The sequence below is a fragment of the Jaculus jaculus genome, chromosome 12 (assembly GCF_020740685.1).
Source record: "Jaculus jaculus isolate mJacJac1 chromosome 12, mJacJac1.mat.Y.cur, whole genome shotgun sequence".
NCBI lineage: Eukaryota > Metazoa > Chordata > Mammalia > Rodentia > Dipodidae > Jaculus > Jaculus jaculus.
Window position 1 is genome coordinate 6452637 of NC_059113.1, and position 144179 is coordinate 6596815.

The 144179-nt window shown below is 44.9% G+C and overlaps 3 pseudogenes; all 3 read left to right on the top strand.

Annotated features, from left to right (window-relative positions):
* The first annotated feature begins 11374 nt into the window (after positions 1-11374).
* Positions 11375-96357, top strand: LOC101608948 (annotated as a pseudogene).
* An 11263-nt stretch (positions 96358-107620) lies between these two features.
* LOC101608654 lies at positions 107621-111032 on the top strand (annotated as a pseudogene).
* A 1369-nt stretch (positions 111033-112401) lies between these two features.
* On the top strand, positions 112402-112993 carry LOC101608368 (annotated as a pseudogene).
* The last annotated feature ends 31186 nt before the right edge of the window (positions 112994-144179 follow it).

Genomic DNA, 144179 nt, shown 5'->3' on the forward strand with positions numbered 1-144179 from the left:
CTTGCTGGCTCGGCTGGAGTTCTGGAATAGCACTATGTCTACAACAGCGTTTGCAATGTAAGAGCAATTACCTGGCGTACTGCCTCACACCTTTAGTCCCAGCACTCTAGAGGCTAAGGTAGGACGGACTGAAGTGAGTTTGAGGCCAGACTGGGGCTACAGAGTGAGTTCAGGTCAGCCTGGGCTAAAGTGAGACCTTGCCTCCACAAAGACAAAAACAACAATAAAAAGAAAGAAAACAACAACAACAAAAAACAACAAAAGAAATGTGTGAGCAAAAACATAAACTAAATTCTATTAGAAATAGGGCTGGGCAGGGCGTAGTGGTACACGCCTTTAATCCCAGCACTCAGGAGGCAGAGGTAGGAAGATCACCGTGAGTTCGAGGCCACCCTGAGAGTACAGAGTGAATTCCAAGTCAGCCTGGGCTAGAGTGAGACCCTACCTCGAAAAACAAAAAACAACAACAAAATAGGGCTGGGAGATGACTCAGTGGGTAGAAGGGCTTGCCAGGCTAGCATGAGGGCCTGACAACCTGAGCTCAGTGCCCAGCATCCACATGAGAAGCTGGGCAGGGGCTGGAGAGATGGCTTAATGGTTAAGACACTTGCCATGAAGCCCAAGGACCCATGGTCAAGTCTCCAGATCCCATACAAATCAGAGGCACAAAGGTGAGGCAAGCACAAGGTCACACATGCCCACTAGGTGGCACAAGAATTGAGTTCGATTGCACTGGCTGAGGCCCTGGCCAATTCTCTCTCTCTAAAAAAAAAAAAGAAAGAAAGAAAGAGAAAAGAAAAGTGCCAGGCATGGTGGCACACACCTTTAATCCAGCATTGGGAAGGCAGAGGTAGGAGGATTGCCATGAGTTTGAGGCCTCCCTGAGACTACACAGTGAATTCCAGGTCAGCCTGGACTAGAGTGAGACCCTACCTCCAAAACCTAAAAAAAAAAAAAAAAAAGGTCCTGGTTCCCTAAGTATCTCAAGGAAGCAGCATGAACAGGGATAGAGGAAGACATCCAATGCACAGGGTGCAGACATCTGCACACAAACATGCATATACCACATACACCACACCACATATACCATACCAAACCACACCATATCACACCATTCCATATACCACACTACACTACACCACAGCACACAGCACACCACATACCACATACATATGCAAAAAAAAAAAATATATATATATATATATATACATACATACATACATACATATACACACACACACACACACACACACACATATATGTATATTTGAGATAGAGAGGCAAACCTGGTTCCTTTGGCTTTGCAGGCAAACACCTTAGCCACTAAGCCATCTCTCCAGCCCACTCCTGGCTTTTATATGTACTTTTAACCTTGTTTTACAAAACATATTTTAGTATGCAATAAAAATCATTGAAATTCAGCATATGTGGTAAAGTACACTGAATATTCATCATGATGAGCTTCTTTTTTAGGAAAGCATTTAAAATTACAGCTCTGGAAACTAAAGACTGTGTGGTCCAAAAGTTGTATGTGTGACTCACTCATACTTGACTCACTTTTTTTTCTGAGATAGGGTCTCGCTCTAGCCCAGGCTGACCTGGAATTCACTCTGTAGTCTCAGAGTGGCCTCAAACTCACGGTGATCCTCCTACCTCTGCCTCCCGAGTGCTGGGATTAAAGGTGTGCACTAACATGCCCTGACTCATTCTGGTGTTTTTTATTTTTATTTTAAAATTTTTTTTTAAATTTTCATTAACATTTTCCATGATTATAAAATATATCCCATGGTAATTCCCTCCCTCCCCACCCCCACACTTTCCCATTTGAAATTCCATTCTCCATCATATTACCTCCCCGTTATTTTTAAATTTTTATTAACATTTTCTATGATTATAAAAAACATCCCATGGTAATTCCCTCCCTCATTCTGTTTTAAACTTGGTCTTCTCTTGCCGGGCGTGGTGGTGCATGCCTTTAATTCCAGCACCCGGGAGGCAGAGGTTGGAGGATCGCCATGAGTTCGAGTCCACCCTGAGGCTCCATAGTGAATTCCAGGTCAGCGGGGGCTAGAGTGAGACCTTACCTCGAAAAACAAAAACAAACAACAAAAAAAAAAAACACAACAACTTGGCCATTCATGGCTGGTTGTTTTCCCATTCATAAGGGGGAGCTGTCACTGAGAGACTACAACGTGCTATGGCTTTGTCCCTGTCAGTTGCTTTCTGCTCTCCTTTTACTTCTATTTCCCTCCCTCCCGTCTTCTTTCCCTCCTTTTCTTTCTTTGTTATTTTTTTTCCAAGGTGGGGTCTCGCTCTAGCACAGGCTTACCTGGAATTTACTCTATAGTCTCAGGGTGGCCTTGAACTCACTGTGAAGCCTAAGAACCCTGGTTTGAGGCTCGATTCCCCAGGACCCATGTTAGCCAGATGCACAAGGGGGCGCATGCGTCTGGAGTTCATTTGCAGTGGCTGGAGGCCCAGGCGTGCCCATTCTCTCTCTGCTTTTCTCTCTGTGTCTGTCGCTCTCAAATAAATAAATAAATGAACAAAAAACCTTAAAAAAAAAAAAAGGTAATCCAACCTCTTCACTTTAGTGCTTTGGAATGTGGCATGCGTGATCACGAAAGTTGGCGGTTGGGTCTCTCGATCTAAGGGAAGCAACGAGCGCAGCAGCCAGTGCTGGGAGTCCAGGTCCTTCCCATGGCTGCGGGCTTTGGGCATGGAGCCTGGGGATCTGATTCAGGGATCCTTTGAGCTGTGTCCCTAACCAGCCACCAAACCACTGCCTGCAATCAGTCTTTCCTGTGCCAAGCATTGTCCAAATCTGTCACCCATACATCTGCCTATTTAACATCTATCTATCTGTCTGTCTGTCTCTATCTCTATCTATCATCAATCTTTCTTTCTGTCTATCTATCTGGCATCTATCTATCATCACTTACTAAGGTAAAGTCTTACAAGCTGGGCGTGGTGACCCATGCCTTTAAGCCCAGAACTCAGGAGGTAGAGGTAGGAGGATCACTGAGTTCAAGGCCACCCTGAGATTACAGAGTAAATTCCAGGTCGGCCTGGGCTAGGGCTAGAACCTACTTTGAAACCCACTCCCCACAAGAAATGCTAGGGTCTTTAGCCAAGGCTGGCCTCGAACTTGTTACACAGCTGAGGAAGACTTTGAACTGCAAGTGCCAGGATTGCAGGTGTGTGCCACCATGCTTGGTTCACGTAGTGCTGAAGAGGGGACCCAGGGCTCTGTGCATGCCAAGTAAGAGTTTACCAGCTGAGCTGCCTCCCCAGCCCAATAGGTAAGTTTTTATCACTGCTTACTTTGCTCCAACTCCTGTCTGCTCTTGGATCCACCAGCCTGTGAAATTTCCCGAGAGGTTTGTTGTCTTACTGTTTTTGGAATCTATCCAAGGTCAGTGTCTTACACATAGTTACCTGGAAAATATTTGCTAAATGGTTATGTGAATTTATTATTCTTTGTTTTTCAAGGCAGGTGGCTCACTGTATGCGGGCTCAACTGAATCTCGATCTACAGCCCCAGACTGGCCTCGAACTCCTGGCGATCCCTTCCCCCCAGCCTCTCAAGCACTGGGATTAAGTGCATGTGCCCCCATGCCAGCTATATTAGCTTTTTTTTTATTTTTATTTTTATTAAAATTATTTATTTATTTATTTGAGAACGACAGACACAGAGAGAAAGACAGATAGAGGGAGAGAGAGAGAATGGGCGCGCCAGGGCTTCCAGCCTCTGCAAACGAACTCCAGATGCGTGCGCCCCCTTGTGCATCTGGCTAACGTGGGACCTGGGGAACCGAGCCTCGAACCGGGGTCCTTAGGCTTCACAGGCAAGCGCTTAACCGCTAAGCCATCTCTCCAGCCCTATATTAGCTTTTATTTGTTGATTTACTTTTGGCTTTTTGCGGTAGAGTCTCGCTGTAGCCCAGACTGACCTAGAATTCACTATGTAGTCTCAGGTGTCAGCGAACTCACAGCGATCCTCCTACGTCTGCCTCCTGAGTGCTGGGATTAAAGGCGTGCGCCACCACGCCTGGCTAAATTGTTTTATTCAGTAAAGTAGGCATGGTTGTGTAACTCTGCAATCACGGAATCTGGGAGACAGGAGGTTCCTCATAAGTTTGAGGCCAACTGTGGCTACATAGTGGGTTCCAGGACAGCCTAGGCTACAGAGTGAGACTGTATCATACAAACAACAAATAGGGCTGGAGAGATGACTTCGAGGTTAAGGCGCTTGCCTGCGAAGCCTAAGGTTCGATTCCCTAGGACCCACATAAGCCAGATGTTCAAAGTGGCACATGTGTTTAGAGTTTGTTTGCAGTGGCTAGATAGTATGCCCATTCTCTCTATCTGCCTCAAAAAAATAAAATAAAATAAAATAAAACAAAACAAAACCAAAAAACAGCAAACAGTGGGCTGTTTGTTAAGGCGCTTACCTACAAAGCCTAACAACCAGAGTTTGACTCTTCAGTAACCAGATAGAGCCAAATGCCCAAAGTGATGCATGTATTTGGAATCCACTTGCAGTGGCTGGAGGCCCTGGCACACCCATTCTCTCTGACTGTCTCTCTACCTCTCTCTGCTTGCAAATAAATAAATAAATAAATAAATAAATAAAAATATTAAAAAACATGAGTGGGGCCTGGTGGTACACGCCTTTAATCCTAGCACTAGGGAGGCAGACGTAGGAGGATCGCTGTGAGTTCAAGGCCACCCTGAGACTACATAGTGAATTCCAGGTCAGCCTGGACCAGAGTGTGACCCTACCTTGAAAAAACAAACCAAAACAAAAAAAAAAGCAAAAATTGTTCATTGCACTGCATTTTTTGTTTTAGAGGCTCAGCCAGTACGGGAGTAAGATTTAATGGTGGAGAAAGGCTGGCATGGTTTAGTAATGTTCTATACATTCAGGCCTACCAAGTGTAAGACTCTAAGCTAGACAGATGTAGTGAAGTGGACCTGACGAAGACTCACAGCCAGAAGGATGTTTAGGTGCAGTCTAATCTGGTGCCTTATCTTGCACACGAGGTGACTCAAACCCAGAAAGTTTCCCTAGTGACTGGCCTTTATTACATCATGGTATTGGAGCCCATGTCACAGCCGTGACCTCCCTGCCGGGGCTTTAGCCATAACCATTCATCCGACTGCCACGCATTTAACTACGCCGACAAGCTTTTTTCTCCTGCTGCCCCTGCCCAAGGGCCTCCTATGTCTCCCGTTGGCCTGGAGCTCACGTATTGTTGTCCAGGCTGTTCTCTCACTTGGAGCGATCCTCCTGCCTCTGTCTCCTGAGTTCTGAGCTTACAAGCATGGGACAATATTTTTCTTTTCCTTTCTTTCTCCCAGGTGCGGTATGACCTGGAATTTACTGTGTAGTCTCAAGATGGTCTCAAACTCATGGTGATCCTCCTACCTCTGCCTTCTAAATGCTGATTTTGTTTTTATTTTTCAAACTTTTTTTTTTTTTTTTAGGTAGGATCTCGCTCTAGCCCAGGCTGTTGGAATTCACTATGTGGTTTCAGGTTGGCCTTGAACTCACAGTGATCCTCCTACCTCTGTCTCCTGAGTGCTGGGATTAAAACTGTGTGCCACCACGCCTGGCTCTAAACATTTTTCTTTCTTTCTTTCTTTTCTTTTCTTTTTTCTTTTTTTCTTTTTTAGCAACAGAGAGAGAGGAGAGAGGGAGAAAGAGAATGGGCACACTAGGGCCTCTAGCCACTGCAAATGAACTCCAAATGCATGTGTCACCATGTACATCTGGCTTACATGGGACCTGGAGAAATGAACCAGGGTCCTTAGGCTTCACAGGCATGTGCCTTAACTACTAAGCCATCTCTCCAGCCCAGAAAAAACTTTTTTTTAATTGGCAGCTTCCATAATTATAGACAATAAACCATGATAATTCCTCCCCTCCCCCATGATTTTCATTTTTATACTTTACTTATTTATTTATTGTGTGTGTGTGAGAGAGAAAGAGGCAAATAGAGAATGGCCAGGGCCTCTAGACACTGCAAACAAAGGTTCCAACTTGTGTATCTGGCTTACGTGAGTACTGGGGAATCGAATCTGGATACTGAGGTTTCCCAGGCAAGTGTTTTAATTGCTAAGTCATCTTTCCAGCCCTGATTTTTTTTTTTTTTTTTTGAGGTAAGCCCAACAAACTGCCTTTCTTTTTCTTTCTTTCTTTCTTTCTTTTTGTTTTGTTTTTCGAGGTAGGGTCTCACTCTGGTCCAGGCTGACCTGGAATTAACTCTGTCATCTCAGGGTGGCCTTGAACTCATGGCGATCCTCTTACCTCTGCCTCCCAAGTGCTGGGATTAAAGGCGTGCGCCACCTTGCCTGGCTTCTTTCTTTTTTTAATGGGAGAGTAAGAGAGAGAGAGAGAGAATTGGCACACCCAGGCCTCCAGCCACTGCAATTGAAGTCTAGACACGAGCATCTCCTTGTACGCATGTGTGACCTTGTGTGCTTGTATCACTGTGTGTCTGGCTTATGTGGGACCTGGACAGTTGAACACAAATCCTTAGGCTTACAGGCAAGCACCTTAACTGAGTGCTAGGATTAAAGGCATGCGCCACCATGCCCGGCTTCGTTTATTTCTATTATTATTATTATTATTTTGGTTTTTCAGGTCAGGGTCTCAATCTAGCCCAGGCTGGAATTCACTATGGAGTCTCAGGGTGGCCTCAAACTCACAGCATTCCTCCTACCCCTGCCTCCCAAGTGCTGGGGTCAAAGGCATGCACCACCACACCTGGTTTTATTATTATTCTTTAAATTTATTTTTATTAGGTATGGACATACTTAGTATGTAAACAACACATGTTGGTACCATCTTTTCCCTCATTCCTGCCCCTTTTCCAAAGACCACCTTTGCTGGGGATGCAGGTCAACCCCATGGGGATTGTGGGGGCAGCAGTCAGTTATAGGGGAGAGGTAATGTCTCTGTGTATAATGTCCCTGCTCATGGCTCTAACAATCTTTCCGTCCGATTTTTGTTTTTATTTATTTATTTATTTAAATTATTTATATTTATTTATTGAGTGTGCCAGACAGAGAGAGAATGGGTGCACCAGGGCCTCCAGCCATTGCAAATGAACTCCAGACACTCCCTTGTGCATCTGGCTAAGATGGGTTCTGGGGAATCAAGCCTCGAACCGGGGTCCTTATGCTTCACAGGCAAGCACTTAACCACTAAGCCATCTGTCCAGCCCCCGGTTTTTGTTTTTAAATAGTCAAAAGAGGGCTGGTGCTGGGTCTGGTGGCGCACGCCTTTAATCCCAGCAGAGAGGAAGCAGAGGTAGGAGGATTGCATGAGTTCAAGGCCACCCTGGGACTGCAGAGTGAATTCCAGGTCGGCCTGGGCTGAGTGAGACCCTACCTTGAAAAACAAAACAAAAACAAAAACAAAACACGAGGGCTGGTGGTGTCGTTCCGGTAGGAGAAGGCTTGCCCGGCAAGCAGGGCACTCTGGGTCCCTTTCCCAGCATGGCACTAGGCAAATGCTGTACTAGGGAGCTACTGGCGGTTTTGTGTAAACGTTCAGACAGGTACTTTCAGCAGGTCAACGAAGACAGGAGGACAGGGGGCAAGAGCAAGGTTATCCTCTCCTCTCTTCTCACTCCCAAGTTTGGGAGCCTGAAAGAGGTTTTTGGTAACAATCTACTTATAGACTAGGAAAACTGAGATTGTAGCTGGATATGGTGGCTCACGTCTTTAATCCTGACACTTGGAAGGCAGAGGTAGGAGGATCACTGTGAGTTCGAGGCCAGCCTGGGACTTGATTTACAAGCAGAGAGAAAAACAAAGAGAAGGGAGGGGGGCAGACAGAAAGAGAGTGACTATAGCCACTTCTGTCACTGCAAGTGAGCTCCAGAAGCATGTGCCACGTTGTGCACTTGGCCGTTTGTGGGTACTGGGGAACGGAATTCAGGCTGGCAGACAGGGCAAGCAAGTGCCTTTAACCACTGGGCCATCTCTTGAACTCCGTGCTCATATAGATTTTGTTGTTGTTGTTGTTGTTGTTTTTCGAGGTAGGGTCTCACTCTAGCCCAGGCTGACCTGGAACTCACTCTGCAGTCTCAGGGTGGCCTCGAACTCAAGGTGATCCTTGCACCTCTGCTTCCCGAGTGCTGGGATTAAAGGCGCCATCATGAGTTCGAGGCCAGTCTGAGACTACAGAGTGAGTTCCAGGTCAGCTTTGGCTAGAGTAAGACTCTATGTCAAAAAATAAAAAATAAAATAAATAATAGATATAAAAATAAAAGCATATGAACAAGCCAGGTGTGGTGGTGCACGCCTTTAGACCCAGCACTTGGGAGGCAGAGGTAGGAGGATTGCTGTGAATTTGAGGCTATCCTGGGACTCCACAGTGAGTTACAGGTCAGCCTAGGCTAGAGGGAGACCCCCCCCCCACCAAAAAATCACTATCTCATCCTCAAAGTTTATTCATTCCTGTATCATGCCAAAAAATATATATATCCTTCCCTCTCTTCTCACTCCCAAGTTTAGGAGCTCTGTGAGCCATTTAGAGAGGTATTTGATAAAATCTGGTGATTTTTACTATCGTTGAGAACTAAAAGCTAAATTGTAAATAACCCCAAAATTGGTCCAGATTTTTTTTCTTCTTTTCTCCCTCAATATTGCATTTAGTGTCTAGATGTTGCTTTCCTCAACAAAATTAAAGCTTAGGAGCGATGTTTACATCTGGTAGACATAAAGGCTCTCCACAGCATACCACCAGAAGGTACGTATTGAAATAATTTGTTAATGAAACAGCAAAGAACAGACTCCCTGTGGGGTGTGACTCTGGTGTGCAGCGGGGGATTTTTTTGTTTTTTGGTTTTTTGTGGTCACTATGCCTCCAGCTTCTTATACACTAGGCCTAGATAGTGAAAAACTGAATCTTTCCCATGGATTTAAAAGCTTAGGATTCTTTGACAAGGAAGTCTGGGCTGATAGTGAAATAGTTTTGCTTAAGGAGAGCTGAGTTTTTAAGATACGTTGTGTAATAAACTTTACATTCAATCTCAATAAAATTTGCCAAAAATGCATTAAGGAAGCAAAAAAAAAAAATAGAATATACACATGAACATGTTTTTCTTCATTAGAAGTTTAATAAATGGTCTGGGCATGGTGGTGCATGCCTCTGGTCCTGGCATTAGGGAGGCTGAGTTGGAGGCCAGCCTGGGGCTATGGAATGAGTTCTAGGTCAGCCTGGACTAGAGTGAGACTCTTCCTTGAAAAAAAGAAAGTTCGCCAGGCATGGTGGCACACACCTTTAGTCACAGCTCTTGGGAGGCAAAGGTAGGAGGATCGCCATGAGTTCGAGGACATCCTGAGACTACATAGTGAATTCCAGATCAGCCTGAGCTACAGTGACACCCTACCTTGAAAAACCACACACACACACACACACACACACACACACACATAACACACATACACACACACACACAAATAATAATAAAGAAAGAAAAAAAGACATTTTGATAACTGCACCTTAAAATAGTAATGAAAAACCATTTTTTTCTTATATGAAATGGCAAAGAATAAGTATTTCACTTCATTTTTAAAATTTTTATTTGGGCGGTAGAGATGGCTTAGCAGTGAAGGCATTTGCCTGCAAAGCCAAAGGATCCTGGTTCGATTCTGTAAGACCCATGTAAGCCAGAAGCACAATGGGGCACATGCATCTGGAGTTTATTTGCAATGTCTGGAGGCCCTGGTGTGCCCATTCTCTCCCTCTCTCTCAAATAAATAAATAAATAAATAAATAAATAAAATATATTAAAAATAATAAAAATTTTTATTGTTTATGTGGTGTGCGTGTGCACATACATTACACCATTATGTGTGTTGAAATCAGATGTCTGTGCTCTGCCTTTTTTGAGAAACCAGTCTCTTGCCACTGCAAACCAGTCTGGCCCATAAGCAGCTTTACAAGGGTACTGGGAAACTGAAACCTACTCAGCAGGTTTTTCCAGCAAGTGCCTTTAACCATTGAGCAATCCTCCCATCCTCAAAATAGTTCACTTTCTAACGTTGTTCATGTTGTTATTCATTAGTGATATAGCAAATGTTAATATTCTTTTTTTTTTTTTGAGGCAAAGTTTATTATTTTACTCAAAAGACCTTCCTCCTGGTCAGATGTGGTGGTGCACGTCCATAATCCCAGTATTGGAAGGCTGAGGTAGGAGGATCACCATGAGTTCGAGGCCACCCTCAGACTACAGAGTGAATTAGTCTGTGTTGGAGCCTGACCCTACCTCAAAAAACAAACGAAGAAAAAAGTTAAAAAAATAATAGAATGTTAAGACTTTTGAAATTTTGTACATGATTATCTAGACCTATCACTCACTCACCCATTCTATTTCTCTCTCTCTCTCTCTGTAGCCCAGGCTGACCTAGAATTCACTATGTAGTCTCAGGCTAGCTTTGAACTCACAACAATCCTTCTACCTCAGTCTCCTGAGGGCTGGATTAAAGGTGTGCACCACCACATGTGGCATTATCTTTTTTTTTTTTTTTCTGTTTTTTTTGAGGCAGGTCTCACTCTAGCCCAGGCTGACCTGGAATTCACTCTGTAGTCTCAGGATGGCCTCCAACTCACGTGATCCTCCTACCTCTGCCTTCCAAATGCTGGGATTAAGGTATGTGTCACCATGCCCGGCTCTTTTTAAAAATTTTTTTTAGCCAAGCATGGTGGCACATGCCTTTAATCCCAGCATTTGGAGGCAGAGGTAGGAGAATTGCCATGTGTTCAAGGCCTCCATGAGACTACATAGTGAATTCCTGGTCACCCTGGGCTAGAGTGAAACCCTACCTCAAAAAAAAATATATTATTTTTTATGTATTTGGGCCTGGTGGTACATGCCTTTAATCCCAGAACTGGGAGGCAGAGGTAGGAGGATCACCGTGAGTTTGAGGCCACTCTTGAGACTACATAAGATCAGCCTGGGCTAGAGTTAAACCCTACCTCAAAAAAATTTTTTTTAATGTTTTAAAAAATAATTTATTTATTTAATTTATTAGAGAGAGGAGAAAGAGAGAAAGAGGTAAATAGAGAGAGAGAATGGCACCAGGGCCTTCAGCAACTGCAAACGAACTCCAGAAGCATGTGCCACCTTGTGCATCTGGCTTACATGGGTCCTGGGGAACTGAACCTGCGTTCTTTGGCTTAGCGAGCAAGTGCCATAACTGCTAAACCATCCCTCCAGCCCTTAAATGTTTTCATTTATTTATTTGCAAGCAGAGGGAGATAGAAGAGAGACGGGCAGATCCTGCTATCTGCGGGCCGACGGTAGGTCAGCAGGCAGTGACGGGACTCGCTGCTGCGCGGACCAACCCTCGCCAGATGTGCAGCCGGCGACGGCCCGGCGAGCGCAAGATAAGCTTACTGTGTGGGAGACCAGAGCAGCAACACTCCTGAATTCAGATCGTGGGCTCCTAGGGGCGGTGAGCGCTGAGACCTAAAGGGGAGTGAGCTTCACCAGCTGTGGCAGGAGGCCCAGCAACTGCAAAACCAAATTAGAGATGTCCACAAAGCACGTGCGGATGCAGCTCTCCCACGATCACAGTCCACGTCGACCCACTGGGAAGAATCCAGATGTGCGCCAGGATCTGCGCCATGCACTGGGGCACAGACTCCAGAGGTATGCCGTGCACTGGGCACAGACTCCAGATCTGTACCGTGCACTGGGCACAGACTCCAGATCTATGCGGTGCACTGGCACAGACTCCAGATCTGTACCGTGCACTGGGCACAGACTCCAGATCTATGCGGTGCACTGGCACAGACTCCAGGCTCCTTGCTGGCGCCTGGCCTCGCCTCGCGGGATGGAGAACTCATACCTGGAACCGCTATGCCACAACGAGGTCCGTGCCCTCCCTCTGCGCTCGTCCTGGGTCATGACTTGTGCCTGTGCTCTCTCTGGGAATGATGAGGCCTGCGATGGCCTGGAAAACATTTGCCCCATTTACGATCTGAGAACTTGCCAAGGGAATGTACCTGGAGTTGTGAGCTGGCGGGACATACAGGTTCCTTGTACTGCTGCCGGTTCCTGGATGACAATCAGATCGTCACCAGCTCTGGAGATACAACATGTGCCCGTGGGACAGAGATCGGCCAGCAAACGACCCTATTTACTGGACACACTGGAGATGGCATGAACTTGCCTCTGGCTCCTGATTCCAGACTGTCTCTGGCGCTTGTGATGCCTCAGCCAAGCTCTGGGACGTCCCAGAAGGGATGTGCTGGCAGATTTTTCCAGGCCATTAGTTTGACATCAGTGCCATCTGTTTCCTTCCCAATGGCAATGTCTTTGCCACTGGCTCAGGTGGTGTTACATGCAGGAGCTCATGCCCTATTCCCATGACAACATTATATGTGGAGGCCCTGGCGTGCCCATTCTATAACTCTCTTTCTCCCTCTTTCTCTGTCAAATAAATAAATAAATAAATAAAAATAAAATATTTTCAAAAAGAGAGAGAGAAGAATCATTCAATGTTTAGAGATAAATCTTTAATCCCAGCACTCAGCAGGCAGAGGCAAGAGGATTGCCGTGAGTTTGAGGCCACCCTGAGACTCCATAGTGAATTCCAGATCAGCCTGGGCCAGAATGAGACTCTACCTTGAAAACTCCCCAAAATAAAAAAATTTAAAAAATTAAAAATTTTTAAGGAAAAAAAAAAAAACAAACAGGGTTGGTAAAATGGCTTAGTGGTTAAGGCACTTGCCTGTGAAGCCCAAGGACCTAGATTCAATTCCCCAGTATCCATGTAAGCCAGATGCACAAGGTAGCACATGCATCTAGAGTTCATTTGCAGAGGCTAGAGGCCCTGGTGCATGCCCATTCTCCCTCTCTCAAATAATTTTTTTTTTTTTTTTTCCAAGGTAGGGTCTCACTCTAGCTCAGGCTGACCTGGAATTCACTAGGTAGTCTCAGTGTGTTCTCGAACTCCTGATGATCCTCCCACCTCTGTCTCCTGAGTGCTGGGGTTAAAGGCATGTGCCACCATGCCTGGTTCTCAAATATTTTTTAAAAATTTATTTATTTGAGAGAGAGAAAGAATCAGAGAGAAAGAGAGACAGATAGAGAATGGGCGCGCCAGGGCCTCCAGCCACGGCAAGCGAACTCCAGAAGCACGCACCACATTGTGTATCTGGCTTCTGTGGGTTCTGGGGAATCAAACCTAGGCCTTTTGGCTTTGCAGGCAACTGCCTTAAATGCTAAGCCATTTCTCCATTTTTTAAAAACAAAAAAAGGGGGGCTGGAGGGATGGCCTAGCGGTTAAGGCATTTGCCTGCAAAGCCAAAGGACCCCCTACAAGGGGGTGCGCGCATCTGGAGTTCATTTGCAGTGGCTGGAGGCCCTGGCATGCCCATCCTATCACTCTCATTCTCTGTCAAATAAATAAATAAATAAATAATATTTTTTTAAAAACGAGAGAGAAGTATTATTCAATGTTTAGGGATACATCTTTTTTCATATTTTACATATTAATAATATTCATATTATACATAAACTACCTTCTATTTTTAGTTTCATTGTCTTCAAAATTGATTTTTCTCATATAAAGAACTGTTATAGGGGCTTGAGAGATGCCTCAGCGGTTAAGGTGCTTGCCTGCAAAGCTCAAGGACCTCGGTTTGATTCTCTAGGAGCCACCTAACCCAGATGCACAAGATGGCACATGTGTCTGGAGTTGTTTGCAATGGCTGGAAGCCCTGGTGCGCCTAATCTCTCTCTCTCTCTCTCAATCTCGCTCTGCCTCTTTCCCTCTTTCAAATAAATAAATAAATAAACAATAAAAATAAAAAAGGACATGTTACATTACAAAAGGAAAGAAAAACAGGAGCAAATATCACCCACCATCAGTTATGACTGAAAAACACAATAACTAGTATTTGAATGTCTTTTTCCTTTTTTTTTTTTTTTTTTTTTTTTTGTTGTTTGTTTTTTTGTTTTTTCGAGGTAGGGTCTCACTCTAGCCCAGGCTGACCTGGAATTCACTATGTTGTCTCAGGGTGGCCTCGAACTCCTGATGATCCTCCTACTTCTGCCTCCTGAGTGCTGGGATTAAAGGCATGCGCCACCACACCTGGCTCTTTTCCTTCTTTCTATGCAACATTTTTGTTTTACTTGCACAATTACAGCCTTGGTATATGTAGTTTTATAACTATTAACCTTCTTGAGGGAGATATTATAAGGGGCATTCCAACATGCCTAGGGTAACTAAGTGATTTAAAAATCTGTGTGTTTTTCTGTTCTTAATTCATTGCTAGAGTTGTGGCAATAATGCCAAATTCTAAGATAAATAGCATCCCTGAAAAATGCCCATCTTTAGCACTTCTCTCTTCAGATCTGTGTCCCTTTGTGTGACATGAGAATCATGTGGTGCAAGCAAGCCATACTCCTGTCCCTACTGACTACAGTTAAACCATCGAGGGACCAACGAGGAAGAAAGAGGGAGAGATCAAGTGTGCTGTATGCTTTATCCCACTTAATCGTCACTAAACTCAGGCAGGTGGACATCATCAACCACACATTAGACCTGAAGAAACAGGACTAAAGTTACTCGAGCACTATCAGTGAACAAGGGGCCGGGTGGTGCCTCGCACCTGAAATCCCAGTAGTCAGGCAGTGGGTGCAGGAGGACCAGGACTTGAAGGTCATCCTCAGCCACACAGAGTTCGAGGCCAGCATGGACTAGATGACACCCTGACCTAAATCCATTCCACTCAAATAAAAAATTACTGATGGCGCATGCCTTTAATCCCAGCACTCAGGAGGCAGAGGTAGGAGGATCTCTGTAAGTTCGAGGCCACCTCGAGACTCCATTGTGAATTCCAGGTCAGCCTGGGCTAGAGTGAGACCCTACCTCGAAACCCCCCCCCAAAAAAAAAATTAGTGAAAAAGGGCACAATCTCCTGTTGCTATTGTCCACCTTATGTTGGCCAGGGTGTGATATCCACACTCTGCTCATGCCATCATTTTCTCTGCCATCATGGAGCTTCCCCTCAAGTCTGTAAGCCAAAATAAACCATTTTTCCCCCCAAAAGCTGCTCTTGGTGGAGTGATATCTGCCAGCAATGTGAACCACACTACAACAGTAATGCTGGTACTGAGGAGTGGTATCATTTGCTGCTAGACTGTGTGACTTTGGCCTTTTGGAGCTGATTTCCAAGAGGAATGTGGAAGGTATTTGAAATTTTGTCCTAAGAGATGCCTTGCAGTGCTGTACCTACACCTTGATGGACTATTCTGGTCAGAGTTGAAAGACCCAAATGCAGTAAGAACTATGGACTGTGGGGTTTGGCTGATGAGGATGAGAAAGAGCTTTGCCTGGACTGGGCTAGAAGCAGTTTGTGTGAGATGCTTGCTGTTATGCCTGTGTCCTGAGACCTTGTGCAGGGTTGCATTGCATAGAAATGGACTGGTGTGTGCAGAGGGATATGGCACAGAAATGAAATCTTTGGGCTGAAGCTTCTGCCCATTCAGCTGCAATTGTATGAGAGATTAGAACCGTTGAGATTGGGCCAGCTGACCTGCACTGGGACAACAGGAAGAATTCAGAGACTTATGGAATGCTTATGAAGACTTATGAGTGCTTAAGGAGTGTCCTGTTCTTCAAAGTCTGCGTTATGCCCTCCTGGATTAGCAAATTAGCACCCCACCTGGTATTATGGAGTATAAAAAATGCAGGAAGGAGAGGGTCATTGAATTTGCAATACAGTCTTGTGTTTTGGAAGTGGCCATGGGCAGTGTGAAGCAGGTTTGCTGGATGCCTGCATGGAGACCTAGTGGAGCCGTGAGGATGAACCGTGGATTGCAGTGGAGACCCAGTGGAGATGCTGGGATCATGAGACGGCTGCTAAGGAGAGCCCCCGGCCCCAGATGAAGTTTTCCAGAATTGTGAGTAGCCTAGCTGGATGGGCGGAATTCGAACTCCAGAGACTTATTGCTGGTTAGAATTATCGGACTTGGAGACTTGTCACTGACTAGAGTTGTTGGACTTGGAGCTACAGAGCTTGATGTTTGCCCTGTTTAAGTCTTATATTGGTTAAATATTTCTTTGCTATGCCCAATGCCATCTTTTGCAGTGTGAATGTTTATTCTGTGCCATTATGGGTTTTGGGGGGATTTTTTGGTATTAAGTCTCAGTTAAAAGACCTTGGACTTTCTCTCTTTCTCTCTTTCTTTCTTTCTTGCAATAGAACCCAGGGCCTCATACATGCTGAGCACTGAGCTTCACCTCAGCTCTAGATGTCTTCTCTCCCCTCAGGAGGGATCACACTACTGCTGGTCTTTGTCTTAAGGAATTGTGCTAAGCTGGCATTAATATTGTCATTACTCTTAATTAATGGATGGCTATACATACACAGAAAGGCTTCCATAGAAACTCTTGGCTATAGAAGTAATTATTAGATGTTCCCTGGGAGAAAAAAAAAAAGACTTGTTTTCAGATGTATTTCCTGTTAGTGTTTCCCTTCTTGGAGTGAGTAGATCACAGAGGAGGTGAAGGAAGTGTCAGTGTGAACCCCAACTAAATGCCATTCCCATTCTGGAATTCTATTGTTGTCACATCACAAGAACAAATGTCTTTTTCCTCTTTTTTTCTGGGAACAAGAAATGGGCTTGTAAAACACAGATTAGTTCTCAAAGGTACATAGAGAGATACAATAGAGAAGACCTAGCGAGGAACCCGGGGCAAGGCTTGTAAAAGATGGGCCCGGAGGAGTCGGCCGGGCTCACGGCTGCGGCGCCGCGCGTCCGCACACCCTACCGGAGAGGCGCTGTCAATGCAGGGTGGACCGGAACGGGAAGCCCAGGGCTCGTGGGTGCTGGGAGGTTTTGTGCCATTCATACTTCCCCTATTTAGTTTGAAAAACTTAGATAATTTATTTGACAGTTTTAGATAGGGTCATCATTTAAGGGGTGAAAAGAAGGTTGGTGGGGGGGGAAGAAAAGCCAAAACCTAGGCTCTGGACTAAGTCTGGCTGAGCAGTCTGAAAGAGAAGGCAGGAGAGACTGGGATATATTTAACTTTCATTTGCATACCAGGCTGTATGCTGCCGTCAGTTGCACACAGCAGCGCTCTTAATAAAGCCTAGTTATATATAGCTTATAGACAATTTTCAAATGGAAATTCTAACTTTTAAAGAACAGAAATATAAAGCCAGGAGTGGTGGCGCACGCCTTTAATCCCAGCACTTGGGAGGCAGAGCTAGGAGGAGCGCCTGTGAGTTCAAGGCCACCCTGAGGCTACACAGTGAATTCCAGAGTGAAACCCTACCTTGGAAAAAAAAAAAAAAAAAAGAACAGAAATATAAAAATGGCCTTCTATGCTGGGCGAGGTGGTGCGCTCCTTTGATCCTTGCCTAGCACTCAGGAGGCAGAGGTAGGAGAATCACTGTGAGTTCAAAGTCAGCCTGGAAATTATAGAGTCAGTTCCAGATCAGCCTGGATTAGAGTGAGACCTTGCCTTGAGAAAACCCAAAAGAAAAAAGGAAAAAAAAAAAAAAATCAACCAAAAGAGAAAACAGAAGAAAAAAGTCCAAAGGAAAAAAAAAAAAGAGAATTTATCAACTTTATGAGATAGCAAACATTTAAATATTTCTTTTGCAGGGATTAAAGATGTGTGTCACCATGCCCAGCTGAGATAGTAAATATTTCAACATGGATTCCTAGATGTTTCATTGACAGGTTAAGATTTTATTTATTTATTTTTTAAATTGAAGTTAGTACATATGTGTGTGTATATATATATATATATATATATTATATATATATATATATATATATATATATTTTTTTTCTTTTTTCTCCATAAAATAGCAACAGTCCTATGGGACTGAAGCCAATGGGAATGACAGGGACCTACGAGGAAGCTTAAAGAAACTGGAAAATTGTAAACACCACCTGTTTTTTGACAATGAGAAGTAGAACTTGACTATATGCTAATTTAGGGAAGAAAGAAAAGATAGGTCCAAATGATTGTTAGAAATATTTTAACAAACTGTAATATGACCAAAGACTTGCTTGCCCTTGGGACTCCTTTGACTCTCCCTTGGTTCCAGCTCAAGGCGTCCCTTCCCCCGGACCCTTGGGCCAGCTGAGGAACTGCCACCAAAGCTGGGTCATGAGTGACAGCTAGGCAGGAAGGGCCATGTAGGAACACTGACAGACCTGGGGCTCAGCTTTGTGCCGTGGTCGTATTTCATTCTTCTCTACGGCTTGTATAAACAGAGTGAAAGGGTCCCAACCCAGCCACAGGCCAGTGTCTGACTGTGGGAAGGGGCAGGTAGATGCTCTGCTAAGGGGCAGTTCTCCCCCAGCCAAAGCTTCTCTTCCAAACTCTCTCACTTGTGAAAACAGCCTGATGCTAAAGATAACTGAAAGGAACCAAATGAAACCAGTTTGTGATCATTCAGTATTAATGAATTTTCCATTAGCAGGTGACTCCTGAGTTGGCTCTCCATGGTCCTGTACACATGAACTGTATCCTCCTCTAAGTAGCAAGCAGCACTTTTATATTTTATTTATTTATGAGAGAGAGGGGGGAGGGAGAGAGGATGTGCCAGGGCCTCTAGAGACTGCAAACTAACTCCAGACACATGTACCACCTTGTGCATCTAGATTACATGGGTCCTGGGGAATCAAACCTGAATCCTTAGGCTTTATAGGCAAGCACCTTAACCACTAAGCCATCTCTCCAACCTGCATGCAGTACTTTTTAAAAAAAAATTTTTTTTTTCAAAAAAAAACAACTTTATTTGTATGTGTAGCTTTCTTTGTTGAATGAGCCTTATGTTTAAAATATTTTATTTATTTACTTGAGAGAGAGGGAGAAAGAGGCATGTAGAGAGAGAATGGATACACCAGAGCCTTCAGCCGCTGCACACAAACTACAAAGGCATGTGCCTACCTGTGCATCTGGCTTAAGTGGGTATTGGGCAATCAAATCTGGGTCCTTGGGCTTTGCAGGCAAGTGCCTTAACCACTAAGCCATCTCTCCAGCCCTGAATGAGCCTTTTAACATACAGTTTTTACATTTTCTTAAAGTCTTACTGTTGCAGTCAGGTTGCCATCGCTGGCAGAAATCACCTGACCAAGAGCAGCTTGTGGGAAAAAGGGTTATTTTGGAACAGTGGCATGAGCAAGGAGTGGACATCACCTCCTGGCCAACATCAGGTAGACAACAGGAACAGGAGAGTGTGCTAGACACTGGCAAGAGGACACTGGTTATAATACGAATAAGCCTACCCCCAACAATACGCTGCCTCCAGAAGGGGTTAATTCCCAAATCTCCCATCAGCTGGGAACCTAGCATTCAGAACACTTAAGTTTATAGGGGACACCTTAATCAGCCACCACATTACACCCCTGGTCCCCATAAGCTGATGTAAAATATAATGCATTCAGTCCAACTTTAAAAGTTCCTATAGTTTTTTTTGTTTTGTTTTGTTTTTAACAAAGAATTTTTTTTTAATTTTTATTAACATTTTCCATGATTATAAAATATATCCCATGGTAATTCCCTCCCTCCCCACCCCCACACTTTCCCATTTGAAATTCCATTCTCCATCATATTACCTCCCCATTTCAATCACTGTACTTACATATATACAATATCAACCTATTAAGTATTCTCCGCCCTTCCTTTCTCTACCCTTTATGTCTCCTTTTTAACTTACTGGCCTCTGCTACTAAGTATTTCATTCTCACGCAGAAGCCCAGTCATCTGTAGCTAGGATCCACATATGAGAGAGAACATGTGGCGCTTGGCTTTCTGGGCCTGGGTTACCTCACTTATGCATGCAGTACTTTTAAATAGGGGCTACATCTTTGTAGGTACTTTTTATTTCATTTTATTATTTATTTATTTGAGAGACAGGTAGAGACAGAAGGAGGCAGATAGAGATAGAGGGCGTGCCAGGGCCTCCAGCCACTGCAAATGAACTCTAGAAGTGTGCACCACCTTGTGGATCTGGCTGGGGAATCAAACCTAGGTCCTTAGGTCCTTAGGCTTCACAGGCAAGTGCCTTCACCACTAAGTCATCTCTTCAGTCCTTTTGTAAAGGTCTTTGGGATAATTTTCTTTGACAGTATCCTCCTTGTCAAGAATACTTGTGAGAAGCTGGGCGTGGTAATGCACGCCTTTAATCCCAGCACTTGGGAGGCAGAGGTAGGAGGATTGCCATGAGTTCAAGGCTACCCTGAGACTACATAGTGAATTCCAGGTCAGCCTGAGCTAGAGCAAGATCCTACCTCAGAAAAAAAAAAAAAAAAAGATACTGCTGAGAAAGCAGGAAAACAACCAAAAGTCAAAAGTAAACAGGCTATCTCCCACAAAGCTGCATGATCACAACATCAATAAAACTACATTCCAGGAGTTCAGGCCAGGAAGGCTGTGAACTAGTTCAAAAGGCACCGTTGCTCTTTTTTTTTTCTTGACATGTAACGTACAGATTTTCTGTCCAAGTGGCCCTGGACGCCTTAGTCCATGAAACACTGTTCGGGATTCGGGTTTGCCATCAGGCCCCACAGTCTGGTCAATTAAACAACATAAATGTGACTGAGCTCAGGGCTGGTGCCTGGCGTGGCCTGCGTGGCTGGCCCTTTTCCACAGTGCTTTTCAGCTGCTTCCATATGTGCTGGCTTTAGATGCGATATAATAAAATTAAAGCTCTCCCCGTGGCTCTGAGTGAATGGGAATGAGAAAGGGGCCTTAAATTGTTTGCATTGGAATGATTCTCAGAAGTCCTTTTGTGTATCTAGCGTCTATACAAATGTCTGAAGATGTAATTGGAAGAAGTTGTGTTTAATAGTAGAATGAACGGTCTAAACGAAGACGAAAAAAGCCATAAATTGTAGTATGGAAATGCAATAAGAATTTTATTTTTCTGGGTTTTGTTATCTAGAAATGATAGATAATTTAAATAACAAATAAAATAGCCCCTGAGGATGAACTTTAAACCAAGGACTGTGGGGACAGTTTACAAGATGGACACCGATGATGGCTTTGTCCACTTACGGATCGTTTCATGCGGGCCACTCATTTATAGCTCTGAAATCTTTGAGCGTAGCAGTAGAAACGGAAACAAAGCTGGGCCGGGAGAGCTCGCCTCCCTTGTCTGTGGTCTTAGAGACAGTGGCGGGGCTAGGATTGACTCAAGATCCTTAACTGCAGACTGCCCCGCTGACCTCCTTTGATGACGGCCCTTCTGTAATCATTGAGCTGAAGAAAGACCAGAATAGCTTCACATTAGTCAAGTCAGATTGTATCATCATTTGACCAGATTTCCGTGTCATACGAAGAGGAAACTTTTGACTTTCAGACTTTGGAATTTTGGAATTAGGATAAGGGATGACATAAATTTACTCCTTAAACTACAATATTAGAATGATGGTCTTGCCAGGCACGGTGGCGCACGCCTTTGATCCCAGCGCTTGGGAGGCAGAGGTAGGAGGATCGCCGTGAGTTTGAGGCCAGCCTGGGACGGCAGAGAGAATTCCAAGTCAGCCTGGGTTAGAGTGAGAACCTACATTAGAAAATAAATAAATAGATAGATAGATAGATGGTCTTGGGAATGTTAACTCTTGAAAGAGAAGCCGTCTCTGAAGCCTCCCCAACACTGATATTTGAGAAAGTGGCTACTTCTATATCTTTACATTGTAATAAAGTCTGGTCAGAAAATAGGCCCTTAAATACATTAGAATCTTTCTTGTTTTCTTGTATCTTGAGGGGTCAAGTTGACATTTCATATACATCAAAATAAGTCAATTAAAAATTTTTAGCTGGGTGTGGTGGCTCACGCCTTTAATCCCAGCACTTGGGAGGCAGAGGTAGGAGGAGCGCCGTGAGTTTGAAGCCACCCTGATACTACATAGTGAATTCCAGGTCAGACTGGGATACAGTGAGACCCTACATCAAAAAAACAAACAAAAAAAATTTTTTTAATTTAATTAATTTTTTTCTTTTTATTTATTTATTTATTTATTTATTTATTTATTTTTTGGTTTTTTGAGGTAGGGTCTCACTCTGATCCAGGCTGACCTGGAATTAACTCTGTCATCTCAGGGTGGCCTTGAACTCATAGCAATCCTCCTACCTCTGCCTCCCGAGTGCTGGGATTAAAGGCGTGCGCCACCACGCCCGGCTTCTTTTTATTTATTTATTAGAGTTAGAGAGAGAGAGGGAGTGAGAGAAAGAGAGAGCAAGAGAGAGAGAGAGAATGGGTGAGCCAGGGCTTCTATCCACTGCAAACGAATTCCAGATGCATGTGCGCCCTTGTGCAACTGGCTAATGTGGGTCCTGGGGAGTTGAACCTGGGTCCTTTGGCTTTGCAGGCAAGTGTCTCAACTACTAAGCCATCCCTCCAGTGCAATTTCATTAATTTTTAATAGTTTTATTTCTATTTATTTATTTGAGAAAGAGAATGGGCACACCAGGACCTCCAGCCACTGCAAAAGATCTCCAGATGTGTGCTCACCCCTTGTGCATCATCTGGCTTACGTGGGTCCTAGGGAATCAAGCCAAAGTCCTTTGGCTTTGCAGGCAAGTGCCTTAACTGCTAAGTCATCTCTCCAGCACTAACTTTATTTATGAGAGAGAGAAGCCAAGCATGGTGGCACATGCCTTTAATCCCAGCCCTCAGGAGGCAGAGGTAGGAGGATTCCCGTGAGTTTGAGGCCATCCTGAGATTCCATAGTGAATTCCAGGTCAGCCTGGGCTACAGTGAGACCCTACCACGAAAAAAAAAAAAAAAAATTAAATTATTTTTTTTCCTATTTTGGGTTTTGATGTAGGGTTTCATTCTAGCCCAGGCAGACCTAGAATTCACTATGGAGTCTTAGGGTGGCCTCGAACTCACAGCGATGTGGGACCTGCAGAGTTGAACATCTCTTCATTTCTTTTTTTTTCCCCACTCAGGAGGCAGAGGTAGGAGGATCGCTGTGAGTTCGAGGCCAACCTGAGAGACTGCACAGTGAATTCTAGGTCAGCCTGAGCTAGAGTGAGACCCTACCTTGAACAACAAAAGCAATGCAAAACAAAACCCAAAATAAAATATTACTTAGGAAAACAGTAAGTAGATTCTTTTGACTTACATTCCCAGACCTTTTGCCACTTATTTAAGAGACACTAGAACAATGATACGGGGCTTGTCTGGGTTCCCTCTGTGGCACATCATTATCTAACAAAGACAAGTAAACACTGATAAGACATCAGAGAGCCTTCGCAAATGCCTTGGCTCTTGGAAAAGCTTCAGTCCCTTATTTTTCAGATTCAGTAGGAGGGAGAGAAAACCCTTCCGCTGTCTTCTCCTCTGAGTTCCCAGATACACAGGAGCACTTCTGGTTTTCTAGGTTCTGGTTAATGGTGGACTTGGTTTCTTTAGATAATGTGAGGTCCATTTCCTCTTTGGGACCCCTTTAACTGCGCGGGGTAAGGCAGACTGATTTTGACACGGCCAGGCTCAGATAAACCTTCACACGCTTTCTGGTCATTCACAAGTCCTCATTCCAATGCGTGAATGGCAAGTGTTCCCCACCACATCTCTCTTTGCCTCGTGCTCCTGTGTTTTCTGATGGCAAAGGGGCCATGTGTAGGCCAAGTTAGGGGCCATACTGCTTGGGAGCACTGGCTTTTATTTTTTCTTTTTGGTATTTTCCAGGCAAGTTGTCACTCTAGCCCAGGCTGACCTGGAACTCACTGTAGTCCAGAACTGGCTTCTAACTCACTGTAATCCCCCTACCTCTGCCTCTCATGTGCTTGGATTAAAGGCATGCACCACCATGTCTGGCTGAAGCCTGTTTAAAAAAAAAAAAAAAAATATATATATATATATATATATATATATATATAGAGAGAGAGAGAGAGAGAGAGAGAGAAATATATATATATATATATATATATATATATATATATATATATATATATATATATATATATATATATATATATATGAGGAGAGAGAGTATGGGTGCACCAGGGCCTCCTGACACAGCAAAAGAACTCCAGATGTCACTTAATGTGTCTGGCTTTATGTGGGCACTGGGGAATTGAACCTGGGGCCAATAGGCTTTGCAAAGAAGTGCCTTAAACCATTGAGCTATCTCTCCAGCCCCGAAACCTGATTTTTAAAATGACATTTCTAATCTCTAGTGTTGAATGGCACAATAGGATTTATTTTAGGAAAATTGAGGGAAAAAGGAAAAAACAAATCAAATTATTTTATGTTCAAGAAAATGCCAGGTGTGGTGGTGCACGCCTTTAATCCCAGCACTCAGGAGGCTCAGGTTGGAGGATCACTGTGAGTTCGAGGCCACCCTGAGACTGCATAGTGAATTCCAGTTCAGCCTGGGCTAGAGCGAGATCTTACCTCGAAAAACCAAAAAAAAAAAAAAAGGAAAATGTTATATTGAGAAATTAAGATTCATGCTGGCTTTCTTTTCAGGCAGTTAATTTTGAATTCCCTATGTGACTGGGCCACAGAAGATATGTATCTGGTACTTAACAGCAGCAGATTAAATTGGATACTTAAGAAAAATTACAGATTTTTCCCCTTGAATTCTTTTCTTATACAACCAAGCTATGATGTCATTGGTGAAATTAGTCCTATTTGACCCGTAGCACTAATGAAATCTCAAAGGAGAAAAGGCGATATAATTGGATGTATAGCAAACCTAAATGTGTTTCCCATATGGCCCAAATTGTTTAGCTATGTTATTTAAACCACACCAAAAGTTGCCACAGGGCTGGAGAGATTGCTTAGTGGTTAGGGCCCTTGCCTGCAAAGCCTAAGGGCCCATGTTCAATTCCCCAGTACCTACATAAGCCAGATGCACAAGGTGGCGCATGTGTCTGGAGTTCACCGACAGTGGCCAATGGCCCTGGTGCCCATTCTCTCTCTTTGCCTCTCTGTTTCTTCCGCACTCTAAAAAAATAAAGTTGCGGGCTGGAAAGATGGCTTAGTGGTTAAGTGCTTGCCTGTGAAGCCTAAGGACCCTGGTTCGAGGCTCGATTCCCCAGGACCCACGTTAGCCAGATGGGCAAGGGGGCTCACACATCTGGAGTTCGTTTGCAGTGGCTGGAGGCCCTGGCGCGCCCATTCTCTCTCTCTCTCTGCCTCTTTCTCACTCTGTCACTTTCAAACAAATAAATAAATAAAATAAAAAATAAAGTTGCAACAAAAGCAAAGCACTTGTGTTTTCTAGTTAGTTAAAAAGTACAAAAGATTTTTTTCTATTGTTAAAATGGATCTCTTTTTTTTTTTTTTTTTTTGAGGCGGAGTCTGCAGGCTGACCTGGAGCTCACTTCATCCTCTCAGGCTGGCCTCACCTCACAGCCCCACGCCCGCGCCCCCGTCTTCATGTGTGTGCTCACGAGTGGGACTGCGCAGGTCAGAGGACAGCTTTGGGGTCTCACCCCTCACCTTCCACTTTGCTTGAGGGGGGTCTCACTGTCCGCCTCCCCATTGGCTAGGCTGGCCGGCCCCTGAGCTTCTGCTCGCTGTGGATGTGCCCGGATTACAGACACCCACTACAGCATCTGCCTTTTACCTGGGTTTTGAGGGTCTGAACTCAGGCACTTTGCATGGGCAGCAAGTCTTTTATTCACTTTACCGGCTCCCAATCCTGACAAAGCATTTTCTGGGGCTGGCAAATGCTGGGTAGTCACCACTCAGGTTAGGCCCAGTGTTTCTAGGAAGCACCTCATGTTTCCCTTGTGGAAAATTGAGAAAGGCAAGGACAGGAAAGCAATAGAAATGTTCCAGAACATTTCAGGGTCATCCTGACTTGTTCAGACTTTTTCTATTTTATTTTATTTTGTTTTTCGAGGTAGGGTCTCACTCTAGCCCAGGCTGACCTAGAATTCACTATGCAGTCTCAAAGTGGCCTTGAATTCACGGTGATCCTCCTACCTCTGCCTCCTGAGTGCTCGGATTAAAGGCATGTGCCACCACGCCTGGCTTCTATTTCATTGTTTATTTTTGAGGTAGGGTCTCACCCTAGCCCAGGCTGACATGGAATTCACTATGTAGTCTCAGGGAGGCCCCAAACTCGAACATGCCTGACTTTTTTCCAGACTTTTATTAAAATATTTCTTGGTAACATCTGCTGATGTCTGGAAAAATGTATATACTATGCTTATCAAACTGCCCCATAAGCACTTCTCTTAATATTTATACCCTTATATTAATGCTACTTGCACTTTGGGTAGAGAATCTTCTCTTTTCAGGTGGCAGTGAGTTTGGGATGACTCAGAAGGTATCATATTGGTTGAAAAAAGCGACTGGAGTACTGAGTAATATCTCAATCACACCTTCCAAGGCTCAGGGTCTAATGTGGAAGAGGTGGCAGAAAGAATATAAGAGTCAAAGGAAGGGTAGGACTCCTTACAACATGCTCCTCCAGACATAAAATGGCCTGGATATCCATGACCTCACAGTGCCTGACACTACCTACACAAGACCATCATAAGAGGAGAACAAGATCGTGACATCAAAATAAAAGAGAGACTGATTAAGATGGGGAGGGGATATGATGCAGAATGGAGTTTCAAAGTGGAAAGTGGGGAGGGGGAGGGGTGTATTACCATGGGATACTTTTTATAATCATGGAAAATGTTAATAAAAATTGAGAAAAAATAAAAAAAATTCTTGATCTGGGCAGGGAGATGGTTCAGCTCTTAAAGGTGCTTGCTTGCAAAACCTGATGGCCTGGGTTCAGCTCCCCAGCACCATGTAAATCCAGATGTGCAAAGTGGCTCACACATCTGGTCCATCTACTATTTATTTTTCCCCCTGAATTTAGTTATTTGAGAGATAGAGAGAGAAAGGAGCAGATAGAGAAAATGGGCACATCAGGGCCTCCTGCCACTGCAGACAGACACATGGGCCACCTTGTGCATCTGGCTGTATGTGGGTACTGGGGAATCAAACCCAGATCCTTAGGCTTCACAGGCATGCACCTTAACCACAGAGCCATCTTTCCAGCTCTTGTCTACTTTATGTTTTTAGAGAGAGGAAGAAACATGTACTATATGCTTCGTACCTTCTCTTCCCTTCCTTTCCCTTTCTTCTCCTCTCCTCCCCTTCCCTTCCCATCCATTCCCATCTCTTCCTCCTCCTTCTCGCTTCTTCTTGGGGTAGGGTATTATTATTTGGCTTGGGTTTACGATCCTCCTAACTCACCTTTCCAAATGCAGGAATTGCATGTGTAACCACAGCTGGCTCGTGTCTTTTGGATTTTTTCCTTTTTAGTTTTCGAGGTAGGGTTTCACTCTAGCCCAGGCTAACCTGGAATTCACTATGTAGTCTCAGAGGCCTCAAACTCACGGCGGTCCTCCTACCTCTGCCTCCCAAGTGCTGGGATTAAAGGTGTGCACCACCACATCCAGCTTGGATTTTCTTTCTGTCATTTATCTTTACAGTGACGACAAATGGAGATAGATGTAAAATCAGAGCATAGTTTTCTTCTTCAGGTTTTCATGAGTTAATTTTTTGAATCGTTCACATCAGGTGGCTCAGCATTCAAGAACTGCAAAAGGGAAAGTGAAACCCTGTCTCAGAAGAACCAAAAAAAGAAAAGAACTACAAAAGGCTTTGATAGTAGTCCCTTCCTTTGTCCTCGGCCTGGTCTTGAACTTTCTTTCTTTCTTTTTTTTTTTTTCTGAAGTAGGGTATAGCTCAGGCTGACCTGGAATTCACTATGTAGTCTCAGGGTGGCCTCAAACTCATGGAGATCCTCCTACCTCTGCCTCCCAAGGGCTAGGATTAAAGGCGTGTGTCACCACAGGCACTTTCTTTTTTAAAAATATTTTATTTATTTATTTATTTATTTGAGAGAGAAAGAGAGAGGGAGAGAGAGGGAGAATGGGCATGTCAGGGCCTCCAGCCACTGCAAACAAATTCCAGATGTGTGTGCCCCTTTGTGCATCTGGTTAACATGGGTCCTGGGGAATCGAACCTAGGTCCTTTGGCTTTGCAGGCAAATGCCTTAACCACTAAGGTATCTCTCCAGCCCTGTTCTTTATTATTTATTTATCTTTGGTTTTTTGAGGTAGGGTCTCTTTCTAGCACAGGCTGGCCTGGAATTCACTGTGTAGTCTCTGGGTAGCCTTGAACTCATGGCGATCCTCCTACCTTTGCCTCTGAGTGCTGGGATTAAAAGTGTGCACCATCATGATGCCTGGCTCCTTTGTTCTTTAATCCCTTATTAACATGGATTTGTGTTTCCATGACTTAGTTTATGCTAACAATCTATATATGTTAATATATTTTATTTATTTATTTGAGAGAGAGAAAGAGGCAGAGAGAGAGGGAGGGAGAGAATGGGTGCACCAGGGCCTCCAGCCACTGCAAACGAACTCCAGAGGCATGTGTCCCCTTTTGCATCTGGCTTATGTGGGTCCTGGAGAATTGAGTTATATTAAAAAAGGTTTTTTTTTTTTTGCTTCTATTCTCAAGCTCTTAGACAATAATCACCATGTTTGCATGGGTAAATGCAGAGATAGCATTTAGCCCATCTGTGTAATTCAGTATTTCATTAGCCAAAGTGCCTGTTAATACGAAGGTTTTCTGTGAGGAACAGTGACCTGGAAGTCCCGTCTTTGACCTCACTTTCCAGATTAGACCAGGCAGATATAAGGTACTTGAGTCTTTAATCACTTAAAATACTGGTAGATTTAAAAATAATGACAAACAGTAGAATGTTTTCCTGTCTATTGTAAGCAAAATAAAATGTTTACTTACTGGAAACACTACACCTTCTTGAAGTCTCTCTCCCTCACAGATTCCTATCTTCTTATTTTCCCTAATGGAATCTTTCTCTTATCTGAGTAAACGTATTTCTTTCTTTGATGGTTATTCTCTGTGTGAACCTTTCACTCCGTCCTGGATTCTGCCTGTGTTGGCAGGAGGTATGAAATGCAATCCTTGTGGGGTACAGAGGTGCACACCTTTAAACCCAGCATTTGGAAGGCAGTGGCAGGAGGATCGCCATGAGTTCGAAGCCACCTTGAGACTACATAGTGAATTCCAGGTCAGCCTGGGCTAGAGTGAGACACTACCTCAAAAAAAAAAAAAAAGTAAATAGATAAATGAAATACAATTATTTTGTTTTTCTGGTATCCCACTGGCCCTGAACTCACAGCAATCCTCCTATTTCTGCCTCCTGAGTGCTGGGATTAAAGATGTGCACCACCACGCCTGGCTCTCTGTCACTATATTACCAGCATTGATTGAGATAGTTTCATATCTATCAATAAGATAGAAATTTTAACTTTTAGGAAAAATATGGACAACAAATGATACTTTTTTCTTAGATGCTTATGTGATGGATCTACATACTTCTAGAACCAAATGTTTACAAAAACCCACATCTTTTTTTTTTTCTTTTTTTGCTGTTTTTGTTTTTTGAGGTAGGGTCTCACTCTAGCTCAGGCTGACCTGGAATTTATTATGTAGTCTCAGGGGAACTCACGGTGATCCTCCTGCCTCTGCCTCTTGAGTGCTGGGATTAAAGGTGTTTGTCACCACACCAGGTATATCTTTTTTTTTTTTTTTTTTTTTCCTGAGGTAGGATCTCACTCTAGTCCAGGGTGACCTAGAACCCATTCTGTAGTCATAGGCTGGCCTTGAACTCATAGCAATCCTCCTGCCTCAGCTGGGATTAAAGGCTTATGCCACAACTCCTAGCTTAATTATAGTTTTACAACAGAAAAATCAAGGCTATAAATTATTACACATTGGTTAAGTTAAAAGAAAGATGGCCGGCGTGGTGGCGCACGACCTTAATCCCAGCACTCGGGAGGCAGCTGTGGGAGGATCACTGTGAGTTCAAAGCCGCCCTGGAACAGAAAACAAAAAATCAGGGGCTGGAGAGAGATGGCTTAGCAGTTAAGGCACTTGCCTGCAAAGCCAAAGGACCCAGGTTCAATTCTCCAGGACCCACATAAGCCAAATGCACAAGATGGCACATGTATCTGGAGTTCATTTGCAGGGGGCTGGAGGTCCTGGCACACCCATTCTCTTTATCTTTCTTTGTATCTCACTAGCATGGCAGTACTCTCGACAGGGATAATAACTTTTTTTTTTTTTTTTTTTTTAATAAATCTAAGGCACAGAAAGGTTGTGAAGCCCTTCCCAGGCATTGAGTTCTTCAGCAGTCTTGCCATCTGAATGTCGCACCGCGCCTCTGTGGGTCTCGTCTCCCTCCCCTCTGCCCGCAGGTGAACCTCCACGGGTTGCTCCCTTGCGTCCTCAGGGCTAGATCCACAGGTCACAGCTGCTCGACTCTGGCTTCTTCCTCCAAGCATTTCTTCTTTTTAAACTCCTTTCTTTTCTTTTTCCTTTCCTGTATGTGGTGGTCTTCCTCTGTAACAAAAAGGAAAAGAGTTCATTATTTGGGGAAAAGAAGCAGGGGCTGGGAAGGTGGCTCCGTGGTTAAAAGGCCACTGCCAATCAGAGTTCAAGTCCCCAGCCCCATGGAAAGTGGGACACAACGGAATGGAGGCATCTGTAGTCCCAGAGAGCCTGCGGCAAGGGAAGGTGCAGCTGGGGAGTCACACCTCCATGTGGGCCATGTCATGCATGCACCCCGCCTCACACAAGTGTAAAAAAAAAAAGAAAAATGGGAACTGGAGGGATGGCTTAGCAATTAAGGCGTTTGCCTGCAAAGTCAAAGGCCCCAGGTTCGATTCCCCAGGACCCAAGTAAACCAGATGCACAAGGTGGCACATGTGTCTGGAGTTTGTTTGCAGTGGCCTGGTGCACCCATTCTCTCTCTCTCAAATAAATAAATAAATAATATATATATATATATATATATAAAGAAAATTGGAGTTAGTTTTGGTTATAGCCGCACATGGGTAGCTAACAATACAGATGTCCCCCCCCCCCCATCAAGTTAGGGTCTCACTTGAGCCTAGGCTGACCTGGAATTCACTATGTAGTCACAGGGTGGTCTTGAAGTCATAGTGATCCTCCTATCTCTGCCTCCAGAGTGCTGGGATTAAAGGCGTGCACCACCATGCCTGGCAGCAATGCTTTTTAAAATTTTTAATTTTTTGAGAAAGAGAAAGAAGGAGAGAGAGAGAGAGAATGGGCACATAGGGCCTCCAGCCACTGCAAATGAACTCCAGATGCATGAGTCCCTTTGTGCATCTGGTTTACATGGGTCCTGGAGAATTGAACCAGGATCCTTTGGCTTTGCATACAAATGCCTTAACCACTAAGCCATCTCTCCAGCCCAGCAATGTACTTTTAACTGTTGGCCAGGAAAAAGATGTAAGCCAGAGAGAGAGAGCTGTGGGTGGGATTTGGACTTCCTTGCCAGTGGCGTTCAAGTCTCAGTTCTTGTCCACATTAGCAAAGAAATGAAACCGTGGTTGCAGACAAGGTTAAATTTTGAGATTTTAGCCAGGTGTGGTGGTGGTGCATGCCTTTAGCCCGGGCACTTGGGAGGCAGAAGTAGGACGATCACCGTGAGTTCAAGGCCATCCTGAGACTACATAGTGAATTGCAGGTCAGCCTAGGCTAGAGTGAAACCCTACTTTGGAAAAAAAAACAAAAAAAAAAAAAAAAACAGAAAAAAAATCTTCCTTACTCCTCATCTGTCTGAAGAGGACAGACCCCTGTAACCTCAGTAATTCACAGACAGAAGCTGGAGGACTGAGAGTTCAAGGTCAGCCAGGTGAGGCGGCTCATGTCTGTAATCCCAGCACAGGGCTGAGGTGGGAGGACTGTCCTGAGCTTGAGACCAGCCTGGGCTACGGAGTGAGAGGCTGTCACGGTCATAGTGATGACACCTCTATGTCTCTGTCTTGGTAGGCAAATACATTTGTATATTTCACTTAATTATATAACATGATAGTAATTAAAGGTGAAAACATATCAACAGAGGCCACAGAGGCCTTGAACTCTGGGCAATCCTCCCACCCCTGCCTCCTGAGTGCTGGGATTGAAGGCGTGCGCCCCCACACCAGGTCTTTTTTTTTTTTTTTTTTGAGGTAGGGTCTCGCTGTAGCCCAGGCTAACCTGGAACTCACTTTGTACCTTTTCACAGAGATCCTCCTTCCTCTGCCTCTTGAGTGATGGGATTAAAGGAGTGTACCATCACATCTGGCATTGTAGACTTATTATTTTTTTTTAATTTATTTGTTAGGGGAGAGAGAGAGATAGTTACTATGGGCACACCAGGGCCTCATGCCACTGCAAACAAACTCCGAAATTCCAGATGCGTGTGCCACTTTGTGCATCTGGCTTTTCATGGGTACTGGGGAATCGAAACCAGACCTGCAGGCTTTGTATACTAAATGCCTTTAACTGTTGAGTATCTCCCTAGTCCTGTAGATTCCCCCCCACCCCCGCCTCACCCCTGAGGTAGGGTCTCATTCTAGCCTAGACTGACCTGGAATTCACTAGACAGCCTCAGGATGGCCTTGAACTCACAGCGATCCTCTTGCCTCTGCCTCCCAATTGCTGGGATTAAAGGTGTGAGCCGCCATGCCCAGAGCCTTGTAGGTTTTTATTTTTTCCCCTAGTGAAAGTATTTATTATTTAACTGGAAATACTAGTCTTCAATATTCGAAGGTTAAGATCCATTTCCATATAATAAAAAAAGGGAAATATAGTTTTCTTTTTTAGGAACCATGGTAACTAGCATAATGACATTTAAAACTGGTACTATTTTACTTCATTTGTAACCATAGGAATTTATAAGTGTCATGTGGAGTTACTTAAAGGAGATTACTCATATGGTAAAATTTATTAGATTACTTTAATAAGAATTTTGTGATCTGTAAAATATGCAAATAATTTAATTTTTAGAGTTTGGTTTAGTGCTTGAATGCTAATTCATTTTAAAGGAGCCTTTAAATCCAAAGTGATGCCAGGTGAAGTTATTTAATTAATTCATTTTTCAAAACATCCTAGTCAACGTTTCAGGCATCATAGCATTGCATGTATTTTTTTTTTTTTTTCGTTTTGAGGTAGGGTTTCACTCTAGCCCAGGCTGACCTGGAATTCACTATGTAGTCTCAGAGTGACCTTGAACTCACGGCGATCCTCCTACCTCTGCCTCCCAAGTGCCAGGATTAAAGGCGTGCGCCACTATGCCTGGCTCTCATGTATACTTTTATTCCGTTTATATTATTTTTAGACAGAGTCTCATGCTGCCCAGGGTGGCCTCTAACTTTACAATGTAGCTGAGGGTGATCGTAAATCCTTGGTCCTCCTGCCTCTATTTCCCCAGTGCTGGGATCACAAATACGGACCCCCTTGTCTAGCAGATTAGTATGATTTTTTAAAATCTTTGCATCACTGGTAATGACTATGGTGTGCAGTGGATTTATATTTCACTGTTTTCCAGCTATATATCTTACATATAAGTAGGCACAAGATTCTGGAGGCTAAATTCCCAACAGTTGTACATATTGCTTCTGTCCAATGAAGAATCTCAGATTTCACAAACACCATGATAGACGTGGAAGTGCCATGACTTAAAATGGTCATGTCAGGTGATAAGATGACTTTTATGTAGCTATCAAATTCTTAAGTTCCTTCTTTCTTTCTTTCTTTCTTTCTTTCTTTCTTTCTTTCTTTCTTTCTTTCTTTCTTTCTTTCTTTCTTTTTGGTTTTGTTTTTCGAGGTAGGGTTTCACTGTAGCCCAGGCTGGCCTGGAATTCACTACTGAGTCTCAGGGTGGCCTTGAAATCTCAGCTATCCTCCTGCCTCTGCCTCCTGAGTGCTGGGATTAAAGGCGTGCACCAACAGGCTGGGCTTTATTTTATTTTATTTTTTGGCGGGGTGAGGTAGGGTCTCACACTCTAGCTCAGGCTGACCTGGAATTCACTATGTAGTCTCAGGGTGGCCTTGAACTCATGGTGATCCTCCTATCTGCCTCCCAACGGTGGGATTCAAGGAGCGCACCACTGAGCGTTGGTCTGCACTCTTCCACCTGTGATGTGGATAGGCCCTCGACAGCCCCAGGACTCCTGAGGGGCACTTGAAGTCTCCCCCATGAGAGGGCAAACCTGCCCGTTATGCACAGTGGGAGTCCTGGTGGTCAGAGCTGCTGGCACGTAGGGAGTGGTTTACAGGGCAAATAGTTCAGCAAACAGCTTTCAGCCAGGATTAAGCTCGTGGGAAACTGTGCTATAAAAACAAATCCTATCACTTTCCTAAAATCTATAAAGTTGCTTATTTTCCTTTAGGTTATAATTTTCAGATGTGAATTTGATATTGGTCAATTGTATATACTTTCATAAATGTGTTAGGTCACTTGACCATCTCAGACGGGAAACCATTGCTTATGTGGTTTTTAGGGACAACCACCAGACCTTGTACTATATATTTTATTTTTACTATGTACAAATTGAGGATTGGAGAGGGACTTAGGGAGTTCAGAGGACCTCTGGTATCTATAGTCAAGACTTTTAGTGACTTATTCCAAATTATATTCTGTTTCTCCTTGTGAGAAAATGCCTGACCCTTATAATCCTCAAAATACATCTTAGGGTTGGAGACTTGGTTTAGCATTTAAGGTGCTTGCCTGTAAAGTCAAAGGACCCAAGTATAATTCTCCAGGACCCATGTAAACCAGATGTACAAGGTGGTACATGTGTCTGGATTTCATTTGTAGTGGCTGGAGGCCCTGGAGCACACATTCTATCTTTCTCAAATAAATACATAAAAATAAAACATTTTATAAACCAGGTGTGGTGCACACACCTTCTTCAATTTTTATTTATTTGAGATAGAGGGAGAGAGAGAGAGAATGGGCACTCCAGGGCTGCAAACAAACTCAAATGCACAACCATATGCATCTGGTTTATGTGGGACCTGGAGAATGGAATCTGGATCTTTAGGCTTTGAAGGCAAGTGCCTTAATCACCAAGCCATCTCTCTAGCCTGAAATAAAATATTAAAAAAAAAAAAAAAAAAGGCCAGGCATGGTAGCCTTTAATCCCAATACTCAGGAGGCAGAGGTAGGAGGATCACCATAAATTCAAGGCCACCCTGAGACTACATAGTGAATTTCAGGTCAGCCTGAGCTAGAATGAGACTCTACCTCGAAGAAAAAATAAAGATGGGTTTAAAAATTATGTAAATATATGCATTCCTGAAGTTAACTGAAGTTGGATCTGTAACTCAAGACCATCTGAATAACAAGAGCTATTCCCTATACCTATATAAGTAATTCCCCAAATGCGATTAGCATTTTATAGTTTCCAGGGTTTATTTGAATACACCATCTTATTTAATATGCTGACCTGGGAACTCACTATGTAGTCTCAGGTGGCCTCAAACTCACAATCCTTCTACCTCTGCCTCCCCAGTGCTGGGATTAAAAGTGTGAACTACCATGCCTGGCTTTTTTTTTTTTTTTTTTTTTTTTAACTAAACATTAAAAGACCAACCATGGGATACTGCTTACAATCATGGAAAAGTTTTTTCAAATTTTTTTTATTAACAACTTCCATGATTATAAACAATATCCCATGGTAATACCTTCCCTCCCCCTACTTTCCCCTTTGAAACTCCATTCTCCCCATCTCAATCAGTCACTCTCTCTTTTTTTAAATATCTATTTTTTTTCACAATTTTTATTAACATTTTCCATGATTATAAAAAATATCCTATGGTAACTCCCCCCCCTCCAGTCTTTTATTTTGATACCATGATCTTTTCCTCCTATTATGATGGTCTTGTGTAGGTAGTGTCAGGCACTGTGAGGTCACGGATATCCAGGCATTTTGTGTCTGGGGGAAGCGTGTTGTAAAGAGTCCTACCCTTCCTTTGGCTCTTACATTCTTTCTACCACCTCTTCTGCAATAGACCCTGACTGAGCCTTGGAAGGTCATGGAAGTTTTTAATTATAAAAAATAAAAAAAAATAGAAAAGTATATATAAATAAAATATTCAGGCTGGAGAGATGGCTTAGCAGTTAAGATGCTTGTCTACAAAGCCAAAGGACCCTGGTTTGATTCCCCAGGACCCACGTAAGCCCGATGCACAAGGTGGCGCATGTGTCTAGAGATTGTTTGCAGTGGCTGGAGGCCTGGCACAACCATTCTCTCTGTCTCCCTCTGTCTCTCTCTATCTCTCTGATTCTCTCAAATAAATAAAACTTACCCAGGCGTAGTGGCACATGCCTTTAATCCCAGCACTCGAGAGGTTGAGGTAGGAGGATCATTGTGAATTTGAGGCCAGCCTGAGACTATAGAATGAATTGCAGGTCAGCCTGGGGTATAGGGAGACCCTACCTCAAAAACAAACAAACAAACAAAACAAAAAACAGATAATACAGAGATGTGAAGAAAGGGGACCTCATTTGCTCTTTTGGTGCGAATACTAATTAATACCGTCACTATGGAAAACATAAAGATTCTTTATAAAACTACCTTGTGATTTAGCAATCTTACTACAGAGCATATATCCAAAGGAAATGAGCTCATTATATCAAAGAGATACTTGTACTTCTGTTTCTTGTCAGATCTTTCTTTCTTTTAGAGGTAGGGTCTTGCTACGGCCCAGGCTGACTTGAAATTCATTCACTCTGTAGCCTCAGGCTAGCCTTGAACTCACAGAGATCCTTTTACCTTTGTCTTCCTAGTGCTGGGATAAAAGGTGTGCACCACCATGCCTGGCCTTGTCAGGTATTTTATCAGCAATGAACATAGCAGCTAATGCAGAAAATTTGGTCCTGAGAAATGGGGTCATTGCTGTGGTTAGCCTACCTGGCCATAGATTTCACAGGCCTTTGGAACTGGTTCGTGGAAGAAATGTGGAAGAATTTGAAACACTGGGATAGAAAAGCTCTGGAAGGCTGGAAGCAGAGCTTAAGGAGCCACTATTGTGGGAATTTGGAAGCCCAGAGTGCTGAAACACAAGGGTAGTGGGGACCTGCACAATGATGTCACCGGGGAAGGAGGAACTCTGTTGGGAACTGGGCGAGAGACACAGCCCGCTATATTCTGGCAAAGTACCTGGGTGCATTCTGCCAAGATCCCAAGAACTTGAATGAGGCTGGATTTAAAAACAAGACTAGGGGCTGGAGGGATGGCTTAGCGGTTAAGGCACTTGTCTGGAAAACCAAAGGACCCAGGTTCAAGTCCCCAGGATCCACGTAGGCCAGATGCACAAGATGGCACATGTATCTGGAGTTCGTTTGTAGTGGCTGGAGCCCCTGGTGCACCCATTCTCCATTTTCTCTCTCTCCCCCTCTCTCTATCTGTCTATGTCTCTGTCTCTCTGATAAATAAAAATAATAAAAATAAATAAATAAAAATAAATCATTAAAAATGGACTAGCTTGTTTGGCATATGGAATGTCAAGACAGTGTAGCATTCAGGCAGAGAGCTTAGCTGTGGAGCGTTGCCAGACTGCTTCCATCTTCTTTCTTGTTCTGATTCCTGGTACACAAGTGGGACTCCCAGGGTAGGGCCTTTTTTCCTCACTGTGTAGCCAAGGATATCCTTGGACTTCTTGACCCTTGAGCCTCCTGCTGGGATCACAGGCACCTGGATCCACCCTGCCTGGCTTTATGGAGTTCTGGGGATAGAACCCAGGGCTTCCTGCCTGCTAGGTAAGCTCTCTCCCAACTAAGCTACAATCAACCCCCAGCTCGACACTCAGGTAAGTGAACCATTGACTTATCCCAGCTTCTTTATGTTTTTCTTTTTCGTTTTTGTAGTCTTAGGCTGGCCTCAATCTCACAGTTTCCTACCTCATCCTCCCAAGTGCTGGGATTAAAGGTGTGGGTCACCACGCCGGGCCTTTTCAGGGTAGGGTCTCACTCTAGCTCAGGCTGACCTGGAATTCACTATGTAGTCTCAGGGTGGCCTCGGACACATGACGATCCTCCTACCTCTGCCTTCTGAATTGCTGGGATTAAAGGCGTGCACCATTATGCCCAGCTAGATAATAATTTTATATTTTATTTATTTATTTATTTGAGGGAGGAAGAGAGAGAGAGAGAGAGAGAGAGAGAGAGAGAATGGGCATTCCAGGGCCTCCAACCACTGCAAACTAACTCCAGATGCATGCGCCCCCTTGTGCATACATGGGCCTGGGGAGTTAAACAGGGATTCTTTGGCTTTGCAGGCAAACACCTTAACCGCTAAGGCATCTCTTCAGCCCAAGATAATATTTTTTAATGCAGAAAAGGCCATTTGATGAACAAAACGAAATTTCTGAAAGATTGCCAAACAATTGTAAACAGGTAAAATTAGGCGCCATAATGCTTTTCATATCAATAGAAATCCAGCTGCTAAACTAGCAAGTTAAACCCATGGTGGGGCGGGCCTGCCTCGGTGGCGCACGCCTTTACTCCCAGGCAGAGGCAGGAAGATCGCTGTGGGTTTGAGGCCATCCTGAGACTCCATAATGCATTTCCAAGTCAGCCTGGGCTATAGTAAAACCTTACCTTGAAAAACAAAAACTAAAAAACAAAACAAAACAAGAAAACCACAGTGGGCTGGAGATGGCATGCATCTGGGATGTTGGTGTGTAGGGGCTAGAGGCTCTGGCACGTCCATTCTCTTTCTCTCCTTGCAAGTGAATAAATAAATATTTTTTAAAAGGCCGGCCAGGTATGGTGGCACATGCCTTTAATCCCAGCACTAGGGAGGCAGAAGTAGGAGAATGGGATGAGTTTGAGGCCACCGTGAGACTGCATGGTGAATTCCAGGTCAGCCTGAGCTAGAGTGAGACCCTACCTCGAAAAGGCCAGGTGTGGTGGCCCATACCTTTAATCCCAGCACTTGGGAGGATTAGGTAGGAAGCTGTGAATTTGAGGCCAGCCTGAGACTACATAGATCATAGACTACATAGGTAGTGAATTTCAGGTCAGGTTGGGCTAGAGTGAGGCCCTACCTTGAAAACAAAACAAAACAAAACAACAACAACAACACACACACACACACAAAACAAAACAAAACAAAACAAAACAAAACAAAAAAAAAAAAAAAACCCGGTGGTACTTGGCAGTGATAAATTAAGCTGCTATTTGCTCTAGATTTTGAGCAGAGTGAGCTGGCCAGTGTGACCTCAGCCTGTAGCTCTCAGGCGGGTGGTCTTGGGAGTCAGGCTTGGAATGTCTTTTGTCCTCTAGATATATATTTTACCTCTCCCCAGGGAGCGATGAGAAAGTCCTGGCATTGTTACAACTCCTACACCGTTAGCCCCCTTTCCATCTGCTCTCCTGACTCCAATTTTCTTCATAGTTAGCTAGACTAATGCTTTTATTTCTTAGGACCACCATTCTTACTTTGCCTTTGAGCAAATGGGGTGTGGCAGGGGGGTTTACTATGCCTTAGTGAGGGGAAATTATGCCTGGAATCCTTGTCATTTCTGTTACTAAAGCTGTACTTTCAGAATTATTTTTTTTTTTTGGTGGTGGTGGGGGGGTCTGGGAATGGAACCCAGGACTTTGCACACATTAAGCATATGTTTACCAATCAGTTACATTTCTAGCCCGAGAAGTAATTAAAAAATGTCCGGGGCTAGAGGGACGGCTAACTGGTTAAGGTACTTACCTGCAAAGCCAAAGGACCCAGGTTTAACTCCCCAGGACCCATATAAATCAGATGCAGAAGATGGCACATATATCTGGAGTTTGTAGTGGGTGGAGGCCCTGGCATGCCCATTCTCTCTCTGTCTCCTCTCAAATAAATAAATAAAAATAAAAAATATTTAAAAATTGTCATGAGAGCGTGGCGTGGTGGTGCACGTCTTTAATCCCAGCACTCGGGAGGCAGAGGTAGGAGAATTGCCATGAGTTTGAGGCCACACTGAGACTACAGAGTGACTTCCAGGTCAGTGTGAGCTAGAGTGAGACCCTACCTCGAAAAGAAAAAAGAGATTCATGAGGAAAATTGCTTCTCTATTTTTCATCTTTTGAGGTGTTCCTATGTAGATTCATATGAATAAAGTAAAAATGTCTTTTTTAAAAAAATTATTTATTTATTTATTTATTTGAGAGCGACAGACACAGAGAGAAAGACAGATAGAGGGAAAGAGATAGAATGGGCGTGCCAGGGCTTCCAGCCTCTGCAAAAGAACTCCAGATGCGTGTGCCACCTTGTGCATCTGGCTAACGTGGGACCTGGGGAACCGAGCCTCGAACCAGGGTCCTTAGGCTTCACAGGCAAGCGCTTAACCGCTAAGCCATCTCTCCAGCCCAGTAAAAATGTCTTAAAGGTGAAAATTTATTCTAGATTTAACCTGACTATATTGTTTTCTATATTGGCACACAGTTTTATCTTAGATGTTAAAATACCTGGGTTCTACCTCACCACTGTTTTCCTTTTTTTTTTGATTTTTCGAGGTAGGCTCTCACTCTGGTCCAGGCTGACCTGGAATTCACTCTGTAGTCTCAGGGTGGCCTTGAACTCATGGTGATCCTCCTACCTCTGCCTCCCAAGTGCTGGGATTAAAGGCGTGCGCCACCACGCCCGGCTACCACTGTTTTCTTTTAAAAAAAGAAAAAATTTGATACAGAAATAGGCAGGTAGAGAATGGGCGTGCCAGGGCCTCCAGCCACTGCAGTGGAACTCCAGATGCGTGTGCCCCCTTGTGCATCTGGCTCATGTGGGTCCTTTGTCTTTGCAGGCAAACCTTAACCATCTCTCATCATAAGCCATCTCTCCAGCCCCGACTGGTTTTTGGGGTTTTTTTGATAGGGTCTTCAGCTCAGATCACTTCAATTTATTATGTAGCTAACTCCTAATCCTGCCATTTCCACCCACACTCCCTCCTCCCATATTCTGGGATCACGGGGGGGGGGTGTCACCAGGGCATTTGTTGTATGTTTTTTTTTTGCAAGCAGAGGGACAGAGAGTGAGCATGCCAGGACCTCCAGATGTGTGGTAATAGGGACTTGAACCCAGTCATTATGTTTTGCAGGTAAGCGCCGTAACTGCTGAGCAACCTCTCCAGCCCATGGACTTTGTGCTAGGATTAAAGGCTTAAATTTTTTTTGTTTTTCGAGGTAGGGTCTCACTCTAGCCCAGGCTGGAATTCACTATGTAGTCTCAGGGTGGCCTTGAACTCACAGCCATTTGCCTACCTCTGCCTCCGGAGTGCTGGGGTTAAAGGCATGTGCCACCATGCCCAGCTTTCATTTTGGATTTATTGTTTTGGTTTGACTTTTTTAATTTTTTATTTTATTTATTTGAGAGTGACAGACACAGAGAGAAAGACAGATAGAGGGAGAGAGAATGGGCGTGCCAGGGCCTCCAGCCTCTGCAAACGAACTCCAGACGCGTGCGCCCCCTTGTGCATCTGGCTAACGTGGGACCTGGGGAACCGAGCCTCGAACCGGGGTCCTTAGGCTTCACAGGCAAGCGCTTAACCGCTAAGCCATCTCTCCAGCCCAAAAGTATTCTTTATATGAAAAAGTCTGTTGCAATGGTGAATTATCAGTCTGTGCCTATCTTTTTTTTTTTTTTTGCTGGACATGGCAGCATACACCTTTATGAGAGAGAATGAAAGAGAGAGAGAATGGTGCACCAGGGCCTTAGCCACTGCAATTGAGCTCCAGACACGTGTGTCACCTTGTGTGCACGTGTGGCCTTACATGCTTGCATCACTGGGTGTCTGGTTACGTGGGACCCAGAGAGTGGAACATGGGTCCTTAGGCTTCTCAGGCAAGCACCTTAACCGCTAAGCCATCGCTCCAACCCTGTGCCTATCTTTATTCAAAGATACCTGAATGTGTATATAAAATCGTGTCTCTCCCTTCTTAACATCACTAACTTTTGTCCCTTTGCTTGAGAGAGAAGTTCAGAAGTCCTGGGCTGGGGACATGGCTTGGCAATTAGAGGCACTTACTGGGTTCAATTCTCTAGAACCCATGTAAAAAAAGCCACAAACTGGCACATGCATCTGGAATTATTTTGCAGTGGCAAGATGCCTGGCATGCCCCTAGTGCCCATCCCTCACAGATGACAACAGAAAATCAAGATTCTTGCTGATGGTGTTGCTGGTCCTTCATCCCAGCACTTGGGGGCAGAGGTCAGAGGATCCCCATGAATTCACGGCCAGCCTGGGCCTACAGAGTGAGTTTCAGGTCAGGCTGGGATACAGTGAGGCCCTACCTTGAAAGTATCAAAACCTAAAATTGAGAGGGGGGCAGAGTGAGGATGACTGGACCCCTGAAGGCAAAAAAAGCTCAGGAAAGTTTGCACTTGCCAGAAATCCAAGGTGATTTGACTTATTTCTTGCCTAGTTCTCCTAGATCTGTTTTTCCATAACCAACCAGGACCCCTCCTGGGAGGGAGGGCTTTCATAGGGTTTCAGCCCGGTGGTTGGTCAAGTTCAGCCTCCGAGGGGCTTGGAGCCAGGGCTAGCCTCTTCCCGAGACAGTCCCTAGCCCTAACCAACCAGTGGTCCCCCTGGTTCACCCGAGCCGGAGGGCGGGCCACCGCCCCTAAAAGGGTATAAATACCTCTGCAAGGGGAGGGCAGGCTCTCTCCTCCTCTGACTACTTGGGAACTTCCAACTGTGGGTGAATTTTCCCCTTGGCTGGGCCTGGGCTGGCTTGGCCCAGACCCAGCCGGAGGCCCCCCGCCCTCACCCTCGGCCTGGGCTCATTATCCCCTCCCGCTCCTCCCGCGGCAGGAGCGCCCTGAGCTTTCTTTCCTTTGCCCACCTTTTCCCCAGGCCTCCTAGAGGGATCTCTAGTCACGTGGGCGCTCTACTTCCCTCAATAAATATAATAGTTTAATGATTATCCTCCTCCGTTTTGTTTAAGTTATAGGCAATTATAAATGTCCAAATTCACATGTTTTTATTTATTTATTTGAGAGTGACAGAGAGAGAAAGAAGGAGATAGAGAGAGAGAGAGAGAGAGAGAGGGAGGGAGAATGGGCATTGCCAGGGCCTCCAGCCTCTGCAAACGAACTCTGGATGCATGTACCCCCTTGTGCATCTGGCTTATGTGGGTCCTGGGGAATCGAGCCTCAAACCGGGCTCCTTAGACTTCACAGGCAAGTGCTTAACCACTCAGCCATCTCTCCAGCCCTCAGTTTTCTTTTTTATTCAATTGTTTTACTAAAACTAGAAGTGAAGCTAGGGTTTGGGGTGCAAGGAGTTTCCTGGGCCCTTAGTACCCCGTTACAAAATAAAATCAGGAATCCTGACCCGGCCTTGGGCCCCCTTCCCAGGACGTTATTCTGCGTGTCCTTTCATGTTCTAACCGTACTTGTCATCCGTATGTCTCTCTGTTAGGTCAGGACAAAAATGGACTCACCGAGGACAGCAGGAGGGAGACCGAGACACAAGGAAGTGGGTCATCCACGTTCCTCAAGGAACGGCCCAGCCGTGGTCCCTCCCCTGCCTCACAACGCCCCAGGTCTGGGTGTCCTCCCCCTGTCTCTCAGGACACCAGGTTACTGCTCTGGTCTCACACCCTGCCTATCTTAGATCTCCCCTAAAGAAGCCTTTTCTTTACTTTCCCCTTCCTCACCTTCCCCGACTGAAGAGCTCTGTTCAGTCCACTATCTGTGATCCCTAGTCCACTGCTCTGCTCTTGAGAGTCAGTCCTGGAAGCTCGTGTTTTTCCTGAATAAAAGCTTCCATCTTTGCCTCAGAGTGGTCTCCGTGGTCTTGGTCACCCCTGAACCTTACACCTTCCATGCAGCGACTTTGGCCTCTGGTCTCCCATAGGCAAGATGAGATGATGGCTCTTTCTGCCTCCTCTCCTTGCCTTTTTTTTTTTTTTAGGTAATGTCTTGCTCTAGCCCAGGCTGACCTAGAATTCACTGTGTAGTCTCAGGGTGGCATCAAACTCACAGCAATCCTCCTACTTCTGTGTCCCAAGTGCTAGGATTAAAGGTGTGTGCCACCATGCCTGGCTAAAGACATATTTATTGGTCTCTTACATGTAGTCAACCTCGCTCACCCTCCCCTGACTGTAGATCTCTCCTTTGTATTTACTTTTTTTTTAAAATTTTATTTATTTATTTATTTGAGAGCGACAGACACAGAGAGAAAGACAGATAGAGGGAGAGAGAGAGAATGGGCGCGCCAGGGCTTCCAGCCTCTGCAAACGAACTCCAGATGCGTGTGCCCCCTTGTGCATCTGGCTAACGTGGGACCTGGGGAACCGAGCCTCGAACTGAGGTCCCTAGGCTTCACAGGCAAGCGCTTAACCGCTAAGCCATCTCTCCAGCCCTCTCCTTTGTATTTATTCCCAACACTCCTTACAACTATAATAAGATGGTTCTAGCTGGGTGTGGCCTTTAAGCCCAGTATTCTCAGTGGCAGAGGTAGAAGGATCACCATGAGTTTGAAGCCATCCTGAGACTACATAGTGGATTCCAGGTCAGCCTGGGCTGGAGTGAAACCCTACCTTGAAAAACAAAACAAACAAACAAGCAAAAAGATGGTTCTGTGATCAGATCTTCATTGTCTCCAATATCATGGATGGAAGCTTTATACTTAGCAGAGGGCAGTCAACATCTGCCACAGTGAATGAGTGAATGCATGCTGAACTCTCTGTAAATATTGTTCAGCAAAGGATTGAATGGCATGCTTAGTACTCAGTGTGTATAGCCAATTTTCAATGACTGTTTAATGAATGAATCCATTTTAGTCTATTCAGAAAGAAAAGAAGGGGCTAGAGAGATGGCTTAGTGGTTAAGCACTTGCCTGTGAAGCCTAAGGACCCCGGTTCCAGGCTTGATTCCCCAGGACCCACGTTAGCCAGATGCACAAGGAGGTGCACACATCTGGAGTTCATTTGCAGTGGCTGGAGGCCCTGGTGTGCCCATTCTCTCTCTTGCTCTCAAGTGATCTTTTTTTTTGGTTTTTCAAGGTAGGGTCTCACTCTGGTCCAGGCTGACCTGGAATTAACTCTGTAGTCTCAGGGTGGCCTTGAATTTACGGCAACCCTCCTACCTCTGCCTCCTGAGTGCTGGGATTAAAGGTGTGCGCCACCACGCCCAGCTTCTCTGTTACTCTCAAATAAATAAATAAAAAGGGACAAAAAAAAAAAAAGAGAAGGGCCCTATTAGTTATCAATGAGGAACTCCGATAGGGAGTAAACCACAATGAGAGGCCGGGAGGAGGACTGTGAAAACCCAGAGAGAGCAGGGCGTGGGGGCGCACGCCTTTAATCCCACCTCTCTGGAGACACAGGTAGGAGGTCGCTGAGTTCAAGGCCAGTTTGAGATTACACATAGTGAATTCCAGGTCACCTGAGCTACAGCAAGACCCTACCTTGAAAAACAAACAAAACAAAACCAATCAAACAAAAACACAGAAAGGCAATAAACTATTTTAGTGTTCATTGTTCATCCTTTTTTCTTTCTGTTTTTCGAGGTAGTCTCTAGTGGCTGACCTGGAATTCACTATGTAGTCTCAGGGTGACCTTGAACTCACTGTGATCCTCTTGCCTCTGCCACCCAAGTGTTGGGATTAAAAGCGTGAGCCACCTGGCTCATCCTTTTTTTTTTTTTTTTTTTTGAGAAGGGTCTCGCTACCTACTACCCAAGCTGGTCTAGAACATTCCATCCTTTGCCTCCGCCTCCCTAGTGCTCAGCTTGCAGGCACCCCCATGCCTGGTGAGCGGGGAGAGCTTCAAGGTTTGCTCATTAGGGAGTAAGCGGGCCTTGTGCGTTACCATGTACGCGTCCTCCCCTGGCCCTGGAGGCCACTTATCTCCCTTCCCTAGACAAGAGCTCAGGGGTCTTCCTGCCTCCCTGAGCAATGCCCCAGGTTGGTGAGAATCCAGTGAAAAGTATGAGAGTGCATTACAAGCCGCATCTGCATTATTATTTAATGTGGAAGGAATTTAGGGCATCCTGCTGGGAAAATAGTTCCTAGCCAGGGCTGGGGAGAAGGCTCTGTAGTTCCTGTGCAAGCATGGAGGCCCGAGACTGCCGAGTTCAAATCTCCAGACCTATGTAAAACAGCTGGGCGTGGCCACGTGTACCAGCAACCCCAGGGCCGCAGGGGAGCAGAGAGCAGAGTCTCCAGAGCCCCACAAGCTCTGGAATCCGCGGAAGGTGACTTTGACTCAAAATAAGACCAGGCCAAAGAGTGATGGAGGGGACACACCTGATGTTCCACTGCAGCCTTCACACCCCTGTGACCCTGCCTCAGGGGAGCGCATGGGTGGTGCAGGGCACACACAAACACACACAGCACACACACTACGTTACACACACACCAAGCCAGAGCAAGACAGACAAACCCACTTCCTAGCTACTCAGTTCAGGATAGGAAACCTCCTTTCTAGTCTCCCCGCTCTTGCCAGTTTCTGTACTTTTATTTGTTTTATTTATTTATTTATTTTGGTTTTTTGAGGCAGGGTCTTGCTCTAGCCCAGGCTGACCTGGAATTCACTATGGAGTCTCAGGCTGGCCTCGAACTCACGGCGATCCTCCTACCTCTGCCTCCCAAGTGTGGGGATTAAAGGCGAGCGCCGCCACGCCTGGCTAGTTTCTGTACATTTTTGTCTGTTTAGAAAAGATTGCTTAACTCAGTCTGCATGTACATCTGCACATATACATATAAACATCTATACAGATATACGTAAACCTAAAAGTACAAATCACAACATAATTTGATTTGATAGCACGTTTCTTCTATGTCTCGCCTATTGACCCAGGGTCTGAATGAGGCTGAAGCTGGTCTTGAACTCATGATACTCCTTTACCTTCCAAATGCTGGGATTATAGGTATGTACCACCATGACTGGCTCCCTATTCTCTTTTAAAAATATTTTATTATTTGTTTATCTTATTTTACTTTTTTGGTTTTTCAAGGTAGGGTCCCACTCCAGCCAGATTGACCTGGAATTCACTAGGTAGTCTCAGGGTAGCCTCGAACTCGTGGCGATCCTCCTACCTCTGTCTCTTGAGTGCTAGGATTATTTGTATTTGTTTATTTGAGAGACAAAGAGCGGGGGTGGTGGGGAGAGAGAATGGGCGCCCCAGGGCCTCCAGCCACTGCAAACGACCTCTAGATGCTTTCACTACCTTGTGCATCTGGCTTACATGGGTCCTGGAGAATTGAACTGAGGTCCTTTGGCTTTGCCGGCAAATGCCTTAACCACTAAACCATCACCCCAGCCCTCCATATTCTTTTTTACTGTATTCTTTTTTAAAAATACTTTTATTTCTTATTTATTTTACAGAGAGAAAGGGGGGTGAGGGAGGGAGAGAGAGACACACAGAGAGAGAATGGGTGCATCAAGGCCTTCCGCTGCTGCCAAATGTGTGTGCTCCCTTGTGCATTTGGCTTATGTGTGTTCTGGGAATTGAACCTGGGTCCTTTGGCTTTGCAGTCAAGTGCCTTAACCACTAAGCCATCCCTCCAGCCCTGCTGTGTTCTTTTGCTTTGTTTTGTTTCGAGGCAGGGTCTCAGTCTAGCCCAGGCTGACCTGGAACTTACCTCGTAGTCTCATCCTGGCTTTGAACTTGCAGCAACCCTCTATGTCAGTGTCCTGAGTGCTGGAACTATGGACATGAGACACCACGCCCAGCCAGATGTTAGTCAGTGTTTGACATCTACTTCTGCCGTTGCTAAGTGCAGGGGCAGGTGGAGGTTCTGGCTGGAGGGCGTGGTCTAGAGACAAGAACGTGATCTGGTTCAGGTGGGATCCAACCTGTCCTTGTAGGAGGCTCAGCACAGAAGGGTGATGTGTTCATGCAATGTGCAGGAAGTTTCCCTCATGAATATTTAGAAGCTTGTGGTCAGGGCAGTGAACCATCAGTTCCCCCGAGACCTGCAGGGAGCAGCTGTGCAGTGAAAGGAAAGTGGAGGTCTTTATATGCCTGGAAAGCTGGTGACCTTGACCCGAGTGCTAACCCAGGCAGAGCCACTCTCTGTTCTCTGCTGTTCTGTTGCTTTTAGGATACAGCCACCCACACTGTGAGTGTGCCTGGGACGATTGCTTTTCTTCTTCTTCTAATCAGCAGATCTTTCAATAAAGCAAGTGACGTTTCTTCCTTGGAAGTGTGGTAATGTCTATAACAGGTTGTGTACTGTTATGGCCATTACAGCGCCTCAATGGGCACTCAGCAAATATCTCTTGCTCTCCAGTTGCCTTCAGTGTGTGTGGGGTGGGGGGAGACATAAAACCAAAGCAAACACCACCCCACACCTCAAAAACAAACCCAACACAAAATAAAACCAGCAGTGAGACGTATTCGGACCTGATCTCTTTGTTTGGAGTTGAATTAACAGTATCAGACAAATGCCAAGAGAATCGTTAGTTGAGAACAGCTGAAAACATAAGAACGCAGAGGACTTTTGTCCCCTGGCTATTACAGTGACAGAGCCACAGACAAAAACCCCCTACACCGAGATTTCAGAGCCAGGCACAGTGGCTCATGCCTGTGATCACAGCACTCTGAAGGCCGGGCTGGGAGGACTGGCCTGAGTTCAAAACCTGCTTGGACTACAGAGTGAGTTCCAGGTTAGCCTGGGTTAGAAAGAGACTCTTTCTAGGAGTCTCTTTCTAGGTAGGAGGATCACCGTGAGTTTGAGGCCAGACCCTACCTTGAAAAACAAAAACAAAACAAAAAAAAAAAAAAGAAAGATAAGATAAAATAAAATAACAAATGAACACACTCCTATGTTACAAAGATTGTTTAGATATCTGGCTAAGGAATTCCAAAATAATTTACTTTTTGCTCTACTCCGGTTGTTGGCCCAGCAGTGGCAGAGGCCTTTGCCTCATGGACGAGGTCCCGAGGGCGGGTCATCTGGCATGTCCCACAGCTGTTCTGGAAGGGAGTGCCTGGCACTAAGATGTGGGACGGCTTCTGTTTGCCCAGGCCATGAACACACCTTTGATGAAGGGCCATTACTTCCTAGAATGTCCTTGTAATTCCCTGGTGGGTCCATTCTACTCCATTCTATCACTTCCTTCTGGGCGTCAGACCAGAGAGTTTCAAAGGCAAGGGCCTGGCCTGCACGTCAACAGCAGTGTAAGGTGGGCAGGAAACCGCCGCTCCGCTCCCTGCCACCCAGCGCTGCCTCCTAACGAGCACGCTGCCCCCCCCCCACCTCTTCAATTCGGAAACGAGGATAAGGGGCTGGAGGAATGAATGGCTTAGTGGTTAAGAAAACTTGGACTAGGAAAGGCAGGAGAACAATTCTTTGTAATTCAGGGAAATAAAAGGCGATGGTCTGGATAACAGTGAGGATGGAAACATATAAATACATCTGTATGTAGATGTAATTTGGTTTTGCTTATTTATTTATTTATTTTTGGTTTTTTGAGGTAGGGTCTCACTCTAGCCCAGGCTGACCTGGAATTCACTATGGGTGACCTGGAATTCACAGGGTGGCCTCGAACACATCAATCCTACTACTTCTGCCTGCCCAGTGCTGGGATTAAAGGCGTGTGCCACCACGCCTGGCTCCCCTTAATATTTTATCTATTCACTTATTTGAGAGAGATACAGAGATAGGCAGAAAGAGAAAGAGAGAGAGAATGGGCATATCAGGGCCTCCAGACACTTTAAACGAACTCCAGATGTATGCACCCCCTTTGGCTTTGCAGGCAAATGCCTTAACCACTAAGCTATCTCTCCAGCTTCTGTTTGCTTTTTAATATTTTACTTATTTAAGAGAGAGAGAGGGAAAGAATGGATGGGCATGCCAGGGCCCCTAGCCACTGCAACAAACTCCAGATGCATATGCCACCATGTGCATCTGACTTATGTGGGTACTAGGGAATTGAACCTGGGTTCTTAGGCTTTGCTAGCAAGTGCATTAACTACTGAACCATCTTTCCAGCCCATGTGTATATATATATATATATGTATATTTTTTTCAGCTTTTTGTGGTAGGGTTTCACTCTAGTCTAGGCTGATCTGGAATTCACTCTATAGTCTCAGGGTGGCCTCAAACTCACAGTGATCCTCTACCTCTGCCTCCTGAGTGCTGGGATTAACAGCATGCGCCGCCATACCCAGCTATATAAAATACTACTTTTGCTGGTTTATTTGATATTTGCCTTTTCAAGAAAATAGATGAAGGATTTTATTTTCACATGGACTTGAGTTCCTATCTTACTCTTTTTCTGTTTGTTTTATCTTTCTTGTAAGACTATCATGATTAACAGCAAGACTGGTGATTTGGTAAATGTTTCATTCTCACTCCATGCCTAGCTCAATTAATTTCTTCTTGCAAACAGCATGAAGTGAGAGTGTATCTGCTGGGCAAGCAATTCCAGTAACAGAGGGAGTAATGGTCTCACTACTTTGCAGTCATATTTTTGCCCACATGAAAGAAACAAGCCGGGCATGATGGCACACACCTTTAATCCCAGCACTCAGGAGGCTGAGGTTGGAGGATCACCGTGAGTTTGAGGCCATCCTGAGACTACATAGGGAATTCTAGGTCAGCCTGAGCTAGAGTGAGACCCCAAATCAAATAACAACAATAAAAAAGAAAGAAAGAAAAGAAAAGAAAAAAAGAAAAAGAAAGAAAGAAAAAGAAAACAGACAGTCTGAGCAGGTGTGGTGGCGCACGCCTTTAATCCCAGCATTTGGGAGGCAGAGGGAGGAGTGTTGCAGTGAGCTTGAGGCCACCCTGAAACTACATAGTGAGTTCCAGGTCAGCCTGGGCTGGAGTGAAACCATACCTTGAAAAAGCAACAACAACAAAACAATAAATAAGTAAATAAAATTAATTTTAAAAGGCAGTCTGTTGGGTTTGCCTCAAGAAAAGTTAAAAAATAAAAATATTTAAAAATAAAAAGAAGAGTTGGGTGTGGTGGAGCATGCTTTTAGTCCCAGTACTCTAGGGAGGCAGAGGCAGGAGGATCACTGTGATTTCGAGGACACCCTGAGACTACAAAGTGAATTCCAGGTCTGCCTGGGCTAGAGTGAGACCCTACCTCAAAAACAAACAAACAAACAAAATGAAAAAGAGAGAGAGGTTGTGGGGGAGGGCGAGGTCTTTAGTGGTGTGACCACTGTTAAGTCACCCATATGACAGTGCCCAGCCCCCAACCTGTGCTTATGCCAGCAACTCTAATTTAACCCAGTGGTTCAAAAAATCAACAAACGTACCAACACACACATACACACACACCACCACCACCACCAACGACAAATAAACAAAACGCATGAAAGTAAAAGAGGATTTGTTATTAGTTTTGAAGAAGGGCTTTAGTGGGAGGAGATTAGAAAAGGTAATGGGGGGTGAATATGATCAAGTACAGTATTACTTGTATATATTTGTCAAACATGAAGAGAGAGAGAAAAGAAAAAGAGAGAGATGAGAGAAAATGAATGTAGCCTTGAAGAATAAGCAAGATTCAGGTAGAGAAGGAGGAGGGCATTGTCGGTGAGTGAGTGGAAAATTCCGGCTTGGAAGCGTGCCCCAGAATCTCAGGAATTTTTACGTTAGTCAGTAGGCAATGGCACTTTAGGGAAGGGTTATCCCCAGGGGATTGACATATAGCTTGTGAAAATGGTCTTCTCAGCATACTTGGTGGTCCTGTCTGAATTTAGAGTTTGCAACCTATGCATATTTAATGAGTTAGCTAGTGTATATATTAGTCTTACAAATAAGAAAACAAAAAATAAATGATCAAAAGACAAAGATTTCAAGGCTAATACTTGAAGTGGGGCTAAGCAGTGTTTCATGAAGCTTTCACATTGGTTGTACACACAGGTTTATTGTGGGTGGAGGAGAGAAGGAATCTGAAAGCGGGTTTCAGTCAAAAAACTTCCCAAATCAGGGTGTGGTGGTGCACACCTTTAATCCCACCACTTGGGAGGCAGAGGTAGGAGGATCTCCATAGCCTGAGACTATATAGTGAATTCCACATCAGCTTGGGCTAGAGTGAAACCCTACCTTGAAAAACCAACTCAACAACCAAAACAAAAAAAAAAAAACCACCAAAAAAAAAAACAAAAAAAAAAAACAAAAAAAAAACAAAAAAAACAAACCAACCAAAGAACGATGTTGAAGACTCCACATGCTTGGGCTGCAAGTTCACTGAGAACTCTTGCTGAAGCTGAGCTGAAAACCTCCTCTGTGTAGACCAGCTGACAGAAAGCTGGAAAAAGCCACACTGCATGTAGCTCCATGGGAGAGAAGTCACCAGAGGACATATACAACAGTGGACACTGCAAGACTTAAGTTTGACCAGCCAGGCTGTGGTGATTTGATTCAGGTGTCCCCCATAAACTTAGGCATTTTGAATGCTAGATTCCCAGGTGATGAAGACTTGGGAATTAACGACTCCTGGAGGCAGTATTGTTGGGGGCAGGCTTATGGGTCATTATAGCCAGTTTCCCCATGCCAGTGTTTGGCACACTCTCCTATTGCTATTATCTACCTTATGTGGGCCAGGGGGTGATGTCCACCCTCTGCTCATGCCATCATTTTCCCTTGTTATCGTGGAGTTTCTCCTTGAGCCTGTAAGCCAAAATAAACCTCTTTTTCCCAGAAGCTGCTTTTGGTTGGGTGATTTCTACCAGCAATGCGAACCTGACTGCAACACAGGCTAAATAAGTCAACGGGTGCAATTGTGGCATCTCTGTTATGGGGGAAACCAGCTGCTCTCTAACTGGACTGGAGGCCTGCTCCATGGGGGGAAATGCATGCCTGATACTGAAAACCTACAGTGGGAGAAGTCATGAGCCCTAGGGGTGTAACACCTGCTGGTATCTGGCTTAATGCATATATCAAGCTCACCAAACTGCTTGGTAAGCACTGTTTCTAGTGTTCATACCCATGTATTAATGCTACTCTAATTTTTGGTGAAATAAGCATCTTTTTACAGATGGTTGTAACCTTTGGAATGACTCAAAAGGCACCATAGTGCTGAGAAGTGACAGAGGAGTGCTCAGCACTGAAACATCTCTATCACACCCTTCAAGAGGGGTGTGTGTGTTGGGGTGGGGGGGAGAATGTAAGCGCCAAAGGAAGGGTACCACTCCTTACAACGCACTCTGCCAGACAAAATGGCCTGGATATCCATGACCTCGCAGTGCCTGACACTACCTACACAAGACCATCAGAATAGGAGGAAAAGATGATGACCTCAAAAGAAAAGAGAGACTGATTGAGAGGGAAGGGGATATGATAGAGTGGAGATATGAAGAGGAAAGTGAGGTGGGGAGGGAATTATCCTGGATTATTGTCTATAATCATGGAAGTTGTCAATGAAAAAATTCTTCAGAGAAAAAAAAGAGAAGAAAAACAAAACAAAAAGTATGTGGCACCATGACTTAAAAAAAAAAAAAAAAACAACAATGGGCTGGATTGGTTAGTGGTTAAGGTGCTTGCCTGTAAAGCCAAAAGACCCAGGTTTGATTCCCCAGTACCCACATAAGCACAAGGTGGCACATGCATCTGGAGTTCTTGCTTGTGGCAAGAACCAGTTCATTCACAGCATGTCCCGAGGAAGACAGAGCTGCCTCTCATCTCAAATCTCCATCTCAGAAGGTCTCAGGGCACAAAGGAGCTGATCTGGAATTCACTATAAAGTCTCAGGGTGGCCTCAAACTCATGGCCATCCTCCTATCTCTGCCTTCCAAGTGCTGGGACTAAAGGTGTGCGCCACCACGCCGGGTGGAAAGAACTTTTATAAAAGGGGAGTAAAGGCAGAGGGAGGAGTTCGCTGTGAGCTAGTATATGAGACCCTACCTCAAAACAACAAAAACGGGCTGGAGAGAAGGCTTAGCTGTTAAGACGCTTGTCTGTAAAGCCTAAGGACCCAAGTTCAACTCCTCAGGACCCACGTAAGCCCGATGGATGCACAAGGTGTTTTATGAGTCTGGAGTTCATTTGCAGTGGCTAGAGGCCCTGGTGTGGCTCTCTCTCTCTCAAATAAATAAGTAAAATATTTAAAGAAAAGAAATAAAATCCCCAAAATAAGTAAAGGGGGGTGGCTTCAGGAAGTCTAAGTGCTGGACACTGTCTAGGTCACTCAGAGGTGTGACTTCTCTTTATCAAAAAGGAGGGGCAGGGGGCTGGAGAGATGGCTTAGCGGTTAAGCGCTTGCCTGTGAAGCCTAAGGACCCCGGTTCGAGGCTCGGTTCCCCAGGTCCCACGTTAGCCAGATGCACAAGGGGGCGCACGCGTCTGGAGTTTGTTTGCAGTGGCTGGAAGCCCTGGCGCGCCCATTCTCTCTCTCTCCCTCTATCTGTCTTTCTCTCTGTGTCTGTCGCTCTCAAATAAATAAATAAATAAAATTCAAAAAAAAAAAAAGGAGGGGCAGAAGCAAGAAGAAGGGGGAGGGGTGGACTGGTTCAAATGAACCTGTTTTAAAATTTAGATTATTCTTTTTCTTTTTGGTTTTTTTGAGGTAGGGTCTCACTCTAGCCCAGGCTGACCTGGAATTCACTATGGAGTCTCAGGGTGGCCTCGAACTCACAATCCTCCCACCTCTGCCTCCCGAGTGCTGGGATTAAAGGTGTGCACCACCACGCCCGGCTTAGATTATTCTTTAAAATTTATTCATTTGAGAGTGGCAGACAGAGAGAAGGAGGCAGAGAGAGAGAATAGGCACGCCAGGGCTTCCAGCCTCTGCAAACAAACTCCAGATGCATGAGCCCCCTTGTGCATCTGGCTAACGTGGGCCCTGGGGAATCCACTGTTGAACTGGGGTCCTTAGGCTTCACAGGGCAAGCGCTTTCCTGCTAAACCATCTCTTTTGGTTTTTCGAGGTAGGGTCTCACTGTAACCCAGGCTGACCTGGATTTCACTATGTAGTCTCAGGCTGGCCTTGAACTCATAGTGATCCTCCTACCTCTGCCTCCCCTATGCTGGGATTAAAGGCGTGCACCACCACACCCAGCTTAAAATTTAACTTTTTAAAAATTAATTTTCTAAATTGGCATATAAACTGATGGGCCTCATTGTGGCATTTCCTTACGTCTACATTGTTAGGTCTCGGTTACAGTTCTACTTTGAGTCCTGGTAAAATTTAGTAGACTAAAGCAAACCGTTTGGATGGGAATTTTATCTCGACAACTGAGAGTAAGGGCTGGGGGTGTAGCTCCGTTGGTAATGAGCTTGGCTGATAGGCCCGAGGTTTGATTCCCAGCTGTCAGCACCATCCAGTGGTGACAGGGAGGACCAGAAGTGAATATGCAACACACAAAACACGATTTTAAGGAGGGCGAGGGGCGGGCGTGGTGGCGCGCCTTTAATCCCAGCTCTCGGGAGGTAGAGGTAGGAGGATTGCTGTGAGTTTGAGGTCAGCCTGGGACTACATAGTGAATTCTAGGCTAGCCTGGGCTAGAATGAAACCCTATCTCGAAAAACCAAAAAAAAAAAAAAAAATGATAATAAAATGAAATGAAATAAAATAAAATGAAGGAGGGCCATGGGGATTCACTAGCAAGATTAGTACTTAGCTAACAGCTTTTTTTTTTTTTTTTCTTTTTCCCCATTTCAGTCTGAACACAAGACAGATCAGGAGTTCACATTAGCTCCGGGCAAGAAGCAAACAACTCATGATTATCAGGAAGTCATTGGAGAAGTTGATGAATTCCTCCTTGCAGGAACTCCACCCAGGACACACAGCTGTCCATGTCCTCAGAGTCAGCCTGCGCAAAGATTAACCCTGCACTATGTGAACTGGTTATGGTGGCTCATGTCTGTAATCCCAGCATTTGGGAGGTAGAAGCTGGAGGATCAGAAGTTCAAGGTCATCCTTAGCGCAATACAGTGAGTTCAAGGCTGGCAGATGATTCACCAATAAACCATATACTGCACACATCTTTAATCCTAGCACTCGGGAGGCAGAGGTAGGAGGATCACTGTGAGTTCAATGCCAGTTTGAGTGAATTCCAGGTTAGCCAGGGCTAGAGTGAGACCCTATCTTGAAAGAAAAAAAAAAAAGATGTTTAGGGCTGGAGAGATGGCTTAGTGGTTAAACGCTTGCCTGTGAAGCCTAAGGACCCCGGTTTGAGGCTTGGTTCCCCAGGTCCCACGTTAGCCAGATGCACAAGGGGGCGCACATGTCTGGAGTTCGTTTGCAGAGGCTGGAAGCCCTGGCGCGCCCATTCTCTCTCTCTCCCTCTATCTGTCTTTCTCTCTGTGTCTGTTGCTCTCAAATAAATAAATAATTAATTAATTAAAAAAAAAAGATGCTTATCCACTGATGGGTTGAATGCGTATTATTTTGGTTCTACAGCGAATGGTCCCATTTTTCTTCTAATTGTCTCTATATCCTAATTATGAATGCAAAGCAAAACAGCCCAATAACAGCAACCTCTGCTTGTCCTGGGCTTTATTTCTTGTGATTCTCATTTCAGCCCCCCTGAGGCAGGCACTGCTGTCATCCTGGGAGAATGAAGTCTTTGAGAACTTGTGTCATTTGCCTTAAGTCACAGCGCCACCACATGGGAGAGCCTGGATATGAACCTGGAAATGTTCAATAAAATGTGTCTTCTTTTTAAAAAAAAATTATTTATTTATGAGAGAGAGAGAGGAAGATAGAGAAAGAATGGGTATGCCAGGGCCTCCAGCTGCTACAGATGAATTCCAGATGTGTGCACCAGCTTCTGCGTGGTTAAGGTACATATGTCTGTCAGGCACTACTAATTTTCCCTTTTCCCTTCTCCTTTCCTCCCTTCTCTCCTTCCTGGTGCACCATGTGTGGTGTACGCACGTGTGGGCAGACGTGTATGTGGACCAAGGCCAGAGGAGAGCTTGGAGAGCTCCTCCTCTATCACTTTTCTACTTTATTTCCTTGAGATGGAGTCTCTCACTGAGCCCAGAGCTGTTATTATTATGTTTTCACTTACTTTTATTTGAAAGAGAGGGAGAAAATGGACGTGCCAGGGCCTTCACTACTGCAAAAGAACTCCAGATGCACGCACCACCTTGTGCATCTGGCTTATGTGGGTCCTGGGGAGTCAAACCTGGGACCTTTGGCTTTATAGGCAAGAGCCTTAACTGCTAAGCCATCCCTCCATCCCAGAGCTGTTATATTTTGGTCAGACTGGCTGTCTAGCTAGGCCTAGAGACTCTCTTGTTTCTGTCTGTCTCAGCACTGGGGTTACAGGTGTGCACGCCATGCCCAGCTTTTTTGCATCAATGTTGGGGATGGAACTCAGGTCCTCTGCTTTAAATACTTGCTGAATAGGAAATATTTAAATCACTGAGCCATCTCCAGACTCCCTCCCTCCCTCCCTCCCTCCCTCCCTCCCTCCCTCCCTTCCTTCCTTTTAAAATATAAACTCAGAGTTGGGTATGGTGGCGCACACCTTTAATCCCAGCACTTGGGAGGCAAAGGTAGGAAGATCACCGTGAGTTCGAGGCCACCCTGGGACTACACAGTGAATTCCAGGTCAGCCTAAGCTAGAGTGAGACCATACCTTGAAAAACAAAAACAAACAAACAAACACACGAATAGAATATTAACTCAAAATTTGGGCTATAGCGATGACTCAGTGGTTAAAGGCCCGCCATTCAGGGTTTCTTCCCCAGTACCCATACAAAGCCTGACGCACCTTGTGAAGCACCTGGAGTGGATTTGCAGTGGCAAGAGGCTCCCGTGCTTTCATACTGTCCTTCTCGCTCTCAAATGAATAAAAAAATAAAAAAAAAAAAACAAAAATTTATAAACCCAAAATTTTAGCTGGACATATGTCTTCCAAGAGTAAAAATTAGCCAGGCATGGTGGCGCATGCCTTTAATGTGAGCACTTGGGAGGCAGAGGTAGGAGGGTTGTAGTCAGTTCGAGGCCACCCTTATACTGCATAGTGAATTCCAGGTTAGCCTGGGCTAGAGTGAGACCCTACCTCGAAAAACCAAAAAGGAAAGAAAAAAATAACTTTTCCAGGACTGGAGGGATGGCTTAGTGGTAAAGGCGTTTGCCTGCAAAGCCAAAGGACCCAGGTTTGATTCTCCAGTACCCACATAAGCCCGATGCACAGCGTGGCACATGTGTCTGGAATGTGTTTGCAGTGGCTGAAGGCCCTAGTACCCATTCTCTCTCTCTCTCTTTCAAATAAATAAATAAATAAATAAAATTGCATTTCTGCCTGGCATGGTGTCACACACCTTTAATTCCAGCACTTGGGAGGCAGAAGTAGGAGGATCCTTGCGAATCTGAGACTACATAGTTAATTCCAGGTCAGCCTGGGCTACAGTGAGACCCTACCTTGAAAAGCAGAAAACAAAATACAAAACAAAACAAAAAAAATTACATTTCCAGCTTCCCCTTGGGTATGGACTAAGTTCTAGAAAAAAGGAAACAACAGATCACGATTCTGAAGGTGTTCTGGAAAGGAAGAGGCAGTGCCAGTTTTCATTTCTCCCCTCTGCTGGTAAATGTTATAAGTGACAGCGAAAGATGGGCCAGCCATATTGGCCCACAGCATGGCATAAATGGGGTGAAGATGGCAGAGATGTAGGGTCAGCATTGTGGATGTAGTCATGGTCCAACACATCACGAGTGCCATGTCAGCCATGACCCATTATCACATGAAAGAAACAAGTCATCACCACATAATGTAACTACTATTTTTTTTTTTTCCAGGTAGGGTCTGTCTATCCTGGGCTAACCTGGAATTCACTATGTAGCTCCAGGCCGGCCTTGAATTCACAGCAATCCTCCTACCTTGCCTTCCGAGTGCTGGGATTAAAGGCGTATGCCAAAGGGCTGGAGGGATGGCTTAGCAGTTAAAGCATTTGCCTGCAAAGACAAAGGACCCAGGTTTGATTCCCCAGGACCCACGTTAGCCAGCTGCACAAGGGGGTGCATGCATCTGGAGTTCGTTTGCAGTGGCTGGAGGCCCTGGCGCGCCCATTCTCTCTCTCTCCCTACCTCTTTCTCTGTCAAATAAATAAATATAAAATATTTTTTAAAAAGCCGGGTATTGTGATGCATGCCTTTCATCCCAGCACTCGGGAGGCAGAGGTAAGAGGATCACCATGAACTACAAAGTGAATTCCAGGTCAGCCTGAGCTAGAGTGAGACACTACCTCAGAAAAAAAAGAAAAAGAAAAAGAAAACTGGTGTGCATGCCACCATGCCTGGACTGGTATTTCTTTTTGTAGCAAAGAATTGATGGGAAAGGGGTTGGCTCAAAACCATGAACAGGGACAATTTGTTTCCTATAATTTTACTTATTCTCTACAAATTGCCCTGAAAGTGGTACACTTAATGTTCATATTTATATATTAATGCTACTCTCACTTCTGGTTAGAGAAGCTTCTCTTTTCAGATGGCAGTGACCACTGGTATGACCCAAAAGGCAACATAGTGCTGAGAAGAAGCGATGGAGGAGTGTCCAGCACTGAAATATCTCTATTACACCCTCCAAGGCTCAGGTTTCAATGTGGAAGAGGTGGCGGAAAGAATGTAAGAGCCAAAGGAAGGGTATGAATCCTTGCAATGCAACTGTCCAGACAGAAATTGGCCTTGATATCCATGACTTTGCAGTGTGTAGCAATACCCTCATAAGACCCTCATAATAGGAGAAAAAGATGATGACCTCACAATACAAGAGAGACTAATGGAGAGAGGGGAGGGATATGATGGAGAGTGGAGTTGTGAAGGAGAATTGGGGGGGGGAAGGAAGGAGTTATCATGTTTATTGTTTGTAAGTATAGAAGTTATCAATAGGAAAATTTAAAAAAATATATGCTTCTGTTGTTAACAATTGCTATTATTAGCAATGAGCAAAATTTGTGGTGTTGGAATTTTAAAATACATTTTGTGTATTTGGACTTTGACAAGAATTTATTTTAAAAATTATGATGGCTGGGCGTAGTGGTGCATGCCTTTAATCCCAGCCCTTGGCAGGCAGAGGTAGGAGGATCACCAAGAGTTCGAGGTCACCCTGAGACTACATAGTGAATTCCAGGTCAGCCTGAGCTAGAGTGAGACCCTACCTAGGAAAACCAAAAGCCAAACCAAACCAAACCAAAACAAAAATATATATAATGACTTTTCTTTCCATATATAGTTGGATGAAACACCCCCCCCCCAACACCCACCACCTTCACCACAAAACAAACCAGATCACAAAACAACTCATTCTCACTTGCAGAGTAGAAACCAAACCAGAGTCAGTCACACAGAAAGGCAAATGTGAAGCCGAGACCCCGAGAACGGCCACGTGGCGCGTTCTCTCTCTCCCTCTTCTCTCTCTCTCTCTCTCACTCTTGTTCTTTCTCACCTTCCTTCCTGGTATCGGGGCTGGTGTAGATGGAAGCCAGCGTGAACAAGGAGAAGATCACGAATGCCAGAAGAATGAATGCCATCTCCAGGGTGGTGAACGGAAGCTCCATGCGCTGCCCAAAGCTGCCGAGCCTACGGTGGAAAACCGAGAGAGACTGTGCGACCACGTAGTGAGTTCCAGGTCAGCCTGGGCTTGAGCAAGACTGTGCCTCAGCAAACCAAAGAGAAAACAAGTTCTTTGTGTGTCTACATGAAACGTGCATGCTCATGTATGTAGGTGTGGGTGCTTGCTGGTCACAACACCCACGCAGGTCAGAGGACAACTTTTGGGGTGGTCCTCTACCTTTCCACCCTGGTCGAAGCAGGGGCTCTCGGGGTTCTGCCGTCCTCTGTTGTGCTTGCTGGGAGCTGGTGGAGGCTCTTCTCTCTCTGCCTCCCGTCTTGTCCTCGCTGTCAGGTCATAGCAGCGTCCGCACGCTGGGATTGCAGAAGCCCACAGTCGATCCCAGCTTTCCCGCCTTCTCCCTCCCCTTATTTTATTGAGGTAGGGTCTTGCTATAGCCCAGACTGACCTGGAATGCACTATGTTGTCACAGGGTGGCCTCAAACCCACGGCAATCCTCCTACCTCTGCCTCCCGAGTGCTGGGATTAAAGGCGTGCGCCATCACGCCAGGCAGCTCCCAGCTTTTTCTGTAGGGACTGGGGATCCAACTCAGGTACTCCAGCTTGAGCGACAAGTGCTTTATCTACTGAGTCATCTCCCCAATCCCTGAGAATTTAAAAATGTTTTGTTATTGCTTGTTTGTGGTATGTGCATGTAATATGCATGTGGCCCCATACACGTGTGTGGGTGCATGTGTGTATGTGTGCACACGAAGACCAGAAATTGATGCTGAGTGTCTTCCTCAATCACTCTCCACCTTATGTTTTTTTAAAAAATTGTTTATCTGGGGCTGGAGACATGGCTTAGTTGTTAAGGAACTTGCCTGCAAAGGACCCAGGTTTGATTCACCAGGACCCACGTAAGCCAGATGCACAAAGTGGCACATGTACCTGGAGTTTATTTGCAGTGGCTAAAGGCCCTGGCATACCCATTCTCTCCTCCTCTCTCCTTCTCTCAAATAAATAAAAATAAGAATAAATTTTTTAAAAAATCAGCCAGGCGTGGTAGCTCATGCCTTTAATCCCAGCACTTGGGAGGCAGAGGGAGGAGGATTACCATGAGTTAGAGGCCAGCCTGAGACTACACAGTGAATTCCAGGTCAGCCTGTACTAGAGTGAGACCCTACCTCGAAAAACAAAAAAACAAATAAGCAAACAACAAAAAAAGCTTATCTGCTTTCATGTATATGAGTGCATCAGGCTGCTTTCATGTATATGAGTGCATCAGGCTCTCTCACTGTTTTTTCTTTTTTTCTTTTTTTTTCAAGGTAGGGTCTCACTCGAGCCCAGGCTGGCCTGGAAATCTCTAGGCTGGCCTCGAGCTCATGGCAATCCTCCTACCTCTGCCTCCCGAGTGCTGGGACTAAAGGCATGCTCCACCACGCCTGGCTCTGTTTTTGCTTTTGTTTTTGTTTTGTTTTGAGGCAGAGTCTCAGTATAGTCCAGGCTGACCTCCAACTCTAGTCCCAGGTTGGCCTTGAACTCACCGCACTCCTCTGATCTCTGCCACATGAGTGCTGAGATCAAAGGTGTGCGCTGCCAGTCTCATGATACTCTTTCTAAAGAGTGAAGTCACTTGGCATCTTAGAATCATGTGCTAAGATTACAACTGCAGCAAGTTTTAGTGTAAAAACCTAAAACCTTGGAACATATTTTTAGCAATCCTTGCTAATTTAAATTACAAATCTAAACCAAATAAAGATAATATGTTAACTATTCAATTAGAAAACTTCCACTTTCAATGCTGGCCATGGTGGCTCATGCTTTTATAATACTTGCATTCAGGAGGCTGAAGTAGGAGGGTTGCCAAGAGTTCGAGGCCAGCCTGGGCTACAGAGTGAGTTCCAGATCAGTCTAGGCTAGAGTGGGACCCTGCTAAAAAGCAAAAACAAAGCAAAACAAAAGCACCCCCCATAAAAAACACCTTCCACGTCGCTGGTCGTGGTGGCGCCTGCCTTTAATCCCAGCACTCAGGAGGCAGAGGTAGGAGGATCAAGTTCTAGGCCAGCCTGAGACTACATAGTGAATTCCAGGTCAGCCTGAGATTCAATGAGACCCTACCTCAAAAAAAAAAAACAAAAACCAAACCAAAACAAAAAAAACACCTACATTTAAAAACAAACAAACAAAAAACAACCTTCCAATTTGGGACCCAAAAAGTTGGACTCATATACTGCTAAAGGAAGCTGCAGTAAACTGGGGAAAAGTGGCATTATCTGGTTGGGAGTGTTTTCTGTCTCTCTCTCTCTCTGTGTTTACTGCAGAATGACCAGGAGGAGCGGTCACATTTCCTACTGTCTCTCTCAGTTCTTCATCTGCTGTGTATGTTAGGTGATTAGTGATTTATTGTTCTTTCCCCCAAAGTCTCAGGTTCCTTTGGGTGTGGTTTTCAAATGACCTGGTCACATTCTTTTTTTTTTTTTTTTTTTTGGTTTTTCGAGGTAGGGTCTCACTCTGGTCCAGGCTGACCTGGAATTCACTCTGTCATCTCAGGGTGGCCTTGAACTCACGGTGATCCTCCTACCTCTGCCTCCCGAGTGCTGGGATTAAAGGCGTGCGCCACCACACCCGGCATCTGGTCACATTCTTTAGATAAGACACCAGACAGGAGGTGAAAGCTAGGTCTTGCAATCTGCCGAATTCTCCTAGTGAGACAGGAAGGCTAAGCCGACCATTCTGCTGTTTTCTTTTTTTAACAAATTTCTGCTATTTTGAATTTAGGGCATATTTTTCATATTGGACAATAGTTTGAGGGACTATTGCTCTGAGAGTTGCAGCTTTTCCTGCTTCAGCAAAACTGAATCCTGGGGGCTGGAGAGATGGCTCATTGGCTAAGGTGCTTGCCTGCAGAGCCTAATGACCTGAGTTGGATTCCTCAATACCCGTCTGTGTAAAGCTGGATGCACAAGGTGGTGCACGCATATGGGATTTGTTTGCAGCAATTGGAGGCTTTAGTATGCTTATTCTATGTCTCTCTTCTCTCTGCTTGCAAATAAACAAATAAATAAAATTTATTTAGAGCTGGGTGTGGTGGTGTATGCCTTTAATCCCAGGACTCGGGAGGCAGAGATTGAGGATCACTGTGAGTTTGAGGCCACCTTGCCACTACATAGTGAATTCCTGGTCATCCTGGGCGAGAGAGTGAGATCCTACCTTGAAAATCCAAATAAAAAGATAAAAAGGAGGGCTGGGGAAATGGCTTAGTGGTTAAGGTGCTCGCCTGCAAAGCCTGGGTTCGATTCCCCAGGACCCACGTAAGCCAGATGCACGGGGGGGGGGCATGAATCTGGAGTTTATTTTCAGTGGCTAGAAGCCCTGGTGTGCCCATTCTCTCTTTCTCTCAAATAAATAAATAAAATTTTTTTAAAAAGAAAGAAAAAAGTGTCATATATATATATATATATACATATATATATGTATATATATACATATATATATATATATGCAACTCTTTCATTATTATTATTTAATTAATTGATGAATTATTTTAAGAGGGAGAGGCAGATAGGAAGAGAGAATGAGCATGCCAGGGACCTCTAGCCACTGCAAAGGAACTCCATATGCATGAATGAGAGCCATCTCTCCAGCCCCAACATATGGCATCTTATATATCTGGCTTATGTAAGTGTTGGGGAATTAAACCAAGATTCCTAGGCTTTGTAGGCAATCATCTTAATTGCTAAATCACCTCTCAAGCTTCAGAAATAATAATGATTTTATATATATATATAGTTTTGTTTTTTGGGGTAGGGTCTCACTCTAGCCCAGGTTGACCTGGAATTCACTATGGAGTCTCAGGGTGGCCTCGAACTCATGGCGCTCTTCCAACCTCTGCCTCCCAGGTGCTGGGATTAAAGGCATGTGCCACCACACTTGGCTCAAAAAATTATTTTTATTGCTGGTATTCTGTGAGAAAGATATCCTCAATTAAAAAAACAATGTAGGGAAAAGCAAAGCAGAGAAGAAAAATGCATGATGCCACCTACTGGAATGTAGGTGCAGCTAGTTAGAGAAATAAAAGCATGAGTTACCCAACCCACTATACCTGAGAGGTACATATACTAATACGAAACAGCCCACAAGTGCTCCGCTTTTCTCCCATGTCTAGAATGAACACTGACTTCTTTTTGGAGGTAAGGTCTCCCTCCAGTCCTGGCTGACCTGGGCCTCATTCTGTATTCCCAGGCTGACCTCAGTGATCCTCCTACTTCTGCCTCCCAAGTGCTGGGGTTAAACGTGTGCCCCACCATGCCCAACTAGGAAAACTAAACTTTGAGACAGGTTTTCTGGCTAAACCCAGAGCTCACTGATTTGTCTCAACTAGTTAGCAAGTGCTAGGGATCTTCCTGACTCCACCGCCAAGCCCTGAGAGTCTAGGCCTGTACTTCCATGTCCAGCTTTTTTTTTTTTTTCTTTCTTTCTGATGTCGGGTCTCGCTCTAGCCCAGGCTGGCCTCGAACTCACCAGGATCATGAGTGTGTGCTTAGCATGTACGAGGTTCTGGGCTCAGTCCCCTGTGGACACACAGACGCAAACACACAAATTATGGTCTACATGCAAAGGGTGATGCTTCTAGTATTCCTTAGACTGTTCCCTTTTTTGAACATCCTTGTGGGTTCACCTGAAAAATCAACTGGTTTTACTACCTGTGGTTTTTCCTGGGTTGTATCCCTGTGGTTATTTCTGTGGGACATCCTTCTCAATCTCAGGTCACTTGATGCATAAAAGAATCATGTTCCCAACAGCCTCTTAAGGGTTAGGACAGTTACTGTCAGTACACTGTAGGCAGACTGTGTATGTCCATGTTTAGATGTATTTTTAATTTATTTAGTCATTAGAGACAGAGAGAGGGAGAGAGTATGTCCATGTTTATATGATTTAAAAAAAAATCTTGCTGGGTGTGGTGGTGCACTCTTTTAATCCCAGCATTTGGTAGGCAGAGGTAGGAGGATTGCCACAAGTTTGAGGCCAGAATTCCAGGTCAGCCTGAGCTAGAGTGAAACCCTACCTCGAAAAATGAAAACAAGCAAACAAAAAACAAAGAAAGAAAAAACAAAAAAGAAAAAAAAATCTTGCCGGGTGTGGTGGTGCACGCCTTTAATCTCAGCATTTGAAGGCAGAGGTAGGAGGATTGCCGTGAGTTCAAGGCCACCCTGAGACTACATAGTGAGTTCCATGTCAGTCTGAGCTAGAGTGAGACCCTACCTTAAAAAACAAAAACAAACGAACAAACAAAACAGTTGTTGACTAAAGCATGATTACCTTGGTTTATCATTATTTGTTAGATAATTCCAGGAAAATGGGAAAGCAACTATTAGACTAACCTCCCCTGTCCAGATGAGGTGGTGCGCCTGTGTGATCCCAGCACTTGTGAGGTTGAGGTAGGAAGATCAGGGGCTTAAGCTCATCCTGAGCTGCATAGTGAATTTGAGGCCAACCTGGGCTACACGAGACCCTTTCTTAAGCCAGATCACACGCCAAGGCTAACCTCCACTGTGCCATACTCTTACTCCCTTCCGTTCTTCATAAATCTAAGGCCAAGCATGTTTGCTTTTCTTTTCTGAGGTAGGGTCTCACTCTAGTTCAGGCTGACCTGGAATTTACTGTGTAGTCTCAGGGTGGCCTTGAACTCACGGTGATCCTCCTACCTCTGTCTCCTGAGTGCTGGGATTAAAGGCGTGCGCCACCATGTCCAGCTTAATATCAAGTGTGTTTCTCTCTCTCTCGCTCACATACTCTGCCAAAGATCAAACCCAAGACCTTGTCCATACCAAGCAAGCACTTAATCACTGACCTTCTCAGGCCTGAACATGCATAATTGTGTGTAGCTTCTGCAAGAATAAAATTCAAGTTCCCAATCCTTCCCTAGAGGCCCCATATCATTGGCCCTGCATTCTCACGATGGTAGAGACTGTGACACCTTGCAAGTCCCCACAACGACCTTGTTTGTGGCCGCAGATGCTCATCCCTGCCCGGTCCCTTGCAAGCCTCTTCCCTGGCCTGGGGATCTGCTCTGTGTGGCCCAGTGCAATTCAAACACCACATCCCCGCTGACGCTTTTCCTGAGCTGCACCCCAGATCACATCTGGCATGGTTCTACTTCCATCACATTTCTTATCCATTGTATTTTTGTGCTGTCTATACTTCTCCACAAAGTTAAGCCTCGTGACATCGTGCCTCTCCATTCTGTGTTGGTTGAAAAATGATTGGTAGTGTTGAGGACATATTCTCCTTGCTGTGATAAACATCTAACCAAGAGCTGCTTGTGGGGAGAAAAGGGCTTATTTTGGCTTATAGATTCGAGAGGCAGCTCCATGTTAGCAGGGAAAATGATGGCATGAGCAGAAGGTGGACATCACCCCCTGGCCAGCATCAGGTGGATAGCAACAGGAGAGGGTGCCACACACTGGCAAGGGGAAGCTGGCTATAATACCCATAAGCCCGCCCCCAACAACACACGTACAACAAGGTGCCAACCCCCAAAAATTACTACATGCTGGGGACCTAGCATGCAGACCACATGCATTTATGGGGGACACCTGAACCAAACTACCACCTTCTGCCCCTGATCACCATAAACTGATAATTATACATGATGTAAAGTGAGATGCATTCAGGCCAACTTTAAAAGTCCATATAGTTTTATCAATCTCAATGATGTTCAAACATCTCCATAGTCCAAAGTCTTTTAACTGAGCCCGAATACCAAAAAGAAACAAAAAATACTATAATAGCGCAGAATAAGCATTTACACTGTAAAAGATGGCACTGAGCATATCAAAGAAATACTGAACCAATACAAGATTTAAAACAAATGGGGCAAACATTAAATTCTGTAGCTCCACGTCTGGGAACTCTCACCAGTGGTGAGTCTCTGGAGCTCCAGCTACGCCCCTAGGACAACCTACTCACGGTCGGAGCAAGCTTCATGTGGTGCAGGCAGCTCCACGTGGCAGCCATCCCATAGTCCCGGCATCTCCACTGGGTCTCCACCGCAACCCACGGTTCATCCTCACGGCTCCACTGACCTCCATGCAGGTAATCCAGCAAGCCTGCTTCACACTGCCCATGGCCATTTCCAAATCACAAAACTGTGTTGCAAATTCAATGACCCTCTCTTTCCTGCATTTGTTATACCTGTAGTACCAGGTTGGCTACTAATTTGTTAATCCAGAGGGGAATAAAACCAGCTTTGGAGAACAGCAGACACCTGCAGCATTCAGGCCCTTACTTCAAAAGAGTCTACATTCTTCCCGCTGTCCCAGTGCAGATCTGCTGTCCCAGTCTTGATGGCTGCAATCTTTCAAACAATTGCAGCTGAACAGGCAGCAGTTCTGGCCCAAAGATTTCATTTCTTTCTGTGCCATATCCCTCTGCTCACACCAGTCTATTTCTACGCAATGCAACTCTGCACAAGTTCTCAGGACACAGGTAGGCAGAATGCAGCAAACATCTCACACAAACTATTTCTGGACCAGTCCTGACAAAGTTTTTTCTCACCCTCATAAATCAAACCTCACAGTCCATAGTTCTTACTGCGTTCAGGTCTTTCAACTCTGACCAGCATAATCCATCAAGCTGTTCTTACAGCACTGCAAGGAGTGTCTTAGGTCAAGGTTTGAAATCCTTAATATTTCTCCTCAAATCAGTCCCCAAAGGCCAAAAGCCACATTTAGGTTTCTAGCAGCAAGGACCCCACTTCCTGTACCAGTTTTACTGTTGTGGTCAGATTCTCCTAGCTGTGACAAACATCCAGCCAAGAGAAGCTTGTGGGAGGAAGGAGTTTTATTTTGGCTTACCGACTTGAGGGGAAACCCTGTGATGGCAGGGGAAAACAATGGCATGAGCAGAGGGTGGACATCACCTCCTGGCTAACGTCAGGTGGAGAACAGCAGGGAAGTGTGCCAGACGCTGGCAAGGGGACGCTGACTATAGCACCTGTAAGCCCACCACCACCACCACACCTCCAACAAGGTTCCAATTTCCAGTTGCCATCAGCTGGGGACCTAGCATAAGTTTATGGTGGGGGGGATACCTGAATCAAACCACCACAGGTAGGTGATAAAGTCTTCATTTCACCTCTGGTTCTCCCTCCCTTTCTTCTTCTTCTTCTTTTTTTTTTTTTTTTTTTTGAGGTAGGGTCTCACTCTATCCCAGGCTGACCTGGGATTCACTATGTAGTCCTCAGAGTGGCCTCAAAGTCACAGCAGTCCTCCTACCTCTGCCTCCCAAGTACTGGGATTAAAAGCATGTGGCACCACACCTGGCTATTTCTTCCATTTTTTTGTTTATTTTTTTTTAAATACATTATTTATTTATTGGAGAGAGAGAGAGAGAAGCAGTAGAGACAACTGGCATGCCAGGGCCTCCAGCCATTGCAAATGAACTCTAGACACATGCACCACCTTGTGCATCTGGTTTACATGGGTCCTGGGGAATTACGTGGGTCCTTAGGCTTCTTAGGCAAGTGCTTTAGCTTCTAAGCCATCTCTCCAGCCTTATTCCTTCTTTTTTTGAGGCAGCGTGCATTAGTTACTATTCTTATTACTCTGACCAAATCCCTGACCAGAGCAGTTATGGAATGGTTTATTTTGGCTTATGGTTCCAGGGACTACAGTCATGGTGACGGCAGGAGGCAGCTGGTCCCATTGCATCCAGAATCAGGAAGCAGAGAGAACGCAGGAGGAGACGGCAGGCTATGAAACCTCAAGGATGGTCCGCAGTGGCCCTCTTCCTCCTGGGAAGGTCTACGTGCCAACAGCTCCACAGCCTCCTCACACAGCACCGCCGGCTGTGGGGCCAAGGGAGTGTTCAAACACAAGAGCCTATGGGGGGACGTTTCACATTCAAACCACAACATAGAGTCTCACGTATCTCAGATTGGCCCCATGCTTGTTGGGTAGTTGAGGGTGACTTTGCACTCCAGTGCCCAGGTGCTGGGAATACAGTCGTGTACTACAAAGCTCAGTGCAGATGGTGCTAGGGCTTGAACCCGGGGCCTCATGCTTACTGGGTAAGCACTCTACAAACCGTACTACATGTCCAGCCCGTGAAAAGGTTTTCTTTCTTCTACTTGTCCCCCCCCCTTTTTTTTTTTTTGAGGTAGGGTCTTGCTCTAGCCCAGGCTGACCTGGAATTTACTATGTAGTCACAGGGTGGCCTCAAACTCATGACAATCTTCCTACCTCTGTCTCCTGAGCTCTGGGATTAAAGGCCTGAGCTGCCAAGCCTGGCTGTGTGACATAGTTTTCTCTGAATGCTCATTGGATGGATACAAGTGGAAGAGACACACGAACAAGCAAGTTAATACCAAAAAAAATATGAATTTCAGAGGGACAGAAATTCTGGATGCAGACATGCCGAGAAATCTCAGTGGGATTAATACATCTTCACTTGTAAAATTCCCACCAAAGGAGAAGGAAGATATTTTGAAAGAAAATGTCCTTAAGGACTAAATAATTCAGGCAGTGCCGTTGGGAGCCATGCTTTTCCTTACTGCGGCTCCTCCTGGGGGGGTGTGGTGTGTATTTCTCCTTTGTCGTTTCCCCTTCTCTCTTGCCATCCGTGCACGCTGCTCTTCTGTGACCCATCCGTTTACTCTCCTGCGGCCCCCTTGAGCGCCGCTGAGATTGCTTGGGGACCGCGGTGCACACTGGTCTTATTGCAGCCGCTTCCTAGTGTAAATGTTGTGTGTCTGCATCCAGGCTGAAGGGACTAGGCAAAAATGATTGCCTTCATCCAAAGGTGGGGAAAAGAAATCCCTGCCAGAGTCAAAATAAAGGCCTCATTCACAATTCAAAGAAAGTCAGTAAACTTTCTGGTCACCAAGGAATTTTTTTTTTTTTTTTTTTAGTATTTTGAATTCTTACAGCTCACTCCATCAGAAAAATGAGAGACTGAAAATAAAACCCTCCATGTGATATTGCCATTTCCCTTCCTTGTTTTCAAAAGCACTGGGAAGAAATTTAATAGTTTGTAGATAACTCTCATGGTGTCCAGTTGAAACACGTATGTCCACTCTCACGCACAGGCCTTCTCCCTTTGCTGCTGGAGCTGTTGGCCTCTCTTCTTCCCCGAGACAAACATCTTCCCCTCCTACAACATTCGACACCACCAGCTGCGTGAATGGCTGCTGTTTAAATGACTGTTTTTCTGTTGTGTCTGCAGAGATGCACACGCTGTGCATATGTTTCTTTTCTAAAAATATATGTAAGCCAGGCATGGTGGCGCACGCCTTTAATTCCAGCAGTCAGGAGGCAGAGGTAGGAGGATCATTGTGAGCTCGAGGCCACCCAGAGACTGCATAGTGAATTCCTGGTCAGCTTGGGCTAGAGTGAGACCCTGCCTTGAAAAACCAATATAGGTATATAAAATTGGGGAGGGAGTGCTCTGGGGGATGGCTCAGTGGTTAGAGGCACTTGCTTGTGAAGTCTGCTGGTCCAGATTTGATTCTCCAGTACCTACATAAAGCCAGATGAGCTAAGTGGGGCAGGCGTCTAGAGTTCATTGGCAGTTTCAAGAGGCCCTGGTACACCCATGCTCTCTCTCTGAAGCAAATAAATAAATTTTTTTTTCAAGGTAGGGTCTCACTCTAAACCAAGCTGACCTGGAATTCACTTTGTAGTCTCAGGGTGGCCTCGAACTCACGGTGATTCTCCTACCTCATACATGAATCACGTTTTGTGCCTGTCTTTACATGCATAGCGGGGAATTAAAGCCAGGGTTTCAGGCTTTGCAAGCAAGCGGCACCTTGATCCTCTGAGCTGTCTCCCCAGCATCTGCGTGCACGTTTCTGTCACAGTGTGAACATTGTCTGCAAAACAAGTCTTTGAACTATAAACTCTTGCATCTCGGAAACGCCAGCAGCTCATTCACCACTGTACATGTGTTCCTGGGTCATCTATTCACCTTGTAGGCGCCTGTAGGCAGAAGACGGTTGTCTTGGTCACCTGCCGTTACGACGTCGCACTTGCTGAGCGAACCATGCGTCCCTAGCTCTGGTCACTGTTGTTTCAGCCTCACGTCTTAACCTGCTAGATGTCTCCTTGATGAAGATGCGCACTTGGAGTGTAGGGTCTCGCTCCTCAGGCCTGTTGTGAACTTTATGGTGGCACCTTCCTCTGCTTCTTGGCCAACTCCATATTTTATGCCTCCTTTTCCCATTCAGCAGAAGCCTCCCTGAAAACTTTCCTCTTTTGCTGGGCGTGGTGGCGCACGCCTTTAATCCCAACACTCCGGGAGGCAGAGGTAGGAGGATCGCCAAGAATTGGAGGCCCCCCTGAGGCTACATAGTGAACTTCAGGTCAGCCTGGGTTAGAGTGAGACCCTACCTTGAAACCCCCCCACCCCCAAAAAAAGCCATTGACCAGGCTTGAAGCCCTCTGGTAAGGCTTCATTCCTTTCCCAAGACATTTTCTGGGAATGTCAAACAAGCCTGTTGGCTTTGTTTATAGTAAAGAAACCCTGGTGATCTTATCAATTACAATCCCCTCGAGGACCCTCAGGAGCCATGCCTTTAGGGTTCTCAGTTATCTTTTAAAGCTAAATCCTCAAAACCCACCCAAATCGACAAATGACTGTTTTTTTTTTAATTATTACTATTATTATTATTTATTTTATTTTATTTTTTTGGTTTTCTAGCTCAGGCTGACCTGAATTCACCATGTTGTCTCAGGGTGGCCTCGAACTCACAGTGATCCTCCTACCTCTGCCTCCTGAGTGCTGGGATTAAAGGCATGCTACACCACGCCCAGCTGTTATTATTATTATTTTATTTTTATGTTTTTTTTTTTTTTTTTTGGTTTTTCGAGGTAGGGTCTCACTGTAGCCCAGGCTGACCTGGAATTCACTATGGAGTCTCAGGTGGTCTTGAACTCATGGAAATTCCCCATACCTCTGTCTCCTGAGTGCTGGGATTAAAGGCTTGCGCCACCATGCCTGGCTGTTATTATTTTTGAGGTAGGATCTCACTCTAGCCCAAGCTGACTTGGAATTCACTACTGTAGTCTCAGGGTGTCCTCGAATTCACTGCAATCCTCCTACCTCTGCCTCCCAAGTTTGGTTTAAAGGCATGTGCCACTACACCCAGCTAAAATATTTTTATTTATTTAAGAGAGAGCCATAGAGAGTGAGAATGGGTGTTCCAGCGCCTCCAGCCACTGCAAACAAATTCCAGACACATTTTGCACATCTGGCTTTCTGTGGGGACTGGGGGCTCGAACCCTAGGCCATGCAGGCTTTGTAAGCAAGGGCCTTTAACCACTGAACCATCTCTCTAACCCCTTCGCATGACTCTCGTGAAGACAGTGGAGTTTGGCTTTCCCTTGAGAAGCCCATACCCCCACTTGGGGTTTGTCTTAATTTCTGTGCTCTGGGGGTGAAGGTCTTCCTATTTGAGCACCTCTTTCTCTCTTCACCCTCATTCTTAAGCTCTTTAATACGACTCCAACTCTGCTTCATACTGACTTGTCCTGAAATTCCCTAAAAGGTTAAGGGAGCTTCTTGGGCCGCTGAAGGTGACAGAGTGGCCCTGGGCTTCTGTGCCCCTTCCCAGTGACAGTGCTGCTCGTTAGAGAGCTCTTGGTTCCCTGTGGCCATTACCTTTGCTCCTGAGGTCAGGACAAGCAAGTTGCTTTTTTTGTGAAGATGACGAATTTAACATGTTGCCTGGGTTTATTTATTTTTCCTCCCTCAGTCTCTCCCTCCCTCCTGCCTTACTTTCTTCCTTCTTAAAAAACAATTTTTTTTAAACATTTTAGTTTTAGTTTTAGTTTTATTTATTTATTTGAGAGCAACAGATACAGAGAGAAAGAAGCAGATAGAGAGAGAATGGACGCGCCAAGGCCTCCAGCCACCACTGCAAATGAACTCCAGATGCTTGCGCCCCCTTGTGTATCTGGCTAAAGTGGGTCCTGGGGAATGGAGCCTCGAACCATGGTCCTTAGGCTTCACAGGCATGCGCTTAACGGCTATGCCATCTTTCCAGCCCCAATTTTTTTTTTTTTTTTTGAGGTAGGATCTCTAGCCCAGACTGACCTGGAATTCACTATGTAGTCTAAGGGTGATCTCGAACTCACAGTGATCCTCCTACCTCTGCTTCCTGAGGGCTGGGATTAAAGGCGTGTGCCACCATGCCTGGCTTGGAAGTTCTTTTTTTTTTTTTTTTTTAAATTTTATTTCTTTATTTGCAAGAAGGGTGGGGGAGAGAATGGGTACCCCAGGGCCTCTAGCTACTGCAAACACACTCCAGATGCACGCGCTACCTTGTGCCCTGGGGAACTGAATCCAGGTTGGTTGGCATTGCAAGAAAGTGCCTTAACTGCTGAACCATCTCTGCAGCCCTGGAAATTCTTTTAGATTTATGCCGCCCACAAGATGTTTCCAGCTTCCTTGCGGTCTAATTGCATGTAGGAGTTGTATATTTAAGGAGGACAGCTAGATGTTTTTCCACACAAGCTTAATGAGCACGTGCTCTCTGCTCTGCCTAGTCTCTCGAGAAAACAGTGCCGGGGGCCTGGAGACATGGCTCAGCGGTTAAGGCGTTTGCCCGCAAAGCCAAAAGATCTCAGTTTGATTCCCCAGGGCCCACGTAAGTCACATGCACAAGGTGGCACATGCCTCTGGAGTTCATTGGCAGTGGCTGGAGACCTTGTGTGCCCATTCTCCCTCCCTCCCTCCCTTCCTCCCTCTGCTCTCAAAACAACAACAAACAAAACAAACAAACAAAACCCCCACAAAAATAATGCTGCCTGGAACTAGATTTCCTGTTCTATAGGAACAAGCCAAATATACTGTTGTCGGGTTTTTTATTCTAGAAGTTTAGGAAACCGCTTTTTGTGGTTGTAGGGAGAATACTATAAAGCATTTATTTATTTATTTTTTCAAGGTAGGCTCTTACTCTATCTAGCCCAGGCTGACATGGAACTCTCTCTATAGTCCTAGCCTGGCCTCGAACTCATAGCGATCCTCTTACCTCAGCCTCCTGAGTTCTGGGATTACAGACGTGTGCCACCTCACCCAGATTGCGCCACTTTTTATGAGTGGCTTAGGAATTGAATCTAGGGTAGCAGACTTTGCAAGATGGTTGAGCCATCTTCCCAGCCTTTATTTAAATTTTTTTGTTTTTGTTTTTGAGGGCTGGAGGGATTGCTTAGCGGTTAAGACGTTTGCCTGCAAAGCCAAAGGACCCAGGTTCAGTTCCTTAGGACCCACGTTAGCCAGATGCACAAGGGGCGCACCTGTCTGGAGTTCGTTTGCAGTGGCTGGAAGCTCTGGTGTGCCCATTCTCTCCCTCTCCCTCTCTGCCAAATAAATATATATCTATGTATTTTTGTGACAGGGTCTCCCTCAGTAGTCCTAGCTGACCTGGAGGAACTCACTGTTTAGGCTAGGTTAACCTCAAGCACACACCAGTTCTTCCTGGGTGTCCTGAGTGCGTTAACTGCAGATGTGAGGCCATCACTGTGTGCGCCGCTTTGCTGTTTTTGTTGCTTTGGTGTTTGTTTGTGGTCATAGGGTCCAGCTATGTAGCCTGGGCTAGCCTGGGACTTTTGCCCTTTCTTCCTCCCAAGTCCTGGGACTATAGTCCCGCATGACCATACTTGCCAAAATCACTGCCTTGTATACTTGATTTCCAACTTAATAGTATTTTTTTTTTGTGTGTGTGATTATGAGAGATAAAATATTTGTTGGAGCTGGACACGGTGGAGCACACCTTTAATCCCAGCACTTGGGAGGCAGAGGTAGGAGGATTGCCGTGAGTTCAAGGCCACCCTGAGACTCCATAGTGAATTCCAGGTCAGCCTGGGCGAGAGTGAGACCGTACCTCAAAAAACTGGAAAAAAAAAAACCCAAAACAAACAAACAAAAAACCAAAAACCCAAAAATAATAAGAATTAAAAATCACGGAAGGGTTTGTATTTTCTTTTTGATATTCTCATTGAATTCTTTAGGCAGTAAACATTCATATTGTTGAAAGAAAGATTGCCACTTTGGCAATCCTCTAATGTGTACATTTCCTAGAGGTTTTTCTTTCCTAAGGGTATATGCAACATATTTAACTCAAGTTCATGCTATGAATATTAACTTTCATTTTTCTCTTTGCTCCTTTTGCCTCTAGCTAGACATTCATTCCCTAAGCAAAACAATCAGAACCCTTTTGTGGCTGAAAAACACTTGATCTTCAAGGCCTTTGAAACTCAGAGTCTCCTTTTGCCCTGGAGGCTGAATGCAGGTGTCTTTAACTTTTCCTTTTACAAGTTCTTCAAAGTGTCCATTCTTCTAGATGGGGAACAGCCGCAAAGATCCACAGCTACTGTGCTCTTCAGTGTGACAGGGCGTAGCCAAACTGTGTGCCAAGTCTGAGTAAATGTTTTTATGTCTTGTGGGCTCTGATTAGGTTTGCTTGCCTTCCTTCCTTCCTTCCTTCCTTCCTTCCTTCCTTCCTTCCTTCCTTCCTTCCTTCCTTCCTTCCTTCCTTCTTTCTTTTTTTTTAATTTTTTTGTTCATTTTTATTTATTTGAGAGCGACAGAGAGAGAAGGAGGCAGAGAGACACAGAGAGAATGGGCGTGCCAGGGCCTCCAGCCTCTGCAAAGGAACTCCAGACGCGTGCGCCCCCTTGTGCATCTGGCTAACGTGGGTCCTGGGGAATCGAGCCTTGAACCGGGGTCCTTAGGCTTCACAGGCAAGCGCTTAACCGCTAAGCCATCTCTCCAGCCTGCTTGCTTGCTTGCCTGCCTGCCTGCCTGCCTGCCTGCCTGCCTGCCTGCCTGCCTGCCTGCCTGCCTGCCTCCTTCCTTCCTTCCTTCCTTCCTTCCTTCCTTCCTTCCTTCCTTCCTTCCTTCCTTCCTTCCTTCCTTCCTTCCTTCCTTTCTTTCTTTCTTTCTTTCTTTCTTTCTTTCTTTCTTTCTTTCTTTCTTATTTTTTAGGTAGGGTCCCCCTCTAGCCCAGGCTGACCTGGAATTCACTATGTAGTCTCAGTGTGGCCTTGAACTCATTGTAATCCTCCTACCTCTGCTTCCCAGTGCTGATATTAAAGGTGTGTGCCACCATGCCTGGCACAGTTTTTTGGGGGGCAGGGGGTGAGGTAGGGTCTCACTCTAACCCAGGCTGACCTGGCACTCACTGTGTAGTAGAAGGGTAGCCTCAAACTCACGGCAATTCTCCTGCTCTGTCTCCCAAGTGCTGGGATTCAAGGCGTGCATCACCATGCCTGACTCCATAGTTTGTTTTGATGGAAGTAGACATTCAATCAATCAAACCACCACAATTAGCCAGCCAGGAAGACTGGGGGAGCCTCCTGTCTCCACGTCCTCAGCCTCAGGACTGGAGGTGCGCTGCAGCTCTGGCTTCCACGCCACCTGGGGTCTGAACGCAGGCCCAGGCTTGGGCGGCAGGGGCTTCGCTGTCCCAGCCATCACCCCCGCCCTGACGGCGATTAGCATGCTTCTCTTCTGAGGGATGATCATCTTGCAAGACGAGTGGGGCTGGAGGGATGGCTTAGCGGTTAAGGCGTTTGCCTGCAAAGCCAAAGGATCCAGGTTCGATTCCCCAGAGCCCATGTAAGCCAGATGCCCAAGGTGGCACATACATCTGGAGTTCATTTGCAGTGGCTGGAGGCCCTGGCATGCCCATTCTCTCTCTCTCCCAACCCCCTTTCTCTGTCAAAAAAAAAAAAAATTAGTTTTTTTTTTTAAAGATGAGTACATTCTACCAAACATCTCAGGGAAAAGGTATTCTTAGTGTATAAAAAGCAGACAGAAAATAGAGATGGGTGAAATAATGCCACATAGTTTATGAGGCATGCATTAATTCTATTAACCAAACCTGGTACACAGTACAAAACCAATAACAAAAGAAAATTACAGGTCTGGAAGGATGGCTTGGCAGTTAAGGTGCTAGCCTGCAAAGCCAAAGGACCCAGGTTTGATTCCCCAGGACCCACATAAGCCAGATGCACAAGGTGGTGCATGCACCTGGAGTTTGTTTGTAGTGGCTGAAGGTTCTGGTGTGTCTATTCTCTCTCTCTTTTTCTCTCAAATAAATGAATAAAATATTTTAAAAAAAGAAAATTACAGGAGCTGGGAGATGGCTCAGTGGTTAAAGGCATTACCTGCAAAGCCTACCAGCTTTGGCTCAATTCCTCAGCTTCCCATGGGTGGTGGTTTGATTCAGGTGTACCCTATAAACTTAGATGTTTTGAATGCTAGGTCCCCAGCCGATGGCAATTTTGGAATTACAACTTCCTGGAGGCAGTGTATTGTTGGGGGCGGGCTTATGGGTGTTATAGCCAGTTTCCTCTTGCCAGCGTTTGGCACATTCTCCTTTTGAGGTTGTCTATCTCATGTTAAGGAGGTGATGTCCACCCTCAGCTCATGCCATCGTTCTCCCTTGCCATCATGGAGCGTCCTCTCGAGTCTATAAGCCAAAATAAACCCGTTTTCTCCACAAGCTGCTCTTTGTCAGGTAGGAGGATTGTCATGAGTTCGAGGCCACCCTGAGACCACATAGTGAATTCCAGGTCAGCCTGGGCTAGAGTGAAACCCTACCTCAAAAAATTTACATATATATCAGGCCTTGTTTCCAAACTAAAACAAACAAACACACAAATACAATTATAGTGAAAATTAAACAAATCAGGAGATTGGGGGGACGTCTTGATGGTCAAAGGCACTTGCTTGCAAAACTGCCAACGCATGTTCTATTCCCCATCACCTATGAAAAGCCAGGCATAGTAGTGTATAAGTCTGGAGTTTGGTTCAGTGGCAAGAGACCCTGGCAACCCCCCCATGTACAAATAAATACATAAATAAAATTTAAAAAATAAGTAAGTTGCCGGGCGTGGTGGCGCATGCCTTCAATCCCAGCGCTCAGGAGGCAGAGGAAGGAGGATCTCCATGAGTTCGAGGCCACCCTGAGACTACATAGGGAATTCCAGGTCAGCTTGGGCTAGAGTGAAACCCTACCTTGAAAACAAACAAATAAACAAACAAACAAAGAAACCGAAACAAAATAAAAAAAAATAAGCAAGTTGTTATTTGAGTATGCCCTTCAAAATATTTCCCTTGAAATTATCTCTTGCTTTTGTGATACCGTATTTTTAACTGTAAGGAAGTACAGGAACTAACTAAGGTTTTGTGATTTAATTGGCTTTAATCCTGCCTATGAATTAAATGAAAACACATATTTTCTAACTTGGAGGAAGAAAGACGCGGCCCAGTAAGCAAACGCAGCGAAGAAGGAAAGCAGTCTGAAAAGGAGTGGCTTCTCAAGTAGAGGTTTTCTTCTTTTTTAGCCTTATTCTTTTACAGCTAGATGTTCACAGAGGCACAGGGTGGGGAATTTTGTATCGGTGGCAGTGAAACTTACTAATAGTCAATATGGATGGAGAGAAAAGAGAAGTTTCATTCTGAAGCACGGAAAATATGGGAATTATATAAAACCTTACCAGAAGCATTCCTGTCCCCGCGAGCAGCCAGGAGGAGTCTACTTCTCACACAGCCTGTGGTGTCTTGAGCTGGGATTGGACTGTCTGTAAAGCCAGTAAACATTTTCATTTGGTCTCTACCAGGTCATGAAAATGTGGAATTCCTCATGCCAATTCACCAACCGAAGGTCTACCTCCTAGTGGACTTTTAATCAGGACTGGTCACAGGGGAATCTGTACCCTAAAGGAAAAAGAAATGTTAAAAGCAAACAAACCAAAAAAAAAAAAAAAAAAAAAAAAAAAATTCCCACGTGAAGAACTGAGAAGGAAACAGGAACTGGGATGAATGAGGTTCTGTTGTTTGCTTTTTCTGCCACACACCTATCTGCAAATACTACTGACATATGTGGCCAGGAGAGGCAGCCAGGACCCGCTGGCGCACGCACTGAGAGCGCAGACCACGGCGTCTGGCCACAGGCCAGCTTCCACAGCATTCTTTAACCCATAACAGGCCGGACAGATGAAGGTTAGCAAGCAATTAACCTTGCAGCCCCTGCTTGCCTTGACACTTCATACGCAGTTGCCAATTTTTGCTTGTGTGTGCGCGTGCGTGTGTGTGCGTGTGCGCGCGTGTGTACATTCACATGTGTGGGGCCGGAGGACAATCTCAGTGTCATTCCTCGGAAATGCCGCCCGCTGTTTCATCTTTTCTCTTTTTGTTTGTTTTTTGAGGTAGGGTCTCACTCTAGCCCGGGCTGACCTGGAACTCACTATGTAGTCTCAGGGTGGTTTCGAACTCATGGCGATCCTCCTACCTACCATCCTCCTGGGTGATGGGATTGAAGGCATATGCCACCACGCCTGACACACCTTATTTTATTTATTTATTTTAATATACTGGCCTTGTGTTCACCATGTAGGCTAAATGACTGGTCAGTGAGCTCCAGGGATCTCCCTGTTTCTGCCGCCCCAGAGTTTGGATTACAAGTGACGCTGTACCTGGCTTCCCACCCCCACTAAATGTGGGTTCTGGAGACTGAGCTCAGGGCCTCATGCTTGCAAGGAAGCACTTTACCACCCTCCACGACCCCCCGCCCCCAAGCCATCTCTCCAATCCCTGCTTTGCACTTCCCCCTGCTTTTTATTTATTTATTATTGCATTTCTAGTGGTCTTTTGTTCTGTTTTGTTTTTTGAGGTAGGGTCTCAACTCTAGCCCAGACTGACCTGGAATTCACTATGTAAATCCCAGGGTGACCTCCAACTCATGGTGACCCCCCTACCTCTGTGTCCTGGATGCTGGGATTAAAAGGCGTGCCCCACCATGCCTGGCCTGAAAAGTTTTTTTTTTTTTTTTTCTAAATTATTTATTTATTTATTTGAGAGCAAAAGTTTTTAACAATATACATGTTCTCAACAGGAGGCTTTTGAGTGCAGGGGGTTAATAAAAGGGTTAAGTTGTGGTGGTCTACATCACATATTATTGATAAGTTGAGAAACCTTGCGCATATTATGAGCTCTGTAATCTCATAAATATATGAAGAGACGGTGGGGAAGTAGTTATTTAAAAAAAATAAGCTTTTAGGGCTAGGGAGATGGCTTAATGGTTAAAGGCACTTGTTTGCAAATCCTGCCAGACTGGTTTTTATTCCCCATGTCATAATCATGTTGCTGGAATGAACTTCCAAACCAGACACAGTTTATGGGAGGAAGGGATTTATTAAACTTACAGATCCTGGGGAAGTTCCATAATGGCGGAAGAAGCTTGTTCCCTTTACATAAGTACATGAGAGAAAAGTAGCCACCAAAAGCAAGAGGAAAACCAAAAACAAACAAAAAAACCCTGGCAGCCAAACATCAGGGAGCCCAGGCAGAACTGAGACTACTCTCTGCAGACCTCAGGCTGGAATTCCAGATCCTCCCCAAACACACCTTAGGGCTGGACCTGGGATCCCACCTCTTCCAGCCAGGCAGCTGGAAATCCAAGAAGCTTTAATAAAGCTAAATCTGGGCTGGAGAGGTGGCTTAGCAATGAAGGTGCGTGCCTGCAAAGCGTAAGAACTCATGTTCGACTCTCCAGATCCCACATAAGCCTGATGCATAAAGGTGAGGCAAACGCAAGGTTGCACATGCCCACTAGGTGGCGAAAGCATCTGGAGTTCAATTGCAGTGGCAGAGGCCCTGCAGTGCTAATTCTCTCTCTCTAAAATAAAAAATTAAAAGGTCTGGAGAGATGGCATAGCAGTTAAGGCACTTGCCTGTGAAGTCTAAGGACCCAGGTTTGATTCTCTGGGTCCCATGCAAGCCATGTGCACACTGTGATACATGTGCCTGGAGTTGGTTTGCAGTGACTACAAGCCCTGGCATGCCCATTCTCTCTCTCTCTCTCTCTCCCCCCCTCTCTCTGTCTCTAATAAATAAATAAAAATAAATCTTAAAAACAGAAAAGACAATACTCTGAGTAGAGCCAAAACATCGTCTTCATCATGTGACTTCACTTAAATAAGATACATCTACCCATGACTCTAGAAGATACTACAGCAAAACCTTTGGAATATTCTTTCTTTCTTAGAAAAATATTATTTATTTATTTATTTGAGAATGAGAGGGAGGGAGAGAGAAAGAAGCAGAGAGAAAGAATGGGTATGTAAGGGCCTCTAGCTGTTGCAAACGAACTCCAGATGCATGCACCACCTTGTGCATCTGCCTTACGTGGGTCCTGAGGAGTTGAACCTGGGTCCTTTGGCTTTGCAGGCAAATGCCTTGACCACTAAGCCATCTCTCCAGTCCTGAATATTTTCTTTTTCTTCCTTTCTTTCTTTCTTTCTTTCTTTCTTTCTTTCTTTCTTTCTTTCTTTCTTTCTTTCTTTCTTTTTTTTTTTGAGGTAGGGTCTTGTTCTCGCCCAGGTTGACTTGGAATCACCTGTAGTCTCAGACTGACCTTTAACTCACAGCGATGCTCCTACATCTGCCTCGAAAGTGCTAAGATTAAATGTGTGTACCATCATGCCTGGCTCTTTCCTTCTCTTAGTCCCTCTAAACTGAAAAAAAAAAAAAAAAAAAAAGAAAGAAATTGGAAGGCACTGGACTGCATTTTAATTAATCAATCAATCAATTATTATTATTTTTAGTGGCAGGGTCTTGCTCCAGTCCAGGTTGACCTGGAATTCACTATGTAGTCTCAGGGTGGCCTTGAAGTCACAGCGGTCTTCTTACCTCTGCTGGGATTAAAGGCATGTGCCACCATGCCTGGCTCCTCTGGGTTTTATTTCAAGAACAATCCTACTCTACCCCATGTCAGAGACACAACATCTACAGAACAGGAAAGAACTTACAACTTCAGGCTGCTGAAAACAGCAAGTATTCTCTAGACGTGAAGTATTTTATTTATTTATTTGAGAGAGAGAGAGAGAGAGAGAGAAAAGAGGCAGATAGAAAGAGAGAATGGGCACGTTAGGGCCTCCAGCCATCGCATGTGCCCCCTGTGCATCTGGTTTACGTGGGACTTGGGGAACTGAACTAGGGTCCTTAGGCTTTGCAGGCAAATGCCTTAACCAGTAAGCCACTTCCCCAGCCCTAAAGTTAGTTTAGTTTGTGTGTCCTTCCAGAGACATTTGATACATGTATAATCAACAATCCACCTTTTCATTAGCATACAACAGAGATTAGCACTCATAGTTTTCTGTATTGTAATTTTTCTTTTTTGTCTACTTTTTCTTTTTTCTTTTTTTGTTTTGTTTGTAGAGGTAAAGTTTCACTCTAGCCCAGGCTGATCTGGAATTCACTATGTAGTCTCAGGGTGGCCTCGAACTCATAGTGATCCTCCTACCTCTGCCTCCCGAGTGCTGGGATTAAAGATGTGCGCCACCACGCCTGGGTTTGTATTTTAATTTTTCCATTTCACGTATCTACTGTCTTCGCCATGAATTCTCAGGTGGATCCAACCTGTGGTTCATGGGCTGCAAGTGTCCCAGGATGGCTATGAATGAGGCCCGGCATATTTGTCAAGCAGGTTATTTATTTATTTTTATTCAATTCACACATGAGCCACCTTGTGCATCTGGCTTACATGGGTTCTGGGGAAATGAACCTGGATCCTTTTCCTTTATAAGTAAGTGCCTTAACCATTAAGCCATTTCTCCAACTCAGGTTTGTTTATTTTTCTTTCTTTCTTTTTTCAAATTTTTTATTACTTTTTTTTTTTTTTTACTATTTACTTTTAAAAAATTTAAATGTTAAAAAAAATAAAAAAATGTAAATGTTTTTAAAAAAGTTTTATGGGCAACTTCCTTTACAAGCTGCCGTGAACATAGGCCAACAGGTAAAGAGAAAAGGCTGCTCCATTCATGAAAGTAGAGGTGGTGGGAAAATCCCAGCTGGGCAGAGGTTCCCTAGTTGGTGTAGAATCTGAAAAACTTCAAAGAAGGTTTACCTTGGTCTGGGTCCTAAGTTCTGTATGTGATCACTATATACATATGTAACATTTGAAAATTTCAAAATACCAATGTCTGTCAGTTTAAGGGTACATTGTAGAGCTCAACTATTGAGTTACTGTGCAAGATTTTTTTTTTCATGCTGTCATTTGTCATGTTTGTAAGAATCCTTGGGATTAAAGTTTTGGTTACAAATTGTTAACAACAACAACAAAATTTTATGGGCAACTTCTATACTTATAGACAATAAACCATGATAATCTCTCCCCTCCCCCGCTTTCCTCTTCACAGCTCCACTCTCCATCATCTCTCCTCCTTCTCTCGGTTAGTCTCTCTTTTTAAAAAAAATACTTTATTTATATTTATTTATTTATTTGAGATCAGGAAAGAGGCAGAGAGAGAGAGAGAGAGAGAGAGAGAGAGAGAGAGAAGGGGAAAGAAAGAGAAAGAGAATGGGTGCACCAGGGCTTCCAGCCACTGTAAACGAACTCCAGATGCATGTGTCACCTTGTGCATCTGGTTTACGTGAGTACTGGGGAATTGAACCAAGGTCCGGTGGCCTTGCAGGCAAGCGCCTTAATTCTAAGCCATCTCTCGAGCCCACTCTCTTTTATTTTAATATCATCGTCTTTTTCTCCTATTATGAGGGTCTTTTGAAGGTATTGCTAAGCACTGCGAGGTCGTGGATATCAAGGCCAATTTCTGTCTGGACAGTTACATTGTAAGGAGTCGTACCCTTCCTTAGCTCTTACATTCTTTCCATCAGCTCTTCAGCAATAGACCATGAGCCGTAGAGCCGTGTGATAGAGAAGTTTCAGTGCTGGACATTCCTCTGTCCCTTCTTCTCAGCACTATGTTGCCTTTTGGGTCATCCCAGTGGTCATCGCCATCTGAAAAGAGAAGCTTCTCTAACCAGAAGTGAGATTGGCATTAATACATGAGTATGAACATTAAGTGTAGTGCTTTCGGGGCAGTTTGGTGAGAATAATATATGCAGACTAAAAAAAAATTAAAACTAAAAATTAAACTAAAAAAAAAAATTTATGTTAAGCTAATGGAGAACACTAGGTGGTGCTATAATCACGAAGGAATGAAATAGGTGCTGAATGTATTTTTTAGGGATCCCTCCCACATGCTAGGTAAGGGCTTTGCCACGGACTTACATCCCAACGTAAATAAGTTGCACATCTTAAGGGAAAAACCAACCACTATAGAATCATACTGGACTAAGACTGAAGCCAAAAGCTAAGCTTCTAGGGCTAGGGGAATGGTTCAGTCAGTAAAGTGGGCACCATGGGAGCAGGACCCAGTTTGGGTCCCCAGCACCCACAGAGGAGCTGGGTCTACACCCAGTGTGCCTGTATCCCAGCGCTTGAGGGGGAGACTCAAGAGCGCACCCTGGGGCTCACTGGCTAGTTGAATTGGTGAGCACTGGGTTCGATGAGAGACTGTTTCAAAAAACCAAAAAGAAAAACAATAAATAAAAGATTTAACTCAAGGGCTGGAGAGATGTTCAGCAGTTAAAGTGCCTGCCTGCGAAGGGGTTTTTTGTAGCTCCTTAGTGGATAGCAGGACTTCCAAGGCTATTTCCTGATGGCACAATGGCTCTTAGGCCATTACAGAAAAGAATAACTTAATTAATTATTATTATTATTATTTTTTTTCCGAGGTAAGGTCTTGCTGTAGCTCAAGCTGATCTGGAATCCACTATGTGGTCTCAGGGTGGCCTCAAATTCATGGCGTTCCTCCTACCTCTGCTCCCAAGTGCAGGGATTAAAGGCGTGTGTCACCATGCCCTGCAAAAGGACTTATTTTATGCTCCTGCTGCCCAGGTAGACAATATTAAGAACATAGGCTACAGCATCATGTGTGAGCTTGTTAAATATATGGGATCTCCATTAAACTGCTCTCCAGCCTGTGCAGAGACTACATTTTAATGAGGTTTCAAAGCATTTCTAAACAAAAGGAAGCTATTCTTTAAACTGTTGGCCTACTTGCATTCAGAAACCCTAAGGATTGGGCTACAGAGATGGCTTTGCAGTTAAGGCACTTGTCTTCAAAGCCAAAGGACCAAGGTTCGATTCCTCAGGACCCACGTAAGCCAGATGCACAAAGTGGCGCATACATCTAGAGTTTGTTTGCAGTGACTAGAGGCCCTGTTATGCCCATTCTCTCTCTGTATCTGCCTCTCTCTTTTTCTGCTTCCTTTCTCTCTCTCTCTTAAATAAATAAAGTTTTTTTGTTGTTAAAAAAAAGGACTTATGGGCTGGAGAGATGGCTTAGCGGTTAAGCACTTGCCTGTGAAGCCTAAGGACCCTGGTTCGAGGCTCGGTTCCCCAGGTCCCACGTTAGCCAGATGCACAAGGGGGCGCACGCGTCTGGAGTTCGTTTGCAGAGGCTGGAAGCCCTGGCGCGCCCATTCTCTCTCTCTCCCTCTATCTGTCTTTCTCTCTGTGTCTGTCACTCTCAAATAAATAAATAAATAAATAAATAATTTTTTAAAAAAAGGACTTATTTTAAAGAGCCACTGGATGTGGTTTATGTACAAAGGAGTAACTCCAGTAAGATGAGCAGGGAACCTGTTATGATTTTAAGCAGGTGTGCATTAAGAAGCACAGTGTGCTTGGCGTGAAAGGGCCGAAGTTGCTTAGGGAACCCAAGCTTCTCCAGGCAGGAAGCAGTTTAGGAGAGCTAATCAGCTATAGAGTGTGCGTTATTTCTTAATGAAAAGACGAGATATTCAGAATGAAAAGCTGAAAATCCAGAAGGTAAAAACAAAGTGTCATGGAACATGTTTCCAGGAAGGGGACTAGCCCCTCTTCAAGGAACTAGTGACATACGCCTGCCAGGGCTTCAGGGTCGCTGTGGGCTTACCTTGTTGCTTCTTAGGAGGTGCGAATGAATTAATGTAAATGCATCTAGAGTGTCTCATAATTTAGCAGCGCTCAATAAATGTTAGCTCTGATCAGTGCTCTTCTTATGTACGATTTTGTTTTAAAAATATATCTATTTGAGAGAGAGAGAGAGAGAGAGAGAGAGAGAGAGAGAAAGTATGGTGGTTTGATTCAGGTGTCCCCCATAAACTCAGGTGTTCTGAATGCTAGGTTCCCAGCTGATGGATATTTGGGAATTAACGCCTCCTGGAGGGAGTGTATTGTTGGGGACGGGCTTATGGGTATTAAAGCCAGTTTCCCCATGCCAGTGTTTGGCACACCCTCCTGTTGCTGTGGTCCACCTTATGTTGGCCAGGGGGTGATGTCCACTCTGCTCATGCCATCATTTTCCCTGCCATCATGGAGCTTCCCCTCGAGCCTTTAAGCCAAAATAAATCTCTTTTACCCAGAAGCTGCTCTTGGTTGGGTGATTTCCACCAGCAATGTGAATCTGACTGCAACAGTAAAGTGGTACCGAGGAGTGGGGTTGCTGCTAGACACCTGACTGTGTGGCTTTGGCCTTTTGGAGCTGATTTTCAAGAGGAATGTGGGAGGATTGAAACCTTGGCCTAAGAGACACCTTGCAGTACTGTAAGTACAGCTTGATGGACTATTCCGGTCTGAGCTGCAAGACCTGAAGGCAGTAAGAACTATGGACTGTGAGGTTTGGCTTATGAGGGTGAGAAAGAGCTTTGCTTGCACTGGGCTGGCAGTTTGTGTGAGAAGCTTGCTCTTATGCCCGTGTCCTGAGAAGTTGTTCAGGGTTGCTTTGCGTAGAAATGAACTGGTGTGTGCAGAGGGATATGGCACAGAAAGAAAAATCTTTGGGTGAACTGTTGCCCATTCAGCTGCAACTGAAAGATTAAAACCTTTGAGACTGGGCTAGCTGACCTGCGCTAGGGCAACAAGAAGAATGTCAACTCTTTAGAAGGGGCCTGAGTGCTCAAGGAGTGTCCTGTTCTTCAAAGTCTGCTTTATTCCCCCCTGGAATAACAAATTGGCACTCTACCTGGTATCGTGGAGTATAAAACATGCTGGAAAGAGGGTCATTGAGTTTGCAACACGGTCTTGTGTTTTGGAAATGGCCATGAGCAGTGTGAAGCAGGTTTGCTGGTTACCTGCATAGAGACCCCATGGGGCCATGAGGATGAACCGTGGCTTGCAGTGGAGACCCAGCGGAGATGCCAGGACCATGAGATGGCTGCCGAGGAGCTGCCGGCCCCGATGAAGTTCCCAGGACTGTGAGTAGCCTAGCTGGAGAGGCGGAATTGGAATGCCAGAGACTGGTTGCTGGTTAGAATTATCGGTTTGAAGATTTGTCACTGGTTAGAGTTGATGGACTTGAAGCTACAGAGTTTGATGTTTGCCCTGGTTGTTTTAAATCTTGAATTGGTTGAATGTTTCTTTGCTATGCCCAATGCCATCTTTTGCAGTGTGAATATTTATTCTGTGCCATTATGGGTTTTTTGAGGTTATTTTTTGGTATTACGGCTCAGTTAAAAGATCTTGAACTATGGGGATGTATGAACATCATTGAGATTGATAAAAACTATGGGGACTTTTAAAGTCAGACTGAATACATTACATTTTACATCATGTATGGATATCAGTTTATGGGGGCCAGGGGTGGAATGTGGTGGTTTGATTCAGGTGTCCCCCATAAACTTAGGTGTTGTGACTGCTAGGTTCCCAGCTGATGGATATTTAGGAATTAATGCCTCCTGGAGGGAGTGTATTGTTGGCGGCGGGCTTATGGGCTTTATAGCCAGTTTCCCCATGCCAGTGTTTGGGCACACTCTCCTGTTGCTGTGGTCCACCTTACGTTGGCCAGGGGGTGATGTCCACCCTCTGCTCATGCCATCATGTTCCCCTGCCATCATGGAGCTTCCCCTCGAGCCTATAAGCCAAAATAAATCTCTTTTTCCCAGAAGGTACTCTTGGTTGGGTGATTTCTACCAGCAATGTGAACCGGACTGCAACAGAGAGGGAGGGAGAAAATGGGTGCATTAGGATCTCTTGCCACTGCAAATGAACTCCAGATGTGTGTGTCACGTTGTCTGGCTTTACTTGGGTACTGGGGAATCGAACCTGGACCAGCAAGCTTTTCAAGCAAGTGCCTTTAACCACTGAACTATTTCCATAGTCCTACTTCTAGGATTTTCTTATATCTTAATAAAGACCCTTAATATCATTAGATTATCATTTTGTTACACCATTCCCTCTAGGAAATCAAATTGACATACGTTTCTGTTTGTATTGTGTTGTTAAAATGTCTAGCACATTTTAATGTTTGCAATTATTTAGAGTGAATGTATTAAATGAAAAGCTAGTTTAGATGTGAACATTCATGGGTGCTTCATATTCTGAACCTTCTGGTTTAGATGAGTTATTCATGTCCCCTACTGTCAGAGGGGGCAGAAGACATGGCTAATCAGACATCTCAGCAGTTCTACAGGTCTACACATGGTGACATCATCCTACAGTCGTGGTTCTTGGAGGCGGACGAGGGATGATGGAGAGTTTGAGGCCAGCCTGGACCACATAGCAGGACCCTGTGTGGATAAAAACCCCAAACAAACCAAAATCATCCAACCAACTAACCGACCAACCAACCAACTCTACAGTAAAACCTATGATAGTCCACATCAGGGATAAATAATTACTGAAATGACCTCACCTCCACGTAGACCAGGTTTCACTACCAGATGACTTCAGGTCCATTCATGTTTGAGGGCCAAGGGAGTTATGGGAAAACATTCAAATTTCAGGGTTGTTTGGACTTTGTTTGTCTTTTTTTTTTCCCCCCGAGGTACGTTCTCACTCTAGCCCAGGCTGACCTGGAATTCACTATGTAGTCTTAGGGTGGCCTCGAACTCACGGTGATCCTCCTACTTCTGCCTCCAAGTGCTGGGATTAAAGGCATGCGCCACCACGCCAGGCTGGACTTTGGATTTGCAAACAAGATACTGTGGACAAGCAAACTTTCCACCTGGAGGTCGCTGGTGTGTGAGAAGTCAGTAGTTTCAGTATCGAAGTTGTGAACTCGCCTGAAGAATAGATAATTATCTGTGAGTTTCTTTCTTCTAAAAAAGTTATTAATATTACTATTTTTTTTTGTTTTGTTTTTATGAGGTAGGGTCTTGCTGTAGCCCAGGCTGACCTGGAATTCACCATGGAGTCTCAGGGTGGCCTCAAACCCTTGGCGATCCTCCTACTTCTGCTTCCCGAGTGCTGGGATTAAAGGCGTGCGCCACCATGCCTGGCTTAAAATGTATCTTTATTGACTTATTTGGTAGAGAGAAGAATGGGCACGCCAGGGCCTCCTGCCACTGCCAACAGACTTCAGACATATGCATCACTTTGTGCATCTGTCTTTATGCTGGTACTGGGAAATCAAGGCCACAGGCTTTGCAAATAAGCACCCCTACCCTAACCACTGAGCCGTCTCTCCAGCTCGGAAGCTGCTTCTAAGTGCTCGCGTCTTCAGGTCAGGTAACACAGCATCCCTGCTTGCTCGGGGCGGGAGGGCTGGACAACATCACCTGCCACGGAGCAAAGTCCTTCTCACTGTCAGTCCTGGGGTTAGTCAGGACATGTTCTTTAGAGGAGTGGGAAATCTTGGTCAACACCTTAAACTTTTGCTACCACTGTACCCATCCTGAACTTAACAGGGGAGAGTGGCAGGGAGAAAATGGTGAGCGACTGTTTACGAGGTTCGCCACTACCGGAACGTGTAATTCACAGGCTAGGCAAGTACCCATCCGTTCTTCACTCTTTCTGAGTCCTCTGAATGAAATGAAATTTAAGGTATCCTTGATGGACTGAAAGATTTGCCTGAGCTCTATTGTTGTCTAACACTTTGGCCTAATAAAACAGGACACTGAACTGCTTGTTACATACTCCAAACAGTACCTCAAAGAGCACTTAAATATCTGATTATTGGATACATGTCATCCCGAAGTGTTTTCAGGTGACACTATTTGATAAGCCTGTAAAATAGGCTTATCAAAAACACTTCAGTTTTATATCCCTTAAGGCAGCCACCAGAGCTGGGAGTTTAGCCTTTCACGCCTTGAAGACCCTGCATCCATGAGCCTCAGTTTCTGACTCTGTTATTTCTGCTCACAGCTAATGTTTCCAAACGCACATCTGTTACCTCTTAAACCGGATAAGCACATAGAGGACCCCTCTCGAGCCAGATGACTTCAGGTCCATTCATGTTTGAGGGCCAAGGGAGTTATGGGAAAACATTCAAATTTCAGGGTTGTTGTTGACAAAAAAATCACAGTGTTCCAGGGAGTTTAAGTGTCAGGCCACCTAACAAGTTTTCTCTGGGGAGGGAGGGCTGAGTGGGGGCAGGGTCGCAGGATCGTCTCCAGCTACAAACAGGCAGGCTGCCACCAGGGAGCTCACGGCAGGAGCAAGCTCTCCCACAGGGCTTCAAAGGCTGGGCAGCGGGCTTTAGACAACTTGCAGGTGCCACTTCTCTGCTTAGTGACTTCAAGGTCTACACATGTCGCACACGTGTATCCTCAGGTTCGGTGGTTTTGGCATGATTCAACATCAAAGGTGATCTAGCAGTTGGTTCTCTGTATTCAGAATAGAAATATACTTTCTTGGACAAGTTTCTAGTGGGTCTGAATTTGTCAGCGGTTCTCAAGCATGCACTCAAGAGTTAAAGAACGCTCCGGGCGTGGTGGCGCACGCCTTTAATCCCAGCACTCATGAGGCAGAGGTAGGAAGATTGCTGGAGTTCAAGACCACCCTGAGAATACAGAGTGACTTCCAGGTCAGCCTGGGCTAGAGTAAGACTCTACCTCGAAAAAACATTAAAAAAATGTTTTAGTACTGGTCATGGTGGCGCACGCCTTTCATCCCAGCACTTGGGAGGCAGATCGTCATGAGTTCAAGGCCATCTTGAGACTACATTGTGAATTCTAGGTCAGCCTGGGCTAGAGAAAGATCCTACTTCAAAAAACAAAAACAAAAAACAAAAAAAAAATAACAACGAGGGTCTTGCTGTTGACCCGGCTGACCTGGAACTCACTCTGTGATCCGTGGGTGGCCTTGAACTCATAGTGATCCTCCTACCTCTGCCTCCTGAGTGCTGGGATTAAAGGTGTGCACCACCATACCTGGCAAAAATTACATTTTAAAAATATTTTTATTGGGCTGGAGAGATGACTTCGTGGTTAAGGCACTTGCCTGTGGAGCCTACGGACCCAGGTTTGATTCTCCAGGTCCCACGTAAGCCAGATGCATATGGTGGTGTCTGGAGTTTGTTTGCTTGCAGTGGCTAGTGGCCCTGGCGTGCTCATTCTCTCTGTCTCTAATAAACAAAATAAAAATAAAACTTAAAAATATTTTTAGTTATTTGCAAGCAGAGAGAGAGAGAGAGGAAAATGGGCATGTCAGGGCCTCTTGCAGCTATGAATGAACTCCAGATGCATGTGCCACTTTGTGCATCTGGCTCTACATGGGTACTGAGGAATTGAACCCAGGCTGTGAAGCTTTGCAAGCCAGTGCCTTACCTGCTGAACCTTAACGGGAGAGCCATCTCTTCAGTCCACTTTTTTTCATTTTCTCCAAGGCAGGGTCTCACTCTAACCCAGGCTGACCTGGGACTCACTCTGACATCCCAGGCTGGCCTTGAACTCATCGCTGTCCTCCTACCTCTGCCTTCCAAATGCTGGGATTAGAGGTGTGTGCCACCACGCCCAGTAGGAGACAATATTTTTTGAGCAAAACAAAATGACCCCCCTCAAAATTATGGGTTTCATTATGACATCTTCATCCATATGTGTCATTATGAAAAGGAGATAGTATAGTTAGACAGGAAGGCCCATGGGAGAAATAGGGATTTTTTTTTTTCGAGGCAGCGTCTCACTCTAGATCAGGCTGACCTGGAATTCACTCTGTAGACTCAGCAGAGCCTCGAACTCTCAGTAATCCTCCTACCTCTGCCTCCCAAGTGCTGGGATTAGAAAATGTGCCACCACTCCTGGCTAGATTTTTTTTTTTTTAATTACTTATTAGAGACAGAGAGAGGAGGAGGGAGAGGAATGAGATTCCAGATGCATGTACCACTTTGTGTATCTGGATGACATGGGACCTGGAGAACTGACCCTGGGTCGTTAGGTTTTGCAGGCAAGCACTTTAACTGCTAAGCCATCTCTCTAGGCCAAAATATGGATCTTAATTCCTGTTTGCCAAGTCAAGAAAAAACAAACGGTGGCTGCTTACATCACGGGTTCACCTGCTGTCTGCAGTAGCTGAGGCAGAGCTGGGATGACTCAGGTGCCCCAGCCCGCCCCGAGGCTGCACCTGGTTGTGCTGACCTCCGGATTCAGCCCCCCACCCCCCGGGTAAAAAGCCTGGCTGCTCAGGAGGCGTTTGGTGGTTTTTCCCTCTCTTCTGGCTCCTATTTTTTGCCAACTGGTATGGAGTTAGCCTTCCCACCCTGGCAGATTGGCTGCTGCTAGGGTAGGAAAGGAAGATGTTTTTGTTGTCTTATTATTATTATTTTGATTCCTTTCTTTCCTTTCTGTTTTTTTTTTTTTTTTTCCTACAGTTCACTATGTAATCTTAGGGTGGCCTCCAACTCCTGGCGATCCTCCTACTTCTGCCTCCTGAGTGAGTGCTGGTATTAAAGGTGTGCACCACCACATCTGGCTATTTTTATAATTAATTAATTATTTTATTAATAACTTCCATGGTAGTAAACAATATTCCATGATAATTCCTTCCCTCCCTCCACCTTCCCCTTTGAAACTCCACTTTCCATCATATCCCCTCCCCTTCTCAATCAGTCTCTTATTGTGATGTCATGATCCTATCCCTCCTGTTATGATGGTTTTGTGTAGGCAGTGTCAGGCACTGTGAGGAAAATGGATATCGAGGACATTTTGTGTCTGGAGGAGCACGTTGTAAGGAGTCCTAACCTTCCTTTGGCTCTTACATTCTTTCCACCCCCTTTTCTGCAATGGACCCTGAGCCTTGGAAGGTGTGATAGAGATATTGCAGTGTTGAGCACTCCTTATTTTTGGTTTTATAAGGTAGGGTCTCACTCTGGCCCAGACTGACTTGACATGGCATTAGTCTCAGGGTGGTCTTGAACTCATGGCAATCCTCCTACCTTTGTCTCTGGAGTACTGGGATTAAAGGAGTGCACCACCATACCTGGCTTTATTACTTTTTTTTTTTGTTTTTTGAAGTAGGGTCTCACTCTAGCTCAGGCTCTCCTGGAATTCACTATGGAGTCTCAGGGTGGCCTTGAACTCACGGCGATCTTCCTACCTCTGCCTCCCTGAGTGCTTAGATTAAAGGCATGTGCTACCATGCCTGGCTTTTATTACTATTTTAAATTTCTTTTAAATTTGAGACAGAGAATGGGCACACCAGGGCCTCTAACCACTGCAAACAAACTCTAGACACATGTGCTACTGGCTTACGTGGGACTTGGAGAATCGAACATGGATCCTTAGGCTTCACAGGCAAGCGCCCTAACTGCTAAGCCATCTTTCCAGTTCTGTTGTCTTACCGATAAAGTCTCTCTTTTATAATATTTTTGTTTTTGTTTTCGTTTCTGTTTTTTCGAGGTAGGGTCTCACTCTAGCTCAGGCAGACCTGGAATTCACTATGGAGTCTCGGGGTGGCCTCCAACTCATGGTGACCCTCCTACCTCTGCCTCCTGAGTGCTGGGATTCAAGGCGTGCACCACCACGCCGGGCAGAGACATGTTGTAGATAAACATGACCCAGGTATTAAACCTTTCTGTTAGCATTTGGGAAATAATAATAATAAAAAAACAACAACAGCAACAATAGCAACTATAAAACAAAAAACAAAACAAAACAAAACAAACAAACAAACAAACAAAAAAACCCCAAAACACCCCAGGAACAGCAGAATTCATCTATTTGAAGTTAGTGCAGAGCATTCCCTCTGCCCTTATAGCCATCCGCCTGGGAGGTGCAGGGGCAGAATGTCCTCAAGAGGGCACCATTGCAACTCCCGTAACCTGGGTGACTGCAATGTTGATTCTAACCTTTCAGTAAGATGTACCAACTCCCAGCCTTTGAGGGGCAGACTCTTCAGGGAAATGTCTCAGTATATGATAAAAATTTCCCTGTGGGACATCCAGGGAAGACAGTTCAGTGTCTTTGCAATATTTTCTTATTAAACACTTATGGAAACCTTTTGTTTTCTGAGTTCGACTGTCAATGTAATACTTATACGCCAGAAAGGAACTTGAACATGAGGCTAACTCAGTCAATGCTGGAGAACTCAGACTGGTAAAGTGTTTTATGCTTTCTAACATTCTTTATGTATTAACTCCCACAGTGTTTTATTCATTCATTTATTTATTTAGTTTTAGTTATTTGCACGTGTGTGTGTATGGGTGCTGCATTGTCTCTGTAAGTGAATGTCTGTCTGGCTTTATGTGGCGGCTGGGGAATTGAGTCCAATCTGACAGGTTTTTCAAGCAAGAGCCTTTAACTTAACTACTGAGCCCTGTCTCCAGCCTCTACTCACAGCTCTAACAGGTCAGCTGTTGAGTTATTATTTAGCTCCATTTTGTAGAAACATTAATTAGCTTATCAAAGACTATTCAGTATTTCTCTCTCTTCTCCTCCTCTTTTTTTTTTTTTTTTTTTCAAGGTAGGGTCTCACTCTGGCTCAGGCTGACCTAGAATTCACGATGTAGTCTCAGGGTAGCCTCGAACTCATGGCGATCCTCCTACCTTTGCCTCCTGAGTGCTGGTATTAAACGTGTGTGCCACCACACCTGGCTCTCTCTCTTCTTTTGTGGTAGGGTCTCACTCTAGCTCAGGCTGACCTGGAACTTACTCTATAGCTCCAGGCTGGCCTTGAACTCACGGTGATCCTCCTACTTCAACCTCCTGGCACTGGTACTGAAGCTGTGTGACTGTGCCTGGGCCCAGTTCTCTTTTTACACTGTATTTTGAGATAGTCTCACTCAGTTGTGTAGGCTGGTCTTGAAATTGTGATCTCCCTGCTTTAGCCCTCTGAATGGTTGAGATTATTTCTTGTCACGAACCTAGCAAGTGACAGTCTTATCTGCACTTTGTATTGATATAATCAGAAGATACTGGTGATGATTTACTTTTATTGTGAATAAATTACTGTAGTAGTTATCTCCTTATTTGTTAAGACAAAAGGCCTTCCCAGAGCAGCTTATGGGAAGAAGGGGTTTATTTTTATTTTTAGTTTTTTGAGGTAGGATTTCACTGGAAAGGGTTTATTTTAACTTTCTTTATTTTCTTCTTTCTTTCTTTCTTTCTTTCTTTCTTTCTTTCTTTCTTTCTTTCTTTCTTTTTTTTCCTTTCTTTCTTTCTTTTACAAGCAAACAAACAAAAAAGCAGCTTTTATTTTATTTTTTAATTTTTTGAGGTAGGGTCTCACTCTAGCTCAGGCTGACCTAGATTTCACTATGTAGTTTCAGGGTGGCCTTGAACTCATGGTGATCCTCCTCCCTCTGCCTTATGAGTGCCTGGATTAAAGGCGTGCGCCACCACGTCTAGCAAAAAAGCAGCTTTTTTGACCAATGATGAGATAGCAGTACCAATATATGGGCCTGCACATAAATATTTAGGGGCCCAACTTGATGAGCCCAATGTATCAATTTAGTTAAACAACAGTAGTAGCTTCCTACCTAGGATCTGTGAGCTTTCCAGCCATAGGCGTTTTTTGTTTTGTTTTGTTTTGTTTGTTTTTCAAGATAGGCTCCTGACCTGCTGTTATGCCCTAGGTGGATAGGTAACCCAATGAGGAAACGGCATAAGCATCTCCCTCAAAAGGAAGTTAAAATCAGCCAGGCGTACCCACGTCTTAATCCCAGCGCTTGGGAGGCAGATGTAGGAGGATGGCTGTGAGTTCAAGGCTACCCCGAGACTACAGAATTTTTTTTTAATTAACAACCTCCATACATATAGATAATATACCACCGTCATAATCTCTTCCCACCACCCATGGATGTTTTATCCTTGAACTATTCAGTCCTTCAGGAGTTTTCATTCTCCCTCTCCCATAGAGACGGCTGTGCAGGGAAGATTTCACTTTTCTCCTCATTCTGTTCTACAGGAAGAACCGGCAGCCACCGTGGTGATAAAAGGACTTTTGATGTGGAGGGCGTAGCTCAGAATGCGGGCTGTGTGGTGACCCGAAGGGACAGCTGTATCCAAGGGGACGTCCCTTCTCAGCCCTTCCTCATGTGGCTTTCATTTCATTAGATCTTCAAACTTTTTGGGAGAAGTTGAAAATGAATATATATTTATTTTCTTTAAAATATCTTTATTTATTAGAGATTTTTTGTTTGTTTGTTTTTTGAGGTAGGATCTCACTGTAGCCCAGGCTGACCTGGAATTCACTATGTAGTCTCAGGGTGGCCTCGAACTCATAGTGATCCTCTTACCTCTGCCTCCCAACTGCTGGGATTAAAGGTGTGTGCCATCATGCCCGGCTAAAGGACTTATTTATTTGATACAGAGAGACAGAGAGAGAGTGAGAATGCGTGCACCAGGATCTCTAGCCACTGCAAATGACCTTCAGATGCACATGCCACCATGTGTATCTGGCTTTCATGGGACATGGAGAATGGAACCTGGATCCTCAGGCTTCATAGGCATGTGCCTTAACCACTAAGCCATCTCTTGAGCCCAAAAATGTATATATTTTTTAAATGATACATCTTATCTATTGAAAAAGTTTTAAGCTAACATTTTTTACGTTTTACAAAAATACTGTGCTGGCTAAACAAATCCTGTGGGTAGGATTTGACCTATGGGCTATTGGTGTATAACCTACTGTCTTAATTTTTGGGCACGATCTCCTTAGCACCTGACCTGGACAGTTAATTACCTACTAGATACCTGTATTGACATGTAAATTCTTTTTTTAAAAATGTTATTTATTTATTTATTTAAGAGCGACAGACACAGAGAGAAAGACAGATAGAGGGAGAGAGAGAGAATGGGTGCGCCAGGGCTTCCAGCCACTGCAAACGAACTCCAGACGCATGCCCCCCTTGTGCATCTGGCTAATGTGGGTCCTGGGGAACCGAGCCTCGAACTGGGGTCCTTAGGCCTCACAGGCAAGTGCTTAACTGCTAAGCCATCTCTCCAGCCCGTAAATTCTTTTTGTTAATTTTTTTTCTTTTTATTTTTTTTCTTTTTTTTTTTAAATTGTATTTATTCATTTATTTTGAGGTAGGGTTTCACTCTAGCCCAGGCTGACCTGGAATTCACTATGTAATCTCAGAGTGGCCTTGAACTCAAGGCAATTCTCCTTACCTCTGTCTCTCAAATGCTGGGATTAAAGGCGTGCACCACCAGCCTGGTGGCGTCAACATTCTTATAAAGGTCAGTATACATAAAACTGAATTTACAGCTTTCCCTGTGAACCCACTCCTCTTTTGCTGTGGTTACGTTTAATCAATGACTCCACCATCCCCTGCATGGTTCCGGTTACAAACGAACAGTTGCTCGAATACCTCTCTACCTCATCACCTGCACCCAGTTTATCAGCTTTCCCTCCCAAACCTCTGCACAACACTCCACATCTGCACTGCTGACCCCTGCAGCTGGAGGTCTCGCTGCCTCTCAGGAGGGCTGACCATTTTTCTTGCCTTTCTTTATACTGCCTCCAGGTGATCTTTTAAACTGACATCTGATCTTGCAGCTTTCTGGCTTAAAATCTAATGACTTCTGATTAACGGTAGGATGGAGTCCAGAGTTTAACCTGATTTTTAGAACCTCCAGGATTTCATTCCACTTAATCATTCACTTGGCAAATATTTACTGGCACCTGGGCAGCTCTAATATATGGCAGTGGACAAAACGGGCCAATGTTTCTTGCTTCAGCACTGTTTTCATTGTTTTTGTGTGGCTTGAATGATGTCTTGGGCATGCATGCTGCTCGTGGAATGGTGCCACCCAGAGTTAGGGCGAGTCTTCCCACTTCAATTAACCTATTCATGATAATCCCTCATAGGCATGCCCAGGTAATGTACATAGTCCCTCACAGGTGATTCTGGGTCCCGTTAAGTTGACAATATGCACCAGCACAACTTGTAATATTCTTGTCTGTTTTTCTTTCCTTTCCTTTTATTTATTTATTTATTTTTAGATTTTTTTGGGGGGTTCATTATTTATTTATTTATTTATTTGAGAGCGACAGACAGAGCGAGAAAGGCGGGGGGGGGGGAGAGGGAGAGAGAGAGAGAGAGAATGGGCACACCAGGGCTTCCAGCCACTGCAAAGGAACTCTAGGTGCGTGCACCCCCTTGTGCACCTGGCTAATGTGTGTCCTGGGGAATCGAGCCTCGAACCGGGGTCCTTAGGCTTCACAGGCAAGTGCTTAACCACTAAGCCATCTCTCCCGCCCATCCTTTCCTTTTATTATTTATTTATTTATTTTTAGTTTTTCGAGGTAGGGTCTCGCTGTAGCCTAGGCTGACCTGGAATTCACTATATAGTCTCAAACTGGCCTTGAACTCACAGCAGCCCTCCTACCTCAGTCTCCTGAGTGCTGGTATTAAAGATGCCACCATGCCTGACTCTTTTCTTTCTTTTTACTCAGTGTGAGTGTCTTCACCAGTTTGTTCTGTATCTGTGGTATATGAAAGGATAGGTGCTGGGAGAATAAGGTGGTCAGAGCATTTGATGTTGAGAAGGAGATAGAGAAGGAAAAATGGTGCAAATTGCTACAAAAGCACCAAGGTAGGTGATTAGATCCAGTTGAGGCCAAAACATATGACCTTGTCCACAAAAGATGCTTAGGATTTCAGTAAGAAGAAAAGAAGACATAGGGAGAACAGTGGGGCTGCAGAGATGGCTTAGTGGTTAAGGCACTTGCCTGCAAATCCCAAGGATCCATGTTCTACTCTCCAGGTCCCACGTAAGCCAGATGCACAAGGTGATGCAAGTGTGCAAGGTTGCACATGTGCACAAGGTGGCACATGCATCTGGAGTTCAGTTGCAGAGGCTGGAAGCCCTGGCATGCCAATTTTCTCTCTCTCTCTCATAAAAAAAGAGTACAGTGGGCTGGAATATTTACATAGAAGCTAGAAAGGTATTAAGGCGTGCTCTGTGTTCAGGAGACACCTGGTTAGAGAGGCTCCTACAAGGGGTTCTCAGGGATGAGGAAGGGTGAGGATGAGGAAGGGTAGAGAGCAAGGAGAATCTCAGCCAGAATGGGGTCCGAGCAGACCACAAGAACTGTGAGTGTAGGCACGTGGTTGGGGTTCCTGCGTGGATATCCCCATCAATTCACAGTAAGTGTTGCACGTCTGAGACCTTGTCTGGTCTTAACAACCTGGCCTGGCGTGCAGTGCTTAGATGTGCTGTATTTCTTTTTGTCTGGAGTTACAGCTTTTTACCAAGTATAAATCCAGACAGTGTAAACGGAAATGCCACCAAGCTGTCTTGAATCACAGGACAATTCCCCTGGGTGCTCCATGCACAGGGTCTTGTCTGGCCAGTTGGGAGAGAGAGCTGAGAATCAAGGAGCCAGAAGTTAATTTGCTCTTAGAGGATTCCAGGAACATGGGCACTGGCAGGTTTTAAAAACAAAATTTACAGCTTTAATAAAGCTGATAAAGTCTTTGTAACTTTTATGTGGTGAAATATGATTTGATATTCACTGGAGATAAAGGAACCAGAAAGTGCTTTTCCTCAGGGCTCCTTCTGGAAGCGAAATTGTATCATCATGTGAAAGGAACCAGAGCAAGCACCTTGGCTTAGGCTCTGGGTGCATTTGGGGAGAGGCGGACCAGGTTGAGGGTTCAGGCGTGAAGAGAACAAATATAAAATAGAGTTTAAGTTTAATGGTCCTAGGTACTTTTAGGTGTCTTTGTTGCGTCTGAAAATCCCGAAAAAAGCAAGAGGGGCTGGGGGTGGGGGCGGGCGGAGTTAGGGGACCTAAGCGGGCTCACTTCAATAACTCACAGGCTACACTGAGTCCCATGACATCTCACCCTGGCTCTAAGAAGCTTGCGTGTTCATTTGGCTAAAGCAGGATGTAAAATGAAGTGCAATTTTGTCTTCCTTATTTATCTTTCCCAGACCCAGTGAGAGGCAGATTTTCACCTCATGACAGATCACAGGCACCTAACTCTGAAGGCTTGGTCTGGCTGCGATCCATCATCGCGGCATTTTAGCTTTAGCCAGCATAGCTGCTCACGGAGGGGACAGTCCAGGAGTGAGAGGAGGGAGCAGGTGTTTGGGAGCCGTACATCAGCAAGAGAGAGGACGAAGAAGGGTCTGGATGGGATGCATCCTCCATCAGTCAGCTGCGCTCTGGATCGTACCTCAAAGTCTTTCAAAATTCTTTTCCATGGCATTCTTTCCCTTTTAGAATGAATATCCAAAAATCATGCATCTTTGTCACTTGTGAGCTACATGGAGACTCTTAAATCAGATGAAATCTAAGTTGGTGGTTGGTGGCTGTTTTGTCAAGATTGCTAAATCTTCTTTGGAAGATAAATCAGAGAAAGGGAACAAAGTGATTTAACTTTTTAATTTGATTGGCTATAAAATCATGCATAATTTCATTTTTTTGTGAGTGTGATACTTTGTATGTTTTTTTTTTTTTTAAGGGTTGGCTTAGCAATGAATAAATATTGAAGACAGGCCAAGCAAAGAGAAAAGATTTGCATATATCCTAGTTTTGCTTTCTTTTTTTGCTTCAAAATATTTTTATTTTATTCTGTGTTTTTGCTAAAACCAGGTACTTGGAAGACAAATAGAAATGGATTAGGGGGAGGAGGGAGCTATAAATAAATTAGTTCTCAGATGTTGTCCAGGCTGATCTTGACATGTGAAGCTCTGGCGCAGAGCCCAAAGTAGACAGCATTATAGTACCTGCCGCCAGAGCTAATGGTACATTAGCATAGCAGGTTCAGGCCAGTTTTTAAAAAAATTTTTTCAACATAGGCTCTCACTCTAGCACAGGCTGACCTGGAATTCACTATGGAGTCTCAGGGTGGCCTTGAACTCACAATGTTTCTCCTACCTGTGCCTCCCGAGTGCTGGCATTAAAGGTGTGTGCCACCACGCCTGGCATCAGGCCAGGTTTTCGCCCAGTAAGTTACCAGCTGCTCACAGAATAGGGTGAGCACAGCTTCAGATGGACTTTCTTCTTCTCCTTCTCCTCCCCTCCCCCTCCTATTCTTTTTTTTTTTAAATTATTTATTTATTTATTTGAGAGCGACAGACACAGAGAGAAAGACAGATAGAGGGAGAGAGAGAGAATGGGCACGCCAGGGCTTCCAGCCTCTGCAAACGAACTCCAGACGCGTGCGCCCCCCCTTGTGCATCTGGCTAACGTGGGGCCTGGGGAACCGAGCCTCGAACCGGGGTCCTGAGGCTTCACAGGCAAGCGCTTAACCGCTAAGCCATCTCTCCAGCCCGCCCCCTCCTATTCTTCCTTTTTCTTCTCCTTCTTCTTTTCGAGGTAGGGTCTCACTCTAGCTCAGGCTGACCTGGAATTCACTATCTAGTCTCAGGGTGGCCTTGAACTCACGGCATCCTCCTACCTCTGCCCCCCCCGAGTGCTGGGATTCAAGGTGTGCACCACCACGCCTGACTTGGACTTTCTTCTTTATTTCTTGGTTTTTTTGGAGGTAGCGTCCCATTTTAGCCCAGGCTGACCTGGAACTCACTCTGTAGTCCTAGGATGGCCTCTAATTCACAGTGATCCTCCTACCTCTCCCTCATGAATGCTGGAATTAAAGGTGTGTATTGCTGATGCAGGATTTTGGGGTCCAGGAGAGATCCCCCAAGTTTATGAATCCCAATTTTGGGTCCTGTCCCATCTTTAACATAGAATTAATAAAGACATACTCAAGAAGGATAAATTGTGAATTATTAAGTTTATTTGGGGGATCACAAATTGTGGGGTTTATTTAAAGGAAACTGGAATCTAGGAAGAAAGCTAGGACCGAGTCATAAACACGCGGGAGGCAGGAAACAGGCACCCATGTGGAAAAAGCATGGTTCATAAGTTCATAAGGTTCATTTAAGAGAAAGTTAGTTCTTTTTAGGAAAAGGCGGGAGTAGAGCTACAAGCATGCGGAAGATAGAACCTAGGAGCTCGTGTGGAGAGGGTGAGGCGGAACACACCCAGCACCCGCCTGTGCTTCTCCATGGAAGGAGGTTAGAAGGGCAAGCGGTGGGAGCTGACGTAGCAGAGGGAAAATAGCAAAGCAGAGACCAAGAAACGCCAACGAGAAATGAGAGCGGGGATGGTTTCACCCACGGTTACACCAAATGCAGAGCAATTACACAGGGAAGGGGCCTAGAGTTAGGGAAGACAGCACGTTGTAGATCCAGAGTGTGAGGGAGACCCGCAGTGGTCGATTCAGAGAGCAGGGGAAATTATACATGCGACTGAAGAGAGAAGTTACCCCAAGCATAAAACAGAGGCAAGCAGAAGACCACCCAGAACAAGACCCCCCCCATGTCCAGCCAGAGTGGGTGAGAGGGGAGGGCAGACCGCTCACACGCGTCCAGGCAGAGATGAGGGGACACCAGGAGCGGAAGAGAGAGATTGGAAGACAGCGCGGACAGGCCTTCAAAGTCGATTGAAAGACTCTGGATGCGTGCACCACCTTGCGTCTAGCTTTACGTGGGCCCTAGGGAATCCAACCCAGGCCAGCAGGCTTTGCAAGCAAGTACCCTACATCGCCCAGCCAGCTCCCCAGCCCCCTCATTTTACTTTCAATCCAAGCAGAACCATTACAAAAACTTGCGATTTAGGAGACAGACTACGAACCCAGCCATCTGTAACATGTTTGCTTGAAGAATTTGAAAGCAAATATACAAATGCGAGAGAATTAAGGTTGATGGCTAGACTTAGAACAAAAATAAATGCGGCAAAGATGAGGCGTGTGTGGAGCCACAGGCGCAGGTCTCTCTTTCACAGGATGGGGTGTGTTAAAGTTGTCAAGAACAAGGCCTCCTTTAAGAGATACCAAATGGTCAAACTGACTGCTATGCTCATGAACGCTTGGTGATCCAAGACAAAAGTAAACACAACTCGCCCAGATGCAGGGTGATGGCTAGCCTGGCTGACCAAGGTATCATTTGTCAGGCTGCCTGCGACCCTATGGAAGGGGTCTAACAGTCTGCGCGGCATATGCACATGAATTACCAGAATACGCATTATGCTGCGGCCTGTGGTCCTGGCCCGCTGCTGGCCCGCAGGCCTCTCTGGAGGCTTTGCAAGGACGAGCGCTGCGAAGGCCGGCGGAGGGGCCTGCGGTGGACCGCGTGGCCAGCCTCGCGCTCGCCCGGTGCCTTCACCGCTGTCCGGCCGCGGGCCTCGCCGCAGCGGCGACGGCCAGTGAACTCTGCGGGTGGGCGCTTGTCGACCCCCGCGCCCCGCGCTTCCCGGGTCACGGTGCGAGGTCAGTTGCTGGAAGAAGATGAAGATGCTCGCGAAGCGCTTCCCTCGGTACAGAAGGAACCCGGGCGCGGTGAGGGAGATGCGAACGAAAGCCCGCGCTGCTCCCCGAGGGGATCCGGTCGACGAGAGGAAGCCCAAGAGAGCAAGGACAAGACGTGCCATCGTCCCCACAGATCCCTTACCCACGAGAAAGACTAGGTCGCTCCAAAGGAGGCAAAGCCTTTCCCAGCTCAGGAACCGGCTGCTGAGAGCGGAAGCAATTCTCTATGAAGATTTTTTTTTTTTTTTAAATCCCTTCTTTAAAAAAAAAAAGTTTGGGGGCTGGAGATATGGCTTAGCGGTTAAGCGCTTGCCTGTGAAGCCTAAGGACCCCAGGGTTCGAGGCTTGGTTCCCCAGGTCCCACGTTAGCCAGATGCACAAGGGGGCGCATGTGTCTGAAGTTCGTTTGCAGAGGCTGGAAGCCCTGGCGCGCCCATTCTCTCTCTCTCCCTCTATCTGTCTTTCTCTCTGTGTCTGTCGCTCTCAAATAAATAAAAATTAAAAAAAATTGTTTATTTTTATTTATTTATGAGAGAATGGGCGCGCCAGGGCCCCCAGCCACTGCAAACGAACTCCAGACGTGTGCGCCCCCTTGTGCATCTGGCTAACGTGGGTCCTGGGGAACCGAACCTCGAACTGGGGTCCTTAGGCTTCACAGGCAAGCGCTTAACCGCTAAGCCATCTCCCCAGCCCCTCTCTTCTATTTTGATGTCATAATTTTTCCCCTTCTATCTTGCGGGTCTTGTGTTGGTAGTATCAGCCACTGTGAGGCCATAAGTACCACGGCTACGTTGTGTCTGGAAGACAGTATTGTCGGCGCTCCTGTCCTTCCTTTGGCTCTTACAATCTTTCTGCCACCTCTTCTGCAGTGGTTCCTGAGCCTTGGAGGGTGCGACTTGTTTCCCAGTTCCAGCTATGGGTTCCTTTCCACTGAGTGGATCCGTTAGCCAATTCAAGAGCAGTTGGTTACCCACCATGGCTGTGTGCCACTATTGCCCTCGGGTGAGCATCACATCAGGTTGATTGTGTAGCTTGATTTCTCAGGGTCCTGCAACTGAAGCATCACACTACTTTTTATTACCATAGTCTTCACCATCACAATCGGTCACCCTTTCATTACCAAAGATGTATGTGTGAACTGTGCTACCTGTTAAACTTTATCCACTGAATCTTGCTGGGTTTCCAGAGCTCATAAGATACCATGTAAGTGTTACAAGCTAGTATCTTATTGGCTATTTTTTTTTTCCTCTGATGCTGGATACAGTGTAGCAATTATGAAAGACAAATAATGAAAGCATTTTTTTTTTTTTTCCCAAGGAAGGGTCTCTCTATAGCCCAGGCTGACCTGGAATTCACTATGTAGTCTCAGGGTGGCCTCTAAGTCACGGCAATTCTCCTAACTCTGCCTCCCAAGTGCTGGGACTAAAGGCATGTGCCACCATGCCCAGCAAAAGCATTTTTTGAAAGCATTTATTTATTTTGGAGAGAAAGACAAAGAGAATGGGTACACCAGGGCCTCCAGCTGCTGCAAACAAACTCCAGATGCATGCACCTCCCTGTGTATTATAATTATTAGTATAGAATATTGAAATATGTCTGAGTAATTAAGAGACTATTTCTGTAGTAAATCAATTTGTTAATTTTATATAAAGGTTTTTACGTGGGTACTGGGGAATCAATTCTGGGTCGTTTGGCTTTGTAGTCAAGTGCCTTAATTGCTAAGCAATCCCTCCAGCCCTGCATCTGGTTTTTATGTGGGTACTGGGGAATTGAACCTGGGTTGTTTGGCTTTGCAGTCAAGTGCCTTAACCACTGAGCAATCTCTCCAGCTCCTTGAAAATATTGTATGTCTTCGTAAGTCACAGAGTCTCAGGCACAGCATAGCGTGATAGAAACTGTTGTTCTGTGAATCCTTAGCTTGACCTAGACTATACCAATTTGACACCACATTCAGCTGATGAAGACTCATCGACTCATCCTCTGTGTGAGTGCTATTCCCTTACATAATCTTGACTTTTAAGCTTCAAGGGTTTTCACAAGCTCATGTTACGGGAGCTTACTGAAGGGGCTGCTGCCCACGTTACCGCTTGCCCTTCCTAATCTCTTGTCAATTCCTTAACCTTTGCTGGTGCGATGGGTGTTTAATGTCATTGCTGGCAACTGAGAAAGGGCAGGTAGAGATCTCCTTGGGCCCCGGGCTACAGTGTCATCACGGAAGGGTTGTTGCTTGACAACTCCACTAGTGAAAATGTCAAAAGGAAAATTGTTGAAAAAAAAAATTAAGATGCCAGGTTGGTTGAATCGTATCGCGGAGGTACCAGGGACAACTAAGGCAGATGACAGAGGTGCCCGGAGACAGCAGTGCGTGTCAAGGACGGCTGTCACTTCCTCTCACTGTATTGCCAACTTCCCCACACTGGGCACATGACCCAACCACTCAATGAAAGGCCAGGCATGCTTGTTCACGTGCACATCAGGGCAAGAGGGAGGCCAGATACCCCTGCCACATCCACACCTTGAGCCCTTCCTGTCACTGGAATGCCCCTGTGCAGAGGACGTCAGGTTAACACGTTTAGCTGAATACTGCAGGCAATAGGGTAATTCCCAACAGCGATGGACAATGTTTTATGCACCGTGACATACTTTATTTTTATTTTTAATTTTTTAAATTGACAATTCCCATGATTGTAAAAAATGTCCCATGGAAATGCCCTCCCTCCCCCACTTTCCCCTTTGAAACTCCACTCTCCATCATATCCCCTCCCCCTGTCAATCAGTCTCTCTTTTATTCTGACGTCATGATCTTTTCCTCCTCTTATGATGGTCTTGTGTAGGTAGTGTCAGGCACTGTGAAGTCATGGGTATCCAGGCCATTTTGTGTCTGGGGGGAGCATGTTGTAAAGGAGTCCTACTCTTCCTTTGGCTCTTACCTTCTTTCCGCCACCCCTTCCACAATGGACCCTGAGCCTTGGCAGGTGTGATAGGGATATTGCAGCACAGAGCACTCCTCTGACATGACATACTCTCAACACTCCATTATATACGTAGATGGCCTTATTTTCATTATGTAAGGCAACTTATTACATTGTGATTTTTTTTTTTGAGGGAGGGTCTCTCTGTACCCGAAGCTGACCTCAAACTCACTCTGTAGTCCCAGGGTGGCCTTGAACTCATGGCAATCCTCCTACCTCTGTCTTCTGAGCATTAGGATTAAAGGCGTGTGCTGCCATGCCTGGCTTGCGCTGGGAATTTTTAAAATCTTGTTTGCATCTGGTTTGTAAAGCAGGTATCTATTATTATTATTTTGGCTTTTCAAGGTAGGGTCTCACTCTAGGTCAGGCTGACCTGGAGTTAGTCTCAGGGTGGCCTTGAACTCATGGCAATCCTCCTACCTCTGCCTCCTGAGTGTTGGGATTAAAGGTGTGCACCACCACGCTCAGCCAGGAATCTATTATTATTTGGTACAGGGATCAGAGATGGTAGGAACATTGGACAGTAATACTGATGTATGTAATACACAGTATTAAGTGTGTATTTTATCCTTAAATATGATATTGAATAGTTGAAATTCTTATCTTATAATACTTACAAGTCTATTAGTATGTGGCTAATTTACATTTCCTGGTAACTCATAAAATGAGCTCTTTGGGGGCAGGAGAAATGGCTCAGTGGGGTATGAGCATTTGTCATGTAAATACAAGGGCCAGAGAGGGCCTGAAACCATGAGTTCGCTCCCCAGCACCCATGTAAAAAGCTGAGTATGGCCACACATACCTGTAAGCCCAGCCCTGTCGGGAGCAGAGACAGGGGGATGGCTGGGATTCATTAAGACTGGAAAAGGCAGCTTCAGGTTCAGTGAGAGGCCGCCTCAAGGAAACTGGAGGAGCAGCAGAGGGGCCACCCAATGTTCCTCTCAGGTCTCTACATAGGTGCACAGGGCCTGAGCATCTGCACGCACATCTGCATACACTATGGACTGCCCCCCCCGCCCCCCGCACCCCCCCCACACACACAGCGGTGATTTGAGTGTAACAGCCCGTATCGCTCACATGTTTGTGATGACACCTCACAGCCCCCGGCTGGTAGAGCCTTTGGGAGATGGAGCCTCGCTGGGGGCGGTGGTTGCTGGCGGTGGGTCCCAGTGAGCTTCCCTGCTGATGTGTGGCGATGGTCGCAGGTATCTGCTGTTGCCACGCCTTCCCCACAGGAGGACACTTCTCAGAACTGTGGGCTGGCAATAAAGCCTTTTCTCCCCTAAGCTGCTTCTGGTGATTTTTTTTTTATTTTCCTACAGCATCAAGAAGGTAATTGCAACACATGCCAAAATAAACGAATGAATGAACAAACAAATGAATTTTAAAAATGAGTGGCTTTCTTGCTTTCTTTGTAAAACAGTGGTTGTCAACCATCTTCTTGCCCTTGCCACACACACTGTGTCCAATCTGTTGATAGTTCTAGTGATTTGGCAGGGTTTGGAGGGGCAGTGCCCGTAGCAGAATGTGATTGCTAGGGACTGTGGCTCATCCTTTTTGAAACACATGCTTTCTTTTCTCATCAACTCAGAGAATTATTAGTATAGAATATTGAAATAGATCTGAGTAATTAAGAGACTATTTCTGCACTAAATTAATTTGTTAATTTTATATCTTTTGTTTTTTTTGTTTTTGATTTTGTTTTTCGAGGTAGGGTCTCACTCTAGCCCAGGCTGACCCGGAATTCACTATGGAGTCTCAGGTGGCCCTGAACTCAAGGAGACCCTCCTACCTCTGCCTCCCGAGTGCTGGGATTTAAGGCATGCGCCACCATGCCTGGCTCTAATATTTATCTTTTAACCCCAGCACTGTGAATACACTCATGGCTGTCAGTGGAAAGCTTGTGATGAAAGTGCAACTTATTTAAGACTTTCCCAGAGAGTATGAAGTTGTAATGTCTTCTTTCAGAGGAAGGGAATGGTCTAATGTCCAGTGTGGTAGACAAAGGAGACAAGATAGATGTCGCATTCTGTGCTGCGATCCTATAACTTATTGGCTGATTATATTTACCCTTTTGTTCAAGTTCTGCCTTTTGGAGAAATACTTATAAATCACTGTTCCTTTGTGTGACAACCTTCTGAATATTTGAAGTTGTTTTTATTCTATCTTCAGATTAAGTTACTCCTTGGTTTACTTACTCTGTATTTGTTTAGTAAACATTTAAATTCTTCAGCTTTTTCATCTAAAAATATTTATTTTACTCATATTCAAACTGGCTGCTTTTATACAGGCTAGTAAAAGTTAGCTTATATCTTATTCATATTCTGACTTGAGAAATTACCATCAACTCTCTACACTATCTATCTTTTGCCCTTTTCTGAGGTTCAGGGGTTCCTTGTGCAAAATCAGAATGAAATTCCTACCCTATAGGGATAGAAGAACTAAATTAAATAGCGTGTCAAATGTCAAAGCACTTAACGCAATGCCTGACACATACATGACCTGGAAAATTCTAGTTATCTTCTTAGACATAAAAGAAAATGTTTCTAGGGCTATTTAACATATATTAGCTGCATAAAAGGTCAGATTCTAGAATAAAATTTATACTATTTCTACTTAATGGTCATACTTGCTTCTTATTTATCATGGAGATCTACCCAAAGGCACTTGTTCTAACATTGAGAAGGAGTTTTTATTGTTTCACTGATGGGAATGAATAGGAGGCAGGCAAGACTGTCTACAGGATCCTTCATTGACCTTATACTAGATGAGTTCGGATACATGCACGCCAGCCAGCCTGAAGCACGGCCTTGAGCCTCTGATCTGAAGCTGAATGGAGCAATCAATCAGCACGTAGTCCAATGCCCCACTGAGGAGATAGTGTTTTGAGTTAGAAACCCACTCCTAAGCCTACATATTTGATTTCTTTAAAATTGATGTCTTTTTATGAAGTCTTTTTTTCTGGAGAGTCCCTTTCTTCTTGGGGAATTTTACCTTTATTCATTTTCTTTGGCTGCAGAATTGAAGAGATGAATGCAACAGAAACAATTGTTTGGTATTATGAAGGAAATTAAGCAGAGTTCTAGCTCTTTCCAAAGGCAGCATGGAAATCACACAGGGATTAGAGCATGCCAACACATGCATGTAAATTCCAGCACTCAAGAAGCAGAGGCAGGAGAATAGAATTGAAGCTGTCACAAAACAAAAAATAACTCACATTGGGAAAGTTTGGTAGTATATGTTAGAGAATCTTGGGAATGAAGGAGAGGACTGTGGCATGCACTTTTTGCCCCATACTCACTTAAAATAATCTTTGTTTTCAGAGAGAGAGAGAGAGAGAGAGAGAGAGAGAGAGAGAGAGAGAGAGAGAGAGAGATTGAATTAGCACACCAGGGCTTCAGCCACTGCAATCAAATTCCAGATGCTTGTGCCACCTAGTGTGCATATGTGACCTTGTGCTTGCCTCACCTTTTGCGTCTGGCTTATGTGGGATCTGGAGAGAGATTGAACATGGGTCCTTAGGCTTTGCAGGCAAGTGCTTTCACCGCTAAGCCATCTCTGCAGCCCAAGATTATCTTTTATTATTATCTGCTGTTTAACTCAATTAAAAAAAAAATCTCAAGACCTATGTTAACTTCACTTAACATGATAGTTTCATTCATCAGAAAACATTTTCCTAGAAGCGTCAAGCTATGAGAAAAGAAGCACTGGAAGCAGGACAGTTGGTGATTGGCGGAGCTCTAGCTATTTTTACTGGCAGCGGGAGCTGGTGTTGTGAGGCGGTTGGTGCTTGAGTCCCCGGAAAGCGAAATGGAGGGTGTGTGTCTAACCTAGTGGTCTGCGACCTGGCCCACAGCGGGAAATTAGAGGAGTCGAAGGAGCGCATCCTGGCCAATAAATCCCAGGCTTCCAGAACTGACCAGGACAGCAGAACTGCATTGCACTGGGCATGCTCCGCTGCACATACAGAAACTGTTGAATTCTTGCTGCAACTTGGAGTGCCAGTGAATGATAAAGACGATGCAGGTTGGTCTCCTCTTCATATTGCTGCTTCTGCTGGCCGGGATGAAATTGAAAAGCCCTTCTGGGCAAAGGTGCACAAGTAAACGCTGTCAATCAAAATGGCTGCACTCCACTCCGTTACGCAGCTTCAAAAAACAGACATGAGATTGCTGTCATGTGACTAGAAGGTGGGGCTGATCCAGATGCGAAGGGCCATTATGAGGCTACAGGAATGCACCGGGCAGCGGCCAAGGGTAACTTGAAGATGATTCATATCCTTCTGTACTACAAAGCATCCACAACCATCCAAGGCACTGAGGGTAACACTCCTCTACACTTAGCCTGTGACGAGGAGAGAGTAGAAGAAGCAAAACTGCTGGCGTCCCATGGAGCAAGTATTCACATTGAGAATAAAGAAGAAAAGACAGCCCTGCAAGTGGCTAAAGGTGGCCTGGGTTTAATACTCAAGAGAATGGTGGAAGACTAAACAGCTAGAGTTTGTTCTTCGTATGTTTTGTTGTCCCCGTGTCCTGAAACTAATGTCCTCGTGCATAAGGCATCGTGTATAAAGGATGACATGTTCTTTAATCTTCAAAATGTTACAAACACGTTTGTGTTGTCCCTGCAATACTTGTTCTAAACTTCTAACTCCCTCTCCAAGCATTGAGTAACTGGAGAGCTTGTTCTACGGTTATCATATAGTTAATTTTGAGGAAGTGATCCTGTGGTTGTTGTGAGTCTAAAGCACCTTCTGCCCTTCAGGATCAGAACAAGCAATGGCTGTTCTGTCACATGGCTCTGGGTAGATTCTGGATTCCTTCATACAGTTGAAACAAAGCCTACCTTATATTTCAAGCTCACTCAGAGGCCTATGCTAAATATTTTTTTTTTCAACTATGAGGTTAATTTCTTTTTGTTACAGGAAGAAATTATATATTTTAGTGGACCAAATTTTGAGTTGGAGGGTATACTCTTTAATATAATGAAGAACAATAGCCTGTGTACCCATGTACCTTTTTGGCTCAAAACAAGATGTATCATTTTTGAAAAAGAAATAACAAAAGTGTCTATATTGATTCACCTTGTAATAAAGAGTGTCAGGCTTGTTAAATTGATATGCAACAAAAATATATTTTGATTTGTATTTGAAAAACTAAAAGTAAAATGTAGAATATAAAAAAAATTTCCATTTCGTCTTGAGTTTGTTGCAATTGTCATATTATGAGTAATGTAGTTGGGATGATTTTGTTTTAAATCTTGGACCTATACACCCATCATTTTTGTTGTTATTAGCGATGAAAGTAAACTGCTTTTGAATTTCAACATTGTAAAATGTCATAAAGTGACTGACCATCTGTTATATGAATTGGAGCTATTTTTCCCTGGGGCATCAATATGAATGAAAATTTTTTGTAAGCTAAATTTAGTACAGTCTCTAACTTTTGTCTTGGTATAACAGAATTTCCAAGTCTGAAAAATCTATAAGGAAGTTTATTTTTCAGCATTCTAGAAGCTAGGATGTCCATGTGTGAGTGACTTACATCTGATGGGGGTCTTGTCTTTATATCATAACAGGGTAGAAGGTATCCCATGGAGAAAAGAGAGAGGGGGGGGGGCATGAGTGAGCAAGCTGGAGAGATGGCTTAGCAGTTAAGGCACTTGCCTGTGAAGCCTAAGGACCCAGGTTCGATTCCCCAGTACTCACGTAAGCCTGAGGCACAAGGTGGCCCATGCCTCTGGAGTTCCTTTGCAGTGGCTGGAGGCTCTGGCACACCCATTCACCCTCTATTTGCTTCTTCCTCTCTCTAAATAAATATAAAACTTGGGCGCAAACTCGCATGCGAGTGGCCTGAGCCATGAAGATGGTCGCCCCTGGACGCAGCTCTGCCCGGGCCCCACTGCCACCATCCTGCTCCGTGTGTCACCTGAGCATCAGCACTGTTGGGTTCCTGTTGGCTTTACCGAGCACGCTGGCTCATCCAAGCCAGTGTCCCTTTTCAAGTTCTGAGCTCAGAGGGGACTCTGAGTTCATGGAGATGCCAACATGCGTATTGCTGCTGCGATGTCCCTTCCCATGATCCTGATTTGTGCTAGGGCTGCTTACGGAGCACACGGGCAACGCTCGGCCCTGATCATCTGGTTCTTCCGTTACCAGATCCTCAGTTTTGCCCTGAGCACCTTGGTGGCCATCACTGCGCTTGCAGATCCAAACTCCATTCAGGAGTACGTAAGGCAGCCTCTGCCTGGCTTTGCTTGCAGGGATGAGATCATGTAGGTGAACCCGACCTGCCTGGCATCCTTCTGTCTATCAGCATTACCTTGACATTCAAGGGTTCCTTGATTAGCTGCATTTGGAGCTGCCACGGGTATGTCAGTGGCAGAAGCTCCTCTGATGTTCTGGTTTATGCCACTAGCAATGACACCACGGAGCTTTTGTGTGGCTCTTGAGTCCGCAGAGTCACACTTTCTTTCTCTTCCCTCTGTCTCTTTTGTAAGGGTAAAATGAAATAAAAATTAGACAATACTCTTCTTAAACCGCTCCAGTACATAGAACAATCCCTTGTGAAAACAAGAATATTAATTGCGCTAGGTAAACAGGAGCCCTTCCGTGTATGTTATAGGAATTTCCTTCCTGTCCCTAAGTTCTGAGGCATTTTGAATTTGCTGGTTAGAGATTTTCTCCACTCGCTCTGCTGAGACGACTGGATGTCAGCAGACAAGGAGCTGGGCGTCTGGTAGCGGAAAGCCAGTGTGCACGCCCTGCTTAGTCTCCCCATCAGGTAGAATTACCCATACTTGTTTGCCTAAAAATATGGGAGAAGGTTTTTATCCTGTCCTGCAAGGTACTTCTTACTTTTTGAATTTCTAAACATGGCTAATGATCCTTTAAAATGTCTGGGAGGAGGAGGTGGGTGGTTTTCCTGTGGAATGTGCTTGCACACAAAGGACATTTATGTATTCTTATGTTCAGAAGCCAGCAAGGGCCCTGCGTGTTCTCTGCTGAATGTGCTGTAAATGATGGCTTTTCAATTAAAGTGAGATTTGTCCATATCCAAAAAAAAAAAAACAAAAACCCAACCCCCCCAAAAAATAACAGTGAAGCCTGCTAGAATGAGGTCATTTCTTTGTGGAGAAGAGTCCCTTGGAGAAAATTGTGAATGTAGACAAACATGAAATTGAACCATATTTATATTTATATATATTTATTATATATTTATATATTTATTTGTAGGGAGGGGAGAGAGAGAACTACAGGGCCTCCTACCTTTCCAGATGAACTCCGGTGCATGTGCCCCTGTGAACATCAGGCTTTACGTGGGTACTGGGGAATCTAACCTGGGCCTTTAGGCTCTGCAAGCAAGTGTCTTAAACACTGAGACATCTCTCCAGACCCACAGCTACATATTTTTTTTAGTAAAAGTAGAAGCATTCTAATGATTTTAGGTGCATCACTGACATGTTCCTGGACTTTGCTTGCAATGGCTTAATCAGAATTGCTTATTATGTAATGCTTCTGGCTGTCCCTTCAGTTAAGCTTCCCATGTGTTAATATTACTTTTTTTTTGTTTGTTTTTTCAAAGTAGGGTCTCCTTCTAGCTCAGGCTGACCTGGAATTCACTATGGAATCTCAGGATGGTCTTGAGCTCATGGCGATCCTCCTACCTCTGCCTCCCGAACACTGGGATTAAAGGCATGCACCACCATGCCTGGCAAAATTACCTGTTTTGACAATTGTTTGATATACTAGTATTTAGGACAACTGGTCTTACCAGTTACTAAGTATGGCTGATACAATATTTCCTTTGAATTTGGATTTTGAGGGAGTTATAAATTATATTTTCCTTTCTTCTATGATGTCTAAAAACAAGAGTTTCTTCCTAAAACCTAGCATTTAATATCATTATGAAGGCAAGTTCATAATGTGGACAAATTCATAGTATCTTGGACAAAATGTGAAGCTATTTCTGCCCAGCGTGGTGGCACACACCTTTAATCCCAGCACTTGGGAGGCAGAGGTAGGAGGAGCACCGTGAGTTCAAGACCACCCTGAGACTACATAGTGAATTCCAGGTCAGCCTGGGTTAGAGGGAGACCTTACCTCCAAAAGCCAAAAAAACAAAAACCAAAAAACCCCAAAACAAAAACAAGCACAAATAATTCCAAGCCCCTGTCACTTATATATCTTTTACACTCTTATAACATAGCCAAGGCTCTCCTCATGCAAATAAAGAGTCCAGGGAAAGAAAATGATAACCAGCCCAGGGCCAGAGACCCAGGTGGAAATTCGTTTGGTCTCCATATTTCCTCATACTGAACTTTCTGACCCTTGGTACTTTTAATTCATTGACCCCCCATATTATCCCATAAAAGATTACTTAAGGAAATTTTTATTTGATGCTTTGAGGATATTATATAACTCTCAGTAGCAAATGATACCATCTTTCTTCTAACATTTATGCTTCCCTTGCAATTTTAAACTTTTGTCTATTAGTAAAATGTTCACTCAGGGAGCTTGAAGGAGGGCTTTGTGATTAAAGGTGCTTGGTTGTAAAGTCTGGTGACCCGGGGTTGATACCCCAGTACCCACATAAAGCCAGGCTCACAAAATGACACATGTGTCGAGAGTTTGTAGTGGCAGGAGACCCTAGAATGCCCATGCTCAGTCTCTCTCTCTCTCTTAATCTCTAATAAATAATTAAGAGCATTAAAAAATAGTTCACCCAGATCCTTCTGTGAGTAGGAAGCCCACTGAATTTAAACAGAAAAACATGGTTCTTGGGTTGGAGAGATGGCTCAGCAGTTAAGGCGCTTGCCTGCAAAGCCTAAGGACCCAGATTTGATTCCCCAGTACCCACATAAAGCCAGATGCACAAGGTGGTGCTTGTGTCTGGAATTCGTTTGCTGTGGCTAGAGGCCCTGTGCACCCATTCTCTCGCTCTCTATCTGACCCCCCCTCAAATAAATAAAATAAAAAACCCCAAACAAATATGGCTCTTGCTTTGAAGAGATCTGGGGGTGATGGGAAAGGAGGTAAGGCAGTCACTCCAGAACATTAGTCACTTGGTCACTATGTGACTGAAAGCCGTGTAAGTACGTAGAAACTTGACAGTGTTGGTGAACTCTCAGAGGGAGGGTTGTCTGGGCTGTGGTTGGCAAGAGAACGGGTGTTGAGCTTTACAAGCGTGAGAAGCCCGGAGCCACCGTATTGAACCAGAGGGCAGGCGAGGGAGTTTGGTGGTGAAAGTGCGTGTGTGGAAGCATGAGGACTTGAACTTGGTCTCCACTATCCACCTAACACGCTGGGCGTGGTGGTGCCCCCCCCATCCCAGGGCTGGGCAGGTAGAGGCGGGAGGGTCCCTGGAGCTCACCGGCTGGCCAGTCTAGCTTAATTGGTGAGTGTGTAGGCAGTCTCTGCAGTAGCTGCCATAGTTCTTGCCATTTGCTATGCCATGGCCACATTCAAATAATGTCGCTTTCTTGGGCTGGAGAGATGGTGTAGCGGTTAAGCGCTTGCCTGTGAAGCCTAAGGACCCCGGTTCGAGGCTTGGTTCCCCAGGTCCCACGTTAGCCAGATGCACAGGGGGGCGCACGCGTCTGGAGTTCGTTTGCAGAGGCTGGAAGCCCTGGCGCGCCCATTCTCTCTCCCTCTATCTGCCTTTCTCTCTGTGTCTGTCGCTCTCAAATAAATAAATAAAAATTATAAAAAAAAATAATGTCGCTTTCTTAAAAACATCTTTTAAAAATATTTTATTTATTTATTTATTTATTTGAGAGAGAGGGGGGAGAGAGAGAATGGACGTGCCAGGGCCTTGAACCACTGCAAACGAACTCCAGACGCATGTGCCCCCTTGTACATCTGGCTAATGTGGGTCCTGGGGAATCGAACCTGAGTCTTTTGGCTTTGCAGGCAAACGCCTTAACTGCTAAGCCATCCCTCCAGCCCTGAGTAATGCCATTTCTATCATGAGGTTATAAGACATATATAATCTTCCTCTGGACAGATCTGTCTTGTTTCCTTTACCTACCTGCTTTGACAGCGTGCAGAGCTATGTTGGGGAGTGATAAGAAAGCAACTAAAGGGCTGGAGAGATGGCTTAGCGGTTAAGCGCTTGCCTGTGAAGCCTAAGGACCCCGGTTCGAGGCTCGGTTCCCCAGGTCCCACGTTAGCCAGATGCACAAGGGGGCGCACGTGTCTGGAGTTCCTTTGCAGAGGCTGGAAGCCCTGGCGCGCCCATTCTCTCTCTCTCCCTCTATCTGTCTTTCTCTCTGTGTCTGTCGCTCTCAAATAAATAAATAAAAAATGAACAAAAAAAAAAAAAAAAAAAAAGAAAGCAACTAAAGGGTCGTGGCTCCAGATGAACCGAGAACCACGGTGAACTTGATGCTGTCAATCCAGTGGCCTGCAGTGAACGCTGCCGGTGACCACCGAGTAACCGTGGAGCACGCCGCTCCCCAGCCAATGCGACAGATGAGAATAATTAGGAGAGTTTGTGCTGTTTTTTTTTTTTTTGGCTTTTTGAGATAGGGTCTCACTCTGGTCCAGGCTGATCTGGAATTAACTCTGTAGTCTCACGGTGGCCTTGAACTCGTGGCGATCCTCCTACCTCTGCCTCCCGAGTGCTGGGATTAAAGGCCTGTGCGCCACCACGCCCGGCTTGTGCTGCTTTTTAAGGGTGACTTGGAACTTACTCTGTAGCCCCAGACTGGCCTTCAAGTCAACAGCAATTCTACCTCAGCCTCTCCAGTGAATGCTAAGAGTAAAAGGCATGTACCACCAAACCCGGTAGAGAACTACTAAAGCCCCGTGAAAGATCATGACCAGATGACCAGATAAATCATGTCCAAATTCCTGCCTTCGAGAAAATGGGAGCTAGTGTTACTCAACATGTCATATTTTTGGAGGTAGATACTCAACAATAGATATTGACTGCAATTTCTTTGAGTTATTATTTAATACCGCAAAATGCTTATCATAGAAGTGAGATTTTTTAAAAAATTATTTTATTTATTTGAGAGAGAAAGAGAATGGGTGCACTAGGGCCTCCGGCTGCTGCAAACAAACTCCAGACACATGCACCACCTTGTGCATTTGGCTTATGTGGGTCCTGGGGAATCAAACCTGAGTCCTTTGACTTTGCAGGCAAGGGCCTTAACCGCTAAGCCATCCCTCCAGTCCTGGAAGTGAGATTCTTTAGATAAGCAAAAGAAGGTATCTACTTAGTTTCTTGCTAGAAATAATCCCAGATACACCTTGATGAGCTTGTTGACCTGTGTAAAACCTCTGGATTTCGTTTACAGTGGCTGGAGGCCCTGGCACACCCATTTTCTCTCTCTCTCTCTCTCTCTCTCTCTCTCTCTCTCTCTCTCTGCCTCTTTCTATCCCTGTCTGTCACTCTAAAATAAATAAATAAAAATAAACAAAGAAAAAAAATTAAATATTTTCTTTTCATTTTTTTTTTTCAGAGAAAAATAGGAAGGGAGAGAGAGAAAATAGATGCTCCAGGGCCTCCAGCTGCTTCAAACGAATTCCAGATGCATGCACCTCCTTGTGCATCTGGCCTATCTGGGTCCTGGGGAATCAAACCTGGGTCCTTTGGCTTTGTAGGCAAGTGCCTTAATCGCTAAGCCATCTCTCCAGCCCTGCCCTCACTCTTGTTTGGAGAATGTGCTTTATTTTACAGGTGGCAGAGCAAACAGAAAATAACCAAGATCTACCAATAGGATAAGAAGTTAGCTGAATGCCCACCATGAGATTTGCTGCCTCTACCACATCTGCCAGGGCCCAGGAGATGTTGCAGGGGAAGCGACATCATGAACACTGCTCTTACCGCTAGCCTGACAGCCAGCCCCAGGTTGATGGTGACAAACACAGTGATCAATCTAAACCTGTCAAAACAGAAACCCAGAGTCTACAGAGATCTCAACACAAAATTAGACTGCCAACAGGCCTGCCCTGGCTCAGGAACATTGTGGAAGAGGGGAAGGAAAGATTGGAAGAGCCACAGAGTGGGTAGGAATATCCTGAGGCATGGTCCCTCCTACTGCCCAGCAAATGACTGAGGTCTTCATGACCCCACAGTGAATACCGTAACCCCACTGAGGAGGGTCTCCAGGGTAAAAAAAAAAAAAAAAAAAAGAAAAAAAAAGCACAGTGGTGTAACGTATAAACTATTCTACTTTTTATAACATATTTTTAATTTTTATTAACATTTTCCATGATTATAAAAAATATCCCATGGTAATTCCTTCCCTCCCCCTCCTGACACTTTCCCCATTACCTCCCCATCTCAATCATTGTACTTACATATATACAATATCAACCTATTAAACTATTCTACTTTTGTGGTGTACAATTATGGATCTTTTTTTTTTTTTTTTTTCCAAGGTAGGGTCTCACTGTAGCCCAGGCTGACCTGAAATTCACTATGTAGTTTCAGGGTGGCCTCAAACTCATGGCAATCCTCCTACCTCTGCCTGCCAAGTGCTGGGATTAAAGGCGTGTGCCACCACATCCAGCTTGGATCTAACTTTTCAAGATAATTAAGTTTGGGTAGGGGTAAATACCATTGTGCATTGGTGTTGAATTTTTATCCAATTAATATAATTAATCAGTGGCATATTAAAAGTACTGGAAGGGGGATGGAGAGATGGCTTAGTGGTTAAGGTGTATGCCTGCAAAGCCTAAAGACCCCGTTTCAATTCTCCAGGTCCCACATAAGCCAGATGCACATGGTGGCGCATGCATCTGGAGTTCATTTGCAGTAGCTGGAGGCCCTGGCTTGCCTATTTTCACTCTCTCTGTGTATCAAATAAATAAATAAAATAGGTAAATTAACTGTTAAAAAAAAGTATTGGAAGGTAGATGTTTTTAAACATAAACTATTTAGAAGCAAAAAAACCAAAAAATCCTTTTTGTTGACAGTCTCCATACATATACACAATGTACCCTGGTCATAATCCCCTCTATCACCATCTTTGATCTTCTTCTATTCTTTCCAACTCGTCCCGCTTCAAGACAGATATATTTGCTGCTCCTGAATCACTCTTGGGAGGAGCATGGAACTTAGTGACTCTGCATGTAAAGCTTCTCAATGTCTGTGGAAAAGTAAGAAATGTGATGATGCTGTGTTTGCTTCCAGCATCTCTGGATAAAGTAATAAAGGAAAAGAGTAAGTCCAGAGATGAAGTTTCCCAGCTCAAGGCGCCATGAACTGTCTAAAGGTTTCTAGTGTGCTCTGGATGGTGTCCCCACCCCCACCAGCAGCCATAAGATTCCAGCTGTAGAAAGTTAAGTTCGTATATTTATATTAACATTCACATCCTGTTTTAATGTTTTTTTTTTTGACATTGTTACCTCTTGCCCCCTCTATCTCAAAATTATCCCTTAATTTATGTTTTCGTGTGTGTGTGTATGAGGGTGCAACATGCGTGTCCTTGTGCATGCGTGCATGTGAGGGGGCAGGTCAGAGGGCAACTTCAGGAGTTGCTACTTCCAAACCTGTATACCTTTCTTTTTTTCACTGTAGGGTCTCACTCTCACCCAGGCTGATGTGTAATTCACTATGGAGTCTCAGGGTGGCCTTGAACTCATGGCGATCTTCCTCCCTCTGCCTCCCGAGTGCTGGGATTGAAGGCGTGCGCCACCACCCCCGGCGAAACCTGTAAACCTTTCTTGAGGTCGGGTCTCTCACTGGACTGGGACTTACTAAGTAGGCTAGACTGGCTGCCCAGCAAGCCCAGGGGTTTGCTTGTCTTTGCCTTCCCAGCACTGGCATTACTAGCACATACCATCACACCAGTTGTTTTTTCGAGGTAGGGCCTCACTCTAGCCCAGGCTGACCTGGAATTCACTATGGAGTCTCAGGCTGGCCTCGAACTCACAGCGGTCCTCCTACTTCTGCCTCCAGAGTGCTGGGACTAAAGGCGTACGCCACTACCTGGCTCACATCTGGTGTTTTTATGTGGGTTCTGGGGATTAAGTCCAAATCCATGCTTGTTCAGCAAGCTCTTTACTGCTTAGACCTTCTCCCCAGCCTCCATATTCCTTAGTATTTTACTTTGTGAATGAAATGTTAGAATCTGTCAAAAATATGACTGTATTTTGCCGGGCATGGTGGCACACACCTTTAATCCCAGAACTCAGGAGGTAGAGGTAGGAGGATCGCCATGAGTTCGAGGCTACTCTGAGATTACATAGTGAATTTCAGGTTAGCCTGGGCTAGAATGAAACTCTACCTTGAAAAGCCAAACAAAAAAAACTGTATTTTCACAGTTCCTTGTGAGCTTAGAAAGTTGTAACTACTCCTGTTTTATAAAACGAAAGGGGAAGTTGAGGCAGATGGAAAGTTGTTTAACTACTGAGTTTGGTTTTTCTTTTTTTCCAGGCAGTCCCTAGCCCAGACTGACCTGGGATTCACTCTGTAGCTCAAGCAGCCTCCAACTCATGGTGAATCCTCCTTCCGTTTCCCAAATGAAGGGATTAATGGGATCAACTGAGTATTATGTCACAGAATATTGACTGGAACTGTGTCCTTTACTGTCCTTTGCTGGACTCATTATGATGTCTCATCAGATATGCTTGGTGTCTTCCCCCTTTGGCACAAAAAGAGAACAAGCAAATGAAATAAATAAATAAAAGAAATGGGGCTGGAGAGAAGGCTTAGCGGTTAAGCGCTTGCCTGTGAAGCCTAAGGACCCCGGTTCGAGGCTTGGTTCCCCAGGTCCCACGTTAGCCAGATGCACAAGGGGGCGCACGCGTCTGGAGTTCGTTTGCAGAGGCTGGAAGCCCTGGTGCACCCATTCTCTCTCTCTCCCTCTATCTGTCTTTCTCTCTATGTCTGTCGCTCTCAAATAAATAAATAAAAAATTAAAAAAAAAAAGATTTAAAAAAAAAATGGTATTTTTTGGGGGGGGACGGTTCAGTTCACACTGTGTTATCTTTTTCTGAGTTATGTTTATAGGCATTGGTGAATTAACCTAAATAAATAAGATCTATGTCAGGAGTTCTTGGAGAAAATAATTTTAATTAGAACAGACTCTGGTGTACCTAGTCACTTTATTTTTTATTTATTTCTTTGCAAGTAGAGAGAGATATAGAGAGGAGACAGAGAGAGAATGGGCACGGCAGGGCCTGTAGCCACTGTAAACGAACTCCTCCGTGTGTATCTGGCTTACTTGGTCCTGGGGAGTTGAACCTGGGTCCTCTGGCTTTGCAGGCAAGCGCCTTAACTGGTAAGCCATCTCTCCTGCCCCCCCTAGTCACTTTTATGCAGGCATTCTCTGAATTATGCCATACTCACAGCTTCTCTGTTAGGAGTACACAATTAATTGTATTCTGTATTTTTTCCTTGTTGTTTTAGTTTTCTCATTTTTTTGCGGGGGGGAGCTTTGTTTCTTTCTGACACAACTCAAATTTTCAAATAACCTTGAAAAGGAATTCAGACTTGCCAAGATTCTTTGAAAGTTTTTCTTCATATTCTCTTAGAAAGTTTCTGAACTGTTGGTATTTATCTTTCAAAATAATCATTCACGAAAATGACCAAAATATTGTCAGCGAGTAGACCTCTGGGACTTTTTGCAATGCAAGTGCCCCTGACTCTAGAGATCTCATTTTAATTTAGTGACTCTGAGATTTTTATTGCTAACACGGTGAATGAAAAAATTAATAGCAATTTCCTCAGGGGTCTTGCAGTTCTTTAGGGGCCGTTTATTGTTTCAGTGAGAGCTTCTCCTCTCAGTGCGTTCCCATTATTGTTTAAGAGGTAATGGAAAGTCGAAGAGAAATACGACTTGCCCTCTGCAGTGACTTTACATTCTGTTTCTTAGATCTTCAAGAAAACACGATCTTTTCTCAAGAAGAAGATTAGACCAGAAATCTTTAATTTATTTATATGTTTAAATAAAGAATGAAGCTTCATTTAAATTTATTTTTTTTGTTTTAGGTTTATTTATTTATTTGAAAGTGACAGACAGAGAAAGAGGGAGAGAGAGAGGGGGGGGGGAGAGAATGGGCATGCTAGGGCCTCCAGCCACTGCAAACGAACTCCAGATGCGTGCACCCCCTTGTGCATCTGGCTAATGTGGGTCCTGGGGAATCAAGCCTTAAACCGGGGTCCTTAGGCTTCACAGGCAAGCAGTTAACCACTAAGCCATCTCTCTAGCCCCTAAGCTTCATTTTTATTAGCTTGATTTTTTTTTTTTTTTCGTTCTGTGGTGTTTTTAAAATCATGTAGAAAGGTGGTCAGCAACTCTCTGAAGAAGGCTGAGCAGTTTTCTGATGGGAGTGAGGGAAGGTCACTAACATCTGTCCCATGAATAGGGGAGGGGAGCCCCAGAAAATGGAAGGAAGACCTCGTAAAGATAATTAATACATCAGAGAACAATAGGAAATCATTCTGATTTGCTGGAAATGAGATTTAATGAATATTGAAGAACAAAACAAAAAAGAGAATCATAGAATTCACTAGAAATAGGTCTTCTAGTTTCCCCTATAATCTCAGTTTGTGAACCAATCCCTCCTTATTTATTTATTTGTTAGCTCATTATGTTTGAGAAGAGAGAAAGCTAGAGAGAGAGAGAAAGAGAGAAGACACTGTGATTCATTCTCACTTTACGGATGTGGACACCAAGTTCCAAAGTATGATGGACCCATGCTGTCAAGGATGACGAGGTTCTAGTGGCCACAGCAGTGGGGCAGGTCTCTAGATGCTTTTCCTTATTGGGCATTTCCCAGCCCATGGCGAGAGCGGCAATGTTTGAACATGGATGAGGGCAAACCCAAACTGGGGACATGAGTGAGAACTTCCCTGGCCTGTTTGGGGCTCAGTACTCTTTGCGGTACTAAATGGTAATGAACTAGTAATGCATATTATGTTCATTTTATGTATTTATTTATTTTGTTTTTTTAGAGGTAGGGTCTCTAGTTCAGGCTGACCTGTAATGCACTATGTAGTCTCAGGCTGGCCTCAAACTCACAGCAATCTTCCTACCTCTGCCTCCTGAGTGCTGGGACTAAAGGCGTGTGCCACCATGCCCAGCAGTTATGAATATTACTGAAGAGGAAACATTTGCTCTCCTTTTCTGTCTTTCTGAGGATCAAACTCAGAGCCTTGTGCATTCTGGGTAAGCACTCCACCCCTAAGCAATGTGCGGAGTGGAATCACTTACTTTCTCCTTGCTATGAACAAATACATGGCCAGAAGCATCTTTTTTTTTTTAAAAAATTATATTTTGATTTATTTGAGAGAGAGACAGACAGAAGGAGAGAAAGATATGTATATATGGAGAGAGAGAGAGAGAGGAGAGGAGAGGAGAGGAGAGGAGAGGAGAGGAGAGGAGAGGAGAGGAGAGGAGAGGAGAAGAGAGGAGAGGAAGAGAGAATGGGTGCACCAGGGTCTTCAGCTGCTGCAAATGAACTCCAGACACATGCACATCTTGTGCATCTGACTTATGTGGGTCCTGGGAAATTGAATCTGAGTCCTTTGGCTTTGCAGGCACGTGGCTTAACTGCTCAGCCGTCTCTCTAGCTCCAGAAGCATTTTAAGGAGAAAAGAAGGTTTATGTTGGATTACAGAGTTGAAGGAAGCTTTACGGGGGAAGGCATGGTGGTAGGAGCGCGATGCAGAGCTGGTCACATCAGCGCCAGGAGGAAGCAGAGGCGAGCAGGACGTGGCGCTGGGCTATAAAACCTGCCCCAGGGATGCATTTTTTTTTTTTGCAGTAAGTTTCCATCTTCTAATGGTTCCACAACCTTTCCAAATAGTGCCACCAACTGAGGACCAAGTGTCCAAACACATGAGCTTATGTAGGACATTTTTTTCTTTTTTTCTTTTTATTAACATTTTCCATGATTATAAAATATATCCCATGGTAATTCCCCCCACCCCACCCCCACACTTTCCCATTTGAAATTCCATTCGTGGAGGACATTTTATTATTATTATTATTTGTTTTTTTCAAGATAGGTTCTCACTCTAGCTCAGGCTGACCTGGAATTCACTCTGTAGTCTCAGGGTGGCCTTCAATTTATGGCTATCCTCCTACCTCTGCCTCCCAAGTGCTGGGATTAAAGGTGTGCCCCACTATGCATGGCCATTTATTATTATGATTATTATTATTATTGCTAATTTATTTATTTGAGAGCAACAGACAGAGAGAAAGAAGCAGATAGAGAGAGAATGGGCATGCCAGGGCCTCCAGCCACTGCAAACGAACTCCAGACGCATGTGCCCCCTTGTATATCTGGCTACCGTGGGTCCTGGGGAATTGAGCCTCGAACCAGGGTCCTTAGGCTTCACAGGCAAGTGCTTAACCACTAAGCCATCTCTCCAGCCCCATTTTATTATTTTTAAAGTATTATTTATTTATTTATTTGAGAGAGAAAGAAGATAGAGAAAGGGAGGAGAGAGAGTGAGAGAGAATGGGTATATCAGGGTCTCTAGCCACTGTAAATGAACTCCAAATGTGTGTGCCACCTGGTGCGTCTGGCTTATGTGGGTCCTGGGGAATCAAACCTATGTTCTTAGGCTTCGCAGGCAAAAGCCTTAACCACTAAGCCATCTCTCTCCAGCTGGGGGGTGGGGTGGACATTTTATGTTGAAACCATAACACTAGCCAGCGAATTGGTTATTTTAGGCAAATGCCTTAGCCACTGAACCATCCCTCCAGCCCGCATTTGCTATTTTTAAGATGTTTCTTGTACTAATGTTCATTTAGTTAACCAAATTTAATGAGCATCACTTTGTAAAGCTCAGTTGAAAATGTTGTACCAACTTTGCAAAGGCATGGAAGGATTCCTGCCCAAGCTCTGGAAAGCTAGGCTGAGATGGTGGTGCTGGGGGTGGGGGCAAGAAGAGGTTGAAAAGATGTAGGCAGATGAAATGAGCGTTTTTCTCCACATTTACCTTGTGGGTGCCTTGAGTACTCTAAGTTGATCAGCATTATATAACACAAAGAAAACGTGGCGACTTTCAAGTTGATTTCACCACCATGCCCACAGTGACTAGGAAATTCACATGGCAGAGGATTTTCTGTGACCTGATTTCTCCACATGACTCCTTGAGCATCTTCTCCCTCCTCACCTTCCACCTCCATTAGCTTTGTTCCTCCCTGCGCTCACGTGTCCTGGTAGAAAGACCACGCAGGGAAGTCTGCCACGCTGGGAACTCTGGTCTCAAAGCCACACACTGTGTGGCCTTAGGGAAGGCTCTTTAAGGCTGTGATAGAATGCAAGGTGGAAACAAACAAACAAACAAAGAATGCAAAGATGGCCGCATGCTTATTCTCACATTCACAGCCTGGGCCAGGTCAGCTGACTTGCCTTGACCAAAGTGCTGTAGATAAGGTGGGAAAACAGCTTCCAGGTTTAGTTTGCCCTGTGGCTGCTCCTGGACCTCTGGGGTGCTGTGTAGAGAAGCCCGTGTGAGAGAGACTCATGGCCCAGGGCCCTGTCACTTCCGGACACCAGGCATGAGTGAGGCCACCAGAGTTGCTTCTTTAGTAACCCGCCCTCAGCACTGAATAAGGTAAGCAGCTCTTGTTTCTCCACTCCTTCCTTTCATTTTGGATGTGTGGGTGTGGTATGCGGTGTGTGCGCGTGCACATGTGTGCAAATGTATGTGCCCCATGGACATCTGTGGGGAGGGCAGAGGAGAACTTTGGGTGCCCCCTCTATTGCTTTTGGGCCATATTTCCCCGAAAATAGAGTCTCTCAGAAGCCGGAGCTCCCGGTTTTTCAGTTAGACTGGATTATCAGGGAGCCCCAGCAATGCTTTTGTCTCCGGCCCCACTTGACCACTGAGTCAACTCTCCAATCCCTTTTGTCCTTTTTTCTAATATTTTATGTATTTGCAAGGGAGGATGGGAGGGAGAGAGAGAAGAGAGAGAGAGAGAGAATGGGTATGGGCGTGCCAGGACCTCCTGCCACTGCAAATGAACTCCAGATGCATGTGCATCTGGCTTTACGTGGGCACTAGGGAGTTGAACTTGGGTTGTTAGGCTTTGTAAGCAAATGCCATTCACTGCTGAGCCATCTCTCCAGCTCCATTTTGTCCTTTTTTTTTTTTTTTTTTTTGGTTTTTTGAAGTAGATTCTCACTCTAGCCCAGGCTGACCTGTAATTCACTATGTAGTCTCAGGGTGGCCTTGAACTCACGGCGATCCTCCTATCTATGTGAGTGCTGGGATTAAAGGCATGAACCATCACACCCAGCTTGTCCTTTTTTTCTTCTTTCAAAAATATTTATTTGATAGAGCAAGAGAGAGTGAGACAGGGAGAAGGAGAGCGAAAAAGAGAGAGAGACACACACACAGTATATGGACATACCAGGGCCTTTTGCTACTGCAAATGAAGACTACACACATGTACCTTTTGACTGGCTTTTACCATGCAATTCTGGCCAATTCATGATCCTCAGCCTCGGAAGGCTGGGATTGGAGGCATGCACCAGTTAAATTAGTTAAATGTTAAATGGTTGCTCCTTTTAGTCACTAGGTTTGGAGTGGAGATGTTCAGAGCAAAAGGTAGTTGAGACAAAAATAATAAATGACAACATTTCCACTCCCTTTCCCCTGGCAACTTTGAAAAGGGATATGAAATAGCAAGGCAATTCCACCAGCTCTGAGCAGGTCCCGCTGAAGGACAGCGCCCGCCCCGCGCCAGGCCCCATCTGATTGGCATCTCACTGCCGTACACAGCACAGGTGAGCGGATGATAAGCCATTGACGTGGAGGTAGCAGTGGCCGCAGTAATAAAACACCCACATATTGAAAACCCCTCAAGTAAGACATTTCATTCTTTTTTTCTTTAATTAAAAATTTTACTACATCACTGGTGGTAGGTAGGAGAGAAAAGAACGCGATGGAGTAGGAATTGTAATTTAGGTCACCTGGGCTGGTGCCGGCTGGGTGACGGGACTGATGACACTTTGGTCCCAGCCAGAGCAGCAGCCTGGACTTTTCTCCATTTTCTTACGACGAGTTTGAAAGATAATGCCATTTTCTTTCTTTCCTTTTGACATTCAGCTTGTCTCTGTTATTTGATTTTCATCTTAGAAAAATATGCAGGCTATCTGAATATCATTTCCCATAGAGATGGTCACAGAGGCCATAACAGAAATATTCTGAGAGACAAATTTGGGACTATGGGAAAGCTCAGTCTGAGGTGGTACAAAGACTGAAGGGCAACACATTATTTCTTTAACTGCAAACATGCTTTTTCGAAATTGGTCTGTCAAAAACAGATTAAAAGCTGGGGCGTGGTGGCGCACGCCTTTGATCCCAGCACTTGGAGGCAGAGGCAGGAGTTAGTTCAAGGTCACCCTGAGCCTACCTTGAAAAATAATCACCACCACAAAGATATGTTATATGCATGTATCACATTGTCAATAAATCAGAAAATAGGCTCATATATTTGAGGTGCATTTGTCCAATAGATAATTTTTTTCTTTCTTACTTTTTTTTTTAAAGATTTTATTTATTTGCAAGCAGAGAAATACAGACACATAGAGAGACAGAAAAGAGAGAGAGAGAGAAAAAAGAGAGAAAGGGCCCGTCAGGGCCTCTAGCCACTGTAAACAAACTCCAGACACACGCACAACCTTGTGCATCTGGCTTTATGCAGGCCCTGGGGAACTGAACCCTGCTCCTTAGGCTTTGCAGACAAATGCTTCAACTGCTAAGCCATCTCTCCAGCCCTCTTTTACCTTTTTTTTTTTTTTTTTTGAGGTAGGGTCTCACTCTGGCTCAGGCTAACCTGGAATTCACTGTATAGTCTCAGGGTGGCCTTGAACTCTCGGCGATCCTCCTACCTCTGCCTCCCAAGTGCTGGGATTAAAGGCGTGTGTCACCATGCCTGTCTCTTTTTTTTGCTTTTTTTTGTTTTTCAAGGTAGGGTCTCACTCTAGCCCTGGCTGACCTGGAATTCACTATGGAGTCTCAGGATGGCCTCAAACTCATGGCGATCCTCCTACCTCTGCTTCTGAGTGCTGGGATTAAAGGTGTGCGCCACCACACCTGGCTGTCTTTTATCTTTTTATTGCCAACTCCCATACATACAGATAATATATCATTATCATAATCCCCTTCCACCACCTTCCTTTTCCCCTCTCCCCAATTCCACACCCCTACTGAACCCTTTCGTCTTTCCAGCTGGTCTCTCTTCTGTTTTGATGTCATCATTTTCCCTCCTATTATGCAGGTCTCACGTGGGTAGCATCAGCCACTGATGGCGTGAATGTCACGACCACTTTGTGTCTGGAAGATGGCATTGTGAGCATTCTCCCCGTTTGTCTGGTTCTTAGGTTCTTTCTGCCTCCTCTTCACAATGGCTCCCGAGGCACTGCCACTTCTCAGCACTTTGATGAGTTTTGAGTATCCCCAGTGGCAGATGCCATCTGAAAAGGGAAACTGCTTTAACCAAAAGTGAGAGTGGCATTAATATCTGGGCATAAATGTAAGTGTACAGAGGGCATTTTGGTGGGCAAAATATACGCATATAATCAGACAACAGAAGTAGTTTACCCACTAGGGCTTATGAGCTCCCTAGCCATAAGCTTTGATTAGGTTTTCAGCTCCAGGCATAAATTCCCTCTTGTGGAGTGTGCTTCAAGTTCAATCAGAGAGCAGTTGGTTTTCCCCATAATAGACAGCAATGGGCATATTTGACTGGGCCAGCTGCAAAGCTTGCAGGGTCCACTGCTGGTTAAGACTGTGATGACTTTTCCCTCCATCAGTCTGCAAAGCTCTTCCCAGGATCCTGACAGGCTTCCAGCTCGGCCCCAGCTTGATCTCCCAGTGACCTGCAGCCCAAGTGGGGGTGTCTTCTTCAGCACCAAATTGTTTTAAAAAGCATCTGATGTTTTGGGGAGCGTGTCACTAATAGCAAAGTACAAATGACATAAAGGTAGTATTTTCTGGAAATTATAAAGCAGACGTCCATGTGGGCAGCCCCCAGGGCAGGACCAGCATCACCTGAAGAGCTGAAGTCCCCTCCAGCTCACACCCTCCCCTCTCAGGCCCAAGGTTAAACAAACGTAAAGTTCACAATCCTGAACATTACGAGGCTTAAGTCCTCCTGTAACTCTAGGTTCACCAGCTGTATGTGCATCCTTAAGCATGCCTACTTACCTCTTCTGACTTTTTTTTTGTTACTTTTCTTTATTTGAGAGCGACAGACAGAGAGAGAGAGAGGCAGATAGACAGACAGAGAGAGAGAGAGAATGGGCGCGCCAGGGCCTCCAGCCACTGCAAACGAACTCCAGACGCGTGCGCCCCCTTGTGCATCTGGCTAACGTGGGACCTGGGGAACCGAGCCTCGAACCTGGGTCCTTAGGCTTCACAGGCAAACACTTAACTGCTAAGCCATCTCTCCAGCCCCTCTTCTGACTTTTATATACTCGGGGCCACTCTGCACATACTCTTTCATGGATTACTTCTTTTGCCTAATGCTGCTGTTGCTGTGTGTGGCTGTGGTTGAGTCGTTAGCAGATAGCTACCTATTGTATGAATACGGCTAGGTTTCATGGGCCTGCTAGTGAAACCATAACTTTCTCTAGTGCTTAAAAAATTTTATTTTTTTGAGCTGGGCATGGTGGTGCACACCTTTAATCCCAGCACTCGGGAGGGAAAGTTAGGATTGTGGTGAGTTCAAGGCCACCCCGAGACTATATAATGAATTCAAGGTCGGCCTGGGCTAGAGTGAGACCCTACCTCGAAAAACTACTATATATATATATTTTTTTGTTTTGTTTTGTTTTTTTGAGTCGTAGGGTAAGTGCATTGTCAAATTACATTGGAGAGGCCAAACCATTTTATTTTCAAGTGTCAGGATCCCTTGACTGGGCCTCAGAGAGCATTCGGGTGCGCTTAGTGCTTCGTGTCCATGTCACCGCTTGTCTCCTCAGCCTTTCAGTTTCTTTCCTTTTCCAACCCCGGGTGCTGGGGTCCAGCTTAGGCCCCCAGACCCTCTCACCACTGAGCCGCCTCCCTACACTGGCCATCGGCTTCCAGCTCGTGGCAGTCTGGTGGCTATGAGCCGGAAGTCTCTCTATTGCTTTAATTTACATTTTCTGATCATGAATGAGGATGCATACATTTTCATATCCTGGATTTCTCTTTCCTCACTTTTTTCTATTTTATTTCATTTTTAAAATGAATTTATTGTTTGTTTAAGACATGGCTCTTGCTTTGTAGCCCAGGAAGTCTTCAAACCTCCAACTCCCCCTTCTCAGCCTCCCAAGTGCTGCGATTTCAGATGCTGTCCTGGCTTTGGATTCCTTCCTCCTTCTTCTTTCTTTCCTTTTTTTTTTTTTTTAGGTAGGGTCTCACTCTGGCCCAGGCTGACCTGGAATTCACTATATAGTCTCAGGGTGGCCTTGAACTTACGGTGATCCTCTTACCTCTGCTTCCCGAGTGCTGGGATTAAAGGTGTGCGTCACCACGCCTGGCTGGATTTCTTTTTTAGGGCATGTGTCTTCTTTTTATTTCTCATCTTGTGTGCTTTTTCCTGTTCTTTGTAGGAGTTTCTTTTAAACATGCTTTGAGTATAAATGCATTTGGCTACAGTTATAGATGAACTCACTCTTAGGTTAGCTTTGTTTTGATTTTTTTTTTTTACTTTATTAATATATACCTTTGCTGAATTATAAATTCTTAATTAAACCATTAGATTCCAAGTCTAGTTTAGTGAACCGGTGAGTTTGTTAGGGTTACTTAGAGGACTGAGGATGAGGGGCTACTTACAGATGCATGGTAACTCAAGGGGAGCTGCATCAACAAAGAGCCCCCCCTTCATCCCTGGAACTTCCTGCGTGATCTTCAGGGGCGTGGCTGGTCTGCCTCTCCTGTCCCCAGCAATCATAACTGCTCACATGACCTCGGGGAGGAGCCTGTGATTCTTGTACAATGCAGGAAATTCCTAAGACTTGTGAGCTTTGTTTACTTCCTTAGCCTTGTAAGTTTTGTTTACTTCCCCAGTGTTTTAAAAACTATTTTTATTTATTTATGAAAGAGAGAGAGAGAGACTATGTATGGGCACTATTGCTTCTACAAATGAACATCAGATGTATCATAGTTACTTTTCATTGCTGGTACAAACACCTGACCAGAAGCAGTTTATGGAAGGAAAGGGTTTATTTCAGGCTTATAGATTCCAGGGAAAGAAGCTGGGCCCCCATATAGATGCGTAAGCAGCAGAGAGATAAAAATCAACATCAGCAAGCACCCATGGCCAGCAAACATAACAGCCAGATCTCTACACACACCCAGTGAGGCTTGCACCCAGTGACATTGCCTCCAGCAGGAAGCTTAACCTGTTTTTTTTTTTTTTTTCCGAGTTTGTGTCTCATTCTGGCCTAGGCTGACCTGGAATTCATTATGTAGTCTCAGGGTGGCCTGGAATTCACAGAGATCCTCCTACCTCTGCCTCCTGAATGCTGGGATTAAAGGCATGAGCCACCATGCCCAGCTAAGGAAGCTTAATCTTAATCAAAGATCCCTGAGGAGGGCTGGAGAGATGGGTTAGTGGTTAAGGTGCTTGCTTGTGAAGCCTAAGGACCCAGGTTTGATTCTCCAAGCCCCACGTAAGCCAGATGCACAGGGTGGCTCATGCATCGGGAGTTTGCAGTGGGTACAGGTCCTGGCATATCCATTCTCTCTGTCTCTCTAATAAATAAATAAAAATTTAACAATAATCCCCGAGGAGCTAGGCATGGTGGCTGGCACTCAGGAGGCTCAAGTAGGAGGCGAGCTGTGAGTGTGAGGTCAGCCTGGGACTCCATAGTGAATTCCAGGTGAACCTGGGGTACAGTGAGACCCTACCTCGGGGAAAAAAAGAAAAACCCAAATCCCTGAGGATCTGGAGGACATATGTTACCATTCAAACCACCACGAGATGCACGTGCCACTTTTGCGCATCTGTCTTTAAACATGGGTCCTGGGGAATTGAACCCAGACTGTCAGACTTTGCAAGCAAGTATCTTTAACTTCTGGGCCGTTTCCTTAGCTCTACTTCCTCAGCCTTAGTTAGTCTTCCTCCACGATTTCAGTCTGGGGGAACAGCTGTACAACAATTGGAAGGAAAGGTCACATAGAAATGATGACTGGAAAGAAACGTCTTCAAAACAGGCTGTTCACAAGTTCTGACTCACTCTTGTAAGCGTCAAGTTTCGGAAAGTTAATTCAGAATCACAGGGAACTTTGAAAGAATAGAGAACTTGCAACTAGTGGCTGATGATAGATATATTAACATGGGAATTATGCATGACTCTGCTTTGTTTAATATTGTTTCTCAGGTTTTGACATCCTCAGCAATCAGCTTTTCAATTTTCCCACCTGGCACCTTTTAGGTGACTTGATTTCAGTTTGTAATATTGTAAATCTTGCTGAAAATACATTTAAATGTTTTTTCAATTGATAGTACTTTCAAGGTTGGACTTAGCCTGTATTTCTAACAAACTCACTTGTCATTTTTCTCTTTGGCTGGTGTTTTAAAAATTATCTTATATTTTATTTATTTGAGTGATGGGGGGGGGCAGACAGAGAGGGTGAGGATGGGCCTGGCAGGGCCTCCTGTCACTGCAAATGAACACCAGACATACGACCACTTAGTGCATCTGGCCTTACCTGGGCACAGGGGAAATCTAACCTGGGCAGGCCCTGAGGCTTTGCAAGCAAGTGTCTTTAACTGCTGAGCCATCTTCTCAGCCCTTTCGTGTTGATTTTTTTATGTTGATTTTTTTCTTTGTAAGTTTAAGAAAAGTAGACCAGGCAATAGTTCTATTCCGCTTCACATTCACGTTCGCTTCCATTCCTGTTAAGAGATTAATAAGGTACTTGTTGGTTTGTGACTTCCAGTTGATTATTAGAGGGATTTCATTTTCTCTGAAATGTCTGAATATCTAATACTATAATTGCGCAGCCAGACATTTCACACTCAGGATCACACCTCCTACTGCCCCTTCGTGGCCTTCTGAGTTTTGCACTTGTGAAAGAAATGGGGCCTCTGGAGCATGGCAAATTTGAATTTCAGATATTTGTAACAGGAGGCTATTTCATCTGCCAAAAGCTAATGTAACCTGGAGCTTTTCAATTCGTAGTTTGGAACTCATGGGCTTAGGAATGATTAATGTGAATTCTAATCATAGGTACATGGTCTAGCAAAAAGTGTGGGGGGGAACTCTTAATAATTGCTTAAGAGATTGGATGAAGGAAGCTTTAGGACCTCAAATTAAGACATTTTTGACTTCTCTTATTTGAGGCAGGATCTCATTCTAGCCCAGGCTGGCCTTGAACTCGTGGTGATCCTCCTACCTGAGTACTGGGATTAAAGGTGTGAGTCACTGTGCTCAGCTTCATTTGTTTGTTTATTAATTTTCATTAATTATGTACTTTACTGTACAAACAAATTGCGTGTTGGTCCTTGTTGCAGTCAGGTCCGCATTGCTGGTAGAAATCACCCAGCCAAGAGCAGCTTGTGGGAAAAAAAGAGGTTTATTTTGGCTTACAGACTCGAGGGGAAGCTCCACGACGGCAGGGGGAAAACGATGGCACGAGCAGAGGGTGGACATCACTCTCTGGCCCATATAAGGTGGACAACAGGAACAGGAGAGTGTGCCAAACACTGCCAAGGGGAAACCGGCTATAATACCCATAAGCCCGCCCCCAACAATACTCTGCCTCCAGGAGGCTTTAATTTCCCATTGCCATCAGCTGGGGAGACTAGCATTCAGAATACCTAGGTGTATAGGGCACACGTGAATCAAAGCACCACAGTCCTATTCTCTCGTTATCTTCTTCTTTCCTGCCCCTCATTCCACTTACAACTCTCCTCAGTGAGGTGGTTTGCATTCACCATGGGGTTATGAATGCATCAGAGAGCCTCCATATCTGGGCCAATGCTTGAGGAAGCTCCTTCCCACCCTATGGCTCTTTCTGTCTTTCTGTCTCTCTCCTGCAATGTCCCTTGGCCTCGGTGTGTATGTTGTAAGTCTATTTCAGTGTTGAGCTCTGTGCAGCCTCTGGATTTCTGTTTTGATAAGTGTGGTAGTTTAAATGTGTGTCCCCTATAGACTCAGGTGTGTTGTTAAAATTGAGCTTGCAGCTTCAGCCCCCGGCAGGCGGACTCCTGCTATGGGGGGAAGGGTGGGGAGTGGGGGCTGTCACTAGGGGTAGACCTGAACTCCAGCCTAACGGCATACAGAGAGATTTTGAGCTCTGGCTGTGCTGGCTGTTTGGTAGTGTCTCTCTGCTTGGATTTATGAATGGAAGTCAGCTTTTGCCACCTTTTGATGGAACCTTCCCTGGAACTGTAAGCTTGAAGTAAATGCCTTCCTCCTGTAAGCTGTGTCAAGTTTGGATGTTCATCCCAGCGACATCTCAGCATCTGGCGTCATTGTCCTGGAGCTGGTTGTCAGGCTGCTCCCAGTGTCGGACAGGAGATCCTTTGCAAGAATGCTGGTAGCTGCCCTTCTTTTTTCCCTTTTCTGAGTGACAAAAGACTCAAAAACTATTAATATTTCTTATAATTTTATTTTTTCCATCAGCTCCAATAGTTAAAAGTTGGCATCGCTTCATCTATTGTGGCAAGTTAATTTGTGACTTTCTAAGGAAAGTAGAGCTGTTTCTTACATGTATATTTAAAACTAAATGAAAACCTTCCAGAGGGTCATATTCAAATAAGCTTGTCCAAATAACCCCCAGTAATGAAAGCATTCCATCTCTGGAAAACAATAAAGGAGAGGCAATCACAGACCCTGGGAACACGGCTCTGGGTTTTCTCTCTCCCCAGTTCCCTTTCATATCACTCTGTGCCGGATCCTGTCATCTGGGAGTGACCCTCCCCACAGCCTCCAACACAGGGGCTCCAAACAATAAACCCCAAGTCTGAATGGTCTGACGCTGTCTCTTGGGTCCTGGGAAATCAAGCCTCAAACCCAGGTCCTTAGGCTTCACAGGCAAGCGCTTAACCGCTAAGCAACCTCTCCAGCCCACAGCCTTGCTTTTTAAAAAAGTCATTTCTTAATCCTTTTCCCTTTCTCCTTCTGCTACTCTCCTTTTATTCTCAGACTCAGTTGTTCTCTCATTTTCTTCTCCAGCCTCCAGAGTGTCCTTGAACTTATTTGCCAGAATCTCCTCCAAAGTTGGGGGGGGGGCAGAGAAGAAGGGGCACCTCTTTCTCTTCATCGGGGTGGGAGGGACGTGGGGACATTAGCAGGTTAGAAATTCTGTCTCTATCTGCGTCTTTCTCTCTGTCTCTGTTGCTCTCAAATAAATAAATAAACAAAATTAAAAAAAAAAAAAGAAATTCTGTCCCTTTCTCACTCTGTCCTCATCAATCTTCGTGCGCACCTGCAAAGCTATACGAGACGCTCAATATTTAAATCTGCGTTCAGAAGTTCTCGGGATTTATAACCTACGGCCTCCGTGTTCCTTCTCTTTATGAGGCTGTGCACAGCGCCTCGTGGGTGCTCGGGAAGGGCGACGGGGTGCAGGACAGCGGGTATGCCCGCGCGCGCGCGCGCTTGCCGGGAGCCTGCGGGTCCTCTCCCTCGTCATCTCTGCATCATGCAGCCTGCAAAGAACAACGCACCCTCGGCAGCTACGTGTGCAGCGGATCTTGTGCAGCTCTCTGCACAGGTGAGCTAGTGCAAGGGGGCGAGCAGCGCCTGGAGCGTGCGCGTGCAGGTCCTGGGTGGGCGCCGGCTCGCCTTGGACACACGTGGGTTAGCAGGCGCTGTAGTCTGCCTGGCTCTGTGAAGTGGCTTTCATTTGCAAGCCAGAAAGACAAGCTTGCTGGAGTCTAAGTAGTTGTTAAATATCAGTTCATGTTTCTTTTTAGAAGTATATAGGATCTTATAGTTTTTTTTTTCTGTGTGTGAGTGTGGTGTGCTTGCATGCGTGTTCATGTGTGTGCATGTAAGTGTGCGCCTGTGTGGAGACCAGAAGGACAAACTCAGGTGCTATCCTCGGGAATGCCACCTGCCTCCTTAGCGGACAGGGTCTCTCCAGTCACGCTAGACTGTCTGGCCAGAGGGCCCTGGGGATCTGCCTGTCTCTTGCTGCTGCGCTGGCACCGTAGGCACAGGCGTGGAATCCCACAGCTGGCATCTTACGTGGGTACTTGGGAGTGAACTTAGGTCTTCATGCCTGCAAGACAAACACTTTTCAGTGAGCTATCTCCCCAGTCTGGATGGCATAGTTTTTGTTTTTCTTCCGAGGTAGGGTTTCACTCTAGCTCAGGCTGACCTGGAATTCACTATGTAGTCTCAGGGTGGCCTTGAACTCATGGTGATCCTCCTACCTCTGCCTCCCGAGTGCTGGGATTAGTGGCATATGCCACCACACCCCACTAATGCTATAGTTTCATTTCATTCAATTAATTGATTTATTTTCATGCGGGGAGGGGGCGGAGGGGCCTCTGGGAGAGAGAAGGGGTGAATCAGGGCCTTCTGCCACTGCAAACGAATTCTAGATGCATGGGCCGCTTTGTGCATCTGGCTTACGTGGGTCCTGAGGAATCGAACCTGGGTTGTTCGGTTGGATGTTACAGTTTTGATGGAAACCAGATTTACTTTCTAAACGTGGTAGTCATTGTTATGAACTCTAATTACATCCTATTCCTCTGGGAATGTCGTAACATTCCTTCCTGTTGCTTGGGTGACATTTCTAAACAGAAGCACTTAGTTGCTGGTGTGATTTTTATTTTTGGTTGATTTTCGGAGGTAGGGTCCCACTCTCGCTCAGGCTGACCTGGAATTCACTATGCAGTCTCAGGGTGGCCTCGAACTCATGGTGATCCTCATACCTCTGCCTCCCGAGTGCTGGAATTAAAGGTGTGATGTTTTCAGAGTTCTTTCTTCCTCAGCATGGGGACTGGCTGCACTTGAGATGGTGACTGCCCCATGAAAAGTTCCCAGAGAAAAGACATAAGGCAGAAGAAAACTGCGCCACTCTGTGAAGAGCTTGGCTCACAGAATGGAGCAAGTTGCTGTTGTGAGCTGTTCAGATTTGGAGGTTGTTCCTTAGAACAACCTGACTTGTCCTGACCTGTTGCCTAGGCATGGGCATTTTGCCTGGTACTAACGGTCTGTCTGTTTATGCCACACCTATCTCTATCCTTTAAAAATTTATTTTAGTTTTAAAATATTTTATCTATTTATTATTATTAGAGAGGGGGGAGAGAGAATGGGAGCACCAACCACCTCTAATCACTGCAAATGAATTCCAGATGTAGGTTCCATCATGTGCATCTGGCTTATGTGGGATCTGGGGAATTGAACCTGGGTCCTTAGGCTTTGCAGGCAAGCACCTTAACCACTCAGTCATCTCTTTAGCCCCTCTATATTTATCTTTTGCTTTGCATAATTATCTTCTTAAAAATATTTTATTTTTATTTATTTATTTGACAGAGAGAAAGAGGGAGGGAGGAGGGAGAGAATGGGACCTCTAGCCACTGCAATGAACTCCAGATGCATGTGCCACCTTGTGCATCTGGCTAACGTGGGTCCTGGGGAATTGAATCTGGGTCATTTGAGGTAAATGCCCATTAAGCCATCCCTCTAGCCCAATTATCTTAACTAATTGTACAGTATACATACAAATGTCTCTATCTGTGATAAATCTGCTACTGTTACATAAAAAGAAATAATCATAGAACTATGTAAATGAATTTGTTTTTGAGGCAGGGTTTCACTCTAGCCTAGGCTGACCTGGGACTCACTCTATCCCCAGGCTAGCCTTGAACTCACAGTGATCCACTGACCTCAGTCTCTTGAGGGCTGAAGCTAAAGATGTGTGCCACCACACCTGACAAAATTATTTTAAAAGATATTTTTGTTTGTTTATTTGAGAGAGAGAGAGAGAGAGAGAGACAGAGAGAATGGGCACGTCAGGGCCTCCAGCCACTGCAAACGAACTCCATAAGCATGTACCATCTTGTGCATCTGTCTTACGCGGGTCCCGGGGAATCGAACCTGGGTCCTTTGGCTTTGCAGGCAAGCGCCTTGACCACTAAGCCATCTGTCCAGCCCACAAAATTATTTTAAAAATGAAGTTCCCTATCTATCTGTGGTGGTTTGAATCAAATGTCCCCCCATAAGCTTGTATGTTCTGAATGCTTGGTCCCCAGTTGGTGGTGGTTTGGGAGGTGGAGTCTTGCCGGAGGTGGTTCGCTATTGGGGGTGGGCTCTGGGGTGTTATGGCCAGTTCCCCTTTCCAGAGCTCAGCTCACTCTCCGGTTGCTGTTTTCCACCTTCTGTGGGGGAGTTGGCTCCGGCTCCTGCTCATGTCATGATTCCCCTGTCATCATAAAGCCTCACTGGAGACTAGAAGCCAAAGTGAAAGCAAAAGAACAAAACGAAACAAAAACCAACTTTCCTTCCATCAGCTGCTTTTGGTCCCAGCAACAAGAAGACGACAACATTACATCTGGAGCCATAACTCTACTATGGTAGAATTACGGCGAAAGGAGAGCTTTCTAATAATTAACTATGGAGTCTCAGGGTGGCCTGGAACTCGCAGCGATCCTCCTGCCTCTGCCTCCCGAGTGCTGGGATTAAAGGCGTGCGCCACCACGCCCAGTTAAAGAACTGCTCTTTTGTTTTTGCCATTTTTTTTTTTCTACTCAGCAAGCCCAGGGATTTCTCTGGTCCGTACTCTGCGTAAGGGTAGTGTTATAGACATGTACGGCCACACTCAGCTGTTTACCTGTTTGCTGGGGATTTGAACTCTGGAAGTGTCAGGCTCTCTTAGGCTCTCATGCTTATACAACAAGTGCCTCCTGAGTGCTAGGATTCACCACTGAAGCACCACCTCAGGCCCCCTCTCCACTTTTTTGATGTGTCTTGTTTATTTTTAAATATATTTAATTAATTTATTTATTTGAGAGAAAGAGGGAGAGAGAGACAGAGACGAGAGACAGAGAGACAGAGAGAGAGAGAGAGAGAGAGAGAGAGAGAGAGAGAATGAGTGCGCCAGGGCCTCCAGCTACTGCAAAAGAACTCCAGACGTGTGTGCCCCCTTTGTGCATCTGTCTTACGTGGGTCTTGGGGAATCAAACCTGGATCCTTTGGCTTTGCAGGCAAATGCCTTAACCTTTAAGCCATCCCTCTAGCCCCCGTCTTTCATGTATTTTTAATTTTTTTAAATTTATTTGAGAGCGACAGACACAGAGAGAAAGTCAGATAGAGGGAGAGATAGAATGGGCGTGCCAGGGCTTCCAGCCATGTGGGAGTATTCATACTTCTTTCCTTGGTTCTGTCTGTACTTCCTCCAATAAATATAACCATTTAATAATTATCCTTCCCAGTCTTATTTCATTCAATTCTTTGGTTAAAAATAGACAAACCTAAGCCAGGCATGGTGGTGCATGCCTTTTTTCCCAACACTCAGGAGCCAAAGGTAGGAGGATCTCTGTGAGTTCAAGGCCACCCTGAGACTACATAGTGAATTCCAGGTCAGCCTGCGCTAGAGTGAGACCCTGCTTCAAAAAACAGACAAACAGACAAACAAAAAACCCGAAAGCTAAATAAGTCAAACCTAGGGTTTGAGGTTCAAGGACTTTTCTGAACCCCTAGCACCCCATTACACTACCTTGAAAAACTAGAAAGAAAAAAAAAAAAAAAGAAAAAGGAAAAATTCCACTCTTGTAAGAGCCTGTCTTGTTGCATTTAAAATAATAGTTGTAGAATATAGCTGAAATTTGAGATTAACTATTGAATCATTCTCAAAATCAAATACTACTTGTAAGTCTCAAAGGAAAATTACTACCTTTTCATATTACTCAGTCTAGAAGGTAAATAGGGTGTGATTAAATTACGCTAGTTTATTATTACTGTACGGTTCAGGAGTGACCAAGACCACGCAAACCACTCTGAGGCAAAGACTATTCTGGAAAAGCATGAGCTTCCACAGCTGACTCATGAGAGAGGAGCACAGCCAACCTTAGTGTTTGGGTTGTGAGCTTTATAAGGCTTTTTCAGTTGGGAGAAGATGAAGAAGGGGAAAGAACTCCTTTGTTAAATTGAATAGAAAAGTTCCAAGCTGGGCGTGGTGGCGCACACCTTTAATCCCAGCCCTCGGGAGGCAGAAGTGGGAGGATCACCATGAATTCAAGGCCACCCTGAGACTACATAGTGAATGAAGTCCAGGTCAGCCTGGACTAGAATGAGACCCTATCTCGAAAAAAAAAAAAAAAAGCAAAGTTCCTTTAGGGGAGATCATTATATTAGCCAATGATAGGTGTTCATTTGTCTCTCAATGGTCTACTCAGAAATGCATATTTTATTTTATTTTAGAGAGACAGAGAGAGGGAGAAAGAGGCAGAGAGAGAGAGCTGGGGAAATGGCTTAGCAGTTAAGGCACTTGCCTGCAAAGCCAAAGGACCTAGGTTTGACTCCCTAGGGCCCACGTAAGCTAGATGCACAAGGTGGCACATGTGTTTGGAGTTTGTTTGTAGTGGCTGGAGGCCCTGGAGCGCCCATTCTCTCTCTCTAATAAATAAATAAATAAATAAATAAAAATAAAAAATATTTTTAAAAAAGAGGCAGAGAGAAAGAGAGAGAATGGGCTGACGTGTCCTTTCAGCTGCTGTAAAAGGGGTCCGGACGTGTGCTCCCCCTTGTGTGCGTGTGTGGCATTGCATGCTTGTGTCACTTTGGCTGGCTGGATGTGGGAGACTGGAACGGGCATTCTTAGGCTTTGCAGGCAAGTGCCTTAACTACTAAGCCACCTCTCCAGCCCAGAAATGCATAGCTTCTCAAAAAAATTTTTATTTATTTGAAAGGGTGGGGCATGAGCATGCCAGGGCCTCTAGCCACTGCAAACTCCAGATGTATGCTCCCCCTTGTGCATCTGGCTTTACGTGGGTACTAGGGAATCTAACCTAACTCCTTAGGTTTTGCAGGCAAGCGCCGTAACCACTGAGCAATCTCTCCAGCCCTTATCTGCACATCTTAGGTGCGTGTCACCAGTGAGCCATCCACCAGCGTCCACTGACTGCAAAGCACTGGGCTGGGCACTGGGAGGAATGAGCCGTCAGAGCTCGACACACCGCATATTGTGTCATCGAGCTTGTCACTGAGCTGGGAGGCCCGCACTCAGTGACATGAAGAGAGCAAGGTCAAGTTCACACCTCCCTGTGAAACGCCCGTTCACTGGAGCTTCCTAGCACACTTTGAATACCAGACATGCATATTTAAAAAATTTAATTTAATTTAATTTTTTCCCAAATTTTTAAAACATTTTCTATGATTATAAAAAGTATCCCACGGTAATACCCTCCCTTCCCCCCAACTTACCCCTTTGAAATTCCATTCTCCATCACATCCCCTCCCCCTCTAAATCAGTCTCCCTTTTATTTTGATGTTATGATCTTTCCCTCCTCTTATGATGGTCTTGTGTAGGTAAGTGTCAGGCACTGTGAGGTCATGGAGATCCAGGCCATTTTGTGTCTGGAGGAGCATGTTGTAAGGAGTCCTGTCCTTCCTTTGGCTCTTACATTCTTTCCGCCACCTCTTCTGCATTAGACCTGAGCCTTGGAAGGTGTGATCGAGATGTTACTCGGTACTCTAGTCACTTCTTTCCAGCACCATGATGCCTTCTGAATCATCCCAAGGTCACTGCCATCTGAAAAGAGAAGATTCTCTACCCAAAGTGAGAGTAGCATTAATATAAGGGTATGAATATTAAGAGAAGTGCTTACTGGGCAGTTTAATAAGCATAGTATATACACTTATCCAGACGTCAGCAGATGTTACACCCCCAGGGCTCCTGACTACCCCTGTTTTAAGTGTTCAGTATCAGGGATGCCACACATGCATATTTAATCCTGCCCTGTCTCTGTTTCTAGCACGACACTGGCCGTGCGAATGGCTCGAGACGGATCGCCGCTTAATCGCTTTCTTCTCTGCATTGCATTATACATCTACAAGGGGGTGGTGAGGAAGAAGAGGTATTTGGCACATACAACAGAAAATTCAGTCGAAGATTTAACATCTAGTAAGAATTTCCCAATCTGTGACAGGAAAGGAAAAGAATAGCCCGTCTGTCCGATCAGAGTCACAAAGGCTCTGAAAGCTGTTCCAGTTTCGTCAGAAAGATAATCATTCTCCCTCATTTGCTTTAGGAAATTGGTATTTGTAACTGAGCCGCGCTCAGTTTAGTAGGTAGACAGCACTCCGTCGCACTCGCCCGTTTTTCTCTTTTAGTAAATGCCTGTGGCATGCTAATACGCCCAAACAATAATAAAATATATTTTATTTTTAAAAATATTTTTTTGTTCATTTTTTATTTATTTATTTGAGAGTGACAGACACAGGGAGAAAGACAGATAGAGGGAGAGAGAGAGAATGGGCGCGCCAGGGCCTCCAGCCACTGCAAACGAACTCCAGACGTGTGCGCCCCCTGTGCATCTGGCTAACGTGGGACCTGGGGAACCGAGCCTCGAACCGGGGTCCTTAGGCTTCACAGGCAAGCGCTTAACCGCTAAGCCATCTCTCCAGCCCTATTTTATTTTTAAAAGGACACCCCTGCCAAAGGAACTCTGGTTGGCTGTCTGTCACACAAGTTCATTTCTCTCAACAGTGGCTATCTTCTTGTTTGCTCTAATGATGCTCAGAGCAGGGAGTTGGGCTTCCCCCCTCCCCTTTTTGAGGGATGTGCCCATCACCCCTTGCAGTGTTTCGGTTTGTTACCGATCATTCCAGAGTGGGGCGGGGAGGGTTCCGTCATTGTGTAACAATGTAGAAGGTGAATCTCTCTTTTAGACAAATGGAGTTAAAAAACCATTATTTGTTCTCAGTTTTTCTTCCTTCCACCTAATGCATCCTCTAAAAGCCATAGGAGTTTAACATCCTGAAGACCTCAAGAAAGAGTTTTAACAGCTGCCAGAACATACGCTTATCTAATTTGCAACCAAAAAGGTAAAATAATGTGGAAGAAATTTGAGGCAAGGATTTGCAGAACTTAGTGATTCTTCCTTTTTTTTTTTTTTTTTTTGGTTTTTCGAGGTAGGGTCTCACTCTGGCTCAGGCTGACCTGGAATTCACTATGTAGTCTCAGGGTGGCCTCGAACTCTCGGCGATCCTCCTACCTCTGCCTCCCGAGTGCTGGGATTAAAGGCGTGCGCCACCACGCCCGGCTGATTCTTCCTTTTTGCTCCTCTGTGGCTGTGGTTTTGCCTCACAGTCCATGGAATCCACCCAGAGATGCGCCTCCAGGGAGGACGAGGCTGTTACCCCAGTATGACTGGGCTACAATAATTGAATCCGTAAAGATGCATTGAGCTGTTTGAACCAGGATGAATAAATTAGGAACTTTTCAGTGTTGTCCATTCGCATTTAAACCAATAGAAATGAATCAGCCTAATGTAAAAAGACTGAAACCAGAGCAGACAAGGTGGCTATATGTATAATATTTTATTTTTTAATTATTTATTTGACAGAGAAAGAAGGAGAGAGAGAGGAGAGAGAGACAGAGAGGGAATGGGTGCACCAGGGCCTCCAGCCAGTGCAAACAAACTCCAGACATGTGCACTCCCTTGTGCATCTGGCTAACGTGGGTCCTGGGGAATTGAACCTGGGTCCTTTGGCTTTGCAGGCAAACGTCTTAACAGCTAAGCCATTCCTTCAGCCTTCAATATA